General features: G+C 36.5%; 2 protein-coding genes across 4 annotated transcripts; one reads left to right on the top strand and one right to left on the bottom strand.

Annotated features, from left to right (window-relative positions):
• The first annotated feature begins 27,860 nt into the window (after window positions 1-27,860).
• Window positions 27,861-92,953, top strand: LOC141430577 (ATP-binding cassette sub-family G member 4). Of its 3 annotated transcripts, none has more exons than XM_074091350.1 (10): window positions 27,861-28,215; window positions 52,839-52,900; window positions 73,280-73,400; window positions 76,493-76,750; window positions 81,722-81,908; window positions 83,842-83,956; window positions 85,241-85,621; window positions 88,131-88,295; window positions 91,542-91,798; window positions 92,149-92,953. In XM_074091350.1, exons 2-10 carry the CDS (start codon window positions 52,846-52,848, stop codon window positions 92,488-92,490), a joined length of 1,881 nt encoding a protein of 626 aa, XP_073947451.1. In that variant the 5' UTR covers window positions 27,861-28,215; window positions 52,839-52,845; the 3' UTR covers window positions 92,491-92,953. The 3 variants fall into 3 exon arrangements, with proteins under 3 accessions (XP_073947451.1, XP_073947450.1, XP_073947452.1); XM_074091349.1 differs by lacking the exon at window positions 27,861-28,215 and adding an exon at window positions 41,419-41,529; XM_074091351.1 differs by lacking the exon at window positions 27,861-28,215 and adding an exon at window positions 70,551-70,720.
• Window positions 92,954-94,268: 1,315 nt separating this feature from the next.
• RIOK1 (RIO kinase 1) lies at window positions 94,269-97,674 on the bottom strand. Its single transcript, XM_074091352.1, has 4 exons — window positions 97,438-97,674; window positions 96,154-97,293; window positions 95,535-95,721; window positions 94,269-94,456 (listed from the first exon to the last, which is right to left on the bottom strand). The coding sequence occupies exons 1-4, from the start codon at window positions 97,507-97,509 to the stop codon at window positions 94,299-94,301; spliced, it is 1,557 nt and encodes a 518-aa protein (XP_073947453.1). The 5' UTR covers window positions 97,510-97,674; the 3' UTR covers window positions 94,269-94,298.
• Between the last annotated feature and the right edge of the window lie 21,067 nt (window positions 97,675-118,741).

Here is a 118,741-nt window from a genome sequence, read left to right as displayed (position 1 = left end):
GCGAATTTCGAAAAACTGAGACTTGCGAGCCTGGATTTAAACCCATACCCCCCTTATTCATAAACGACAATCAAACCTATTTTAGTTAAAATGCCGCTAAAATTCGTTTGTCCTTATCTGTCACTTCGACATTTGTATTTGTTAGAAAGGGACAAAGCATTTGTTAGTTAACATAGGCTTGTTAAGTTTTATGAATAAGGGGTAAATCCTCTGTTTGAAAGATCATAATTAATTTAAACCATTAATGCCACGCCACAGCTTATATAAAAGCTAGCTGTTGCCCGCGACTCCGTCCGCGTAGAATTTATTTATTGCTATCCCGTGGGAACTATGCAATTTTCCGGGATAAAAAGTATTCTATGTCCTTCCCCGGGGCTCAAACTATCTGTGTACTCAATTTCATCTAAATCGGTTCAGCGGTTTAGATGTGATGAGGTAACAAACAGACTTATGTGTGCTTGGTTTGGATAGGTATTAACTAAATGTAAACAAAACAACGTCAATTGGTGTCTTAAATATTGAAATTCCCCGGTTAAACTATGTAAACATTTACATTTCTGTATTGAAATACACTAGTTTGTATTACAATGATAATAGATAAATAAAATATTTAAAATCCTTGAATGTGCCAAATCTGGCAGCTGAAGTTTGTTTACATCAGTGACCTATACACCTATGGACTCGTAATAGGTACCTACAAAATACGCGTGCATACCTAAACATGGCGCATAAAATGGCGCTCAAGGGTTGTGATATCGATTTCGAAACCAAAGTATTTGATATCGATATTTAAATTATTAGCGGCTAATAGTTTGAGCAGCAATGGTATCAATATTTTGTGTTTATTTTTGGAAAAATCAGTTCGAAATTCACTTTGTTCATAATTGGCATTGATCACTTTTTTTACTTATTTTTTTTTCAATTAATTACTCATTAGGCAGAAAACTGCTAGACAACATTCTGTTTTTTATGTCAATATCTACTCTTTGACTATTGTGACAACTGACTGACATCAATGTCTGCCTGCGGGTACTAGGAAATTCGAAAATCGAAGTTCGTGTCGTTCCGTCCCTCTCACTCTCGTATTTAATAATATAAGCGTCAGCGGGACGGCAAGATACGAAGTTCGAATTTTGCACTCCGTAATACGGGCCCTGTGTGACAGATACGATAGATAAACCTAGATACTTATGGATTTACTTTTCAGGTAAAGGGATTCATCCCTTAATGAAAATACGAAGGCCAAACTAAGGTCAAACATATTTTTGCCTATATACTTATTCGTAACCCTTAACTATTTTTGGATCAGAATAGGACAAAATTGTTCAAGAACCCTAGCTATGCCTCAAAATGGTTTTCGAATCAGGGTACATTGGTAAAATATGAATAATGCCAATTACTTTGACTGCATATGGGTACAAGGAGATTACTTAACATTCGTTTGGAAATCATAAGGGGTAGAGGTATCTCGAAATCAGGAGTTACTGAAATACTGATGATAAGATAAAAGTTAAATATGTGCAACTATTTATTGGAAAAAAAGAGGTTTATTAATTACTTTGCAGAAGGTTAGAATAAATAACACCAAATAAAACATTTTTAGTATGGCCACAATAATCACAAGAAAAAAATATTGCGAGTGAAAAGCACCTTAAAAATAACAAATAGGATTTTTTTAATTTTTTTTTATTGTATAGGGGGCAAACGAGCAGGGGGATCGCCTGATGGTAAGCGATTACCGTCGCCCATGGACACCTGCAACACCAGAAGAGTCACAAGTGCGTTGCCGGCTTTTAAGGTAGGAGTACGCTCTTTTCTTGAAAACTTGAAGGTCATAGCGGTCCGGGAATACCGCAGGCGATAGCTCATTCCAGAGTTTTGCTGTTTGATACAAGTGGAAAAACATGTAACCGAACGTACAAAAGAAAGTTTGTTTCAGAGACTTGCTCGAATGAGGGCTATCGTTTCTTGTCTCACTAGATGGCGCACTGTTGCGTGAGGTTTTTAAGTATGGCTTTCAAAGTCTATTTTTACGGGCGTGAAAACAAAGTTTAGATTAAAATCATATTTAATACACCTTAAAACCGTACCATAAAAATATCGAGCATGCCACAGTGTTGCATAGTCCCCGTTTTGTTCGGAAAAAAGGGAGGACAAAGGTTTCCGAAAGACAAAACTGTCTCAAAACACAGACATTCATTGCCCCGGAACGCATATTTGCCATAATTAATTTCAGATATTGCAAAACATTCACAAAATTATTCTAATTATAAATAAACCCGCGTAGCTCACCCAAAAACTATGAGATTTGACATTTCGGAGACCTCACGCTACACCAGCGCCTCTAGTGGCGAATTCATACGCGATAGCCCTCATTAAGTAGCGCGTGATTACCTTGTACTGACTAAGTTAAGCAACAACAACATTTTAGATGCCCTTTATTTGTAAAACAATGAAAATATTACAAGATTTTTTAAATTTACATAAATCATCAACTATCTCATGTTACAAATATCGAATAAAACGAATCTGATAACGTCTAAAGTTCTGTTGAACTGCGACTCTTCATAATGCAACAAACAGATGTCCAGTTTCTTATGCCGTGGATTTATTATCTGCGCCTATGGGGTCGAACTACTTCCGCCGTAATACATCTTTTTTAGGGAATCTGTAAAATTAGAACAGCCATTAGTCAAAAACCATGGATGAAAATGTACAGTTATTTCAGTTCTACTTATATTCAGTAAAACACTAAAAATGATTGTCAATTTTACCAAATTCAATTGAACCAAAAATACAATGTTAAATGGTGAAAATTCTGCATATCTTTGATGGAAATGATAAAAGCTTAAGAAAATTAATTATCATTATGTAAATATTACCCGTGTGGTGTCGGGTTAGAATTACACCTCTCCATTTCTTCCGTGGATGTCGTAAGAGGCGACTGAGGATATAGGTTAAGGTATACCGTAGGCGACAGGCTAGCAACCTGTCACTATTGTACTGTATTTGTCAAACTTAAAACCTAAAATTGCTAAAAGTGGCTCCGAAGCGGTAACGTTTGGTGTGCTCTGCCTACCCCATTTGGGCATACAGGCGTGATGTTTGTGTTTGTGTGTGTGTATGAAAATATTACCATGAAATGGCACTATTTGATGGAATAACGGCAACTAACCTATGAAGAGTCAAAAACGGTGATTTCTCGTTTTCCGAGAAGAACAATGTCCTATGGAACACAAAGGCATACCTATTGCGTTTGCATCACTTGATGTCCACAACACGAAACCAAATTTAAAAGTATTTTTATAACACTGAAAATCACCAAAAACTCCGTAGTATTAGTTTACTTGACAGCTCACGTACCACAAAGCCTCTGGCGCATAAGATGGCGGATGGCACGATGAAACGTCAATTGCTCGTAATGACAAACCATTGGCGAGTAAAGAAAAAATAAATGTCATGCCGTCTTTGTTTTTATGAAGAAAGAGATAATACGTGTTTTTTTATTTCTATATCATTATATACATTTAGTTAAATACCTATCCAAACCAAGTATAGAATTTCGCATTTATACTATAACTAGCCGTTGCCCGCGACTCCGTCCGCGTAGCACCTAGCTATCCCGCGGGTACTATGCAATTTTCCGGGATAAAAACTATCTGTATACCGAATTTCATCTAAATCGGTAGGTAACAAACATCCAAACATCTAACCATCGAAACATCTTCACAAACTTTCACATTTATAATATTAGTAGGATAGTATGATATGAGTGAGATAGTTACTTTCTATTTAAAATAGTTTTGATGCTCAATCGAGACATCGAGACCAACTATTTTAGATCGCATACAATGTAGCGCCCTTTTCTATTTTTAAAATACACGTAGATGACGTGCGGGACGCGCGGCACACGTGAAGAGTCTGGGATACTTTAGAACTACATCGGAGAAGGAATTGGCTACCGAACTGTGTTACGAATACCTTTCTATATAAATATAGGTTGATTCAAAAGTTGTTTTAATATATATTTACGAGTATAATAATTAATAATGTACCTCCCTATTGTAATTACCTACTGGTCACGAAAGCGTGCATTTTTAACCCCCGACGCAAAAAGAGGGGTGTTATAAGTTTAACCGCTATGTGTGTCTGTCTGTGGCATCGTAGCTCTTAAACGGGTGGCCCGATTTGAATGCGGTTTTTTATTTGAGTTCAGGTTTTCTAGCGATGGTTCTTACACATGTTTTATCAAAATCGGTTTAGCCGTCTTGGAGATATTGAACTTTGAAATGACAAAGTCTGGGGTTTTCCAACTTGGGTCTTACAACTTCACAAATATCGGCTGTAGGACGTCCGCTGTTGGACATAGCTTTGCATAGCACTGCTTTGGCTCACATAACATTTCTATTTCTCCTACTAAGTTTTTCTTCTGTGGTAGTGATTAGATAACCTAACCTATCCAACAAAACGTTGGAAAACCCCCGACTTTGTCACTTCAAAGTTCAATATCTCAAAAATTGCTAAACCGATTTAGATAAAACATGTCTAAGAACCATCGCTAGAAAATCTGATTTCAATAAAAAACTGGCCAAGAGCATGTCGGACACGCCCAAAATAGGGTTCCGTAGCCATTACGAAAAAAATAAGTAATATTTTTCTAAGAATTTCGTATTTTATATGGAATCTTCCATAGTTTAGCTATATTTTATACCTTAGGCTGCTATTTACTTTAAGCTACTAATAATTCAAAACCACCGGTTTTAGATTTTAGAGGGAGGGGGCGACGCTCGATTTTAATGAAAATTTGCACTATAAAGTTGAATATTTTGCAAATAATTCGCTCAATCGAAAAATCGTTTAGCAAACCTCTAATGGTTTTAAAAGACCTATCAAACGATACCCCACACTATATAGGGTTGGATGAGAATAAAAAAATCACCTCCACTTTACGTCTATGGGAGGTACCCTAAAAAAGACAGACAGACAGACAGACATGGCGAAACTATAAGGGCTCCGTTTTTGCCATTTTGGCTCCGGAACCCTAAAAACCGCATTCAAATCGGTCCACCCGTTTACTTAAGAGCTACGGTGCCACAGACAGGCACACACACACACACACACACACAGACACATAATAGCGATTAAACTTATAACACCCCTCTTTTTGCGTCGGGGGTTAAAAATGGAAACAATAGTACATTGTGTCTTAAGGGCGGTAAATAAGGAATTTCGAACAAGAGTCTATTAGAAGCCCGAAGTCGAAGACTGGGGGCTTTAATGAGTCGATGTTCGTAATTCTAGTACCGCCCGTGCGACATACAATGTTTTTCATCACATTTGCGAGTAAAATTTTATATTTCTAAAATAAAAAATACTTATAATTGTTCCAAATATTGGCGATACCTTGGGCTGCGCTCTTGGCAGCTCCGCCTCCCCTCCCTCAGCATGTGCCTGAGCCGCGTGTGCATGTGTCCTGCTGCTGCGACATGCGCAGCAGCGCGCGCAGCACCATCAGTACGGGCATTTACTCATTTACCGACCTTGGGCTTCATGACAACAAAATTTGTACGCGCAATGACTCATTTACCGACCACGGGTTTCATGACAAGCACATTAAGGTCGAGGGTTTTATTTGGGGGGTTGCAATCAAGGTAGCCTTCATGTTTTGACACTGTTTACGAGCAAGTGTGATGAAAAATAAAGGACAATACGACGACGACGAAGTAATTGCGCACCGTATTTAACTATTTATCTGCCTAAAATCAGTAATAATGAGTCAAACAGACGCACAAATATATAACTCAGAGCTGTAGAATGTTAATTATGATATTATTTTAGGGCATAGCTTTAATGTCATCTCCAGGACCTCATGATAACCCTCCGCGTTACCTCGAAAGTTGATCAAGTGAGGTGCTTTGCATAATATCTGTTATAATTAATAAGCGGGTCAAAGTTGTATAATTAATTGCCAATTACCTACTAATTGACATGGTAACAGTGACATGTTAATGTAGTTTAAAGTTTTTTATATATGTTATGGACCAAGTTATAAATGAGTCATTATACATAATGCCCGGGCAATATGAAAAAATTAGCAATAAGTATGAGACGGCAATTTGATAATAACTATTTTAATCATTTAATTGCCCGGGCATTATACATAATCGTTCTATCCCTCGGGAACTGTGCATTTTTCCGGGATAAAAGGTAACCTATGTCACTCTCATGGCCCATCGATCGTCGCTCCGCTTCGACGCGAAAGACGGACAAACATACACATACACACACACTTTCGCATTAATAATATTAGTATAGGTTCGTTGTGATTTTGTGAGTTTTTGTATGGTAAGATTTCAACTATCCCAATGTGAAAATAAAATAAAAGAAAAGAATACATTTATTTGTCAAATTTCGGCACATCAAAAAGAAAAAAAAAACACAATTAAAAATAAGACAACCTTATTACATACTCTTACATACTAAAAAAGAAAGAAAAAAAGACATTGTGCCGAAAGAAGCAAAAAGGGCCATACTCAGCGTGTTGCCACGGCAAGCCGCAGCGCTGGTTTTCAGTATGAATGACCCTTTAACTTAGACTAATGCTTAATTTGAACTTGCTGCTTAGAATACGAACGGAGAAGGGTTCAGTTAGTTAACCGTAAGTTTTAATTATAGATTTCGTTTTCGTGGTGCATTAGTGCAAACTAGGTACGCAAACTGGTGTACTGCCTTTTCGGCGAAATATTTTTCGCCAAATTTCACTTAGCAAACCAATCCTTGGCATAACTTTGCTTCGCATTTTTCTTATTTCGCAACATTTTTATATTGCAAAATTTTACTTCATCACGCTTTTATGTGGCAAACAATTATGTAGCAAATGATTGGCTAAGGAAAATAACAAATAGTCAAATAACATTTGGCCAATTTTTACACATAAGGTAGGTATATCAGTCATGATATATAATAAAAAGAATAAATGGGTAAGGCCGCGAATTTTGACCAATTTGGACGTTTCAATTTGGAACGCTGATAAAAAAAAACTGATAACACCTAGAGGTTTAATTTTTTTTTTATTATATGACACGATATAACTCTCAGGTCGCAAATGAGATAATTGATTTAAACCCTTTAAAAAAATAATAAAAATATATTATGTCCAAAACGTAACGAAAATTGACTATTTTTTTTGACCACGAGTACTAATACCTTATTATTTTCATGCTATTTAACTCTCATGATCATGATTTTGTTTAAACAAAATTTTATGATATAACGATAGTCCTACCGATTGCGAATCATGATAATCAAATAATTTCATGTTTTATATTTATTTCTTTTCACGTGCAAAAAAACCACGTTTTCGTTACGAATACTTAGGTGACGCTTTATTAAGCTACCTTAACGCCAATTTCAGTAGAAATTTGTTTGTACACTGGGATAATACTCTAATAGGGCAACATCGATGAGATAAATAAATCTCATCAGTTTGTTGACAAACAGCCATCAAAAGTGACGCGGAGGTTTTTTTTCGAAAAACGTCGAAAGTGCTTGTTCGATTTTAAGGTAAGTAGTGATTATTTTTAACTGGTTGTTTTTTCATACGATAGGGTAATCTTTTCCATGTAAGTGGCATGTGTTATTATGTTCAAAATGTCGTTATTCACCATGATAAACGATTTTTTGTATAAAATACGTTACACTTTCGTTACGATTACGTTAACTTTTTACAAAATGCTACGTATTTTGTACATAACGTAACGAAAAAATGTGGTAAAGGAAGTTCACACAGAAAAATTCTAACTTACACAGTTTATTATTAGGTTTCCAATGACTGCACGCACAGTAAGTTAGTTAGATGGATATTTGAAGTTAAATAAATTTAATCTGTAGGTGCAGGATCGGCACAACAAGAATTGTGGCGAGTTCTGTGTTCACGTCCTGCTACATGCATAGCGTATTAAAGTGAGAGACAAACGGAGAGATTCACTTACCTACTTAGTTCATTTGTTAACTAAACTTAATAATCATAATAATTTATTTCCAAAAAAACTTTTTACATTGTCCACTTAACTAAGATACTACTTCCTAAATTGGTAAAACCTTGATTTAGGGTTTTGGCCATTTCTTTGAGGTATTTAATAGCTTGTAAGTCGAAGTCACAAGCATGCTCACAACTAGGTGGTAGGACCTTGTGCAAGGTCCGCCGGATTGCTACCACCATCTTCCTCGCTAATCCTGCCGTGAAGCAGCAGTGCTTGCACTGTTGTGTTTCGGCGTGGTGAGTAAGACAGCCGGTGAAATTACTGGCACGTGAGGTATCCCATCATAGGCCTCTAGGTTGGCAACGCGTCTGCAATACCCCTGGCGTTGCAGATTTTTATGGGCGGTGGTGATCTCTTACTCATTTGATCGTTTGCCATCCAGTCGAATAAAAAAAAAACCACATCCAAATTCGTTATGCTTATAAATGTGCACCTTATTGTCAGTGTTTAGAGAGGCATGTAAAGATACACTTTGGAAAGATGTTCGTCAACTAGAGGGTACTTCTACTTCCACATTCTCATGTTCTCTAAGATCTCATATAGGACAGATTTAAGATCAGTATCGTCAGAAAAGTTCTAGTAAAAATAAAAACTTCACTTTATATATGACATGTATTTTTTTTTTCATACATAGTTATCTAATGGGAATTTTTACCAGTTTGATCTAGGCTTTATAAAAATTTGCGTTACGTTTTATGGTAACGTCACGTATTTTTTTATGTTATTTCTATGTCACATTGGTAAAAATTCGCGGCCTTACCCAATGTTAAATTTATGTGGCGGTGAGCGAGCGAAGCGAGCGAGCAAAGACGAGACTAGGCAGAAGCGACTTGGATAGGTTAGGTTCAGAAGGCTAAGGCGGAGCGAAGCGTAGCGTAGCTTCCGCTTTAGCCTTCGATGTAGGTTTTTTTTGTAACAGAATGGAAAAAAATCATTGGCTTGCTTGCTTGTTTGCTTGCTAAATTAAGGAATGCCAATCAACGCATTTGACGAAAACACAAATGACATCTTAAAAAAATCCCAGGTAATAATTTGCATAATAATCATTTATCAAATCATTAGTTGGTAAATGAAATTTCGCCTAAATAAAAATATGGATAAAATAGTTGGGGAGTTAATAATTTGCTAATAATTTCGCCAAAATATTAGTAAACCACGCAAACTGTAATACCACGTGAACCACGTTTTTACCGATAAATAAAATCCCATCAAAACATAAATGTGAAATGAGAGCCAAGTTCAATATTATGATATATGCCAAACGAAGTGAAATCTAAATGGGTGCCAAGTTCAATGGTCAGTCCTGAAATTTATTTATAACAATATAAAATATTTTATAACAACTTAAAATATAATTTCTTCTTATAACTTAGTATAATAAGACCGGACTTGGCTAGTTCTCATATACGAATTATTAAGTACTTAAAACAGTCATGGAAGAGCCCTATGTTCGATGGCTAGTTTCTACCAGCAAGCCAAATTTTCGGAAGAATGAAATAAGACTATAATATTATTCGTATATGAAAACTAGCCAAGTCCGACCTTAGGCTTCAATATTATTATTTTAAGTTATAATAATAAATTAAATTTTAAGTTTCTATAAAATATTTTATATTCTTATAAATAAATTTCAGGACTGACCTTTGAACTTGGCACCCATTTAGATCCCACTTCTTTTGTGAAACTCAACCATATATCATAATATTGAACTTGGCTCTCATTTCACATTTATGTTTTGATGGGATATCATTACTTTTTGTATAGAAAAATTGAATTTAAAAATTATACTTAAATCATCGGGTGACAAGCAAAAGTCACTAAGTACCAAATACCTACTTACAACAAAGCTCGTATCTCAGTATGAAATTACTAACTAGATACGACTTTTTGAAGAGCAGTGACAGAAATTTTAGAGAGTTTTGCTTGTCATCTGGCGAAATTATAAAAAAATACTAGTTTCTGATTTATTCCTTTGTATTCACCCAACTACCTATCTGGATGCCAAATTTGAACTTTAGAAAGTTCATCTGGAACTGGGTTAGAATTTTGATCTATATGTGAGTCTGTGATAAAAACGACGATTTTTGGATGTTAATATCTAAATAACCGTTTGAGGTATGTTTATGAAATTTGAAGCACACATGTATCTTGCAAGTCTGTGAAATATTATAATTATAATATTTTTTGAGTTATGAGGTGGTCAAAAGTGGCTCCAAATGGATCGGGTAAAATTACACACGGTGCTGCTCGCCAGTTCTGTTACTGCTGCTGCTGCTACCGCGTGTCTAGATAAAGTTTAGATACTAATCACGTAATCACTATGGAGAGAGCTATGCTTGGAGTTTCTTTGCGCGATAGAATCCGGAATACGGAAATTCGCCGAAGAAAAGTTACCGACATAGCTGTAAAAGTATGCAAGTTGAAGTGGCAATGGGCTGTGCGGGCCGCATCGCTTGAAGGACAGATACTAACCGTTGCGGAAAAAAAGTTCTTGAGTGCGACTGCGAACCGGAAGACGAAGCTTTGGCTGGGCTCCCACTAAGCGGACTGACGACATCGTGAGAGTTGCGGGCAACCGATGAATGCAAGTGGCGAGTTGTCGTTCATTGTGGCGTTCTAAGTGGGAGGCCTTTGTTCAGCAGTAGACTGTTTCCGGCTGAAGATGATGATGATGATGACTAACCACTTGGCCCAGTATGGCTTGCCATTATTCATAATGCCCTTATTCCCTCTTGATCCGCGACATACATGTATTTGATATTATCCAAATAGCGTAGCAAAGGTGAGTAACACGGATTGAACTTGGACTTTAGTGCTAATTACTCGTAAATATTAGCTTCGAACATGGCATTATCTTCATAGTCACAGCATAAATAAGCGAATTTATTTCTTTACTAGCCTTTACTGGCAGCTTCTCTTGCAGCAACCATTACCTACGTCTGGTAGTTGAGTTTAATAAATTCCCAAGGCACTTTCCAAAAATGCATTTTAAATCCTTTTCCCATGTAAATATCAAAAAAGAAGGATAAAAAGTAGCCTAGATATGCGTTATTTCTGAGATCCAGTTGTCTGTCTAGTTTAACAGTTTGTAAAGTAAATGTATTTTCTTCAAGAATCGATATATTTTTCAGTGTTTTCTTATGGGTTTTAGTAAGTTACGGCACCTATCATTTAAAATAATAGTTTCTGCACTAACTAATTTGTTGAACTTCGTTACAGATAGGATCGGATTAACCATGTCGGGGCCCCAGGCAGTGCAATCCTCAGCGCCCCTCAATAATGAAAATTTCGGGACCCCTTTTCAGCCGCTTTAAGATCATCAGCTCTTAAGTTCAAGTTCAATCAAATCAACTAACAAGCGTCGAAATATATATATATGTATCACTAATATCCTCATTATCATCAGACGTGTAGGGATTGGTCGATCCCTACACGTCTCCTCTCCGCAGTGTTGCCAAATGAAATCTGAAAGAAGCAGTAGAAATTTGAAAAAAAAACAGTAGGTGCAGGAAAAAATCAGTACACAGTAAAAGTTTTTAATTTTTTAGTCATAAACATCGTTGTCAGTAATTTCATGTAATAGTCTTAGCAAAAGAAAATGCTTTGAACTTAACACTGCCGTTTTTAGAATATTAAGATAAGTTCGCCTTTGTACATAGGTAAATCCTGCAGGGCTACTACGAAACTCGAAACTTGAAGTTCGTATCGTACCGTCCCTCTCGCTCTCGTATTAAATAGTATGTGTCAGAGGGAGATTCGTGGTAGCCCTGCTGACCAGAAATATATGACTATTCGCCATGTTGCGGAATTTCATTGGAACTAATTTCTTTACACTGGCAATAATTTTAATGATTGTCAGTGTCACGGTGGCGGTTTCTTTGAACGATATCAAAAAATGCCCGAAAGCGATTAGTAGTCAAAAACGGATCATTGTAAATAATGTTTATAATAAACTACTGAAACAACCGCTTGGGAATGAAACTACTTATTTCAATTAAGGTCGCTTGTCACGGTCAGCTAGGCACTACAGCGCCAGTAGATGACGTTAGTGTGCAAATTCCACGTATTTTATTTTTTTTAGGAATGAAATCGTGGATATTTTTATAAAATAATGTACCTACATACCGCCAATAGCGTGAAATTTGTGATATATCGTACCAAGTTTCAGATGTATTTTAATTTAGAAAATACTTTCACTTGATCGCTGCAGTTTCGACTGGGATATTTTCGCACACATGCTTGTAATTTGTTGTAAACAGAAGTCTTTGTTAATTTCGCTCTCATGATCAAAGAGCAGATTGGCCTAGTTGCATAAGGCTAGAGTTTACCCTATCCTCAGCTTAGGAAGTTCGGGTTCAAACCCGTTGTAAGAATTAACTTTTTTTTGTTTTTTTATTTTTCTCAGTTAATGATGTTAATATTTTTTGAAATGTGTAGCTAAAAATTTATAAGACCTAATTTAGGCACAAACATTTTTTTAATTTTTTTTAGGTAAATCTGAATATGCACAGCACAACTACAGTAAGTACTATGAGACTTATAATTCCTCACATCCACTCAAGGGTTGCTTGGTAGAGATCCCTTCGAGGGATAAGTTCGCCTTTACAAAGTCAAGGAAACCGAATCACGTACCAGAGTGGAACCCAAGTGGAACCTTTTCATATTCAATTGCGCTGTGATTTCTTTGGCAAGTGTATGGGATGTCAACATGACATTAGTAGCACATAGGTTCCACCCTGGTACGTGACTCAGTTTCCTTAACCGTAACTCAACGATTGTTTATTTATTTTTTACAATATACTTTACATACTATGAGAAAACTAATCATAATCATTATCCCTATGCATACCTACATACAGAGGCCTCTCACAATGAGGGCTTGGGCGTTATTTTCAACGCAGGCCCAGTGTGAATTGAAATATAGCACACACCATTAATTATATAGCAGGTGTGTGTACGTTTCTTCATGATATTTAATTGGTTGGGTAGTAATCGAAGGCTCTATTGAACAACAAATAAAAAAGTCCATCACTTTTATTTATTTATTTACATCAGTCAATTAAATTAGCCCACATACAACCACTGCTGAGTGCCTTTTGCATTTTCACGCCACTTTTCCAGTCTTGTGCCAGTCTCGTACACAGCTTACCAGCCGACAATGTATGTTATGACAGTGTTTTTCACTCTGTAATTAAATATTTTATTATGAAAATAAAACATATTTTGAAGAAGCATATTTTGTCAAATAAACTTTTCTCTGAACTCCAAAATTACCGAGATATGAGGCTCAAAAGTTAGTCCTCTACCAAGGGGCTGGGGACTTGAAAAAAAAAACAGTAAAAAAATATGTCCTAAACACCTACGGTCATGGAAACTGAAACTTTAGGCCTCCCCCATATTTTCCCGTGTTGCCAATACTCGCCACGTTTGATAAGATAAGGGTTGGCGAGCGTAGTAAGTATATGATGTGGGGTTGCTTGGAAAACGCTGCTGCCCATCTTCTGATATTATCCCTCAGCCGATTCCTACGGTACCCACGGGGGTGGTGGAAGTTGTATGTTGTACTCAGCCTCTACTGTACTTACTTTTTAATTTCCTTATAATGCGTCTTTTTCGAGACCAGAGTATTGATGCTTTATGTATTTTTTTCGCAAAGTTCGTGGCTTCATAGTTTCCAATGTGAATTATAATTCAGTTCAATACTTGAAAATATAACTGCATTCACATTATAGATTATAGATAATGATAATCCCGCCAGTTTCGAGGACAAATTACGATAATTTAATTTAGGAAAAAATTACTCCATTAGTTTACAATGTCATGACAACCTATGACAACAAACGAACAAAAAATTATGACTTGACGAATTTGACATTTGACTTGATGTTTTTTTATTTTTATTTTATGGAAAAAGCCACAAGCCATGCAGCCTTTATCTGATTTTATCACTACTAATTTATAATCCGTTAATGCAATTTTCCGTACTTATTTGTTAATACGTTAATGTTATGTGATTTTCTTCCTAATTTCTGTCGGAAACCCAAAGAATTGGCAATACATTTGTTCGTTGCACTTCAGTCTTTTGACTGACGGACTTTGTACCTATGGCCAGCAAAAATATTAAAAAAAAAGTTAAACGAGCTTCAAAATGGTAATTATGTGATTTTGATCAGACAAATCAAACGAAATCTGGCAACGTCGCTTAGCATCGAATTGTCAGCGAGTTGACAACGTAGCTGAAACACACACTACTAACCGAGCCGTTGGCGTACGATACTGTCGCCGTCCACTCACATATTGACAAAAAATAACTAAAATAATCATCTAGATTAAGCTATTAATCAAAAGCTTTCTTTAGGTAAATAAAAAATGCCTCAAAAGAACAAAATAAAGTCAACAGATGTGATTTTAATTTCAAATTATTATTTCAAGCGCACATGATTGTGTTAATACATTAGTATGGAAATCGTTCCACCTTAAGATTGGTTTTTTGGAAACTTTTGTATTTTTATTTCAATTACAATTTTTTTGTTTCTTTTACGGTCATCCCGTAAAACCCATATCGAAAATACAAACTGAAATAGGAATTAGGATGCATAGAAAAACCAGAAAAAATAAGACCAGCGCTGGAATCGAACCCAGGTCCTCGGCATTCCGTGCCACGTGCTATACCACTACACCACCACTGGACAGTGATACAGACACGAATTTCTCCTATGCACCACATATCTCAGCTTGTTTGTTTTCTTATTTAGTCACTTAAGCAGCGACACTATTTCACTAAAAATAACATCAGAGATAACAGGTAAACGTTGTAGACAAGTCAAGATGTCATTGTTCTGACTATACTGCAGGGCTACTACGAAACTCGAAACTCGAAGTTCGTGTCGTGCGGTCCCTCTGACACTTATACTATTTATTCGAGAGCGAGAGGGACGGTACGATACGAACTTCGATTTTCGAATTTCGGAGTAGGGTAAACCTCCAGTGAATGAACACTTAAGAAACTTTTCTACTTTGAAAAATCACTACTCTGTACTTATTAATAATGTAATGGTTTTATGTAATTTAATCAATCGTTATTTAATAACAAGAATTTAATTTCTGCGATTTTTTATTACGTGTACAGTTTTGAGTTATGGAAGAATTTATAAAAAAGTACCCAAAAACCTAGTAAATGAACGAAAAAGTTAATGAATGAACAGAGTAAAACCCAGTGAATGAACATTATTTAGATAGTTTTAATCAACATTTAGGAAAGCATTTTTAACATAAAACGAAGTCTTCTTCTTCAGTTATTATTATATAAAATCTTGAGGTAGGTACAGCACCTTCAGTATTCCAATTATGTTTCTGTATTACAAAAATACATATATAATTCTATTAAAGTAGGTACAAATTAAGCACCTTAATATCTTGATTAATTTACTTTTTTTAAAAACTCGTAGCTTAAATAGATAATTTTTCCGAGTGAACTTTATAGACGTTATATCAAGGTTCAATTTTGTTGACATATTGATTTTAGATAAGTACGAGATTTTTTCAGTGACGATAATCCGAGCTTTATAATAAAACTTAAAAAATAACAAACATTAAACTCTATTGATACTCGTATTCTAATCAGTCTGTAATCAGTCTCTAATTAGATAAAAGTATTATCATTTGGGACAAAAAAATCTTAACAACCCAATTTTTAATTATAGATTGTGGCTAATAACAATAAGCAACTTACTACGAGCAAAATCTACATCATTTTTTAATCATTTTTAATTTATCTAAAAATAAAAATCGATCAAAATAAATCAATAAAACAAAAAAAATATATAATCATATAGTAATTCATGACAAATAAAAGGTACACATTAACTGAACAATTGTTTTAACTGTTCCTATTTCCTTTCCTCGCAATCCCCATTTTCTCCTCGTTGTACCGGCTCGGGTGACTATATGAACGTCTTGGGTAAAATGGCTTGTTTTATGCTCTTGTTGTACAATCTAATATCATTAACAAGTCCAATTTAGGAAGTAAAACTATCGTGCATTTCGATCACGTCCATCGTTACCTACGTTGTTCATACATAGGATTAGTAGGTATCTAGTAAATGAACAAAGCCAAATTTCTATAGTCCATTTACTAGATTTTTCATTCCTCAATCAATGAATCAAAATCAATGATTCAAATGAATCATTTACTGTGTCGGCTCAATATAGTTTTTTTCCTAAATAATTGTTAACAGTAATCGTATTAAGGTTGTGTTTCAGATTCTGCATAGAAAACGATTCTGTTTCTTTGAACTAGTATTGGGAACTACGTGTTCATTCATAGGAATGAAAAATCTAGTAAATGGACTATAGAAATTTGGCTTTGTTCATTTACTAGATACCTACTTAGAACATTTGATAAGCCAGTAATGGAACACCTAAAATATCAACTTAACCGCAAAATAAGCCACTAAAGAGTACAATTATAGAAGATTTAACTCTTAATCTAACCAATAGCTAAACTTTATAGTGGTATACATGAAATAAGCAGTTCAAATGTTACTCCAAACATGCACTGTTCTTACTTGGGATCTAATTTTTCCATACAAAACTTCAAAAGCAGAAAAATACGTGAACTTCAAACGCCTGCCATGTTGAAATTGGTCGAAAATAATTTACCGATTGTTGCCATTGCATAGGAAATCGAGTTGCCGGTAAGAAAAAAAAATACGACAGTTGGTGGAAATGGCTATATGCTTATTTTAGGCAAAAAACGTGATTTTGTTCATTCACGGGGGGTTCGATTCACTGGATTTACCCAGGCCCTTTGAACTATTGCCATATAAATAAGACAATAGCGCCCTCTTGACAGTAGTCATAGTATATATTTTTGGTTTACCTTTATATTTCATTGTTTGTCAATTGTGTTTGTTTACTTATTTTGTACAATAAAGAGTTTATATGGAAATGAACGTTAACTTTTTCAACTTTAAACTTTCGACATTTGTTTTTGTTTGACTTGAAATTTTTTTCGGAGATGTTGGCAGCATTAACTCTTGACCTCCAAATTTAGCAGTTAGGTGACAGTGACGTGACAGACAAATGACAGTAGCATCAAGTAAATGGAGACGACGTTGCCACAGAGTAGGCAAAAACCACTAACAGACACGTTTTTGAGACGAAATTTGTTTTTGTATATTTAGTAGCTTGTATTTGTCCATGAAATTAAAAAAGCCGTCTATTACCAACCGACAAACCAGACATTCCAGCGTCAGCGTCTATCTGGTTTGCTGGTTAATGATAGACATTCCTAACCCACACCCTGGCTGTCTGGTTGATACTTTTTTTTTCCAACTAACCATACAAACTGCCAACTAGGTGGTCGGTTGGTAAACATTTCACACCAGCCGGTTGTTCTGTTAGTAAATATTTCCTGACAGGCCAACCAGACACACCAGCCGGTTGTTCTGGGTATCAGTGGCGTGGTGGGAACATTTTGTTTATGCAACCCAGAGAGAGAAAGAAGCCTGAGTTATGTACAGTCAAGGAAGCTGAATCGCGTACCAGGGTGGAATTTTTTCATAATGAATTTCGCTGTGATTTCTTTGGCAGATGTATGGAATGTCACAATGACAGCTGGCAGTAGTACAAAGGTTCCACCCCGGTATGCGATTCGGTTTTTTGATTGTAATGAATTGAGATGTAACATTTCACAGTTGAGTTACAGGTTAGTGTACACAATTTTTCTCATATTTCTCACCAGTCATCACTGACGTCACGTAAAAAATTTAGGCAACTTGGGAATCGACTCGTCACTGCGCTACTAAAATAGTAGATCGTACAACAAACGCATAAAACGAGCCATTTTACCCAAGACTTTCATATAGCCACCCAAGCCGGTACGGCGAGGGTGGATAGACTCGTCGAGGGGAAAATAGGTTTAATGCTCGATTTTTACACTCTACTTTTCACTTCGATGGCGAGGAAATGAAATAGCAACAGTGGAAACAATTGTTCACTTACTATATATCATTTATTGTTCACGCATTACTCGTACTATTATAATTATAACTTTTTAGTTTTATTGATCTATTTTGATAGTTTAATATAAATTAAAAATTATTTTAAAAAAAATATGTAATTCTTCTTTGTTTGTGGCTGTTTACACCTGATTACCTTGGTCTTAGACGAAGATTTTACTTTATGCACTAGATCATAAAAATACATTTTATTTCGCCTAGACCATCCTGGACCCAGCATAAACACGAACTTTACGAGCATGAGAAGTCAAAAGGTTATTTACTCGTAGGTAGCTCTCATAGAGCGTGATGAAACTCCTTATTGAATCGTGATTAGTATTGAAAAAAATCGTTGTATACTAAAGTTAGTTATTACATTCTGTAAGGCGTTTGTCTCCTACAGTACAGGCGGAGTATACTTTATTATTAATACGTACGTGGTACTAATGAGCAAAATATGTAAGACCAAATTTTCCCGGCAAACATCTTCTGTTCCTCTAATTCTTTTAACCCTCGACGCAAAAAGAGGGGTGTTATAATTAATGAGATTTCAATGAAATTTTAGTTCAGTGTTTTTTAAGCATTTTCCTTCTTAACTTGTCCTGGCAGTTACGAATAGGTACAACAACAACAAAAAAAAGTTTGCCAAATAGATGCAGCCCGGTACCTTGTGAAGTGATGCACTTAAATACTTTTTTTTAATCGAATACTTAGTGAAAAAGACCATAGCGGGTCTATATTGACTCCCATAACGTTAAACTTTCGATTTGGTTTATCCATACCGTTGTTTGTCATAATCGTTGCTCGTCATACTATCTTTGGTCATAATTTCGATAGTCATAATTTTCTTTCGCCCTCTTTCATTAGTCATAACTATTGAACTTCATACCGTTATTGGTCATAACATTTAATTTGATAATTGTATTAACGCATTTCTGTCAGCTGGTACTCTTTGTAAGGGGTCACAGTTCTAACCTAACCTACTTTTCTGGCAGCTGTTTTTTTGTAAGGGTCGCAGTTCTAACCTAACCTAACCTAACCTACTTTTCTGTAAGCTGGTGTACTTTTTGTATACCCCTTATAAGGGGTCACAGTTCTAACCTAACCTATTTTTCTGGCAACTGGTTTTTTGTAAGGGTCGCGGTCCTAACCTAACCTATGGTCTATTCCTGAAATGAAGTTGCCAGCATAAAAGGAACAGTGCTGCTCCATGATTTCGGTTTCGTAAATAACCGATAAAATGTACATTTTACGATAGCAAAAATAACATTATAGCATACAATATTCTACTTTCCATTTTGTAATAAAATGCACTTTTACGATAAAGTGATAAAATCTAAGCACAGGTAAAAATACAGTGTTCATCACTTAGTGCTAACGTAAAAAATAATACAGAGGGGCTACTACAAAACTAGAAAAACGAAGTTCATATGGCACCGTCCCTTTCACTCGCGTATTGAATGAGATAAGCGTCAGCGGGACGGCAACATACGAAGTTCGGGTTTTGCATTTCGTAGTTAGGGCCAGCAGGGCTACTACGAAGTTCGAAAGTCGAGGTTCGTGTCGTTCCATCCTTCTGACGCTACTATTTAATGCGGGAGTGAGAGGGGCGTTGCGGTGCGAACTTTGATTTTCGGCCTACTACGGGCCCTCAGATATCACACAACGTCATTGTTCCATGTTTTTCGTATTCAAGTGGTATTCAACCGATTGTCGTTACTTCACTCGTATTGTCATCGGATGTGATCAGTGCGTTTTCTCGTGTTATTGTTGCTGTTGACGTTATTTGTTAATAAACGGTATGCCTTTTGATATTATGCTGATCAATTTTATGACTTTTGTCTTGTATGGCATGTAACATTATTCTAATTAATCATTATATTTATTTCGCGTTATACCTAAAATGATTATGACTATTGATTATTATAACCAAAAATAATATGGGTACCAAGTTTTGACTATCGAAACAATAAAATTGATACTGAATTGAACTTACCAAGTGAAGTTCGATCACAATTATATTTCGCAACTTCATTTTTTGCGATTTAATGTTTAATATTGTAGGATGTTCAGGGCACAAAATGTGAAATTATTCTCATTCACAGAGGTGATGAAATAAATAGTAAAGAAAAAATTTGAAGATATAAAAATATCTCTTTAAAGGTAAGTATAAAAACAAGATAAATTTATAATTTGTTATTTATTTATTTTTCATCATGTTTTCACATTAATAATATATTTTTTTATTTACAGGTTCTTTGAGAGAATTACCCGAGTAAACTGATTGCAATCAACTACAATTTCTTTATTGTAAAACTTGGTAAAAAAGCAAGAAAAATCACTCCAACCTGCGCAGTCTTGCCTATAACGTCTATAAAAAAAAATAGGGTAACACCCCATCTGTTGGCTGTAAAGTGGCCGAATGCCTAGTACTATGGGCAGTGAATATTTTTGTGTCTATGGATGCCCATAGACACAAAAATATTCACTGCCCATAGTATAGTATAGAAATGCTTCTATCTACCGTTGTACCCTGAGTTCTCTCCGATTTCAACAAAATTTGGAAGGTAGACTCGGTCCATGATTCCGAGCTGGAAAAACAGGGTCGCCAGATGTGTTCCCAAAATATTGTATGGATGTGTCAGTTTTGTTACTAAAATTATTAAAGAAAAATTTGTAACAAAACGGACACATCCATACAATATTTTGGGGATACATCTGGAGACCCTGTTTTTCCAGCTCTAAATCATGGACTGATAATGTTGTTTTCTGAATTGCGAAGTGAGGCAGTTTTATCTATGTACGTCTGTAAACATCTAGCTGGTCAATTTTCTGGTTTTTCATTTTAATGAAATACTTCCGTGAATAATGAATTACTTCCGTGTTTTAACACGGAAGTATTTGGTCGAGACGTGTTCAATATTATCAGGTATAATAATAATATTATTTTATAATAATATTAGAAGCATAACTCACCATCAATATTTTGCATTTGAATCGATGAAAATGTTTGTACACGGCGTGCGGTAGCTAAAGTCAACAGAGTGAGTGTCTTTTTATAATTGTTCCAATCGTTTATTAAACTTTTGACAGCTCGAGTACTAATTAAAATAGTGATGCCCTGTTGCGTTACTGATTTTATTCATGAAGAAGTTTTAAACGATTTAACACATTCATCAACTTTACTTTGATTTGTCATTTCACTTCAACACTAAAAAAGCGAGAGATAAGATCAAATGTGATGATTACAATCTTAAATTAAATTTTTGGTATTAAAAATACATCGATACCTAATAAATTACATGACAACGAAATATTTCCAAAATGTAAATTTTACCGCTCTTTTAATACGCTCGTGATTCAATTATAGAATCCTTCACTTACTCGGAATTCAAAATCAACACTCGCAACAAAAACAACTTTGCTCTCATGTTGCACAAATAACTATTTAAGGTATACTCAGAAAACTCGGAAACTCGCTAATCTGATTTTGTAGATGCCACGAAAGAACAAAAATACGGAAGAAAAACAGCCACATTCAGTAATGTCACGACCCAGGCACCATCTGTCACAACCGTGTTTATGTACCTACTTTGTTTTGCTTCCTGAGGACATTAAGGTTGTCCATATACATAAAAAATATGCTATTGGTATATACTTTTAATGTACATCGTAATAAATTGTAAAAAAAAACTATTTTTTTGGGCTATCTGAAAATGATTTAAGAAATGCCCAAATAATAATAAGCAGATCTATTTGGCACCTGAATCGAATATCTCAGTCAAAAAATTAATTACAACATCGACTCTACCTACGTATTTTCATATCCATTCCATATCGTCGAATAAAAAAAAAACATTTTTTATGAAAAGGTAAGCCATGACTGTATACAATACAACCAACCATTATATTGTTTTCAAGTGCTATCGTTAATGATGACTACAATATTTCTATAGACCTAGGGGTCAGTGACCTTTTGCATTACATATGCTGGCAAACAAATCTACTATAACCGGTTTGATCATAAGCGTAATTTCCAATTCCCATTCCGTATCGTTAAATTTTTTGCTTGATAATTCATCAGCTTGAATGTTTTCCTTCGTGTTTATGTATGAAGCAAAAAACCATACTTTTATGATGTTCGTACCACTGCCATAATTCTCTTGCAATTAAGTTTAAATGTTCGAATTGCACACTACCCATTCTATTAATACATGTATGACCGTGGTGTTGTCGATACTTAAGAATATTTCGCAATCATACATATCATGAGCAAAAACTTTTAATCCAGAAAATGCTGTTTTCAATTCTACTTCATTTATGTGACATAATCTTTCAGATTGCTGCCAATACCCGTGAGCTTCAATACCATTGTGGTAAAGCACTGTTGAAAAAATTGCATTGTAACTAGGGTTATTAAGTATTTAAACATATGTAAATATGTACTTGTGTTGTTCAAGTAACTTGGTGTATAACAAGTAGGGCTACTACGAAACTCGCAAATCGAAGTTCGTATCGCATCGTCCCTTTCACTCGCCTATTAAATGACATAAGCGTCACCGGGACGGCAACATACGAAGTTCGAGTTTTGCACTTCGAGGTATAGGGCCAGGAAAATTCCAATGCAGGGCAAGCTGGCGTAAAAAGACAAATTAGTTTTGCAAAGTCACGTAATTTAAACTTATTAACGTTTAGAAATGAATTGACTTTGTCTCTAATTTTATTTACTTTTGATGAAGGTAATTTCAATTGCATATTTTTTGAATCGAATATAAATCCTAGAAATTTGCAACTTTTCTAGGGATCAAGCTACATATATAGTTACATTTATACCATTCCATTCCAGCCTATATACGTCCCACTGCTGGGCACAGGCCTCCTCTCAGAACAAGAGGGCTTGGGCCATAGTTCCACATTTATACATCTATAGGTTATTAGAAAACCAGCTTTGTTAATAGGTATTGTTAAATTTACATTCTGTTTGTATTCATCGTATGTTTTTCCCATATAGCGGATATCATCTAAATAATAACAACGGAAGTACTTCTCGCGTCTGAGTTATTCGTATCCTGGTTTTAGAATTTAGTAAACACATATGCGATGACGATGGCGACGACGATAATCCAAAACATAAACAACGCTTCGCACGCAAAGCTTCGCAAGACTCGGACTCTCGTACGATATAACTCATTAAACATATTTATAAATAATAATTAGAATGTATACCTATGTAAAATATCTTTATTTCTTTCGCTTTAATCCCATGTAATCTTCTCCTGTTGAATTCCGTATTCCATAATCCCGTATTTTCTATTGATTTCGTTTCATTACCTTTACGCGTCTGTGGCGGATGCGCAAACCGCGCGAGCAAGAAAAAAGCTATGGCACTTTGGCATAATTTAGCATTCTAATAGTGAAAGAATTTTTAAAATCGGCCCAGTAGTTTTTGAGTTAATTCGTAACAAACATCCAAAAATCCAAAGTTTCCACTTTATAATATTAGTAAAGATAGTAGTATAGATATAGATTAAATTCGTATAAATCATAATCATCATCTTACATGCATCGAAGATACTTTCTATGTCGTTTATAAAATAGGGATTAGATAATATACAAATTAAAAATTCAAATTCGTTTATTGGCCAAGTAACATCAGTCACATTTAGCATGTCATTAACACTAAATATGTACATACTTATATACTCTTAATTTAGATAATTAAACAATTATAACATAAGATGTTGGACTGCCTTAAACAAGTCCACAAATTTATTATTGAATACAGCGGTTGTTAAATTTTTTTTTCTTATTTATCTCTAAATCATCTTTTAAATCAATCGTAAAGATGTAACAATTATTTGTAATCTGTGCCCTTAGTGTAAGTTTTCGGTTACAAAATACGTCTCGATCGCGTTCGAGTTAAAATCTCAATTTGTATGGAAACACGAACATCGCAGACGTTCCGCTAGAGGCGCTGTTCGTGTTTCCATATAAATTGAGATTTTAACGCGAACGCGATCGAGACGTAATTTCTAACCGAAACTCTATTTCTATTAGATTAAAATTATTTTATCTAAGCTCTACCGCTAAGGTTGAAAAAATACAACATATGTACTTTAGTTTCCTGTTAACCTTAGCGGTCCCCCGACACCGATGGCGCTTAGATAAAAAAAAATATTACTAGGTACTTATACTAAATTAACTTAGGCTAAGGAAATCAGCATAGTCCCCGCGGGAGAGGGATAAACGAATTCTTCGCAGATGAAGTCGCGGGCAACAACTAGGTAGTGGATAATTATTTTTTACTTTTTAGTTGTCTTTTTTGATTTGGCGGCGTTTTTTTCGCTGACGTTTTTTGGCGTCGGGGGTTTTTTAAATTTTTGATATCTTACTGAATTTTTTTTTCTTGTTTATGTTACATGTAGGTATGGAGTGAAAAATACTTATGTTTATTTTTCTAATTTAACATCCAAACTAATTGCGGCCATCATAAGTCATTTAAATTTCATCAATATACGACTTGTAGTTTTTGAGTAAAATGCCTGCGACATACCTGCGGACGGACTGACAGAACGAAACTATAAGGGTTCCGTTATTACGTTTCGTCTACGGAACCCTAAAAATGTTCCCTTTCTTTAATTAGCTATTCTACATATTACACATAAGTTACCAGGAGTAGGATAATTGAATTGAAAGAAAGAAACCTTAGAAGATGAATGGGTGGGACATGTGTAGGTAGGCAGATGCATAGTATATCGTTGACTTGTATCGTCGAATGGCTCCAAAGCGCGTTTCGTGTGGTCTGCCTACCCCATTTAGAATACAGCAGGGCTACTACGAAACTCGAAACTCGGAGTTCGTGTCGTGCGGTCCCTCTGACACTTATACTATTTAACACGAGAGCGAAAGGGACGGTACGATACGAACTTCGAGTTTCGAGTTTCGTAGTAGCCCAGCAGGCGTGATGTTTGTGTGTGTGCGTGCGTGCGTGCGTGCGTGCGTGCGTGCGTGTGTGTGTTTGATGGGAGAGTTAAATAATTTATTTCATACCTTAAACGTATTAACAGTAGAGTACTAATCGTCGTCATTGTCAAACATATCAAACATATATTTTCATTATTGTCATTGACAGTGATTGATATTTTTATCTAATACCAAGGAGTGCAAGAAACTCGTCACAGGTATTTTAATTTCTGCGCAACATTTGGTAAAAAAAAACCTTGTCAATCTTCTTTGTTAATTTTGCCAGGACGCAAAATTTCATTTTTGATAACATGCAGGATGGACAGTTTTCCTTCTTGATGTATTTAAAAGTGTATTTTTCTTCTTGCTCTGCGTATAATTACGAGTCTTTTTGATGTTCGATTTGTACGAACGACACCACTGGGTTTGCTTGGAATAACCTTAATTATTACCTCTCCTTGCACCGACATAGCCAAGTGAATTAGCTCATTGAGTGGCAATGGGCAGGCCACATAGCACGGAGAACAGATGGTCGTTGGGGCCGAAAGGTTCTCGAGTGGAGACCGCGGATCGGCAAGCGCAGCGTAGGACGTCCACCAACGAGATGGACAGATGACCTGGTTAAAGTCGCGGGTTCACGGTGGGTGCAAGCCGCTTCCAACCGAGGCAACTGGAGGTCTATGGGCCTTTGTTCAACAGTGGATATGATGATAATGATGATGATTGTCTAACGCTCAGACGATCACGACCGAATTCACTATCTCTTTCTATCCTTATCCTATACCATGTGACAGAAAGAAGTGGTGAAAAGATTGTGATTCCAAGTGCGTTAGGTTAGACGATAAAACCTCTGGCATAATAAGATTGGTTTTTTGGAATCTTTTTGTATTTTTTATTTCACTTCCAAATTTTTACTTTTACGGCCATCCCGTAAAACCTAAATTGAAAATACAAACTGAAATATAGATGCACAGAAAAACCAGAAAAATAAGACCAACACTGGGAATTGAACCCAGGTCCTCGGTATTCCATACCGCGTGCTATACCGCTACACCACTGTTGGTCAACGGTACGACATTTTACTTTAAGCGCGATTATCTCGGAAACTAGAACCGACAACAAGGTACCTTTTCCCAGATAACGCCACATATTGCTTTTGAGGCTGACTTAATAATTGAGTAGCTCCCGTTACACATGTGGGAATTTATAGGCTTCATTTCCCTCAAAATCGGGTAATGGGAGCGATTCTCTTTTTTTGAAAAAAGTTTATATGTGGACAAGTGCCTAAAAATCTAACGTTGACGCTGTAATTAAATGATAGTCAAATAAGTAAGGGGTTGGTTTTAAATAAAAACATCCTAAGAAATACATAAAGTTGACTTTTATTGAACTTTTTCTTTAGTAGGCTCCAATTTCCCCCTGCTCCCCTATGTCAGAAACATATCAGTGACCTTGCATACCCTAATGATAGCTAATCAGCGTGGAACATTTCTTATTGCTACATAGCTGCAACAAGCACATTATGTAGATTATTAGGCCCCATTTTTGCTACACAAATTGTGAAAGAAGGGTATTATTTCAGTAGGTAACTACTAAAAACTAAATATGTAAGTTAATGTATATGTTATATAATAATGTTATAGTATCAAAAACATTAATGCGAAAGAAGTTCTTTCAATATGCATTAGTTGGCGCCATTATAGCGGTATTTATTATTTATAAGTAGGTATTGTACACTTGACTTAGTCGGTTAAAAACTATTTTTTGTATTTATCTTAATATTATTACTTTTGTTTCTCCTGTGTTTTTGTGTCCGCCCCTTACTTGGTCGTGTTTGTATTAATTTCTGTGTCTAATTTTTTATCTAAGGTTTTAAGCAATCAGACTGCCTACTGAACCCTGCATTTTGTCTCTGTGTAAAATAATTGCACTGATTTCTGGTATGCAATTAAGAATATTTGTATTTGTAATACCTCCACGTATTCTTAAGAAAAATGTTCTTGATTGACAGACAACAAAGTGATCCTATAAGAATCCCTTTTTAACACACTCCAGATGAAATTTTAACAAAAACTTATTTATTATGAGGATAGAGATTTAAATTGCAAAGGCTTAGCTTAAATATTGGACTCCATAAACCCTGTAATAATAATATTAAAGAAATATATTTACTAGAAAATAGCGTCGGTAGGTCCGGTCAATGCCGTTAAAATTATAAAGTTAAATAGAAAAAGATGAATAAAGCAATGGTAACTATTTGAGTAAAATTTCTAGAACTACCTGATTTAGAAAGTATTTAGTTCGATAATACCCCCCCTCTTTCACCATCCATTGATTAAATTTATCTGACGGATAAATGTGATGCTGTCTCTGTTTGTTTTGTTCGAATAGTCGGAGACGGCATCACATTTATCCGTCAAATAAAATTAATCAATGGGTGGTGAAACAGCCCCTAAATGAAACTACAGTCCAAAGACCGTCATTGTTTATGCCAATGATTGTTTATTGTTTATTTGTTTGTGTGTATACTCTTTATTGTACAAAAAGGATACAAAAAAGTGTTAAGTACAAAGGCGGACTTATTCTACTTGTAATTTATTCTCTGTGTATCTGTTTTCTGTATCGCTTACTATGTCTGGTGTACAATAAAGAGGCTTTATATTGTATTGTATTGTATTGTATCCCTGATTGTGTACTGCATACCTACGTAGAGCGCATAATAAAATTAAAACACATTGTTCCCGATGCGGTCTGGCGTCCCGTTGCATGCACGTGCATATAGGAATTGCATCGACGCAAGTTGATAAGCAGTAAAGTTGTTTGTGTTATTGCGGCGCGCTTGCGCTGTGGGCGCCCGGTTCGAGCGTGGCCGAGACAGTCTGACAGCTGGCGGTGGCACTGGCAACCGACGAAAGTTCGCCATCCTGCCCATCTGCTCTGTCATTGCCTTGCCTAGCGCCAGTTAACTGCGGTGCTGTACAGAGTCGGTTGTGCGTAGGTACGGCGAAACGTTACCAAGCGCGACCGATTTGGTCAACACTGGCAGTTTTATTTGTTTTGGTGAATTAGAAATAAAACAACTCTTTATTTGAATTCAAACAAGACAACATTTTATCGTGCAGTTCGTTTCACGCAGTGTCGAATTCGATCGATGCAGCTGTTTTGTTCCCGATAATTTTGTTCCCGTAAGCACTTTGCCGGCATTAAAGGTAAGGGACCTTTTATTAATAAATGTACCTACGTCTTTTCAGTATAGGAATGGACAGAAAAAATAGGCTCTTTATAGAGCACGCTTTAGGAAGTAATTTAATAAATTGCATTTTTTTAGTGTACAGTCCAAACTTAATTCTAATTAAAATATCGAAGAAATCAATATTACTTTCATTTATTCATTGACTAGCTGTTGCCCGCGACTCCGTTCACGTAGAATTCGTTTATTGGTATCCCGCGGGAACTATACAATGTTCTTGGATAAAAACTATTCTATGTCCTTCCCTGGGACGTGTACTATCTGTATTCCGAATTTTATTTAAATCGGTTCAGCGGTTAAGACGTGAAGAGGTAGGTAACAAACAAACATACAGACTTACAACCGTTCGCATTTATAATAAATATTAGTGAGATTTTGCTATTTTTCATATCATTATTTAAAAACAATAAAAAAGTACTCTATTTTGTTAAAAACAGCAACGTCTTCCTTTAAAATACCTAAAGAGGCAGAGGTAAACAACATTCTGTAAGGAACGAAACGTTTATGATATTAGTACCTAACTCAAGAAATATTCTGTACATTATTTATAATTTTTAATCGCCAGTTTGGATCTAAATGTGACCTTTAATCATATACAAAATTAGTTAATTTTTCACAACTAAACCAAATTTGACGCAATTTGGAATGAAAAAAGCTAGAACTTCATAGCAGGAACTATGAGTAGAATATTTTTAAACAGGGAATAAAAGTGGATGAGTCCACAGTTATTAAATGTATAACCATAAATCGAATTAATATTATGTAGAAATTTACGTATTAATATTGTGTTATTTTGTAAGTACATTACGTACTGTTTATATACTTACAAAATAAACAAAATTATGACTTCACAAAATATGTTTCGAAACCCTTCTTCTGTGACCTAGAGTCCAATGTTATCCTGAATGGACTATAGGTACTTGCATGTTGGATTCGATTCAATTTAAAAGTACTTACCTTTTTTAGGGTTCCGTACCTCAAAAGGAAAAACGGAACCCTTATAGGATCACTTTGTCGTCAGTCTGTCTGGGTTTATCATCAAATTACCGACACTTAAATAATCGAATTTTATTTCAAAGTCAACCTTTCGAGTATTTTATTTTCATTTCATCGACAATTCAGTTGGAATTGTCATTACAAGTAATTTCAATGTATATATTTTTAATTGTCCGATGACTCAATGTATAGTTGTATTATTTCACGGAAAACGTTTTCGTTTTTAATTCAAATAACGTAAAACGTACTTCTCGTAAAATCACTTGAATATTAGTTATTTTGCAATTACCCTAACCTATTTTTCTGGTATCAGTTTAATTGTGCGAGAGTCACAGTTCTAACCTAAAGTAACCTACTTTACACGCATCAGTTCGATTGTGCGAGGGTCCAGTTCTAACCTAACCTACTTTTCTGGTAACAGTTTAATTCTGCAAGGGTCGCAGTTCTAACCTAACCTACTTTTCTGGTATAAGTTTGATTCTGCAAGGGTCGCAGTTTTAACCTAACCTAATCTACTTTTCTGGTATCAGTTCAAATATGCGAGGGTCACAATTCTAACATAACCTAACCTACTTTTCTGGTAAAAGTTTGATTCTGCAAGGGTCGCAGTTCTGACCTAACCTTACCTACTTTTCTGCTAGCAGTTCTAACATCTATCTTAAAATATGATAAGCTTCCACCCTAGTACACGGTTCAGTTGCCTCGACTGTACGTGTTGTCACGTGTTTTCAATTATTTTACAATGTGTTGTAATAAAACTTCGAATAAATTAACATTGTTGTTTAGTAATTCTGTCATTTAAAATTGTTACAAAATGAATCATCCGCCAGATAATATTTCCTTGAACAGTTTTTCTTTGAAATAATAAAAATTGGAATGAAGGTAACCAAACAAAATTACATCAAACGATAATACTAGAACTAAATGTTCCATGAAACGTTTTCGATGAAATGATATTCGATGTAAAGTTTATCGGTAAAACAAGGAACACCCGTCTGTCTGTCTGCCAAGACCCTTTTTCTCAGGAACGCGTAGAGGTATCAAGCTGAAATTCATATCGAATACTCCCTTAGAGTCCGTTAGAGCTGTGAAAAAATCAAACTTCTAAGCCAACACAATTAAAAGATACAGCCGTTTATGCTGCAAATTTTCGACACTAGTAAGGGAATTAAAACCTACAGGGTACTTCCCGTGAACTCAGAATCTTAAAATTTGGTACGAAGCAACGTCTTCTAAGTACAGATAAATGAAAAATTGCGAAAAGCATACATTTTTAGTTACATCATATAATACAGTAGATTGTACAACAAGAGCATAAAACGAGCCATTTTACCCGAGGCGTTCATATAGCCACCCGAGCCGGTACGGCGAGGGTAAATAGACACGACGAGGGGAAAATGGGTTTAATGCTCGAGTTTTACACTCGGCTTTTCACTTCGATGGCGAGGAAATGAAATAGCAATAGTGGAAACAATGAATCACTTTCTATGTACCTTTTATTTTTTATGCATTACTATAATAATTCATTTTTTTTATTTTACTGATTTATTATGATTGATTTGAATGACATTAAATATATACAGAAACTTTTTTGTTTGTGGCTGTTGACACCTGATTACCTTGGTCTTAAGTTGGTCTTAGACGAAGATTTTATTTTACACTAGAGCATAAAAAGTCATTTTATGTCGCTTATATACAGCATAAACACGAACTTTACGAGCATGAGAAGTGAAAAAAATATTTGTGACTTCGATTCTCACTTGGCCGGTTTTCTAATTTTAACGCGATACTTAGTTTGATTGAAGTTAACGTTTTACGAATACTTTTTAAAACTAGGGCTATTATCGATTTGCATTAATTACTTGAATTATAATTTGTTTGTTCGGAAATCGACATGTATATCTAAACGATGTTTACACTTTCACGTTTTATGGCAAACGACGATGATTGTCCTCTAAAATAAAATATTCCACCGTGTGTTATTCTCCCGATGTGTCAGTCCAGTAGGGCTACTACGAAACTCGAATCTCGAAGTTCGTGTCGTGCGCTCCCTCTCCCTCTCGTATTAAATAGTAAAGTGTCAGAGGGACCGCACGACACGAACTTCGAGTTTCGAGTTTCGTAGTAGCCCTGCTGTCATACATCCAAGTAGGTAATAGTTTTTTTTTCTTAGCCCGGTAAAGTGTCCCATTGCTCGGCAAAAGTCTCCCCTTTTTTCCGCCATTCACCCCTGCAAGCAGGGCTACTACGAAACTCGAAACTCGAAGTTCGTGTCGTGCGGTCCCTCTGTCACTTATACTATTTAATACGACAGCGAGAGGGACGACACGACACGAACTTCGAGTTTCGTAGTAGCCCTACTGTATAAATAATGTACTTACTAAATTTCTAGTTGCGTGATTTATATGAGTCATCGGTATTACAGTTGTTTGTTACAAATAACAAATGAAGCCGCGTCGTACACACCGAATCGAGTGAATTTAAAACGCAAATTAATTATCAAGTAGCGGCTATACAGTTCAAAGGACCAAAAAGGAAAAAAGATACAATAACCTTTAACCTACTTAATTTTACATCTCATACTTTCTAAAGCTAAAACAAGGGCAATAACAACCAAACAACTTTTTGTTGTTTTGTGGAAATATACCCGCACACAATGACCTACTTATTAAGTAAGTAATTGATATTACCTACATACAAAAACAGAACATATTTTTTGCGTAAACTTCTCACTGCGCCTTTCTTATTACTAATATTATCCTACTAATACTACTAATATTATAAATGTGAAAAGTTTGTGAGTGAATGAGTGAGTGAGTGAGTGAGTTTGTGATGTTTGTTACTTCTTCGCGCTGAAACGGCTGGACGGATTTGGATGAAATTTGGCAAAAAGTTAGTTTATAACCTGGATACCTAATAATGGATTAATAATGGAATAATACCTGGATAACCTGGTTAGTTTAAAACAAAGAATACTTTTTATCCCGATAGTGATACAATCTCTAAATAACAACCGCGGGGCTTAGTCATGAAATTTGGTATGTAGGTAGCTGGACGTCTGGAATAACACATACGCTAATTTTTATCCCGATATTCCCACGGGATAGGGATAAAATCTCGAAATAACAACCGTTGGGTTTAGAGTCATGAAATTTGGCATAATTTAAGGGAACTCCCACGAGAATTTAATAAAATCCCGGAATTTAAATTCAACTGCTGTATTTAATGATTTACGGGTGCGAAGCCGCGGGTAAACGCTAGTAAACGCGAAAGTTTGTATGGATGTATGTTCGTTACTCTTTCACGCTAAAACTACTGAATGGATTTGAATGAAAATTGGCATACAGGTAAAAATACCCTGGATTAACATATAGGCTACTTTTTATCCCGATATTCCCACGAGATAGGGATAAAATCTTGAAATAATAACCGCTTGGTTTAGAATCATGAAATTTGATATGCAGGTAGCTGGTCGTCTGGAATAACACATAAGCTACTTTTTATCCCGATATTCCCACAGGATAGGGATAAAATCTTGAAATAATAACCGCTGGGTTTAGAATAATGAAATTTGGTATGTGGGTAGCTGGACGTGTGGAATAACACATAAGCTACTTTTTATCCCGATATTCCCACAGGATAGGGATAAAATCTTGAAATTTCAACCGCTGGGTTTAGTTAGAGTATTGAAATTTTGGGTAGTTGTTCTAGACACAATATCAATGAAGACCACGATCTAAATTTTGGGAATTGGGAATTCACAGAGGAATTTTGTAAAATCCCGGAATTTCAATTGTAATTACTAGAGCGAATAGTTTAGCCCTAGCAAAGCTCGGTCACCCAGATACTATTTATTTAAAGAATCAATCAACTTTTTAGTGTAGTTGGTTGCCATTGGTAACGTCTCCTGGTTCACTTCTTTAAAAGTATGATTTTATGGGGTACAAATCCTCTAAAAGTTCGGCTAAAACTCGATAACAAGCATTTTCACAGAGATAAGACCAAGCTAGCTCGATTTTATATATATATATACATATAAATTAAACCCGTGGTGGCCTAGTGGTTTAACCTATCGCCTCTCAAGCAGAGGTTCGTGGGTTCAATTCCCGGCCCGCACCTCTGAGTTTTTCGAAATTTATGTGCGAAATTACATTTGAGCTTTACGGTGAAGGAAAACATCGTAAGGAAACCTGCACACACCTGTGAAGTAATTCAATGGTATGTGTGAAGTTCCCAATCCGCACTGGGCCCGCGTGGGAACTACGGCCCAAGCCCTCTCATTATGCGATTCGCTTTCTGGTGGGGTCACAGTTCTAACCTAACCTACTTTTCTGGTAGCGATTCGCTTTCTGGTGGGGTCACACGCAGCTCTAATCTAACCAAATCTAACCTACATAAAATTACTATATTAAAATGTGTTAATTTTTATTAAAATATGGATAACATAACGTCTATTTTTACATTTTCGTTGAAGCAAAATATCGTGAATAAATACACCGGACAAAAAATATTCTTTAAAAAATAATTCTATGGTTTGACACAATTGTTAAATAAAATAATTTCACTTTAAAATTCATTGAATTATTTTTCTATTAAATATGTTTCATTCAAGTAATTAGCAATTGAAACAATAATATTCTAAACATGAAACTACCGTGAGACTCACTCATATTAAATGATATTGTAACGGATATCTCACGTCTTAAACCGAGTTTAGCTCGACAAGTTTCGGGCTATTTTGTAGCCCTTCTTCTCAGGAGCACGCGACTCGGCGGCTGCCGCAACACGCACACTCACGTGTGTGACGTCAGTTATCCGTTACAATATCATTTAATAATATTCTACGTAAAAATACAAGGACTAAATAATTATATGAAATATTTCAGCGAAACGAAATTCTGTGAAATTTCTGTCTGTGAAAGAAGGGAACACCAATGTATTTCAATACAGAAATTTGTAAATGTTTAGATAGTTTAATGGGTCAAAAAATATTTATAAACTTTAAACAAAAGACAAAGTTATATTCAGTTTTAAAATATTTATTAGTTTTACCAACTGAAACTAACAAAAAAAATTACAAAATACATCCATTTTTATGTTTTTTACTAACAGGAAGTTTATGCATCTGAAACGGGCAATTCTTTCCAAAACTGCATTCTATTGCTAGGAATTATATTTTGCAGTGATTTTATTACATTGTTATTTTTTATTTGTGACGAAGACGAATCTAACGACACCTAATATTTTGAAATCCATCAAGCCGTTTAGGCTGCAGAGCATGCCAAAGAAATAGACATACATACATACTTATATACATAAATACAAACACTCGATAAAGATAAACCTCCTTCTGACGCAGTCGGGTAATATTTTTTACAATTATTACGACACACTTACCTACGTAAAACGTTGTATGACGTGTGAGAACTAAGCAATTCCCTAATTAGTGCTGGCTATTAAAACACTCGCTTAACCGTGTTTTATGATCACCGCCAATCATTGACAATTGCCTACTTTCTACACTTGTATCATAGATAACTATTTGATTGTGTCTGAAAAACTAATGGATTATTATACTTAATGATACGTAAAATAATGAATGAATCCTTATTTTAAATAATATCACTTGACACCTTAATTTCACTTATTTTTAATTGGTAAAACTGAACAATAATAATTAAATGGTTTACATATCCTGTGGAGTGGCAGCGCCATATTTAAAATTTACTGTCAAGCGGCGCGGCCATTTTGAAAAAAAAATCCTTGGCTGCAGTGACACCTACGAATTAATTTCGCGAATTCGCGAATTTTATTAAAAATATCACCAAAAAAAAACTACTTTTATTTTATAGATAAGCCTTACAGTGATAGTTTAGCATAAAATGGCATATCTAATTAAATAACAATGAATGACCTTCAATTTCTGTGAACTTTATTATTCATTATCAAATATCTGATAACCAAATTTTTCTCAGTCATGTATTAAATAACTATAATTACAAAATAAAACAATTACCTGTAGGAAACACTGATTTACTTCGTAAAATATTAATTTATTTACGAAACAAAGCCCTTTTATAGTCTTTCAATATCAAATAACAGTATAATACGAGGTTTCCAAAAATACCAGCGCACGGCAGCGGCCACACAGTGAAACTTGAGTAAACGATAAGAACGAAATTTCTTCCGTAGTGTTGTCGCGGCCGTTAATAAATGCCATCCTTGTCTATTTATGAACGCGTTCTGCAAGAATAAGCAAGCGAGATATAGGTCTACCAGTACTACAGGGAGCCGGTCGCTTGCCACTCAAGGGTTTTTGACAGCGTGCCGGGAGCCGGTCGCCTGCCAAACAAGGGTGTGCCGGGACCCGGACGCTTGCCACTCCAAGGCAAAACTTTCTCCTTACTTTGTCAACAAGAAAAACTTGCAATGACAAGATTCACTACGAATTGCACGGAGGGCGGTAACTCACTCAATAGCCAGAAAATTTTAGACTTATTTTGCGTAGCAATTACTAAGCGATTTGGTCGTAACTAGAGAGATGTCTCTAGATGGCTTCAAAACAGTATTTCAAATAAAATATTTTACAATTACTTATAATCTTTTTGTAACGATTGGGAAGTAAATGATTATACTGCTATTTGTCTTAGCAATATCGAATTACTGCCAAATGACTAAGTAAATTGTTGGAAAATTGAGATACCAAAAATATTCTTAGGGGTTTTTGATCATGTAGATAAGATACGGCCAATTTGCTTAGTTCATCTGATAGAGAATGTTTCAAGCTACGTCATGGTATAAATAACTCAAAAGTGTTTTTTTTTTTTAGATACTGCCAATTGCCTTATGAGGGCAGAATTGACGTTGTTTTGTTTACATTTAGTTAATTACCTAAACCTTTCAAGAATAAATAATTGTAATTTTGAACATGAATTCCGAAAAAACTCAGGTGCGAGCCGGGCTAGAACTTACGACCCGCTACACCTGAGAGGCCATGGGTATAAATACGTATAGACGAGGACATAAATATCTAACTATACAGCCAAAGCGTCAAATATAAATATAAAATGTACTTAATGCTAAAAATATATTTTTGACTGCGACAGTTACATACCATTACCAATATAATACGTTAGATTTAGATACAGGCTGATGTAGAGAAGTGATCAAGACCAAACTTAATCTATACCAGTCTATAGGTACTTCTACAGCGTGTATTTTTGATACTACCTCAAACTGTAGCCAGACGAAGATTTAAGTGCTGTGTAACGATATCAAAACAAATTGTTAATTTAGAATTAACTACCAGAGCGTAATTAATTTTTGAAATATTTTCGAGCAGCAATGTAATGCGTACAAAGCGTTCTGTGACATCTGTCACGTCAACAAGTGCGACGTTTTGAATAAAAACAAAGTAGTATCGCGTAGTGATACATTGCGTGCTAATTAATTTTGTACGGATAAAAATAAGTCTACATTTTTTATTAAAACATAATAAAATGTGATTATTAGGGCCTCCACTAACTGCCCTTAAAGTTTGAGGTAGTATCAAAAATACACGCTCTAATCTATACTAGCGTATAACTAGTATTATAAAGAGGTAAAGTTTGTGAGTTTGTGCGGTTGTAGGGAGGGTGGGGGTAATCTCTGGATCCACTAAACCGATTTTTGATGAAATTCGGTATATACAGATAGTTTGAGCCCCGCAAAAGAAAATAGATTAGTTTTTATCCCGGAAAATTGCATAGTTCCCGCGGGAATACGATAGATGAAGTCTACGCGAACGAAGTCGCGGGCAACAGGTAGTACCTATAAAATATATTTAGGGTGTTACCAAATCAATCGATCGATTATCGATCGACTGGCCCGGTAGGAACAATCTATCGACGGATACCGGTTGACGTCGATCGATTTATAAATCGATCGATTATCGATCGACGGCATCGATCGACGATCGATCGATCGGTCTGGTTGAAACAATCGATCGACGTCGACCAATCGGTTCTACCATCGATCGATGCCGTCGATCGATGATCGATCGATTGGTCTGGTAACACCCGTTAGGTTTCGAAGTAATTGGAATTAGTGAGATTAATTCTTTCGTTTTTATTTTTTGCAAGGTGCGATGTGGGTCAGTATCAAACAGTAATGTGAATTTAAAAACCGGCCAAGAGCGCGTCGGACACGCCTAAAATAGGGTTCCGTAGCCATTACGAAAAAATCAAGTAATATTTTTCTAAGGATTTTGTATTTTATACGGAATTTTTCAAGTTTAGGTATATTTTATACCTTAGGCTGCTATTTACTCTTATAATTGTTCCAATCGTTTATTTTACTTTTGACAGCTCGAGTACTAATTAAAATAGTGATGCCCTGATGCGTTACTGATTCGATTTCTTTTAACAATCGATTTTATTCATGAAGAAGTTTTAATCGAATTAACACATTCATTATTTTATTTTTGCTCAACATTTTGCATTGTTTTATAAACATTCACAGGTGTTTAAGTTACTTTATCTTACATATTAAAATAAACCATTTATGTTAAGTTAATATGTTTATCACTTCCGACGGTAATTTAGTAATTTTGTCAATATTATGAAGCGGCAAAACTGGACGCGGCATTGGTTGTCACTCACAACGAGACGCCCGTGGTAGGTATAATTAAAAATAGTATTAAAGTGCTTATTTTAGTTGTTTTAACTTTTTTATCCCTAAAGGCATAGGTATCAATGCATTTATAATTTTTTAATTTTTGATATAAAATATAATCACAATAATTTTCAATGTATGTTTTATTTATAAAATAGATAGATAGATAGATAGATAGATAGAAACTTTAATCGTCATAACAAAATAACATGGCTCTATACACGTTTTTGATAAAAACAAAGGAATAAAAATTAAGAAGACAAAACCAGGTTAACAATCATACAGAGAACGCAAAACAATATCGATATCGATTTAATTCAAAACGGTTTTATAGTCTATGGTCATTTATTACGAATGGGAAATCACTAGTGGGCGGTACCCGTCCATGAAGTACGGTATTCTCTGTAGTACATTGTACCGAAAATTATTGTAAAACTTCACGTGCGTGATCTGTCAAAAGTTAAATAAACGATTGGAACGACTGTAAACTACTAATAGTTCTCAAGCAAACTACGCCGTTATAGTTTTCCATGTAAGTTTGATATACTTGCTACCATCCTGAATTTGTTCAAAATTTTCCAACCACTGGTTTAGATTTTAGAGGGGGAGGGATACTCGATTTTAATGAAAATTTACACTTTAAAGTTGAATATTTCGCAAACAAATCAGTGAATCGAAAAATCATCTTAGCAAGCCCCTAACGGTTTTAAAATACCTATCCAACAATACCCCCCACTTTAGGGTTGGATCAGAAAAAAAAATCACCCCCACTTTACGTCTATGGGAGATAGCCTAAAAAAATTTTTTTAGAATTTTTTATTGAACCTTTTTGTCAGCATAGTTTACATATATATCCATGCAAAATTACAGCTTTATAGCATTAATAGTCCCTGAGCAAAGCCGCGGACGGACAGACATGGCGAAACTATAAGGGTTCCGTTTTTGCTCCGGAACCCTAAAAAAAAGTTAATGTTTCACGTAAATACGAATGGTAAACGACTTGCATACAAATTAACTTACGATTTGTATAGGTTTATCTCAATCACATCCACATCCAAAATCATCACAATGTCTTTGTCCCTTTTTCTTCCAAACCTCGTCCTTTTAATTGAAGTCGGGTTTCCTTATCCTTAGGCAGCAGAATATCCAGGCCTTATTATATACTACAAAGTTCAAAGTTAAAATTTCGTATCGCACCGTTTCACTCACACTATATAATTATCATTTTATTAGCATTTAAAGTCTATTCATTCTTACGTGTCTTACCATGTAAACAAACGTGTCCTTGTCCGTCCTCGTTTAAAATAAATATTGAAATCAACCACAACAATTCCGATTACCAACTATTATGATTGATTTCAATGCATTTTACGAAATCTCTACATTAAATATTAATTTCCAAATTTATGCATATCGATTTTTTTTTTTTTTATTTGATTGGATGGCAAACGAGCAAATGGGTCTCCTGATGGTAAGAGATCACCACCGCCCATAAACATCTGCAACACCAGGGGTATTGAAGACGCGTTGCCAACCTAGAGGCCTAAGATGGGATACCTCACGTGCCAGTAATTTCACCGGCTGTCTTACTCTCCACGCCGAAACACAACAGTGCAAGCACTGCTGCTTCACGGCAGGATTAGCGAGCAAAATGGTGGTAGCAATCCGGGCGGACCTTGCACAAGGTCCTACCACCTGCATCGATAAGCTGTCTTCTCCCAACAATACGATCATATAGACAAGCTAGACATTGCAATGGCAGATATTTTTGAGGTTATTCATTCGTTCCTTCGATTATTGAGGGCAATCTTATTCGAAATGATATTTTTCAGTGGTTACTTAGTTGATTTCAATACTTTGTGAGTTTCTTTAAGTATGCAACAACATTATGGCTTAGAGCAACGCGGGCTTCCTACGGAAGGGAGTAGCCATTCGCCGCGTTCCCCTCTGTCAAAGTACAGGCCCAACTAGGCATACAAATTTTATAAAACAAGGCGCGCTCGGATATCAAACTGACCGAATCGAGTCGCGCAAATGAACGCAGCAGTGCTAAAAATGCCGAATCGTTCAGTTTTCTGCTGTAAAAAGAGTTCTGGGACATCAAGCTTGCAAAAAGATGGTGTTACATTTCACATGTAAGTAAATTGTTATCGTATTATTACTATTTAATTACATTTAGACAACAAAGTCGTACAGTATTGTCCGATTCGTTTACCAACATCAAGTCTGCTAATCCGTACCAACTTCGGATCGGTCAAACGATAAATCCGACTTTTCGCCGATGAACACAGTGAATGTGTTAGTTTTGAGTCATCTGTACACGAATTATTAGTGTATTGTTGGATTATTTATGTGTTAACGTCATCATTACAGTCAGGTGGCAGTTTTGTTTTTGCATGTGAGTGTGCGGAACTGCACTTGTGTGCACATTTGCCCCCGCAACAAACGCCAGAACTATTTTAGAGGTAATCTACCGCTAAGGAAGGTAGGACGCCCGCGTCGCTCTAATCCGAGAAAAAAGTGTGACAGTGTCTTCGAGAAGTGTTTGTTTACATGATAAGACACGGAAGGATGAATAGACCTTAGTAGGAGAGGAAGAGGGGCAGTATGAAAAGAATTTCGAATTTCGAAGCAATCAAAGTACCTAGTAGGAACTACTTATATGTTTTTTCTCCTTTAATATGAGATTGTGTACAGTTCCCATATCATAACGGTTTATCAGTACTAGTAAATGTCTTCAATCCATAAGAGACTCGTGATTTGGCATTTTACATTCCCTTCTAAAAATAATGTTTTTATAATAAGTAGCACTGCAGTGCTAGTGGGCAGTACAACCGTTACATCCACTATTTTAGAAGCAAAGGTTCCGTTAGAGATCATTGAGGTTATTTTAATAACAATAACATTACGATGTTTAACGGTCTTTTGTACCTATTAGAAAGCACAATAAACGATGGAAGAGTCAATACTTATAATTATAAAGATTGAGATATTTTTTAAAGTTAGTTCTCTATTGCATCAGGTTTGACGTATAAGAATTAGGGTACCTACTACATTTGGTCGGTTATTACCTACAGTCATTTATTTGTGTAATTAAATGTAGGAGGCATAGACATACGGACGGATTGATCGACAGCGCAGGTTTAGTGTGGTATAAAATGTCGTATTTTCATATTTTTTGCTTGCTTTCAGGTCATCGTATTTTGCGTAGCCATAATTTTTAGTGACTAGACTACCACTTATTACTAGTAAAAACTTATACTAGAACAGACCATTTAATGGCATCATATGAAGTTATTTTTATGAGTAATTGTCAAAACGCTATTCGCCGACAGATTATGTAGGTACTTATAGCAATGATTGTGAGTTACGACGTCACTCTTTTCTCAATTCAACTAACTATTTATTTCTTTCCAGGCAATTAAAATATTAATTATTATTAAAATCTATTGAGCAGTTGGATTGGTAATGGCTAGAAATATCTAGCATGATGATTTGCTTGCCGTCGCGCGTCCCGTTATGATTTAATGACAACACAACGCATCAACGTGACACAAATGAGTCACAACAACAACGCATAGGATCAAATGATCCTAATAAAACAAAGAGCTTTGTTGCATCTACTGTAAGTATACACATTATGTACGAGTATACTGAAACTGTATTTACAACAAGTACATGATGTATGCATTGAAAATCAAAAATTTTACAGTTTTTAGGGTTCCGTAGCCCTCTACTGTAAAATTTTGCAGGGGCAAGGAACCCTTACAGTTTAGTTACGTAGGTATGTACCTTCGTGTGTCTGTATGTCCGTTCGTCTGTCCGTTCACAGCCTATCTAAACTGTTTGCCATTATACCAAGCCACAAAATAAATATTGAAAAAAAAAATGAAACTACGATTTGATAATACTTGTTAGATTCAAGTGTTCTTCGCTCTCTTGTCTGAGTCAAAATTGTGCTTCTATTTTTTTTTAAACTTACATGAAGAGCAGTTAGTTTCTGGAATTCTCATGAGAATTCAGTATAAACCCGGAAGCTCAATTCGACTGCTGCACCTAATTGTATACATATGCGATGCCACGGGGCTAGTGAATAATACTTTTTTTATTTAAGCATTGGCCAATTGAATTCCCAGAGCAGAGTTGCATTCATAGAAACCGCATATAGCTTTAATTTAAATAGGCGCAATTCACCAGTTGACTTCAAGCCCCATGTGGAAAGTAGGTGCAGCACAGCTTTACGTCCTATAAGTAATTCCATTGTTTTTAACAATCCACTGTAAAAGTAGCTAGTACCGGTTTTTGCGAACAGCCCTTTACGAGAGCCGGTAAAGCCATAATTGGTTTAACATTTATCTTCTTTGTAGGAAGTAAAAGGTTTAATTACCTACTGTCAATATCTTTTGTTTTTTGTATGCTTTCTTTGTTGATTGACTTATTTTTGCCAACAACTCGTATATTCGAGTATTAAATTTAACATTTTATACAAAGTCTTGATTGAAAACTAGCGAGGATCCGAAGTTAAAGCACAGTATATATATATTAAATGATATTATAACGGATAACTCACGTCGTAAACCGAGTTTAGCTCGACATGTTTCGGGCTATTTCTATTTTGGAGTGAGTCTCACGGTGGTTTCATGTTCAGTATATATATATAAGCTTATATACTGTGGTTATATTTAATCACTCTCCAAAAATTATTTTGATACGCTCCTTTATAAACTTAAGTAAAAAACTTGTTGAAACGACGCGGAAGCCGCCAAACCCAGAAAAAACACTGGTTATGTCATTTCTCTAAAATCGTTATATCCTTAGCAAAACTTCCATTTGCTTTTTTTTCAATACTTAAATATGATGTATATTTTTTACTAAAGCTTATTTTCACAACCGTGTTTTTCCCCAATGTTAATTGACACAGAAACGTAGGTTTAGGTTATGTTAAGTTTGCATCGACCCGAAGGGCCAAAACTACTTTGCGGAGCTCCGTCGACATCGACACTGTTTCTGTGTCGATTAAAACTGGGAAAGAACGCGACTGCGTGGAAATAAGCTTCAGTAAAAAGCATAGGCATTGGGAAAAAAACAAATGGAAATCTTGCTACTAGGATATACTTCACGATTTTAGGGAAATGATCTAACCAACCCAATATATAATATCACCTTCATTTGATGTTTGATAATGATCGTTATTTCTCAACTCCGGCAGACCTATGTTAAGCTAGTTTTTCTCGAGTCCAATGTAGCGCTGATTGCAATTGCTCGAAACGTTCTTGAAACTTATTGTGAACGGACCGTTGAGCAATGTTTGAGGTTCCCTATTTCAAATTTGTTTGCCGAATGCAATCTCTGTCAATAAACTTTTTGTGTACAATTAGAATTGCTCAAGCACACCAAGTTTATCAGCTTGTTGGGTTTGACATGTGCTTGTGAATCTCAAAGGTACAAGTATCAAACTGATTTCTTAATAAGTATCACGCAATCTAATAGCGGCAGCTAACACAGTCGGTATAAACGAAGGAATAACGATAGACATTGGCTCATCAATTTAACGTAAGTCTTCGATTCTCCGGCGCTATCGGTGTCTAGACACCTATGTTTTTTTTGATTGACTTAGAAAATAATTAGTAAATTGACTTACTGCGATCAACAAAAATAATCAATCGAATGTCGTTCATAACAAAAGCAAAAATCGTGTCAACGGCTGCAGCTCGTTAATAAGGCCCCATTTATTGGAGCATACTACCGCAGAATCAAAAGCAGCTATCGAATACATACCTGACAAAGAATATTTTTAAAGCTAGTCGTATTTTCAATAATTACAATGGAAATTGTGACGTATTAACATATTAATAAGGTTCAGTTTCCAACTTAACGCAAGTGGTCGCTAAATCGCCTCTACCTTATTATGGAAGTAGTAATGGTCTAAAAACTACTTATTACAGCAATACAGCTAAGCAATAAAAATGAAGTTTAAAGAATCGGTTCGTTAGGCATATCAGTCAGGATTAGGTACACATGTTGCAATATGATCTGGCCTTATGATAACACGAAACCGTTAGAATACCTGGCCTTGTAATATATTTTATTATACTCCAATCTTCGTAATTACGAAAATCATATTATGTTTGATGAACAAGATGATTGGTAAATATTTACACAAATGTATTATTTTAATATATCTACTTGCGTAGGTACTGTCAAAGAAATTGAATCACGTACCAGGGTGGAACCTTTGTGCTACCTAATGTCATCTTGACATCCCATATAATGTGCCAAAGAAATCATAGCGAAATTGGTTGTGAAAAGATACCACCCACCCTGGTACGTGATTCAGTTTCTTTGTCTGTACGAGGCAGTGGATAAGCGGTTAGAGTGGTTTCGCACTACGTCCAAATCGAATCCCATCCAAGTCCGTGAAAATATGGTCCAGCAGTCGTAGAACTATTTGTATAGTACTTTACGAACTAGACCCGATTTCCGTCACCCGATTTCACCATACAAATACTCGTAGCTCTACGACTATTACTTCGATCCGTATTTTCTTGGATTCGGATCGTTGTAATGCGTATAACCGCTCTGAGTTCAAACCATCTACCAATCTTCTTAGCTTGGTTGCAAATCGTGCGTAGCTAGTTACGAACCGCTCGTCCACTTCTATTGCTGACGGTTACATAATGCAATGCTCACAAAAAGAAGGGACCATGGGGAAAATGAGCTCAATGTTGTAATTAACGAAATTTGTGTAAGTACACTACGTCCTAAGCCACTTTACCTTTGAGTTTGTTTGGATAATGGACCTTTCCAAACTACGAATAATAATTCTTGAATTATTATTCGTAGTTTCCAACTGTGGTGTTAGACGGCGGAGTAATGTAATAATTATGAATATACAGTCGTAGTGTTTGTGTTTCTCAAATAATCTCTGATTTTTTGAGAGGTTAGGTAAGTTAGGTGAGGTAATACACAATCAGATTTTTAATAAATAAATATCACGGGTCAATTCACACCAATTGAATACATGTAATGACAGTTAACGTCTCTGAGTACTCGACCCTAAATACCTTTGTTTCTTTCTTATTTCATTTTTCATAGTTTTGTAAAGTGAATTTTAATTTTATATTTATTTTTATTGTTTTTGACATTTTAATTATTTTATTGTTCGTTTGATTGATTATTCCTATTGCATAAATTTTACTTAGATTTAAGTATATTCTTGTTTTGCTTTTAATTATTATAATTGATTTGAATTCTAATTTCACATTCTAAAATCAATTTTTTATTTTTTTCTGGCTGACAATTGATTGTAATAAGATTTATTTTTTGTATACATTTGACGATCCTTTTGTGAATTTCTTGTAATTAACTGACATGTGTTTATAATGTATTTTTTCAAAAGGTATTAAATAAATCTAATCTAATCTAATCTAAAAATACCAACAGTTAAGAGTCAAGTAAATTAAAATTCAAACCAGCAGATCGCTAAGTATATTAGGTAGAGCCTCGTGAGTTTTCGCGTGATTTATAAGCAACAAAATCTACACTAGGAACTATAAGTTTGACCGCTATGAGTGTCTGTGTGTCTGTCTGTGGCACCGTAGCTCTTAAACGGGTGGACCGAATTAAATTTTATTTTTTATTTGATAGATGGTTTTCTAGCGAAGGATCTTAGACATGTTTTATCAAAATCGGTTCAGCCGTTTCAAGATCACAGCTCTTTTGTTCGCTGCGGTAGGAATCTTAGACGCATAATAGCAGATATGTTATGTCGCGTTTGATTCCTTTTGATCAGTATTTGATTCTACATACAATGCAATGGTGGCAACACGATGAGCTGATGATGCAGCCAGGATATCCAACACACTTTAAAAAAATAAACCAGTTTTAAAAACATGAAATAAAAAAACTTAAATTAAAAATTAAAAAAACCCCGACTAAAAAACGCCAGCAAAAATAAAAAACGCAAAAAATAATTATGCACTACCTAGCTGTTGCCCGTGACTTCATCTGCGATGGTTAATACTTTAAAAATACAACATACGAGTATGTATGTACCTACTTTAGTTTCCTGTTAACCTTAGCGGTCCCTCGACACCGACGACGCCTAGATAAAAAAAATATTAGGTACTTATACTAAATTAACTTAGGCTAATTTTGAGGGAAATCAGCTTAGTCCCCGCGGGATAGGGATAAATGAATTCTTCGCAGATGAAGTCGCGGGCAACAGCTAGGTAGTGCATAAGCGTTTTTTTCTTCGGGCGTTTTATTTTTTTGCTGGCATTTTTTGGTGTCGGGGTTTTTAATTTTTTTATTTTATGTTTTTTAAACTGGTATACTATTTTTTAGTTTGTGTATGTGTTGTTAACGAAGAAAGAAGTTTAAGTATGTTGAAATTATTTCCAAAATTGGAGACTCATCTACAACTTATTAAATCTCCTCTCTTATAAAAAGAGAAAGATGCGTGTCAGAATCGTCGTCTCTACCTGCACTTTTGTTGGGAAAGAGGTGTGATTGTATGTATGTAGGTATGTTATGATGATGCTCGCGATCTTTTGTTTTGTGTATTTCCCTCTTGACAAGCTTAATGCTTGAACATTCGTAGATTCGATAATTGAATTGCGAATGTTTTCACAGCAGGTACTTAAATTGTGCAGCCTTGTTAGGCTTGTTGCTACAGAGCTTGTTTGCTCGCGAAAGTACGCAACGTTCTAGAGAGATCCGTTCGGCAGTGGAAGTAGAAGTCTCAACGAGTTTACTGCGTAAGCTTACTGCGGTTTGCGTGTACATGTCTGCATGTGGTATATATATGAGGGGCGGCTGAAAAGTTCTAAGCCTAAGGTAGAAAAAAATATTCAGATTTTTTTACTATTTTTATTTTTCAATATTCCCTTTAATTCAATGCATTTATTTCATTTTTTAAATAATGCTTTTAGACCGTTAAAAAATAAATTTTATTTTGGTTGTCCAAATGTTCCTGTACAGCCGCCTTCATTTCTTCATCACTGCAAAATCGCTTTCCCCTTAAATCTTTCTTCAAATTGCTGAATAGAAAAAAATTTTTAACAAAAAAGAAAACCGACTCCAAAAAAATAAAAAAATAACAAAAAATGGAACCGACTACAAAACCCTTGAAAATATTTTTCTAGGTAAGTAGGTACGTACTAGCTCGAAGTCGGTGCCTCAGCACGAGCCAGCAGGAGTGGGACAATTCACAATAGTCGTCTACCTCACCTACATACTATGGGCTTCAATCCCTCCTGCTGGGTCGTGCTGAGTCACCGACTTCGAGCTAGTACGTACCTACTTACCTAGAAAAATATTTTCAAGGGTTTTGTAGTCGGTTCCATTTTTTGTTATTTTTTTATTTTTTTGGAGTCGGTTTTACTTTTTTGTTAAAATTTTTTTTTATTTATCACTTTTTAGTGATTTGTAGCCAAAGAACATCTCACAACGATTCCATTAAGCTCAAACACGACTTAGTTACGTTGTTTTATAACAGAGTTCCGTTGCCTACCTTCTGGCTTCAGCATCAGATCAGTTCGAAAGAATCATTAACTTAAAGCTTCTTCTTAGTTGCTTATCTAGGTAAGTATATTAATCATGATAATTTAAATTTAACCCGTGCAATACTTGTTATTGATAGTAGTAGTTCCGTTGGTCAAATCTGGTCTTCATCATCAGTTCCACTTCACCAAATTATGATTTGCAAGAGCAAATGCACGAGTTACTGCTAAATATATTCAAATTACTATAGGTGTCCCTACAATATTTGAAGAGTTCCCTCGATTTCCTTAAGATCAGATCATCAGATCCTAATTTGCTGCTTATGGGACCTAATTGAAAGCATTCCTAGACGAACTCAAAAAAAAATTTTCAAATCGGTTCATAAATGACGGAGTTTTGAGGTAACAAACATTAAAAAAAAAAAAAAAAAATACAACCGAATTGATAACCTCCTCCTTTTTTGAAGTCTGTTAAAAACAATCGCTAGGGGCCAGATCTGGACTGTAGGGTGGATGATCAATTTCCTCGAAGCTAGTTTCCTTCAGAGCAAGTTTGGAAACATGAGCGGTGTGAACGGGGACGTTGTCTTGCAAAAAGAAAATGCCTTTGCTCAGTTTGCCCCTTCGTTTCTCAACTATGGCTTGTCGCACCTTTCTTAATAGCTCGGCATAATAAACTGCATTTATTGTAGAGCCTTTTTCCAAGTAGAAGAATACCTTCGCAATCCCAAAACACGGTGGCCATTAGCTTACACGCCGATCTTTGAACCTTGATTTTCTTCGGTGGCCTTTCACCCTTTTCGATCCACTGCATAGATTCAGACTTCGACTCTGGATCATACTTTCTGATCCATGTTTCATCAACAGTTACTATACGGGAACAAACTTCATCTAAACCATCTTCACACAGTTCTAAAAATGTCTGACAAATTTGAGCACGTCGTACTTTATCGAAAGCTGTGAGCATTTTCGGCACCAACGCGCACTAACTTTTGTCATATGCAAATGTTGATGCAAATCTCTCCAACTCTTTCCTTACTAATACCTTAGGCTTCAGCTATTTGCCAAACCCTAATGCTCCGATCCTCTAATACTAACTTCTTGACTTTTTATTTTCTTCAGTCACAACGGTCACAACCGATATTGGCCTCCCTGAGCGAGGATCGTCTTCGATCGACTCCCGTCCAAGTTTAAAAAGCCGATTCCATTTTTAGGGTTCCGGAGCCAAAATGGCAAAAACGGAACCCTTATAGTTTCGCCATGTCTGTCTGTCTGTCTATCCGTCCGCGTGTTTGCTCAGAAACTATCAATGCTAGAAAACTGTAATTTTGCACGGATATATAAGTAAACTATGCCGACAAAATGGTACAATTAAAAATTGAAAAAAATAATATTTTTTTTTAGGGTACCTCCCGTAGACGTAAAGTGGGGGTGTTTTTTTTTCTCATCCAACCCTATAGTGTGGGGTATCGTTGGATAGGTCTTTTAAAACCACTAGGGGTTTGCTAAGACGATTTTTTTTCGAGTCAGTGATTTTTTTGCGAAATATTCAACTTTAAAGTGCAAATTTTCATTAAAATCGAGCGTCCCCCCCCTCTAAAATCTAAAGTGGTGGGTGGAAAAATTTGAAAATATTCAGGATGGTAGTAAGTGTATGAAACTCAAGGAAAACTATAACACCTAAGTTTGCTTGAGAATTTTTAGTAGTTTATGAGTAAATAGCAGCCTAAGGTATAAAATATACCTAAACTTGGAAGATTCCGTATAAAATAAGAAATCCTTAGAAAAATATTACTTAATTTTTTCTTAATGGCTACGGTACCCTATTTTGGACGTGTCCAACACGCTCTTGGCTGGTTTTTAACACTGGTATGAGAAGGGCCTGATGCGCCGTAAATACTAGCCAGTTCTTCAAAAATACTTTTCGGTGATTTGTCACTTTTCGTGAGGAACTTAAGAGAAGTTTCCCTGTCGGCCGCGCGGCCGCGTTAGGTATTCGTTTGGGATATTGCTGTCTTTATCGCTCGTAGCATAAGCGCTCGCAGCCGTCCCCCCCATGCCTTCCGCAAAGACGTCCGTGATTAATTTATATTGAGATAACTGTAGGCTTTTCAAGATTTGGGCGGCTTAATTTTGGGTTTCGTTGTCTTCATATTATACGAAAAGGCACAGAAATCAATGATATTTTACAATCAAGATATTCATTATATTTTCTATGCCTGTGGTTTTTCGATTTTTGTAAAAATGCTTTATTAGTCTGTAATTTTCGTGCAAAGTTGACATCTTTTTTTTGTCGACTTTTGAGCTCCTATAATTCTGATATTACACGTTTATATGAAAACCTGAAAAACCATAGGCATAGATATTTACGTCTGGTCCATACTTACAAAATTTCATCTATTTCTGTTGCCTTGTTTTCAAATGAGACCGGGACTACGTTTGTATGGAGAATCGAACGAAGAGACTTCTCTTAATGACTCCAATTTTCGTGATATGCGTTGATAATTCACACATAATGACTTTTATCGTCGGATATCTCGAGATGTAATAAAAGAAAGATGACATTTTTTTCTTTTAATTATTTACTTTTAAAATGGCCAGTACCGCTAATACATATGCAACCTCAAAGTACCTTAGGCTTAGAACTTTTTACTCGTATGAACGTTTGATGCTCGATGATTGATCAAGAACGAATTGTACCGACTTTAAAAAAGTTTCTGTTCAAAATGACATTAAAAAAACGGTAAGTAGGTACGGTAGTATTGTGAAATAAAACATACCTCCTTAAAGATTTGCGTTCAAATATTAGACAAGTAAATATTGTACAAGCAGTTCACTTAGTTTCCATATTTGATAAAAACTTTGCTTCATAGTAGAAATCAGGTTTAGAAATATAGCCAATGCATTTCTTTGTTAAACAACAATGGCCACGGAAACCGCATGGCTCGGAGAAAGCGGAACCGGTTTCTAGAAACTTCCGAGATAGTGAACTCGTTCGTAATACCTATGTATTATTCACAAACACGACATGCTTAATATCAAGGTCACAACTTTGGTAGCGAGAGTTAAAGTAATAATGAATGACTTGTCTTTAATTTATGCAGGTTATTCACACGCTACCTAGTCTACGGACGAGACCAAGACGTGACCTCAGTATATTTTTTGTTTGATAAGAAAGGTGCGTTTTCATCGGCGAGGCGAGACGAGGCGGGGCGAGATGATAATCCTGATAACCCCTGTATTTTTATTATTTTTTGTAAAATTTATGACGGTGGAAGCATTCTACACTTCCACTGAACGTAGATATAGTTAGTGTTTAGTTTTGTAACTAAGGGTCCCCATACATCCCTCCCTGTGTTATTATTATTATTTTTTGTAATTTTTTCTTTAATTGTATACTTACTGTAGTTTTTAAGTATTTTATTTGTAATTATATTATTATGAAAAAAATACTTTCTGCCAAGTTTCTTGCGGCGCATTCTTCTTGGCAATTATGGTCTTTCCGAAAGCGCTGGTAGTTTAAAAATGACGTGTAAAAGTGCCCATTGCGGCCTATTTACTGAATAAATGATTTGAGTTTGAATTTGAATCGAAATTTGTATGGCAAAATTTCAATTCTCTCCTGGTGCATCTTCGGTGGAAACAGTAGGTAGGTAGATTGGAGAGGATGTGCGATGTGCGATACGAGTTAAGTTTTTTGTTATTGTAATAATTAATAAATAAATAATAAATAAATATCACGGGACGATTCACACCAATTGATCTAGTCCCAAAGTAAGCTTAGCAAAGCTTGTGTTATGGGTACTAAGCAACGGGTAAATATAATTATATAGATATATACTTAAATACATAATAATATTAAACACTTAAAACCCGAAAGCAAACATTCACATTTTTCATACAAATATCTGCGGCGACACGGGAATCGAACCCGGGACCTCAAGCTTCGTAGTCAGGTTCTCTAACCACTATAGGCCATCTGGTCGTCAAAAATAATTAACCGTATTGCTGCGCTCATAGTGCCTCATAGACATATTGCGCCAACCTGCGGAATATACAGAGTGGGCCCTTCAACAGCAGCAAATAATCAAAACATATCGTTCTCGTCAAATTTAACGACTTTAGCTCAGCGACTTTAAAATTAATTATTTTTTATTCCTATTATACTGTAAAGTATATTCGAAAGAAGATATTCTGTGGCAATGTGAAGCAACATCACAGAATATATAATAGTACTATACTAACGTACAGAATAGCCACGCTCCGCCCCGCACCGATTCGAGTTACCCCACCCCTCAAGCAGATTGCAGGAAAACCGCAGGAAAGCAGTCGGGTGCGCAACGCGATGTATGTCGGCCGCACAGCACTAATTTTGGGACCAATAATTTTGCGAATTGGTAACGGTACCCTACCTACTTCCTTTTATAAACAATAAAACCAGCCAAGAGCGTGTCGGACACGCCCAAGATAGGGTTCCGTAGCCATTACGAAAAAAATCAAGTAATATTATGTGAGTTATAACACAATTAAAACACTTACTACAGTCTTAAAAAGAGCGTATCTTCACGGCACTTACGTCCTTTTGTTGTTACATCTTGTAGTTTTCGAGTAAAATGCCTGTGACATACGGACGGACGGACAGACAGACAGACAGACAGACGGACTTGACGAAACTATAAGGGTTCCGTTTTTTTCCATTTTAGCTCCGGAATCCTAAAAATGATTTCAAAAACTATCGCGATTAATACATGAATAACCTACTGAATAATTCGTTTAAGTTTGTAGTAGTATATCTATTGTCATTAAAATAATAATACTTAAATACACATACAGACACATTTTAAGTAGGTTTGAATAATAAATAAGATTAACGATTATATTTATTTAAGCGATCGTCACGCCTCGTTGGTGGAACAGCACCTTAACCTACCTACCGTATTTAACTTCCTTAAACCCTTAAACTAATAATTACTTATTATAAATTCGAACGTAGCTTTGTCTGTCTCACCGATGTTTATTGCTTTTTAGCCAACCCAAAAACGACGTGTAACGTTAATAAATGAATTTGGATCGTTGGGGCCAGGGCCACTTTTGGGGAAGTAAACTAGAAAATTTTAAAAAACTTTTGCAAAATACACTGTCAAGCTGTCGTGTTACATTTCAAACGAAATTTATCCATATTGTTAAGGTTGCCTGGAAGATATCGCTCTGAAGCGATAAGGCCGGGCATATCGCTTCCCTAGAAAATGTTTCATGTTCTTCTGTTTCCTGTACTGGTTACTACGTATATGTACTATTGTGATAATACGAGTATACTAACAATAAAAAATAAATTAAAATAATTTCGATATAATACGTATTGTATAATAGCGATTGTTACTTTAAATAACAGTATCAATTAGGTATTTCATACACGGTTTGTTTGTTTCAGTTCAACAATGGATTTGGAATTCCGTAACCTGAGGTACACGGTCTACAATCGGTTGAAAAAAGGTACTACTTTTAAAATAAATTAATGTTTTTAATTCCATTTTGTAACTTTTTGTAATGAAAAGCCATGTACAGTCGCCATCAGATATTTCGGAGCGGTCAAGGTGATCAAAAATATCGATACTTGAATACCTATACTCTACGGTAAAGGAGGATGATAAATGATGTTTGATATTTTTTAATAATTATAATTTATTTAGAACGAGTAAGTAAGGTAAGAGCAAGAACTTATTCACTATGTGTTAGTATAATAAATAATTAATTCAAGTACCAACCAAGTACCAATATTGGGTCCATATTGACTCTCATAAAATTCTTATTCCTATTTTTAAATTTACTACCGATTTGTGTCCATAATAATCACTCTTTTTAAATTTTTTCCTCATATTTTTTTTTGTTTAGTATTTTTTATGACTAACATCGGAACTCAAACCAGACAGTGTTCATATTTTTTTTACTCATAATGTCATTACTTACTAAGAACATAATTATCTCAACTCATAATGCTGTTTTTCAGAAAATGTTCCTTCATAACCGACACATTTCATAATTTTCTTATTAATAATGGCATTCATAAGAAAATATCTTAACTTATAATATTGTTTTTCATAACGGTAGTCGGTAACTACCTATTCAAAATAAGATTAACTTATATTCTTATATCGTTAATTAATTATATTAAGTATAAAAGTATATTAGTTAAAAACACTAATACTTTAAAAATACAACATATTATGTACTTTAGTTTACTGTTAACCTTAGCGGTCCCCCGACACCGACGACGCTTAGATAAAAAAAATATATTACTAGGTACTTATACTAAATTAACTTAGGTAAATTTTTCGGGATATCAGCATAGTCCCCGCGGGATAGGGTTAAACAAATTCTTCGCAGATGAAGTCGCGGGCAACAGCTAGGTAGTGCATAATCATTTTTTTTTGTCAGCGTTTTTTTTTTCGGGCGGTTTTTTATTTTTGCTGTTTTATGGGTTTTTAATTTTTTTTAATTGTATACCTACTCATGCAGAATTACAGCTTTTTTTGCAGAAGCAAACGGACAGACGGACAGACAAGCGAAACTATATGGGTACCCTGTGTAGGACTACGGAATCCTAAAGAGTATCATATAATTAGCAATGACGCTTAGTTATAAGTAAAAAAATAGTGATTAATTTGCTAATGATTTATTTGTGATGCTCATTGCTACTGTTAATTATTAAATAAACGAAGATGATAAACATTATCTAATTGCTTTACCGCAAAACACTTAGCACGAGTAAGATTTGCCTAACTTTTTATAATATGATTTGTTAACGGTCCAAGTTGACTTTTTTAAACGACTACCGGGTTTTTGTGGACATAAGCTTTATTAAATAGTCATGGTACCTGTTAAGTTGAATAATAGGTACTATCCCATCACAGTTACAATGGATTTAATTCTTGGCAAATTTACTGGAACTTGCTTTCAAATGGTTGCTTTTAGGGTCTTTACATACCGCGTCTTTAAAACGCGTTGTCGACGCGCGTTTGTATCGATAGAAACGCGACGCGATAAGCACGGTGCGAGTTGTATGGCTGTATGCATCGACATCTTATACCTTACGGAGAGAAATACGCGCTGTAAACGCGCGTTTAAAAAGCGCAGTTTTGCAAAAGTTTTAGGCGATGTTTAAAAATTGTTCAATGACGACAGTTTTGCGGAAGACTTTTTGTCACGACGCCTATTGTCACAATTATAAACTTTGACTTTGTATGCAATCTTATTTAATGTGTTTTGTGGCAATAAATGTTTATTTCTTTCTTTCTTTCACAAATTACGATTATCGAATTGTTTTTTAACTTTAAATTCATTATTTCCTTTTTGTATATTTAATTAAGGTAGGTGAAAAAATTTGAAAAAAATCAGGATGGTAGTAAGTAAGTATATCAAACTTTCAAGGAAAACTATAACGGCTAAGTTTGCTTGAGAATTATGAGTAGTTTAAGAGTAAATAGCATCCTAAGGTATAAAATATACCTAAACTTGGAAGATTCCGTATAAAATACGAAATCCTTAGAAAAATATTACTTAATTTTTTCGTAATGGCTACGGAACCCTGTTTCGGGCATGCCCAACACGCTCTTGGCCGGTTTTTTTGAACTACTAGCGCTTTCGGAAAGACCATCATTGCCAAGAAGAATGCGCTGCGAAACTTGGCAGACCAGAGGGCCTACTCCAAAATTCGAAAATTCAAGTTCGTATCGTACCGCCCGTTCACTCTCGTATTAAACCGTATAAGTGTCAGAGGGACGGAACGACACGAACTTTGATTTTCGAATTTCGTAGTAGCCCTGCAGTTTACACAATTGGTCGTTTTGCAAGGACAAACTTTTTTTTTTATGTAATCGAGCTGAAAAAAAAAATATTATTATTTATTGTGAAGTTTAACCGCCAAGAAGTGCCCCCTCCCCCCGTCAGTGAAAATAAAATTTCATAAGTACCTACTACGTAAATACATATATATTATAGTCGTATATAACATGTGATCACAAACACAACACACACACACAAACAAACATCACGCCTGTATACGTTACCGCTTCGGAGCCACTTTTAGCAATATTAGGTTTTAAGATTGCCAAAACGGTACAATAGTGACAGGTTGCTAGCCTGTCGCCTACGGTATACCTAAACCTATATCCTCAGTTGCCTCTTACGACATCCACGGAAGAAATGGAGAGGTGTAATTCTAACCCGACACCACACGGGTGATCAACATATATGGAAATATAAATATTTATTGTATGAACTACTGCAGTGATCTTATTTTAGCGTTTATTTTGTTTGCAGCATCCTGTTGATATTGCCGGATATCGCATGTCCTGAATAAAATTATGCACGTTGTAATTCTCAACTAGGGAACTAACGCGAAATAGAACTAAACCCTTATACAGCGTGTGACCCAGAACCCGGGATAATATTAAAAACAGAGGCTCTATACTCGTAGGTCACCGGTAATTGGATTATCATGGTCCCGCTTAATTTAAATCAAAACTTTTTTTTTTAACTATATACCGGGTATGGCCTGTAATATGAGCAAATAATTAAAACAAAGACCATACTCCTCAAACTGAACAACATTACTTCAGCGACTTTTAAGTATAATTAGTTTTTTTTTTTCATTTTTATTACACTTTTAATACAAATATCAAACATTTTGCTTTACATTGCTTCTTCGAAAAAACTTTAAAGTGTAATAAAAATAAATAAAAAACTAAATTATTTTTAAAAGTCGCTGAACTAATGTTGTTCAGTTTGACCAGTACGATCTATGTTTTAATTAGTTGCTCATGTTACAGGCCACACCCGGTTGTAGACTGTTGTATAAATAAAGTTTTTTTTTTACAAAAAAGTAAAACCGACTACATAATTTTTTTCTTTATTTCTCACTTTATAGTGATTCGTAGCCAAAGTACACCTCACAACGATTCCATTAAGCCCAAACACGACTTAGTTATGTTATTTTATAACAGAGTTCCGTTGCCTACCTTCTGGCTTCAGCATCAGATCAGTTCGAAAGAATCATTATCTTAAAGCTTTTTCTTAGTTGCTTTATACCTAGATAAGAATAAATCATGATCGTTTATAGACGAGCGAGCATTACTTAGCTTTGATGACTTCCATTGGTCATCTTCGGTCTTCTTCATCAGGTCCAGGTTACCAAATGATACTTTCTGAGTGTAATTGCTCACCTTAATGCTAAAAATGCCAAAATCGCCATAGGTGTGCCTATAAAAATTTGAGGTTTGCCCTCGATTTCCCTAGGAGCCCATCATCAGATCTTGACTTGGTGCAATCGGACCACCTCAGAAAAATACTCTTTCGAATAAAAAAAGAATTTTGAAAATCGGTCCTCAATTGACTGAGTAATTGGTGAACATACATAAAAAAAAATACAAACATTGGAACATAGAACCTCCTCCTTTTTTGATGTCGGTAAAAAAAGAAAATTGTAAAATTATTGACTGACTCAAATTTGCGTCAGCGGTAGAGTGCAGGTATAGTATTTAATAAAATATTTTAAAGAGGTGTCATACCGACAACATATTTTTTTCTTTATATTTTTTTTGTGTACCTAATTTGTCACTAGAGTTGTTTTTCAGCTTATATATTAACTAGCTTTTGCCCGCGACTTCGTCCGCGTGGAATAGTAACTTTGGAAAGTATTTAATTTATTTAGGATACCTATTCTGCCAATAATAGCACATAGAAACTTCTACGGCTTACTGAAAATAACCATTTCAATACATTGCTATAAATATAAAGTATTTTTTTTGTTTATCCATCCATCCATGTTCTTTAGTAAAACATAAATATTTTGCGGGTAGCCACTTTTAGCAAAACGACGTGTACTCTACCCTGTCAACACAAAAGGACTAATTCTTCATAGTGAACTCTTGACACCTTACGTCCTTTGTATTGTAAGTTAGGAGGGTAGGATTACAATTAAGACGGCATTTTAGCTACACATAGTTCCGATAAATATACTTATAGTCAATTTGTTTGGAATTCCGTTAGAACTTTCATCCCCATATTTTCAAGTAAATAGGTCGTAATTTGAAAAGCGCCGGAATAAATGATTTTTAGGGTTCCGTTCCTCAAGAGGCAAAAAATGAACCCTTATAGGATCACTTTTCTGTCCGTCCGTCCGTCTGTCTGTCAAGACCCTTTATCTAGCGGAGTATCGGTATCGAGTTGAAATAATAAACCCCTTAACTCAGGTCAATAGTCCCGAAAGCTGTGAAAAAATCAAACTTCTAAGTCAAGGCAAACAAAAGCTACAGTCATTAAAGAGGTGTTTTCATACAAAGCGCCTTAACAGAAAAAGTTATAGCGCACTGCCGGCTGTCTTAGAAACTTGAAATTTTGCATAAAGGTGGCTCTTAGCACAATAAATAAGAAAAAATCTGAAAATCATAAATTTTTCATGATGACCTCACATTGCGTACATTATTCTTATGAGCTTAGAAGGTTCTGCTAACACTGCATCATCCCCTCTGCTAAGATCCCCTCGCAGGTAAAGTTTTCAAATGAAGACCTTTTTCATAAACATTTTTTTTTGTTATTCATCATCATCGATCATTATCACCACAATCATCATCATCATCACCAATCATCATAATCAGCACCAATATCATCACCATCACCATCAATCAGCTCCACAGCCTCCGCTCCGCTCAGCAGCGTCCGCTCCGTTCCACTGCCTCCGCTCCACTGCCTCCTCTCCACAGCCTCCGCTCCGCCAGCCTCCGCTCCGCTAGCCTCAGCTCCGCCAGCCTCCGATCCGCTCAGCAGTGTCAGCTCCGCTCTATCCGTTGCCTCCGCTCCACCAGCCTCCGCTCCGCCAGCCTCCGCTCCGCTAGCCTCAGCTCCGCCAGCCTCCGATCCGCTCAGCAGTGTCAGCTCCGCTCTATCCGTTGCCTCCGCTCCCCTCCGTTGCCTCCGCTCCACTCCGTTGCCTCCCTGCCTCCGCTCCGATGCCTCCGCTCCATTGTCTCCGCTCCGCTCCACTGCCTCCGCTCTGTTCCGCCAGCCTCCGCTCCGCCAGCCTCCGCTCAGCTCAGCAGCGTCCGCTCCGTTCCACTGCCTCCGCTCCGCTGCCTCCTCTCCACAGCCTCCGCTCCGCCAGCCTCCGCTCCGTCAGCCTCCGCTCCGCCAGCCTCCGCTCCACCAGCCTCCGCTCCGCCAGCCTCCGCTCCGCTAGCCTCAGCTCCGCCAGCCTCCGATCCGCTCAGCAGCGTCAGCTCCGCTCCGCTGCCTCCGCTCTACTTGACTGCCTCCGCTGCAGCCTAGATTGTCTCCGCTCTATCCGTTGCCTCCGCTCCACTCCGTTGCCTCCGCTCCACTCCGTCGCCTCCCTGCCTCCGCTCCCATGCCTCCGCTCCATTGTCTCCGCTCCGCTCCACTACCTCCGCTCTGTTCCGCCAGCCTCCGCTCCGCCAGCCTCCGCTCCGCTCAGCAGCGTCAGCTCCACTCCGCTGCCTCCGCTCTACTTCACTGCCTCCGATGTAGCCTGCATTGTCTCCGCTCCATCCGTTGCCTCCACTCCACTCCGTTGCCTTCTCGATTTATCTTCGAAATGACTACCTTCCATATACACTTTCATCCCCTATTTCATCCTCTCATAGGTCGAGTTTTCAAAAAAGGTCAACCAAATATCGATTTATTTCTTAATAAGTGCCTAAATTCCAAGTTTCATGGTTTTATCATCAACAGCGACGAACTTCCACCATATAAACTTTCATCCCCTATTTCAACCCCTTAAAGTCTTTTTTTTGCGATAAAAGATAGCCTATGTTCTTTCCCAAGGTCTATTCTATCTCTGTACCAAATTTTATCAAAATCCGTTCAGCGGTTTAGGCGTGAAAGCGTAACAGACAGACAGACAGACAGACAGAGTTACTTTCGAATTTATAATATTAGTATGGATTATATGTTTTCGTACTCACGTTGGAAAGCTTTAAATTTTGATCATCCACTCAAAAATATTGTTTTTTTTTCAGTTAGCGCATTAAAGCAGTTTATTTTAGAAACCAGCAAACAACAAAACAAACAGCAATTTAATCAATTTTCCTTCTAATTAAAAAAAAGGTAGGACGAAGTAAAATAACACACGGATGCAGTCGGGAAATACCGCGGTGCTGGGTGCTTCAACTCTAATTAGCACCACACCATTAGGCCACAAAAAATAAAATATATAAAACCTATAAAAAAAAATAAGAGCCAGATGCATTATGTGAACGAACACATGAAAATGAAATGTAAAATGTACGTAGTACGACAGTACTTAATCTACCAAGAGAAATACACATATTTTTCTTGTGCCTATCTGTGCAGATACGTAGGGCAAGTTTTACAAAAAAACGTGATTTAGGTACAGTATAGAAATAAATGACAGTGACCTAGATAAGGTACCAATGTTCGCACGATTCCGATGCTAATGCGATTCAGAATCAGTAGCTAGTTGAACTTGCTCTTTGAATCTAAGGTTGAGAGTGATGTCAACAATGTGGGTATTCTAGTCCTCTGCAAAATATAGGCTTCAAGTAGCTATAGGTGAAAAACGTAACTACCTAAATGACCTGTTTTATGTAGAGGTGCACAGAATTGACATGGAACTTGAGGATTTTTTTTAAAATATAGAACGTCAACTTTTTTTTTATTCGACTGGATGGCAAACGAGCAAGTGGGTCTCCTGATGGTAAGAGATCACCACCGCCCATAAAAATCTGCAACACCAGGGGTATTGCAGATGCGTTGCCAACCTAGAGGCCTAAGATGGAATACCTCAAGTGCCAGTAATTTCACCGGCTGTCTTACTCTCCACGCCGAAACAACAGTTCAAGCACTGCTGCTTCACGGCAGGATTAGCAAGCAAGATGGTGGTAGCAATCCGGGCGGACCTTGCACACACTTACAAACGCGTTTTTACTAAATGTACATGGAACAAGTTACTCACTTAAGTTATTTACCTACAGTCTACATTTTTTTAATTTGCCTTGTTAGTATGTAATTATCTGTGTTATAATTAAGTACTTGGACTGAAACTAAAATCTAATCAAAAGTAAATAATAATCAGTGAAGGTAATAAAATAATCTGCAATAATTTTACGATATTGTTTATAAATGAAACTGGCTTTGCATATAGGTTTATGTCAATATCGATGTCAGATAAAATCGGCTCTAGAAATCCTTGAGCCTTATTATATGAATTGATGTATTACCTACTTTAGAATGTGATAAGTTATGTCTTGATTTCAGATCAACATAAATCATTTCACATTTAACGAGGAAAACGGTTAGTATTTCCATGTATTTCTTAAAGCCAGTTAAATGTTTTTCATTTGCATAAGACGATAAACTTAATGTTAGTGTCGGTATATCTGAATGAATCCATTAAGGTATCATTTTTCCTTTAGAGTTACGGAATCCTAAAACCTTATGTTTATTTTTTTTTATTCAATGTTTTTTTTTACCACAATTTTTTTGTAATGTAATACTCTTAGTACAGAAAAACACATGAAATTAACAGAAAACAGTCAACAAAACAAACAATCTAGTCTTAGATTAAGCTGCATCAAGTTACTAAACGATAACCAATGTCAAACCAGCTGTCAAATATCCGATTAAGTAAAGCATGATCCACTTCTGCTGGAGGCCGTATCTGGGCGACCGAGTTACGCTCGGGCTAAAACTACAAACACACATTTTCCCAGAGACAAGATCAAACTAAATCGTTCGTGCGTCCGCGAAAATCACCACAGCAAATTTCATCGAAATCGTTAAAGTCGTTTCCGAGATCTCCAAAATCAATAAATAAATATACACGAACTGCTCGTTGAATTCAAGGGTTACCTATTATTCATTATGTACGTTATTACGAGTAGACTTCTGCAACCAGAAATTAACTTAACCGCAGATTTAACGGCAGATTTGTGACATTGGTCACCGTTATACTTACTAAATTAGTGTAGGTAATTCACTTTTCAATAGACTGTACAGTCAACTATAAGAAATCGATTCGATCAAAGTTGCAAAAAAATGTCTAAGCGATTTTATATTTAAAAAAGTACTTATTTATATTTTTTGTAACTTTTGACGTATCGGTATCTTTGTAGTCAATTGTACACACATTATCAAGTTACGTGTTTGTTGATCTCTAATAGAACGGAACCGTGACCACATGATTCACCGCTGACCGACACACGCACGCGTTACAGTGATTTCGCGTTAAAGCTAAAACGCATTCTGTGGCTAACGCATTTGGCTCGCTATAAAAAGTGCAATGCGGTTTGCGGTCGGTACTCACATTGTGTAGTAAATATGATTAAGTAAGAACAACTTTATGCATTTTAAGCAAAACGTTTGGAGATTCGTTTGAACTAATAAATAATAATAAATAAACCGGTACAGGAATAGTTATGTCATCGTTTTGGTTTTCTATCAAGATCGGATGGCCATTTCTTCGCCTCTCGCTAGTTTATCACGCGCACATATTTTTTGCGTTTTCATAGCTTTTAGTACATTGCTATGGAGAATGTATGTAATGTATTTATTTTCTAATACATTAAGTTTTTCATAAAATGTTCCTATGTTCTGCTAAATCAGTTTACACTTGATTTCTAAGTCAGTTGCGTGCGCTTCGCCGATTTTAAAAGAAAATTGATAGGACAGAAAAACGGCCAGAAATAAATTATCTGGATAGTATGCAACTTCGCTATATTGTTTAGTTGGCGTATGTTGCATTTGTAACTTTAGACTGGGCACAATAAAAAAATAATTTGATGACACATACACAGCCTGATTTAAAATACGTACTTATAATGTAATCGATTCTACTACCTATCGATTCTTAGCAAACAACTTTTAAGTTTAGAGTTATTTAATATTTTTAGTTATTTAACACCTTAAGGGGCCGTTTCACCATCCATTGATTAGTGTTAACTGGCGGTTAGGTGTGATGTCGTCTCTATTTATTTTGTTCGAATAGACCAGTAGTTCCCAAACTTATTTTTCTCGTGGACCACTCAAAATTTTACTGGTTTAGGTGGACCCCCTGCTGCTACATTTCTACCACATTCTTAAAGTCGCCAAAAAATAAAAATTGTGTTGCTTCTGAGTTCTGTCCAGTCGCTTGCCCTATTAAAATTATTATCTGCTTAGTTAGGTACTTAAAACAATGTAGGTAGGCCCTTATAAAAACTATGCTTACATTTTGGCTCTTTACTATCAAAAGCAGATAAATTTTCGTGGACCCCCATTAACATCTTATGGACCCCCATTTTTTGTTCACGCCTACGTAGACCCCCAGCAAGTCTCCCGTGGACCCCTGGGGGTCCACCTGGACCACTTTGGGAATCACTGGAATAGACGGAGACGGCATCACATTTACCGTCGGTTAACGCTAGTCAATGGATGGTGAAAAAGCCCCTAAATATTTTAACGATCGTGAAATTTTTTAAATATTTAAATACCTCTAACATTAAAACAGTAAGTAGATTAAATGACTAGCAATTAAAATTGTAAATCTGTAGTCAGTAAGTACGTAATAGTGCGGTGTATTTCACCACGGGGTAGCATAAATTAGAAAACAATGGCTCTATAAATAAAGATTATGTGATTGATTACTCAGACTATGACTAGGCTTGTAGTAATGTTATGCGAAATGTACTAAAGCCCAGTTTTGACCTGCGGCAAGTCGTGCAAGTTGTATACATTACGGCGCTCGAATGACGACTTCAAACTCGTTCCCTTTACACCCTCGCAAATGTAATGTAACTTGTAACTTCTTTCAAGTCAAAACTGGACAACACTATAATTATTGTCCAGCAGTGGGGTAGCGGTATGCACGTGGCACGGAATGCCGAGGACCCGGGTTCGATTCCCAGTGCTGGTCTTATTTTTCTGGTTTTTCTGTGCATCTATATTTCAGTTTGTATTTTCAATTTAGGTTTTACGGGATGACCGTAAAAGTAAAAATTTGGAATTGAAATAAAAAATACAAAAATATTCCAAAAAACCAATTTCAACACTATAGGCATATATATAAACATTTCGTAATCGTAGTAACAACTTTCACTGCGGAACTATCAAAAATGTACCTAATGACAGAAATGAATTATAAGTACAATTCATCATTGCTAAAGTCGGCCTCAGTAATTTTAATAACTTGCAGACATTTACACCTTGTTTTCGCTGTATAAAGCCCGGTTTAGACCTGCAATAAAAATATCGTGCAAGTTGCATTATGTACTCGTACATTGCGAGGCCGTAATGCCAACGAGTTTTGTATTGTTGATCGAAGTTTGTAGTGGTTGATCAAGCACCGCAACGTTAGGCAACTTGCATGATTTTTTTGCAGCTCTAAACTGGGGTTAACATTGATTTTTCCTGAATGCTTAACTACTTATGTTAAACAAATAAATCATTCATTCATTAATTGTATACAGACTGAATGGTTTTTAAAAATAATCTGGAATATTTCTGTAGGTAGTTGGGCTAGGTTGATTTTACGTACCAAATAAATAAATAAATATCACGGGACAATTCACACCAATTGACCTGGTCTCAAAGTAAGCTTAGCAAAGCTTGTGTTATGGGTACTAAGCAACGGATAAATATAATTATATAGATAGATACATACTTAAATACATAGTAAACACCCAAGACCCGAGAACAAACATTCGTATTTTCATACAAATATCTGCCCCGACACGGGAATCGAACCCGGGACCTCAAGCTTCGTAGTCAGGTTCTCTAACCACTAGGCCACCTGGTGTCTGGTTAATGTTTTCAGGACTTTTAACTATGGATGGAAAAAATGCTTCTATACATTGGTTGATGTTCCAAAATTACGATTAAGTCTCTAGTTTTTTTAAAGAATACATAAATTTAAATAAGCATTATTAATAATAATATATATAAACCAGATAAATATATAAATAAACAGAAAAATCGCTAAAATCAAATCATTCTGATTTCGATTTGAACAATAGACCTCCTCTTGGCAAGTCTAAAGCTATACCTACCGCTGAACCACCACGTCATATTGCGCGTAAAATTTACAACTACTTGTATGCCAAATATGAAGTACCTTACCCACCTCTACTCTACCTCTACCTAAGAAATATAAACTTTATTCAATTTTCTGCAGGATTTTCAGAAAAATCCCTTCTCAGTGCATCTCGTCTGTGACCTTCAAAAAATATGTCTGCAAAATTTGAAAGTCTCTAGCTTAAGTGAAGAAAGAATTATGCAATTAGTTAATTGTACTAAGATTCGAGCATATGCGTAAGGCCGCGAATTTTAACCAATGTGACATAGAAATAACATAAAAAAAATACGTGACGTTACCATAAAACGTAACGCAAATTTTTATAAAGCCTAGATCAAACTGGTAAAAATTCCCATTAGATAACGTATGTATGAAAAAAAAATACATGTCATATAATAAAGTGAAGTTTTTATTTTTACTAGAACTTTCTGACGATACTGATCTTAAATCTGTCCTATATGAGATCTATAGAGCTAAACATGAGAATGTGGAAGTAGAAGTACCCTCTAGTTGACGAACATCTTTCCAAAAGTGTATCTTTAATGCCTCTCTAACACTGACAATAAGGTGCACATTTATAAGCATAACGAATTTGGATGTGGTTTTTTTTATTCGACTGGATGGCAAACGATCGAATGAGTAAGAGATCACCACCGCCCATAAAAATCTGCAACGCCAGGGGTATTGCAGACGCGTTGCCAACCTAGAGGCCTATGATGGGATACCTCACGTGCCAGTAATTTCACCGGCTGTCTTACTCACCACGCCGAAACACAACAGTGCAAGCACTGCTGCTTCACGGCAGGATTAGCGAGGAAGATGGTGGTAGCAATCCGGGCGGACCTTGCACAAGGTCCTACCACCTAGTTGTGAGCATGCTTGTGACTTCGACTATACAAGCTATTAAATACCTCAAAGAAATGGCCAAAACCCTAAATCACAGGTTTTACCAATTTAGGAAGTAGTATCTTAGTTAAGTGGACAATGTAAAAAGATGTTTTTGGAAATAAATTATTATGATTATTAAGTTTAGGTAACAAATGAACTAAGTAGGTAAGTGAATCTCTCCGTTTGTCTCTCACTTTAAATACGCTATGCATGTAGCAGGACGTGAACACAGAACTCGCCACAATTCTCTTGTGCCGATCCCTGCACCTACAGATTAAAATTTATTTAACTTCAAAATATCCATCTAACTAACTTACTGTGCGTGCAGTCATTGGAAACCTAATAATAAACTGGTGTAAGTTAGAATTTTTCTGTGTGAACTTCCCTTTACCACATTTTTTCGTTACGTTATGTACAAAATACGTAGCATTTTGTAAAAATGTAACGTAATCGTAACGAAAGTGTAACGTATTTTATACAAAAAATCGTTTATCATGGTGAATAACGACATTTTGAACATAATAACACATGCCACTTACATGGAAAAGATTACCCTATCGTATGAAAAAACAACCAGTTAAAAATAATCACTACTTACCCTTAAAATCGAACAAGCACTTTCGACGTTTTTTCGAAAAAAAAACCTCCGCGTCACTTTTGATGGCTGTTTGTCAACAAACTGATGAGATTTATTTATCTCATCGATGTTGCCCTATTAGAGTATTAGTTCCCAGTGTACAAAAACAAATTTCTACCGAAATTGGCGTTAAAGGTAGCTTAATAAAGCGTCACCTAAGTATTCGTAACGAAAACGTGGTTTTTTGGCACGTGAAAAGAAATAAATATAAAACATGAAAATTATTTGATTCTCATGATTCCGCAATCGGTAGGACTATCGTTATATCATAAAATTTTGTTTAAACAAAATCATGATCATGAGAAGTTAAATAGCATGAAAATAATAAGGTATTAAGTACTCGTGGTCAAAAAAAATAGTCAATTTTCGTTACGTTTTGGACAGTAATATATTTTTATTATTTTTTTAAAAGGGTTTAAATCAATTATCTCATTTGCGACCTTGAGAGTTTATATCGTGTCATATAATAAAAAAAAAATTAAACCTCTAGGTGTTATCAGTTTTTTTTTATCAGCGTTCCAAATTTGAAACGTCCAAATTGGTCAAAATTCGCGGCCTTACCCATATGCGTAAGGCCGCGGACACACGTACGAGGCGTTAATGAATGCTTGTCTTACTACCGGTGTGTAATTGCGCAATTATGTCCCAGGTGCCTGCAACATCCGACGAGGGGCCATTGACCTCTTTGATGGAGAATGAATAGTATATTGTACTTGAGTAATTTTGATGTGTACGTAATTATAATGTATTTGCTAAATGTTGTCAGTTAATTCATCTGCGGATAATCCGTTTATTGATATCTTGCGGGAACTATGCAATTTTCCGTCAATAAGTAGGTATCTTAATTAACCACATATAGGATACTTTTATCCAGGTTATGAACTACTTGTATGGTATTGTATTGTAATGTACATTACCTACTTGTCAAATCCGTTGAGCCATTTTTGCGTAATAGAATAGTAAACAACCAAATAAAGAACCTTAATTCTATTTTTTTCTTTTCACTTTCCAATACCTAAATAATAAACATAAAAACATAAACGGTTATATAATAAAGAAATTATATTTTAGTCTGAAATGCTAAGAAATATTGTGACATCGTGAAAAATCGCAAAATAAACGTTAATATTTACAACATGTTTAAGAATTTTCGCGGTCAGTATCAACAACTCGAGACAACATGGAAGCAAGTCAATATTTTGGGCAACAAATACATACAACAAAAAATACTGTACACTAGGCATTAATAGATGGGTTTTGTAACTACACACCTCTGTGTAGGTCCTCACCAGTGCCCTAAGTGTAAGTTATCGGTTACAAAATACGTCTCGATCGCGTTCGCGTTATAATCTCAATTTGTATGGAAACATGAACAGCGCCTCTAGCGGAACGTTTGCGATGTCCGTGTTTCCATACAAATTAAGATTTTACGCGAACGCGATCGAGACGTATTTTGTAACCGAAAACTTACACTAGGGGTACAGTTCGTATTAAATTATATAATATATCAATTTGCGCGCGGGATCGGACTAGAATAAAATATTATAAAAATTTACGACCATGCAATGTAATATAACTTGTTTTTTTTCTTCTTGGAAGTTGGAACTGGGCTTAAGAATAGACATTATAACGGAGTTTGCATGTGTGAAACGCGCCTTTGCATTGATGGTTCTAAAAAAACCTTCTCAATGGATAGATAATATAATATTATGTACTTGTACTCAGCGCTATTGTCATATTAATCTTATCGCATACTACCGGGTGTCACGTAGGTATATATAACTAGCAGACCATTTCGGGTGCTCATCATTCCCCAATCATTTTACAGAATGAAAATAAGCCGGTAAAGTCAGTAATTGTAAGCTGTTCTGACTAGTATTTGTTCAAAGCTGTCTGGTTAGTAGGCCATGTTCAATAGTCGGCTAACTCAGTCAAGTGCAAGTAGCACGCTAGCAAGTAATCGTTAGGTCATAACGGGTCGCAAGCTGTGATCATATAGCGCAGCTTCTGATCTCACAAACGAAAATAAATCATATTTTCACACGAATACGCGAATATTCATACTTAATATTGTAAATGCGAAAGTGTGTGTGTTTGTATGTTTGTCCGTCTTGAGACGGATCGACGTGATTTTTGGCATAGAGATAGTTTATGGGCCAGAGAGTGACATAGGCTACTTTTTATTCCGAAAAAGTGCACATTCCCCGAGGGAACCGCGCGCGATAAATGAATTCCACGCGGACGAAGCCGCGGGCATAAGCTAGTTTTGGTACTTATAAAGAAGTGTAAATACTATTTTTAACGGTTGTTGTTACAACGGGAGTGCTAAAGTTTGCATACTCTTCGCAAGTCATACTGTAAATTTTGTCCGAATCATCGTTTGTCATAATTGTTTTCCCAATGAACCTTAAATTTTTCTGAAATTTTTAAATGGTCCTCTTATTATGGTTGTTATGTTATGTTTTATATTTTTAAGCCCAGTTAAGATCGTACGAAATGCAAGTTGCTTTACATTACAGTGCTGTATTGAATTTGTAACACTTGTAATAATCAAGCACGCGTGCTCGAAGAGGTTAATGTTTACAAGTTTGTTTTCATCTATATCTATATATCGTCGTATCCTACGATAAGAGCCACAATTACAAAATGCTCACTTTTCAGGAGAAGCATTTTTGTGTTTCTTTCAAAATATAAGTAGCGAATTGATAATTTTGCAATTAAATAATGTGTATTAGGGTTCTAGGGTTCTGTTAAAACAAAATTTATATTCTTAATGATACATTATAGATATATTTTGTCCTTTAAATCCTTTTTCGTCGGACTAAATAAGTTTTAAAGGGCCATAAGCCACATTGTGCCTTTTATCGTCGAAAAATTCGAGGCCACAACTACCATTAGGACCAAATTGTAGTTGTTAAAATATTTGCGTTTCAACATTTTTTTAATTTCAGTATTTTTCTTGTAATACAGAAAGAAGTGGCAAGTAAAAAAAAAAAAATATTTTTTAAGAATTTTTATTTCATAAAGCGTACGTAGCCACAGTAATTCTCTAAAATAAAACAAGTCCCATTTAAGGAAGCAAGTGAAACTAAAAAAAAATAAAAAAATAACTTCTGAAACTCAAAATATTCTTTACGCTCTTAATATAAAAATAAAATTGCACATTATTATTTACTCAGTCTTCAGTACTCATTGGGGATCTTTCCTTATTCTTTCTCATCGTCTGTATCACCCGCAGTAGCAACACCTCCTTTCTCATGAGGTAACCCTATAAAAGAGTCATGAAATTCTTCAGGTTTTTTTTTATTTTATTTTTTGATTGATACAAAGATACTTGTCTTTATTCACTTTTATAGGGTCCGTGCTTACTCTTGCAATATTTGTAACTACACTCCTTGTCCCTCTATTCACCTTTTATTATATAAGTCGTTATTGTTTTCTAGTCTTCGCGAAAATCGTAACTAAGTATATTAATTGGTAATAAGGACCAAATATTGGACAGTGTAAGTTAAGAAAATAAAGATTAACTACATTTCTTTAAAGACAACGTTTCATTATTTCTTAATGTGGTGGAAGATTTTTTTTGACATTCATAAGTGCTTGTTATAGCCTAAATTGAATAAAGATATTTTGACTTTGACTTTGAATATTTACAGACTGTTACTGACAACAATAGCGGGCTTGATGTTTAAGCAAACCAAGTTAATCGCAGCGCAGATTTTTGTCAGAGCTACAACACATAAATAGAAGACAAATTGATGAAGACTGAATTTTAAATAAAACTCAGATGCATTAAAAAGCAGTAGCCGTCATTGTACAAATTAAATGAAAAAAATAAAATGATACGAAACGAAAAAATGTTGGTGATATAATTTTGGAAACTTTCCCGGAGTCACACCGAAGTTTTTGTCAACTTGAAAACCTTCAACTTCTCGCTACTACCTATACCTACTGAATTATTTTTGCATAATGTCATCGTCGAAGAAAAAATTACGAATAATTTCTTCTCTCTGCATAACTATATCATCTAGAACTTCATCGGTTTCTTTTTGTTTTTCTACAAGGATAAAATTTTCAATCTGACACGGAATTGAGCTAAACTTTAAAATTGTCTTTTAATCATTGCACATTCTACATTTTCGCCAGTTTTTTCTTCGGTGATGTCATCAGGCGAAAACAATTCAGCAGTAGCAGGAAGTCAAACGTTTTCAAGTTGAAAAAACTTCGGTGTTGCTCCTGGAAAATTTTCAAAATTATATCACCAATATTTTTTTTCGTTTTATTTAAAATTCGGTCTTCATCAATTTGTCTTCTATTTATGTGTTGTAGCTCTGAAAAAAATCTGCGATTAATTTGGTTTGTTTCAACATCAAACCCGCTGTTGTTGTCGGTGACAGTCTGTAAATAATAAGAAATACTGAAACGATGTCTTTAAAAAAATATGCTTAAGTAATCTTTATTTTCTTAACTTAGGTACACTGTCTAAAATATGGTCCCGATTGTTAAACAAATAATCTCGATCTTGTTCTTTTCAGGTTCTACGTGAGACTTCTCGTTTTATTTTTTCTGTAAATAGTTAGAAATTAAAAAGCACAGGCAAAACATTATTAATAATAAAACAGTCACAGAAACCATACCGAATTTTATAAGAAACCATAAGAGAATAATATTCTAGCCTATTGGCCGACTGACAAGAAATTAGAAGGTAAATAGATATAAGAATGCCAAAATATACAGCGAAAAAGGCCTCAAGTGCCATAAGAACCCAAAAATCAGACATGCAAAATCACACCTTCAAAATAATTATTGTTATCAAAAAGCAATTATGTTCATTCTATGAAGCCGCAATGTTAGTAAACTACCCAAATATATCTTTAAAAAGCGAATATTTAAGCAATAAGTCAACAAAACATAATTCGTATATAGAAAAAGGACACTACCGAAATTGTGGCCATACATTTGCTATACAAATAAAATTGAGCTATTACGCGATAGAAGACCGCAGTAGCCGTTCGGGCTTTATTCTAGGTAATAGTAACCACTTCATTAAATTGTGTGAATTTCTTCATTAAACTATGTAAATATATAAATAAGTAACCTAAAAAAATAAATAATACAAAAGTAAACCTAAAATAAGTAATAAATAGAATCAGAATAATGAAAAAACTTTATAAATCAACTTCGCTAAATTTACTTGGTGTTTACTTCTTTTGTTCAGCGCCATCCTTTGTAACTATTTTCACTAGTGTAAGTCCTCGACGATTCGTTTTATGGTTTTCATTGTCAATTAGCGAAAAAATAGATGATCTTACAAATAATATAACCATTACGAATGCACGCCACTTTCCCGGCGCTGTCCGCCGAGTACCGCAGAAACGGCGCTTGCGCCCCCTCGTTGCGCCTAGAAACTTGAAATTTGGTACAGGGGTTCTTTTTATGATGTAAGAAATTCATCCCCTAAGGGGGTGAAACTGGGGGTGAATTTTATATGGAATTTTCCCATTTCTGGACTTAGAAGTATGAAAATAGGTGTTTAAGTTCTCGATTACAATTAAAAATTATCTATCTAAGTGAAATGGATAAATTTTCCCCCTAAAGGAGTAAAATGGGGGAGGGGGGTAAAGTTTGTACGGAATTTTCTCATTTCTGGACTTAGAAGTATGAAAAAAGGTGTATAAGTTCTCGATTACAATTAAAAATTATCTGTGTGCGCACACAGATACAAATGTCACAATTATAACGGAAGTTAATTAAAACATAAAATACGCCCTGATAAAAAGTACACGCGGACGAAGTTGCGGGCAAAAGCTAGTTTTAAATATGCAAAAACAATGTAACTAGTACATCCATAGTTTCCTAATGCTTCAGGTTAGTGTAGCATTTGCACGAAACAAATGCTAGGCCATTAATCAGTCACACCTGTACATTCATTTGTTGTAATGAATTCCAAAACATTAAGATCGTTTATTGCAGCGGAACACAACCAGAATTTAATTGCTTTATTGCGGCAAAAAATAGCGAAATAATGTAACGAATACAGCGTATAATTGTAAAGGTGTTCTTTTGAATGACAAGGCGATTTTGACGTCGATGTTTAATAAATTAGTGATTTGTGTGTAAATATTGCACACTACAAAGCATGGACCAGCGCAGTTTAGACTTGCAAGAAAAATCGTGCAAGTTACATTACATTGCAGCGCTCGATTTACCCCTTCAAACTAGTTCGCTTTACGGCCTCGCGATGTAATGTAACTTGTATACTTTTCTTGTAGGTCTGAACAGAGCTTTACGTTGATTCAGGGTGATTCAGGCAATAAATTGAAAGAAGCAATACACTATCCAAATTACAGTAATTAACCGTTTTTAAAGTTTTATCCCGGAGTGTAAGAATTCAAATCATATCTGGCCTCAATTATGTAATTATTAGGTTGGCAGTACTAGTTTTGTTCGATGTCGATGAACAATTTTAATGTTTGTTTGGAATGTACTGCACCAAACAAATAACAAGTCGGTCAATTGAACTTAATCAATCAAATAGACCGAGAGCTATATTAGATATTTTAGAAGAGTTATTTGAGGCAATGTAAAAATCGTGTAATACTTTCTTTATAATTTAAACACATAGGCCTCGCTGAAGAGCAGTGGGCCTTACCCGATCCTTTAATTTTTTAGTATACAGGGTGATCAATCTAAATGGGCGAGTATGGAGAAGTCAGAAACTATGAGAGATAGCGAAATCTCGTCAAAATCAAAATCAAAATGTCGTCATTATTGGAATGTGCAAAGCAAAACCGAGTCACTGTCGATTCATTCCCGATTACAGCACAATACCAGTCCATTCTCTGAGTTTATTACTCCTAGCCTTAGATAGCCATAAATGCCTTTCACTAAAAGCTTATATACGTATGTCTGTTAGGCGATTGTACCGTTTTTTATGCCGGCAAGACCAGCAACGCACTAGGTAGTAGTCCTAATGGTAACCACCAAAAGCAGTACAGAGATATACAGGATGGTACCTATACTTCAAAGTTTCAAACAGACTTACAGACAGACAGAGATTGGAAGGATATCGAAACTTATACCTAATCAAGAAAATTTTCACGGTAGGTACTGAACGGATGTATACATAAGTAGCTATTTGCAATACCGGAACACATAACTTATTAATTAGGTAACTGATTCACGCGTTACTTTGTTTTGTCCTTCTTTTTACTTATAATTCTTTGATTTTACGAATCACTGATGATGATGATCTTTGTTACAGGCAAAGGAAGAGATGTGGTCAAAGGAGTGCACGGCAGGTTTCGATCGGGTCAGCTCGTCGCCATCATGGGGCCTTCCGGGGCAGGCAAGAGTTCACTGCTCAACGCCATTTCTGGATACAGGTAATTAAATAAAATAAATAAATAAATATCATGGGACACTTGACACCAATTGACCTAGCCCCAAACTAAGCAAAGCTTGTACTATGGATACTAGGCAACGGATAAACATACTTATATAGATAAATACATACTTAAATACATATTAAACATCCAAGACCCGAGAACAAACATTTGTATCATTCATATAAATATCTGCCCCGGCCGGAAATCGAACCCAGGACCTCAAGCTTAATTAAAAAACAAACGAAAGGAAACTAAGCTCTTGATAATATTAAGCACTGGGATTTGAGTTTTAAATTTAATTAGCACTTTACAGCCTAATATTTTGTAAACGGATCGCTTAATTGATAAATGTGTCTAAATAAACTTTTTTTAAAATTACCTATCTAACGATACCCCTCACTATGAATTTACATGAAATTAAAAATGAATCATCCCTACTTACGTGCATAGGTCCCAAAAAATATTTTTCGGAATTTTATTTTACTTATTTTTCCGCAAGGGTTATTTTTATATCTATCATATATCTATTCAAAATTACAGCTTTCTAGGACTAACTCTAAGATAAGCCGCGGACGGACATGAGAAAACTATAATGGTTCCTTGTAGGACTACGGAACCCTATGCCCGTATGCCTTAAGGTACACTCATACTACAAAAAAAATTAGCACATCACTACATCACGGCGCTTGATTGACCAGTTTGCTGCGAGAGGCCATTAACAGGAGCAAACAATTAAAACATAGATCGTATTTATCAAACTGACTGACTTTACTAAGTTTAGCGGCTTTTAATAACAATGAAGTTTTTCCGTCCCTTTTTAGGGTTTTTCCGTCCCTTTTTATATAAATTCAACAGCATTATCAATCCGCCATCGTAGAGCGATTTTGACGTCGCCTGTAACCCCATAACGCTAAAGATACCTATATAAAAAATCCTTTAAATTGTTTTTCGAATAAACTTTTGAAGTGTAAAAGAGTAATAGAAATAAAATAAAAACTTCTTATTTTTTAAGTCAATGAACTACTGTTGTTTACTTTGACGAATATGATATAATTTTTTAATAATTTGATCCTGTTAAAGGCCCTACCCGCTGCAGTAGTCGTTCATTAGTTCAACGGCCCCAGTGGTAGGCTACTACTTGCTCTGCACGCATTTAAGCATATATTTACTAAAATAAAATTTACACATATATGTGTAAACTAACTAAACTTAAATGTCTAGTTTGTACATAAGTGCATAAATCTTTATTTTCGGATCTTACATCAAATAGTTTTTCATCACAAAAGATTGTTAAATAGGTAAATTGTAGAGTTATTTTGATTCATTGTCGGTTAATTTAGTAGAGACCACGTTCGAATAAGTATTTGTGGTGGAAAAATAACAAACTTGCAATATCATTGTTGTGTTCACATTCAACATGGTCTCCGTAACCGTCAGTAATTTACAAACGTAATTAGGTAATTAGTTCTTATATTTATAATGAGTTGTATGTTTGGATGTTTATAGTTTTGAGGTACATGGTTTATTACCCGTAAAACAACAGATTTGTGAAACTACTTTGTTGTATTGTAAAACCACATGCTTACATGAAGAATTTAGTAATTAATAGTTTGCGTTATTATGAGGTTTAGGGCTGGTAATTACTTACTTATTTTTTATTTGTCAATATTTAAAAATACCAGTAGGCATATAGTCATCGATCGATACTGCAAATCCGCTTACCTACTTACTGTACCTGCGTAGTTAAATACTGCGTATCTGCTCTATGTGTAGTTTTGCAGTGGATGGTTTTAACTTTATATTAGCTCCATTTCCACGAATTTGTAATAAAAAATGGAAATTGGCTTTTGTCAGACACGTGAAATCCAGTCCTAGTTAAGGGGATTTGCGCTGTCCCTGACGAATACCGCTTTATTACCGGTATTTTTTTTAGTACCGGTATTTCAAGCACTAGTGATTAATGATGGTGTATCTATGTAGGTACGGGGTACCTACATAGATACACCGGAATGAATGTACGTATTGATACCGATTTTTGGTATGTATCGGCGTTATCTATAGTTGCGGATGTATATCTCTAGTTGCGGAGTACTAAGGTTCGATTTCTCATAAAAACAATAGAGCAACGTATTGCAGCTAAAACCTATGCACAATGTATGCAACACGTAGGTAATTAACCGCATCGTAAAAGTTTAAAATACCCTTCGTTCTGAATATTGCGGATACGTTCGAAGGCCGGAAGAGAATGGGTCAAATAGCAAATGCGGTGTAAATTGCAAGGCTTTTTGATCGAGCTGCAACAATGGCACAATTTTTTTTTTAAATAGCCTCCACACTCGCGTAAATTCACGTCTTGAAATCACGGTGCGGACCGCGGCGTGAATGTCGTCGCTCAATCGTTAAATTCTCCACATTACGAATTCCTGATTGATTTGGCCAACTAACTCAGCCATACCGTTCAAAACTCATCATTGCCGGGTACCCAAATACTCTTAACATGAAGATTAACATTTGATCGAACAATAACGTAACTGTTTAATAGCTTAATGGCACTTCAACGGCCGTTGCCGAAAGTCACACAATGTCATGTCATGGCGAACAAAATAAAATTATGCCTTGGAGCTTGCCTCGCGAGGGGCCACTCACTGAGGATTGGGAACTGGTTAATCGCGTGCGAATGTGGAGAGGCCATAAATACCAACGATTCTGATTGAATTCGCAGACAATGGAACAGTAATGAAATAATGGTGGATAAAAATTCAACAATGCTTTATAATGGTTTTTGCGGTATTGTTGAAAATGAGTAACTAGTAATGTTCACTGATGTCGGTACAGAAAACGTTCCTTTAGAATTTACTTACAGCTAGGTAGGTACTTACTTAGTTTTAACCCGGAAAATACACATAAATGTATGTGTCCATTTGTGATTTTTTTTTTAAATATACCGAACAACATTAGTAATGTAGACAAAAAACACATTTGACTAAGATATTCAGGATTCAAACGCCTCCTATTTAATACTCTAGTGTATCACCTGCTAAAGCACCCACATCGTTATTTCTGGACACTGTATAAAGTCTCTTTTCCAGATCTGTGGGTGTAACTGGCGAGCTCCTTGTGGACGGCCAGCCACGAAACGAGCAGCTCTTCCAAAGTTCCTCATGCTACATCACGCAAGAGGACTTACTCCAGCCCCTCCTCACAGTCCGGGAAGCCATGGATGTGGCTGTCAGCTTGAAGCTGGCGAAAGGATCTGTTGCACAGGCTGACGAAATACTGCAAGAACTGGGCCTGTTGGAACATCAGAATACTAAGACAGACTTGCTTTCTGGAGGGCAGAAGAAAAGGTAGGGTACTAGTTTAACTCTTTGAGTTTGGTCTTCTTGATTAGACATCATCATCATTAATTTAAGAGCTTAGCTTTTGTCGGTGGAGTAATCGCCACTCTTTTCGGTTCTCTGCCAGCATTTTCAGCTCCTGATACGACATGCCATTGACTTTTTCCTTGGCTTGATCTATAAATGACCGTCTCGGCCTTCCCCTGCCTCGCCTGCCTTCTATTCGCCCTTCCAAAAGTGTTTTTATGTAACTGTCATGTCGTATCAGATGCCCCAGCATATTCCCTCTCCTATTTTCAATCGTCCTCAACAGCCGCCTTTCCTCTTCCACCAACTCTAAAACCTCCTCATTAGTTCTCCTTTCAGTCCAGCTAATCTCCTCCATTCTCCGCCAGCACCACATCTCAAACGCACTCAATCTGTCTCGGTCCCGCTCAGTCAATTTCCAAGTCTCGCTCCCATATAATGCTATACTCCAGATGTAGGTCTTAATAAATCTTTTCCGAATGTTCCTTGAGATTTTGGCTTTAAAAATGTGTTTTTTATCATTGAATGCTTTCTTAGCCATGACTATTCTTGTTTTCACATCCGTGGTTAGACATATTCTGGTGTTTTGTTGCCTAACGCACTCTGAATCACAATGGTTTCACCACTTCATTTTGTCACACTGTCATAATGGTATAGGATGATGGTAGACAGAGATGGTGAATGCGGCCGCGAGCGTCGAGCGTCCGCGCGTCAGAATGTAGGTACGGTCTTTGTACAGCAGGGCTACTACGTAACTCGAAACTCAAAGTTCGTGTCGTGCGGTCCCTCTGACACTTATACTATTTAATACGAGAGCGAGAGGGACGACACGAATTTCGAGTTTCTAGTTTCGTAGTAGCCCTGCTGATTCTGTATTTGTCTAACGCACTCGAAATTATAAACGCTTTCGAACGTGAGTGACAGTAAAACGGCCCCGTTTGGACCCATTGGATACGGAACCTAAAAACGTAAACAAAATTTTATTTAAGATAACTTTAGTGCGCACAGTCAAGCTTAAAAGTAGTTTTATCTTTTAGTACTTTATTGTCATTGTCATTAATTTTAAAATATTTCACGCCATCCCAGTGTTGTTGTGTATCGCGGCAAAGTACTAAAAGGTTCAGCTCTTTTGAGCTTTGACTGTACCTACCTACTTGTAGGAAGCTGACATATAGTAAAGGTTATTTTTCAGTTACTTTTTACATTTTACTTAGGCAGCTATTATACGCAGCTTTACATTTTATTTAGGTCACTGATCTTCACGCGTATTTAATTGAGAATGATGGTTGTTTTCACGGACATTTAATTCTGCAATTACCTACAAGGAATTAGTTAAACTAATTTTTTACAGTAATCTTGTGCATCAAATGCAATAATTGCTTTAAAAATGCAATAAATGCTCGATTTTGATGAAAATTTGAACTTTAAAGTTGAATATTTGGCAAACAGATCACTGAGTCTAAAAATCGTCTTGGCAACCCCCCAATGGAAAAGACCTATAAATAATATCCAACGATTCCCCACACTATAGGGTTATTCGAGAAAAAAAAACACCCCCTTTTACTTAATTTTTTTTCTTACAATTTTGTCTGCGTAGTTGCTACATGCTACAATAAAGTATTTACATACATTCATACATACGATGACGCTCCAAAGACGCTAGTGTGGGGGTCTCAGACATCGTGAGTCTGTCTTTTAGACTTTCAAATCAGAATCGACGTTAAAAAAATAAATACCATAATATATTATCAAACCTGCTCACAAAATTTCAAGAGATTTGGTTGAAAAATACGACCTGTAAAAGAGAACAGACATCGGGCGGTGGACACAAAAATACAAAAGCGTTTTTGCTCAAACTAAAATGGAGACATTTCGCTCACGCATCACGCTCGCTCGATCTAAATTTCACCGATTACGATCGATAATTCGATCGCTAGAGCTGATTCCGAGATCCTTGGAAATAAATAAAACCGGCCAAGAGCATTTCGGACATGCCCAAGATAGGGTTCCGTAGCAATTACGAAAAAAATCAAGTAATATTATGTGCGTTAAAACACTTACTACAGTCTTAAAATCTATTATCAGAAAAAGAGCGTATCTTCACGGCACTTACATCCTTTTGTTGAAAAGCGCAGTTTTTCAGCAATAACTCAAAAACGGTATATCCGATCATGTTGAAACCAATTTTCGTTGAAAGTATTTATTAAGCGTTAGCTTTCCATATTTTTTGAACAAACGGTTTGAAGATAGAGGGGTGGGGGGGACATAATTTTTTCTACTTTGGGAGAAACTATAAGGGTTCCGTTTTTGCCATTTTGGCTCCGGAACCCTAATAATAGTAGGTACTTACAAGAATCGCTTGTTTACTAATAGATTCATTTTCTCAAGGACCTATTAGGAAGCCGTAAATACTATCGGATTATCGGAAGCGATAATTTAAAACATATAATTTTTAGTAATGTTTTGGTAATTCGGTATTTTATATATATCCTTAATCCATGCTTCTATACACTAATCTATCCATGTACTCACATTTGTATTTCAATCAGGAATATCTTAAAACTACGCCTTTCTACGTCCTTGTAGGTAAACGTAGACGGATATCAACTAATGTACCTACCTACCTAATTGCTCGCAAGAATTCTGCGTAAGAATTATTTTTAGAGACAAAGCCGACAATGTATGTCGTCCAATAAAGTTCACATTTTACGGCGAGTACCGTAGGCGAGTAGGTATACGCCGAGATGAAGAACATATTCGTCGCTGGCTGGGACGATTGGTACTTCACTGGTATTTGGTAATTGGTACCATCGCGGTCGGCAAAAGAGCACACAAAATTTTATGTTCATTAAAAAAAAATGTGGGATTGGACTTACTAGATTTCATGTAAATGTAACCAAAGATGACGGTTGATTTTTATTCTGTCACGAATTTTGGTTGATTTGACCAAACTCAAATAGTTTTAGTTGTCCCAAATTTATTTAGTAGATAGGTATATAATTTTATTTGTTGTACCAAAATACCTTAGTATTGTTAAGTAATAAAATATCATTCAATGCCTTTGCTGTGTCATTTACACCATAATTCTGGCAGCGAATATTTATATTTTGACCTCAAACTTTCAAGGTATTTTTTTACATATTTTTCACTTAATTCAATTAACATTTGAAAATACATCTCTAAATACTTAATCCATATTATGTCAACAAAATTAGCGGAGAAAATCTTCAATCGACTGCACAGCTATTACTAACTATAACACACTTACCTGATGTATGAGGAAACAGAAAGCTGCGCAATGTGGGTTGACCTGCACTTGGCGTAGTTGGTGAAGGTTGGTGCCAACTGCCGTCGCAGTACATACTGGACATTGACCCCAAATGTTTGACCAATCCACAAACATTGGCGGATTGTCGTTGCACTTACCTTATTCGATAAAGGAAGGCGACAATAAGAGACTGGTTGCTAAAAACCCGCTTTAGTAAAATGTCATTATAATTATCTTAAATAAACTGAAAATGTTGTTTGCCTTCCTTTCCTGGAGTTTAAATGACTCGGAAGACAGAATTTAAACCAATTTATTTCGAAGTTAATTAAAATGTAATAAGTACCTACAATACATGATGATGTAAATGAGCAAAACAATGTGATTTTACATATTCAGCGCGGTGCACGGCTTTACGTTGTAGATAATCATCGTAATTATTATGTTCCTTGATATAACTGATGGCATGGCTATGGTTATTTCACGTAGGTATTATAATTATAGGAACGCGTGATCTTCACGATATCAATAAACAAATCATCACAAATCATTACTAGCTTTTATTTAGTTTCATCTGTCCCGTTGTCTGTCTCTCTGTCTGCAGTCAAATCATTGCAAGTTATATTCGACCAACTTTCAGTAGTCGGATTGACTTGAAATTTGGCATACTTATGTAAATCACGTGACAATACAATAATCTAGTAGTGACATCCTGGTAGTCCAGCCAGGATCGTCGCTGCAGGACGGAACTCTTCTATGGTTAATAGCATCGACTTGAAATTTGGTATGTAAATGAAGTTTGGGTAACAATGCAAGTACAGTCAACAAAAAGTACAGTCAGCAAAAAAAGCTTGTATTAAAAATGTAATTTTTATGGTTAGGTTATTTTGCTATTACTCATATGGTCAGGGTCAATCCCGGACCTTAACTGCTTAGCACCTAAGACCATATTATATGAAGGGTCCACGGAAAGAACATGTCTAGTCACCTAAGCAACTTTTTGAGTTATAGCGGTTTGAATGTTAGTCATTACTAAGAATTACTATGGTTACCTACCATTTCATTAAGGTAAAAAATATATTTTATGTTGTTTTTAGATTATTTAATTGAATGGTAAGTCATAGTACTTTAGACATAACACTGTAGACATTTTGAGATTAAAATCTCAATTTTAAAAAAGGTGACTAGGCAATGTTCTTTCTGCGGACCCTTCATTTATAAGTAGGGTCGAGATTTAGGTATGTACTTGCTTGGAGTGTGTTCTCGTATCGGCAGTTTTGGTCACATGTCAGCTATTGCCCAAGAGACTTGACAAGTAAAGTACCTACGCGACTGTAGTAGATCTATCTAGGACATCTAGGTAAGTAATTAGCAAATATAAAATGACTATAAATCGTAATATCGTAAAATTTTGTCAAATGCAAAATCACAGAACGCATTTCGAGGGTTGCGTGGTCAAACCGCTTATCTATGTTTTGTAGGTATTTAGAAACTTTACATGACTTGTTCTTTATTAAACAGTTAATTATTTCAACTTATCGGGTTTGACTTTGACCACAGCCCCTTTGTTACGTAGTTTCATTAACATAGGTGAGCACTGAGCAAGTTTAAGTTTTTTAAGATTTTATCCGAATAAAAACTTTTAAGTAAACGAGCAGTTAGTTTTTTATTTTGTTTCTTATTTACAGGCTGTCAATTGCTTTAGAACTTGTGAACAACCCTCCAGTATTTTTCCTGGACGAGCCGACGAGTGGTCTAGACACGGTCACTACTATGCAGTGCGTGAAGCTACTCCGGCAGCTGGCGCGCCAGGGTCGTACTGTGGTCTGCACGATCCATCAACCCGCCGCGTCACTGCTTGAGCTTTTTGATCAGGTAAGGTAAGACCTACACCAACTGAGACCGTAACGTATGTCGTCGAACGTAGTGTACCGTAAACTGCTTCAACTTTGCCCACTGACCCCAACATTTCCTGATTGGATTTAGAGTGGATAACTTACTAACTCGTCTAGGTTTTTAAACTTTTATCTACACGGGAATTATTATTACGGTGATAAGTTTAAAAACTTATACGGGTGCTAAGTTATCGATTCTAAATCAAATCGGGCAATTTTGGGGCCAGAGGGCAAAGTTGAAGCAGTTTACGGAAAGACGCGTTTTTTTGGCGATGATTATTGTGAGGCAGGCTTGGAGTAAAGAAGTTCGAGCTCAGTTGCGTGCCAAGGGAGAGCCCTATGTCCAGGAGTAGACTATATACCACGAGTTGATGACGGCGCATACGGACTAGCTAGAATATCGACAGTTGCAATGTGTATGGTCAATACAGACTGAATATTGTGTATTGCTTCTGTAATGGTGAGCAAGTCAAAGCTACGGCGAACATTTCACCTAGGTTATCTATTACTGATCCGTCTAGCGCTGCTCGAGTTATTTGACCAGAAATGAAATTAGATGGAAGTTACCGTCATTTTAGGAGCAGGGACGCATAGACAAAAACACTGCCTACCATCAGGTAGATCTATAGTACCTACCATAAGACAGTGTTTTGTTCTTTACAAATTTCTACAGTTTCCAAAAAAAAATGAGATGCACGCTCTGAACATCAGTGAAACTGTGAGGTAATATCTCGAAATCCAGTTCTATGGTACCTTGGGACCTACCCCTCTTAGGTCTACTAGTGGTTGGAACTTTTAGCTGCCGCTAAAGAGTAGTAGTAGTAGGAGTAGTAAGGAGACCTACTCGACTGCGGCAGTGCTAAGCTGGATTGTTATATTATAGCGCGGAGAGTAGGTAGAGTCTAGTGTCATGGCGAGTTAAATAGCGTGCAACATGCACAGACTTATCATTGTCTTGCACTTCATTTACATAATAGGGACGCACAATTATTACTAGGTACTTAAAAACAATAGGTTGTGATTTATGGTGGCCGTACTCTTTTCTATTGTTTTAGCCAAAATAAAATTTTAATTGCCCTTTGACACGATCTTGAATGGTCGGCACGAGAGGCAGTAAGTACTTATCCACTTATGTAGGTACCTATACTGACGCTACATTTCGAATTGGCTTACCAAGTAGAATATAATTACAGCATCGAAGAAAAATTACTTTCCATTTTTAGCTTCTATTAAAAAAAAAAACTAGGTCATAAAGTTAAAAATATTGTTGTAATCTGTTATTTTGTTAATTTTATAGTAAAGTTGTTCCTTTGCAAACAGGCTGCACTCACGCTAATGGTATTTGTTACGAGAGTGAGCGTGACGAATTTCAGAGTAGCGCCCCTGCTCTGAAGCTCTTTCGTTAACACTATTAGCTGTTGCCCACGACTCCGTCTGCAAAGAATATTTTTATCGCTATCGCTATCGCGCGAACTACACAATATTCCGGTATAATAACTATCCTATGTCCTTTCCAAAGTCTCAAACTTCAAAATTCAAATCTCAATCGTTTCAGTTCGTTTCTCAATCGTTTGGTTAAAACGTGCAGGAGGTAACAGGTTATATATATAGTCGCTTAACTGTCTGTTTGTCAAATAGTTTTTATTCCGAGAAATTAATTATTTTCGCATATATGATATTAGTGAAAAAAGGAAGGGTTTTTTAATTATATAAAAGAGTCGTTGTATTTTTTTTATTTTTGAATTTATTTATTTAAGTAGGTACAGTTTTACATAATAGGTCTTACAAAGTTGGCCACTATTAAAAAAACTCCAGGGTTTAAAGCAATAGTTGGCGAGATCACGCAGATCGATGCTCTTACTTTTATTTGCATCGTTGTTTATCGCATCAACTTTGTTTTTGCGTATTTCCAGGTGTATGTGTTAGCCGATGGCAAATGCATCTTCCAAGGTGACACGGCCGCCATGATACCTCATCTGCAGGACGTTGGCCTGCCTTGCCCAAGGCATCACAACCCCGCTGACTTCAGTACGTACCTTTAAATATATAAATATCATGGAAAATTATTGACACCAATAGACCTAGTGCAAACTATGCAAAGCTTTTACTAAGGATACTCTTCCTCCTCCTACTTGTGTTATATTCAAAGTCAAATATCTTTATTCAATTTAGGCTATACAAGCACTTATGAATATCAAAAAAAAAAACTACCACCGATTCGGAAAAACCTCTGTTAAGAAAAATCCGACAAGAAACTCAACGAGGTATATTTTTTTAAAACAGATTTACAATATTATTAAATGATATCTATACATCACAAGTATTTAACACAACTTTATTTTTAACGGATCGGAATTATTTTCAAATATCCCTGTCCATGATATAATCATTAACTTTATAATACGTCTTAGATATTAATTATTTATTCCTCAGTAATGAGGGTCGTGACCTCCTTTCTGCAAGATACTATGCAACGGATAAACATACCTACTTATATATAGATAAGTGTATACTTAAATACATATTAAACATCCAAGATCCGGGAATAAACATTCACACCTATAATTCATATTCCAGCTTCGTAGTCAGGGTCTCTCACCACCAATTGGCTATCCGGTCGTCGTTAATAATAATAATAAGTACTTAGGGGCTGTTTCACCATCCATGAATTAGTCTTAAAAGACGGTTAAATGTGATGCCTTCTCTTTTTGTTTTGTTCGAATAGACGGAGACGGCATCAAATTTAACCGTCAGTTAAGACTAATAAATGGATGGTGGAACAGCCCCTTAATCATTTATTTGTTATTTTATTGTTATCTCCCCTTTCTACCTAAAAATAGGCATAGGTATACAAACGCATTCCCCTGTTTCCTTTTATTTTTTGCAAATAAAAGGGCGTCGCCAAGGGGGGGGGGGGGGGTCAGGGAGAGACAGCTGCACCCCCCCACTAGATATTCTAAAAAAAGTTGCCAAATGTAAAGCAAGCAAACGCAGTAGATGCAAGGCTCGTACTACAAAGCTTCATGTGCTCTCGACCTGACAATACACATAAAAATACATTAGATGGAAAAAAAATAACATCGAATAGTATAAAGGTAGTATCGAGTAGTGTAAACTCATACTTTCTCATTCTCCATAATATCCACTTAACCCCCCCCCCCTCGGCCATCGGGCGGCGACGCCTTTGTACAAATACCTATTTCTTTTGAAGAGCTGCTCTATTTTATGTATGTTATGAATTTCTAAGACTTGTTTCATCCACAGCAACTAACACAATGTGATACTTTAATAAGTTCTCAATTATGCTTCCAGTAATCGAAGTAACAGAACATCCAGAGAACATAACTAAACTATCAGAGGAAATGCTCAACGGCCGTTTATACAAAACATCGAAGCTAGAACAGCAAACCGAACCCACGAACAACATGGAGCTCAAAATATGTTATCACACGGATGATGCAGGAGAGACTGAAGTTATGTTAACAAACGAGAATTGCTTATACAAAGTGCCTAAGTACGAAGCCAGTACATCTACCAGTTCTTTGTCAAGCCGAATGACGCAAATGAATTCGTCAATGGCGTGGATGAAGGTGCAGAAACAGACGGACTCATGCGGGTACCCGACGACATTTTTCGAACAGTTTTCGATATTACTGTGTCGGATGCTGAAGCAGATATCAAGAAACCGAACAGGTGAGTTCATATAAATAGTACATTTTCTTAAGTTTATTTACGTATCATACATATCTACATACATAGTAACATGGGTGGGTTTGTCTGATCGCTTTCTCAAAAGTAGGTATTTTATCCTTGCAGCTAATTTTTTTGTCTATTTTTAACAACCTCGATTTTTTTATATGTTATTATTTTTAATATTAGCGTTGCTTGAAACAATAATATTTAATATTTGCGACTGTTAAAAAAGCAGCTGGTAAAATATGCGAAAAAAACAAACGTGACCGTTATAAAACGCTTCATGAAATAACAAAAAATTGAACCGACTACAAAAAACCATGAAAATAAATTTCTACCAGTCTGAAGTCGGTGCCTCAGCACGAGCCAGCAGGAGTGATTGAAGCCCAATATATAGTGCGTAAGTGAGGTAGACGACTATAGGTCCACTCCTGCTGGCTCGTGCTGAGGCACCGACTTCAGACTGGTAGAAATTTATATTCATGGTTTTTCGTAGTCGGTTCAATTTTTTGTTATAAAATTATTATTTTCACAATTTTTAGTGTAAATAATCTAAGATACAATAGTTTAATGTCAACTGCTCGTCACCTTCACGAAAGATTGTTTTTTCCGATACAGAGACGTTCTTTATTGAATTAAGGAGTTCTGGTGCTTCACCACCTGTTCCATTTTACCATATGCATTACGAGGAGCATAAATTGCTTAGTAACTGTGTTTAAGTAATTGAAATTCAACCCGTGAAATACTTTGTTATTGAGTAGTAACTCCGATGGTCAACTCGTGGTCTTCATCATCAGTTCCACTTCACCAAATGATGATTTTCAAGAGCAAATTCACGAGTTACTACTAAATATATCCAATTTACCATAGATTTTCCTACAATATTTGAAGAGTTTCCTCGATTTCCTTAAGATCCAATCATCAATTCCTGATTTGGTGTTTATGGGACCTAATTGGAGGCATACCTAGATGAACGCAAAAAAAATATTTCAAATCTCTTCATAAATGACGGAGTTCTGAGGTAACAAACATAAAAACAAAAAAATAAAATAAAAAAAAAACAACCGAATCGATAACCATCTCCTTTTTTGAAGTCGGTTAAAAAGACAAATATTCAAAATTGCGTTCGGGGAAAAATGCAAGGAAAAATGTTTTTGGGAAGGCGATCTAAGAACCCGTCTTAACCCAGCATTTACAGCAATTTCACATAAGCCGAATAAAGCACTGAATAACCAAAAGGAGAGATTGATTAATATGAGTACATCAGATGAATACCTACTAACACTGATAACTAGGTACGTTATACTTGTTAAGTAGGTACTTGCACGAAGATAATGCTCTTATGTACCTACCTAGCATCGACAAATCATTACGGTAATTAGTATCAGCAAGTAGCCTTGCTGATAATAATTATAAAGTTTATTTAATTGTTTAATGTATGTAGTTATTAAACAATTAAATATACCTATCAATCATTTAATATGTTACGTTAGCAATTAATTACTTACTTTACTAGCCGTTACCCGCGACTCCGTCCGCGTGGGATTCGGTTATCGCTGTCTCGCTGGAACTATGCAATTTTCCAGGATGAAGACTATTCTATGTCCTTTCCCGGGATTTAAACTATCTGCATACCTACCGAATTTCATCTAAATCGGTTCAGCAAGGTAAACAGACTTACAAACTTTCGCATTTATAATGTTAGTGGGATTTCGTCAAAATAGCATACCATCTTAAATTTTAATTCTCAAAACTTGCATCTTCGTCTTCATACCTTCACGTTGTGCCTATGACGAATACCAGTGCAAATTTAAATATTTCTTAGCGGTAAAGATTTTAGGATTTTAGATGGATGTTCAGCAATTAGACATATCTATGTACCAAACTTCATAAAAGTAGATAGCATTTGTTATTCGAGATGTTCTGCTAAAGACATACCACATTGCATTCAGATCCGTAAAACCCTTGCTTGTAACGTACCTAATACGAGTAGAATTACAAACATACCTACACTCACACATTATCACAAACTTTCGCATCCTATCTGTCTGTTACTTCTTCACGCTTTAACCGTTGAACCGATTAAGTATACAGATACTATGACACCCTGGGGACTTGGGACTAATGTTCAGATAACTGATGATCATAAATAGCAGGTAAAGTTCATTAATAGTTAGCTATAAGGCATTGAATAATTGTTGTCCATTACTGGGTGGGTACTACTTACCATGCCTAACATGTCCATGATTGGTGTCGTCACACTAAGTAACTTAACTTCTTCACCGCCACAAAACAAACGAAGTAACGTGCTCTGTATGCCACAGAAAAGCCAACGACAAATCAACTTGATTTTTAATTCCATTGCAGATGGATTCATTTCGAGTTGAATGTTGGTCATGTATATATGACCGTGGCGTGTGAGGCATTCCATTGGCTGTCACGACTACATGACTGGCGGTGAAGAGGTTAATTTTATACATTAATAGTAGAAAAATTATATACATTTCAGGCCTCTGGATACAACTTTTCCATCATATATTGTGCAGCGTGCTTATCGGCCTCTGCTTCTTGAACATGGCAAACGACGGCACCCAGATGTTCAACCACTTGAAGATGTGCGTCGGTCTGGTCATATTTTTCGCATACACGCAGATCATGGTTCCAGTACTTGTGTGTAAGTATCAGCAATAAATAGTAACAACTGAGGCCTTAGTCTAATGGTAGCCATACACCATCCTTCCTATCGTCCAATGGGCATGGCACTGCCGATTGGATCAGTTAGATCTGACCGTGTGTGGGCGTGGATTGGCATGACTGTTATAACTGTCAGTGTCAGTTCTAAGTGATCCAATCGGCAGCGTCATACCCATTGGTCTATAGCAGGGTTTCTTAAACTTTTTGCAGTCACGGACCACTTTCACAATTTAAACAATTCCACGGACCCCTGTCAATAAAAATTGTTGGAAATGAAAAAAAGCCTTATTTATATACTTACTTTTCTTATTTTGTTTTATTATTTTGTTGCGAGACGCAATATTTTGCTTCCGACCCGTTCCTTCACCATCCGTACTTTTCACTTCGCTTTTTTTGCAGCAAATTTCCATACAGTCCACTTCCCCTTTCTTGCACATTTTTTGGTAAAATCTACGCACAGCGCCTAAGCGCAGTGATTACGTATTGAATACTATTGAATTCCATTTGAAATTTACCACGAGCTTTACGGTGAAGGAAAACATCGTGAGGAAACCTGCACAAACCTGCGAAGCAATTCAATGGTGTGTGTGAAGTTCTCAATCCGCACTGGACCCGCGTGGGAACTACTGCCCAAGCCCTCTCATTCTGAGGGGAGGCCTGTGCCCTGCAGTGGGACGTATATAGGCTGGGATGATGATGATTCGCCACCCGACAACGACAACGCGCCGCGTCAGTCAAGTTTACTACACAATTTCCTAATAAATTATGTTAACAGACTGACCTACTGCGGACCCCTGATACACATGCTACGGACCCCTAAGGGGTTATAAACGCGAAAGTTTGTATGGATGGATGTTTGATGTTTGTTACTCTTTCACGCAAAAACTACTGAACGGATTTGCATGGCATTTGGCAAACAGGTAATATATATCCTGGATTAATATATAACCTACTTTTCATCCCGAAATGTCACTGTTTTTGGGTGAGCTATGCGGGTTTATTTATGGTACGTCAGTACTATTATATATTCTGTGTTTATGGTTAGAATAATTTTAATTAATTACGGGGCAATGAATGTCTGTGTTTTGTGTCAGTTTTGTCTTTCGGAAACCTTTGTCCTTCCTTTTTTCCGAACAAAACGGGACTTTACGTAAACACTGTGGCACGATATTTTTATGGCACGGTTTTAAGTTATTAAATATGATTTAGGTAAATGTAAACTTTGTTTTCACGCCCGTAATAACAAACTAACCACTATACTTCAGGCAACATTTTATGGTGTCTTAAATAATTGAACTTGAGGTACTGTCGTTTAATTTTGTTGTAATATTATTAAATCATTTATTCCATTAAATTTGTTGATATCCGTACCTCCCTCTTCTAAACTTAGATTTAATTTGGCAAAATCCTTCCTCAGTGCATTCATTCATGTCACACACAACTTCTTAACTTCAGCGCCATCTGTTAGCTTAGCAGGGTACTCGATAGCCGTAGCACACTTGAAAAAAAGTCTGCACCTCCTTCCTAAGAAGCAAAGAAGATTCAGGTGCAAACTAAGCTCAATCGAGTATAGTGGCTACCCCCCCTTTTAGGGGTTGAATTTTTATAGCCGTTGCATCAAAATCCGTTGAGCCGTTCTCACGTGATGCGCGGTCAAATAAAACGACAAACAGACAAATAGATAAACAGACAAAAATTCTAAAAACTGTTGGAACGTGTTCTGTTATCGATTCTAAGTATCCACAGCCAACTTTTTTCGGATATCTTCCATGTACAGACTTTCAACCCCTCTTCAGCTTTATTATATGTATAGATAGATAGATACCTACCAAGTTAAATAACTTCGAAAAGTAGCTTAATGTTAATGATAAAAACAATGGCTATTTATTTCTAATTAACCTACATCGGTAAACCTTGTATTATCTCATAATAAACTACGATAAGCGATAAATAAATTTAATTTATTGTTCATTTTATGTTTGTTTCTTAGCAAATACAAATTATGCAAGACAAGGATTGAGTATCAGTTACATAGGTATCTATATCTAAGAATCATTGCAAATTATACTGCTTAAGCAGGGTACAATATGATCATTAATTATTTAATTTATGCATTTGTTTACTTCCATTTGTCCAATTGGTTTGTCGAGACTACCTACTGAGAATTGTATACCTATGTAAAAACAGAAAGAAAAGCCCTGACTGCGTAACTTACCAAAACTCAAAATCCATCTCAATCTGAATGCTGGAATTTTGAATAGATTTAGCGATATTCCCATGGGATCCGTAGTTCAAAAACGAAGGGGAAACTTGCGCCCGCGGCTAGCTTAATATTGTACGTTTCAAAATATTACAAAGTGATCTATCTATCTTTACACTTAAATTAGTTTGCTAATGTCGTTCGGAACTCGAAAAAAAGATTGGTTTTGAGAACGGGGAAAGCCGACGAGTCCTGAGCGACAACCTACTATACTAGGGTCGATCAATTTTAACCTCCCGCCTTTTAACAGGCCCAACGTCCTATACTTGGTTTGGATAGGTATTTAACTAAATGTAAACAAAACAACGTCAATCGGTGTCTTAAATATTGAAATTACCCCATTAAACTATCTAAACATTTACGTTTCAGTATTGAAATACACTAGTCTAGTTTGTATTACAATAAAAATAAATAACAAGACATTGAAAAATGAAATTAAGTTTCACTTTCTAATAATCGGAATTTGACGTTGGCCTCAGGAGGGTACAATCAAGGGCATAAAAATATCTATACACCTTTATGTCACTTACCATAAGGTCGACGTATAGGTACATCATATATTTCATGCTATGGCGGTAGATATTTATGCCCTTGACTGTACCTCGATGCTATGGTTACGTCCCCTGGACAACTCTATAAAACCAAGAATTTCTATGTTATGTTTAATTCATCGAGCGTACGTTTTCGTCGTAGTTACAGTCACGAGCGTTAATTTGGGACCCACTCAAGGTCGAATATCTGTCATTTTGTATGACAATTCAAAGGATTTTTTGACGAAATGGGTCCCAAATTAACACTCTTAAGAAACTTTTAAGAAACTCTGTCACAGTTGTCTCTTGGACAACGGGGCAGAATAACAAACAAGAAGTTGATTGACCCACTCACTTATAATGTTCCTGTGACAACTTTGTCCGCTGCCTTAGACATTAAACTTGTCAATAACCAGCAATGTTTTTTAAATTTCAGATCCCCAAGAAGTTAAACTCGTCAAGAAAGAGCACTTCAACCGCTGGTATAGCCTGACCCCTTACTACGCGGCGTTAACGGTCTCCAAACTGCCAGTGCAGATGTTTCTCAACTGCTTGTTCTGCACCATAGTGTACTTTATGGTCGGAGTGCCTTTTAAAGCGGAGAGATTTATTGCCTTCTGCCTTATTGGGAACGTCGTGTCACTTGTAGGCGAAGGAATGGGCATGGCCATCGGATCAGTTTTTAATGTTAGAGTAAGTAATATTACATCATTTAATTAAATTGTATTAAATATTTTGTAAGCGAAAGTATTTATTTTGAGTCAAAGGTGCGACCAAACCACTGTTTAAAAAACGGTGACGGCACGGAATCGCATAGTAACGCACCGTTTTTTTTCGCATGCTCTCCACACCGCTGCTTAAAATACGGAATCGCAGTGACGACGTGCCGTAAACGTCAGAGGCCCTATTGCCTAACGTTTCTGAAGCTCGCGATCGCAATCAAATGACAGTTTTTGTATGCGAAATAGCGTTAGGCAATACGGCCTCTGGTCTTTACCGAACAAAAGTCGTGACGTAAACCTAATTCATTTATTTTATTTCAGAACGGTTGCGCCATCGGCCCAACGGCTATGGCACCATTCCTAGGCCTAGCGATATATGGGTTTGACTTCGCTCACCGCATACCACTCATGATGAACATCCTAATGAAAACCTCCTTCATTCGCTGTGGTGTCGTTGCTATGGTCCTGACCATATTCGGCTTCGGGAGAGCTCCATTAGAATGCAAGGACGTGTACTGCCATTTTTCGAAACCAGATGTCTTGTTAAAATTTTTAGACATCGAAAATAATTCTCTCTGTTTCGAAATCGGCCTAATGGTCGGCATGATGGTTTTATTCCGATCTCTATGTTACATTGGACTTAGATGGCGGTTTGCTACTTGATTTATATAGGTACTAATTTGAGTACTGGATATGTTAAGTGCGTTAAGTACTTATCGATTCAATAAGATGCACAACAGTACAAAGATTTAGCTATACAATGTGATAATTTATACGTGAAGTATAGATACTAAGTTTTTTATTTATCTTTTTATAAGGTACCTATGATGTTATTACAACATGGCTTTAAGACAAGTATGTCGCTGTTTTTAAATAAGGCTCATAATCGTAACAGTATAAGCTAGCTGTATGTTTCCTTTAGTAAAATGATTCTGTTGAAAATATATCTGTTAAAAAGATATTAGTTAAACTAACAGCCGGTCCTAGTGATGAACCCAGCGTTAGATTTCCTTGCAAACAAAAGATAAGCACAGGAAGAACACAGGACTAAATATACGAATAGATTTATTATTGTGTTTATTTCGGATCAGTATATTGATGGGTGAATTAAATATTCATCGTTTTTGCTGCGTTTTTTTTTCTGTGAAACCTCATGTCTTTCCTTTATCATAAGGCTGGAGTTCCACCAGAGATGCATCGAGCCTCGCTGCTCAGCTGTTTCCACCAGAGCGGTGCTGTGCGAGGATAGGTAAATGAAGCGTTTCTATTGGTTCATGAAAAACACATCCTCGCACATATCTGGTTGAAACGAAGCCTAGAGCTCATGGTAGGTACTTAAACAAATGTAATTTTACACATGAATTTCGAAAAACTCAGAGGTGCAAGTCCGGATACCCACCGTACTCTGCTTAAGAGCCTATAGGTCAAACCACTAGACCACCAGAGAAAACCAGATTTTTGGCCTAAAATTGTTAAACTTTGATGCCAAATATCTCGAAGACAATTTGAAGAAACTTTGAAGTAAATATGGGATACTATATTGCTTAAAGCCGTTGTTGTTAATATAATAAGCTACAAAAAACATTAGAAAACTAAGGAATTCAGATCGAAGGTCATTGGGGCATGGGATCCTCTTAATAGATAGAGGCGTCCATCCCAGCCTATATACGTCCCACTGCTGGGCACAGGCCTCCTCTCAGAACAAGAGGGCAAGAGGGGATAGGGGCGTGCAGTCGGGAAAAATTCGTTATGGACGACTGGGCAGGGAGAACACAGACAGTACCGGACTCTCACCAGCTAAAAATTCGTTATGGACGACTGGGCAGGGAGAACACAGACAGTACCGGACTCTCACCAGCTAAAAATACCCGACTCCACATTCCCAAGTAAAAGACTACTATTAGGTATATTGCTGTATTCTTACAGAATAAATGTAGGACCAACATTTGAGGCAATATAGAGTTTGAGTTACTTAGAAAATGCTTCAAAATGTACTGTTGTTAAGAGATATTGATTGTATTATTCATTACGATAGTTTATAAAAAATACACAAATATGAATGATTCTCAAAAACCGCAGTGTACCAAGTAAAATACTGTTTTTGTTTATTTAAAGATTTAATTTTATTTAGAATTTGATTGTCAACATAGATATTATGATAAGAAGAAATAAACAATAATTCTGCTATGGTAGTCAGGAAGGTAGTCAGCCAGAAAAAAAATATGGCGAATTAAATTACACGGTATAGATCTAAATTTTATCATCCAATCGCGACTTAGAAATCCGCTGTTAAGTTTAAGTAAGATTGAAAAATCAAGTTTAATACTTTAATAAAATCAGTAAAATTGAAAAATATGACATTTCGAAGTAAATATTTTGTTTTATTTAACATCTTTAAACTTTAAAATCCTAACGATTTTTCTTATGATATAATAATAAACTTCTTTTACTTTATCTGAGCTGCATGTATCTCATTTTTTTCCTGTTCCTTTATCTCTTCTCTTTTTAACATGTTTCTTGACTTTAGTTTTCCGTTTTTCTGCCTTGTCTTCCTTGACTGCTTTCTTTCTTGCTTTCTTGGTATCAGGAGACTCATCCCTCGGCCGGGCTGAAGACTTAAACTTCGATTCTAGAAGACAATAATAGTAGATTATTGTTGTGGCCTGGAAGTAGCCAATTGCTGGCTGAGTATAAGTATTAAACGGACGAGCTTGCGAGTCCGTTTAACTAATACGAAGCCAGCAATTGCTATTCCAGCCGAGATTAATATAAAGTTTTTCTCAAAAATGATGAATAATTCTGAAATAGACTAAACTTTTTCTCAAAATACATCATAACATTTAATTTTATTCCAATTATTTTTCTTATGCTTTCCCGCCTTTTTTCATTAAAAATAAACTGCATGTGTATTTTTCCACCGAAAACACCACAAGCTGTTTCAGACCCAATAAAAAAGTCCGAAGTTCCAACAAAATATCTGATACCGCCCATTAGATTTGGCTGTATACAAATTGTGCCAACATTTCCATGGCCTTTTTAACTTTAAAAAAAAATTGTGACTGATTGCAGGCGTGCTAATTTATTATTGGCCAGCTAGCGCGCCTGCAATCTTTTTAACTTTTTAATTTTTCGCTGACGATAAACTATGCACTTCACCTTCTGATATGTATAGAATAATGTCAACTTTTACGGACATTTTTGAGAAAAAACACACAATTAGAGAAACACATTTGTTTTCACTGTATCTATTAATTCTATGAATCTTCACCAAACACAGTCTGTAAGGATTCCTTGTTTTTGATTATTAGTTTGTAAATAAAAGCATGATCTGATTTTGATACGACTTGCAATACATCAATAAAAATATTTTGGAGAAATTAACTTAATTTCCCCTGTCAAATGTTCCCATAAGCTAAATAGAAATCAAAAATAACACTTTGTAAGTACATGGCACAAATTGAAACCAACTGACCAAAGTAAGTAAAGCTTGTATTATGTGTTTTTTCGGTATATTTGGTAGGTCTGAGAATATGACAAAACTATTTTTTATACTTCTGTGGATGAAGTTATTAGCTAGTATTTTTTATACAAATATCTGACCAACTGGGGATTGACCGGCAAACTTAAGTTTCATAGTCAGAATGTGAAACTACTAGACCATCTGGTTGTCAGTAAATATTTTATTAAAATACTTAGTAAAAACTTACTGTCTTCATCTTCATCTGAAGATTCAGAACCAGTACTAGATCCACTTCCAGATATCTTGTGTTCTTCTAATATATCAGGTTTACTGACAGTAGACAAATCTTCATTAAAACCAGCAATTTTCTTATATGGTAGGTCATCTGCATCACCTTTCTTAGCTTTGCTAATGTCACGCTCGTAATTTATCACCTGAAAATGATTTAGAAGTGATTTTTATCATGAATTATAAATTGGAATACTTTTCTTGTTTTTACTGATGTTTTCATATCTAATCTGTTATAATCATATCAAATTTAAAATCAATTTAACCACCCCTATGCAGATGAAATTTTCCTGCAAGGTTTATCTCAAAAATTCTGTTAATATTGGCTGGACTGATTTGGATGTTTTTTTTGTGTATATTTTAACAGGTTCCTGGATGGTTTGAAGACACAATGGACCTGGTAGGTGGTGTTGCTGTTTGTATGTTATCTTATGACTATGTCTGCCGGGACTGCTAGTATATTCATAAAAGCTCATAATGAAGAGTGACAAAGAACTATTGGAAAAATGAAAAAAATATTTCAAAGAACGGAGACAAGTTCTACAGTAGATAGATAGTAGCACGATTTTTATTCTCACCTCTGTTAGCCTTTTTGGAATGTAGATATTTTTGAAAGCTTCCTCTTCAATTTGCTCTTGTGCTGTCATTTCCTCAAAGTTCCTTTCTGATGCCTTTTCTGAAAGCTTTTCCAAGCATTCTTCCAAATTATTTTCATTGATGGCAGAATCTGTTATAAAATCAAACAACTCCTTTACAGTCAATGTGGCTACTCCGTTCTTTCGGAAGAAATCTGATATATTTGTGCAGTCTTTTCTCAGGAATTCAAATGCATAGGGATGGTCATGCTCAACAGACTGCGATACATCAATAACAACCACATTACCTTTGTGGTACAATAGGTTATATTCTGACAAATCTGCATGTACCAGTTTGCAAATGTTAAACATTTTCCACATCATTATTATACAATCCCTGTATAAAGAACGAGCTGTAGATTGGGATATTTCTACATCCTTTAGCTTTGGGGCTGGCCACCCTTCGTCTCCTAAGAAAGTCATAACCAAAACATGGCTACGTAAGATAATGGGCTCGGGAACATTGAGCTTTGCATTAAACATTCGGACAAGATTTCTCATTTCCTTCTCAGCCCATGTCCTCACCATTTTACGGGGGTTAGATCTGCAATAGCCATTTCTGAACCTATATTCCCCGGATACATATTTGTCCCTGTCTTTAAAGACTAAGATTGATGTTTTGTAAATTTTAATAGCATAATCCTTTCCATCTTTTGATGTGGCGTGGTACACATTGGCTTCTTTGCCAGTAGATATGCATCCATTTATTTCATTAATGACTCCTCTGTTTAGGAGTTTGAATAAAATCATTCTTGTGCGAGGGTCCATGACTTGTTCTGCAGTGGCTCTGTCATGTTTGTCCTTGGTCCTGATTCTGCCACTGTCAACTTTTCTGTCATTACTGTCCATAAATTTGTTGGTACGATCCATTGGATCATAGCTGTCTACATTTATTTTATGCACATACTTTTTGAATAGCTTTTCAGTAGGTTGATATGTGCTGAGTTTATTTGATGGTGTTTGAGAGTTACTCTTAACTTTAGATGTGTTAGTAGGATCATCTGAGTCTTGAAAGTATTCCTCTGAATCGTAGTCCTCCTCTTCATCGTTGCTCAGTGTTTTAATTTGTGGGGTATCTGAAAACTGAAACAAAAACCAGAATTTATATTAGTTAGACGCGGCCGTATATATAATTGAGTTAAATACGGCATTTATTGATTATAAAGCCTTATAAAGATTAAAAAAATACTTAAAATTAGTTATAGAATAATGAGAAACTCATCTTACCCGCACTGACTTAACCTTTGCAGAAATATCATTTTCATAATCACTGAACCGTCCATCGCTGTCGTCAGACATCTTTATTATTCTATAGCTGTGTAATGCAGTAAAATAAGTAAATTATGCTTATTCCCACTCACAATCACCCACACGTGTTTTAGTAAATTTTACACACCACTACTGTGCACCACTATGTAATAGGTACACCAACCGAACCGCAGTTTCGTTCGCCTTGGCATGGCATTGGCAATCATTGATTAGGTTATTTGACATTGACGTTTCAAACGTCAAGGCGTTTATTTTTAAATTATCCTGTTTTCATGTAAAGCACAGGTATACCATCCACACAGCCACACAGTCATTATGAATGAGGGCTTTCGTTTTTTGTCTCACTAGACGGCGCACTGTTGCGTGAGGTTTTTAAGTATGGCTTTCAAAGTCTGTTATTACGGGCGTGAAAACAAAGTTTAGGTTAAAATCATATTTAATACACGCAGCGATCTTACAACGCCCTACGTATACAGTACAATAATGCTTTTAGAATGTTGTTGGGGTTTCTGCGATTTTGTAGTGCCTCTGGTATGTTTGCGGAGTCTCATACCGATGATTTTTTTGCGATCATCCGGAAGAGAGTTGCGTCGCTTATACAGAGGCTTAATCATGCGAGCAACGGCATTCTGAAGGTATTAAACGCAAAAATAGATGGACCAATACCGAGCCACTGGAACAAACTACATTCTGTGGTTGTTCCAGTGACACGGGCATGGTAGGCGTAGAAATTAAGTATTAAGTAAAGAAATTAATTCATTAATTATTGTGTTATAATATAACTCAATTCATTTCGATTTAATTCAATTCTTTTATTGCTTGTAATCAATGTAAGTACAGATTTAACTAACACTTAGCTAATAAGTTCTTACTAAAACAATTATGTATGAGTCACTAAGTTACTCGAATTAAATGAATTATTATATTATATTATTATTATTAATACACTTTAAAACCGTACCACAAAAATATCGAGCATGCCACGGTGTTGCATAGTCCCCGTTTTATTCGGAAAAAAAAGGGAGGACGAAGGTTTCCGAAAGACAAAACTGTCTCAAAACACAGACATTCATTGCCCCGGAACACATATTTGCCATAATGAGGGCTATCGCGAATGAATTCGCCGCTAGAGGCGCTAGTGTAGCGTGAGGTCTCCGAAATGTCAAATCTCATAGTTTTTGGGTGAGCTACGCGGGTTTATTTATAATTAGTTTTTTTTTGTGAATATTTTGCATTACCTGAAATTAATTATGGCAATTATGCATTACGGGGCAATGAATGTCTGTGTTTTGAGACAGTTTTGTCTTTTGGAAACTTTTGTCCACCCTTTTTTCCGAACAAAACGGGACTAAGCAACACTGTGGTTGCTGGATATTTTTATGGTACGGTTTTAAGGTGTTTTAAATATGATTTTAATCTAAACTTTGTTTTAATGCCCGTAATAACAGACTCTGAAAGCCACACTTAAAAACCTCACGCAACAGTGCGCCATCTAGTGAGACAAAAAACGATAGCCCTCATTAATTTCAGATATTGCAAAATATTCACAAAATTATTCTAATTATAAAAAAACCCGCGTAGCTCACCCAAAAACCATGAGATTTGACATTTCGGAGACCTCACGCTACACTAGCGCCTCTAGTGGCGAATTCATACGCGATAGCCCTCATTGTATCATCAATCACCCAACAGGCCAGATTTCAGCAAGATTTAGACTTTTTTTACTACATTTGTGCCTAGGCTTGGCTGTTTATCAGATTTTCACTATTTTTATAAGCAAATAATTTCAATCGAGACTTGGAACGTTTTTGCAACTGGTTTTATTGGAATTTGGCAATTTGGAATATTTGTTTCGGGATGTAGGTACCTAGCTCAAGTTTACCCTATAAGTTAACCTTAAATGAACTCCCGATAATAAATTTCAGCAGTTCAATCTACCCATAACCAACCATGATGAACGTAACTGCTTCAAAATATCTGGAGCGGTAGAAAAAATGACGATCAAAACAAAATAATCTTTCCCAGGATCAAAAGTATTTATCTATTTAACCTATGTTTAAAATAATTTAGACATTCGTGACAGCTCTTGTCAAAATGAGTTCCACTGCTCCTGATAATTATAACTACTTACACCCTATAATACTTACAATGAATTTTTAATCATCATCTTGAGGTGTATTTTACAAAAACACTTTTGAAAAATAAGTCACAGCAAATATTTAACAATGAGGGTTTTCACAGAGGCGAAATATCACTAGATGGCGTTAGTATCGTGAGCGTGAGGCCCGTTTGCTGGTTTGAGGCTCATTTAGTTATTTAACCAATCACGAGCAAACGTCAAACGGACCTCACGATACTAACGCCATCTAGCGATGTTTCGCCTCTGTGAAAACCCTCATTTCAGCAAGGACTATGATGATGAAGTTACTGTTTTTTTAAACGGTTTTAATAAAGATTCGTCAAGATTGTTTATTTTTTTTCTAATGCAAAACAAGTGCGAGTCGGACTCGTGCACCGAGGGTTCCGTACACATTTTTTTTTGAGTTGATTGATGAAAGGTAAATTGCGGTTTACGATTTACGAGTATGACGCATTAAAAAAAAACTACTTACTAGATCTCGTTCAAACCAATTTTCGGTGGAAGTTTGCATGGTAAAGTAGGTAAATCATATACTTTTATATATTTTTTTTATTATTCTCTTATTTTAGAGGTTACTTACACATTTTACCACTTTGGAGGTGTCTCTCGCGCAAACTATTCAGTTTAGAAAAAAATTATATTAGAAACCTCAATATTATTTTTGAAGACCTATATTATCCCTAGCATAGATACCCCACAAGTATGGGTTTGATGAAAAAAAAATTTTGAGTTTCAGTTCTAAGTATGGGGAACCCCCAAAATTCATTGTCTTTTTTTTCTATTTTTGTGTGAAAATCTTAATGCAGTTCACAGAATACATCTACTTACCAAGTTTCAACAGTATAGTTCTTATAGTTTCGGAAAAAAGTGGCTGTGACATACGGACGGACAGACAGACCGACAGAAATGACGAATCCGGGTTCCGTTTTTTGCCATTTGGCTACGGAACCCTAAAAACGAGTCTTATGATGATGATTAAAAATGTAGTTTTTTTTAGCTTTTATGACGCCTCTAAACAAGTGAAGATCTCCAAAAAATACATTTTATTTCAAACTATGATAAGCGCTTTAATTTACTGGCGGAGTGAGCTAGCAAAAGGAGCAAAACAATTTTTATCTACTGCTGTCACTATTTAAACTGGAAATTACGGTAGCAGATTGTTGAATTACAAACTAAATAGTTTGAACTTTTTACATTTGAACACAGTTGTTTCCTGTTTCGCTATAAAGTTGGGAAAACTTCTCGGCTACGAAAACTTCTTTGACTAACTCGCTAGTTAATATCTTTTTTTAAACTAGTTTAATTAATTGAAACAAATAAATATCAACATAATAATAGCTCCAATACGGACCAATAATACGAAAGGACCAATGGCTCTCCTTGAGTACGTTGTTGTAGTACCTACCTACTTACTTATGGGCGATGGTGATCATTTCCCATCAGATGACCCGCTTGCTCGTTTGCCTCCCTTTCACAATAAAAAAATGCTATTCACAATGGGCTAGTAACAAAATCTAATTACCTAGTCCTTCTGTTAGATAATCAGAAAGTCATCATCATCATCATCCCAGCCTATATACGTCCCACTGCAGGGCACAGGCCTCCTCTCGGAATGAGAGGGCTTGGGCAGTAGTTCCCACGAGGGCCCAGTGCGGATTGGGAACTTCACACACACCGTTGAATTGCTTCGCAGGTTTATTGTGCAGGTTTCCTCACGATGTTTTCCTAATCAGAAAGTATGAACACGTATTTTTTCTTTGATCAATAAACAAAAATATGAAGATAGGTACCTATCCAGTTAGTTCTGCGTGACGTCACGGACCCCCACTCCTGAAGTTTGATACGCTTCAAATTTGTAATTAGGGCTCCGTACCTCAATAGGAAAAAACTAAACCCTTATAGGATCAGTTTGTTGTCCGTCTGTCTGTCTGTCAAGACCCTTTTTCTCAGGAACGCGTGGAGGTATCAAGCTGAAATTGATATCGAATACTCAAAACTGCGGTCCCTTGAAGCCCTGAAAAAATCAAACTTCTAAGTCAACGCAATCAAAAGTTACAGTCATTAAACAACGTGTTTCCATATAGACTGAGAGGTGGCAGGAATTTTTAAAACGATCATGGAAACGGTTAGACTCATTTTTATGTGTTGTAGAGTGGTCTGCTGATGTGAATAATTTTGGTCTGCCTGCTCTCAGTGGGTGCAACTTTGAGATATAGCGCATAAAAGAGGCTTTATTGTTGCGAAAAAAAAACGATAACAGAAATGGTTAGTTTTAGTACATATTCAAAGTATGGCGTCTCCTCATGTGAAACGAATTGGTCTGCCTGCTCTCAGTGGGTGCAACTTTGAGATATAGCGCATAAAAGAGGCTTTATTGTTGCGAAAAAAAAAACGATAACAGAAATGGTTAGTTTTAGTACATATTCAAAGTATGTCGTCTCCTTATGTGAACCGAATTGGTCTGCCTGCTCTAAGTGGTTGTATTTCAGAGTTATGATGCTCGCAAGATGCTTAATTGTAAAGAAAATTCAAGGTAATGGTAATCAATAAAATAAATCTCAGAGACCGTTAGTACTAGAAAGCTGTAATTTGGTATAAATATATTTATCTATCACGCCAACAAAGTGATAAAATAAAAAAAATAAAAAAACATTTTTTTAGGGTACCTCCCATAGACATAAAATGAGGGTGATTTTTTTTTCTTAACTAACCCTGTATTGTGGGGTATCGTTGGATAGGTCTTTTAAAACCAATGGGGAGTTGCTAAGACGATTTTTCGATTCAGTGATCTGTTTGTGAAATATTCAACTTTAAAGTGAAAACTTTCATCAAAATCGAGCGTCTCCCCCCTCTAAAATCTAAACCGTTGGGTGGAAAAATTTGTCAAAATTAAGGATGGTAGTAAGTATATCAAATTTACAAGAAATATTATAACGACTAAGATTGTTTGAGAATTTGTAGTAGTTCAAGAGTTACTAGCAGCCTAAGGTATAAAACATACCTAAACTTGAAAGATTCCGTACACAATACGATATCCTTAGAAAAATATTAAGTACTTGATTTTTTCCTAATGGCTACGGAATCTTTTCTGGGGCGTGTCCGATACGCTCTTGGCCGGTTTTTGTTAATTCAACTTACTTGTATAAGAAGTCTTCTCTAAGAAGTTTGGCTAAGTGCCACTTGCAAGCGCATGAACGACACCGTCGGAGTTGAAGCGTCGTGAAATCAGGAATCGATTACGAAATCCCCATCTTTGTTACCAAAGCTGATTACACTATAATTATAACTGATTGCCGCAGATAGTCGGGCTCTCAGATTATCGCGCTTGGTTATAAGTCACAGCGCCGTCTCAGTTCAAAGTCGTGGAGGTTTAGCCTTCACCTTAGCTCTCCACTCCTGTCGGTTAGCGGCCTCGTTCTCCCACTGAGACGGCACTATGGTGCAACTTTTCATGGTTCTCTTTAGCACGTCCTTATACCTCAAAACTTGTCCGCCATGCTTACGCTTGCCATCCTCAAGTTCTGACCAGAAGACGCGCTTCGTCACCCGCTGCTCTGACATTCGCGTAACGTGGCCGCTCCACCGAAGTGGTCGCCGCATGAGGTTGGACTCAATGCAACCTACCTACATTGGCTCTGCGCAGCACTTCGGTATTCCGCACATAATCAGACCATTTGATCCTTCAAACCTTTCGGAGGCATCTTAGGTGGAAACGGTCTAGCATGCGGATGTGCCTGTGATACGCGGTTCAGCAGAGTGCAATAAGTTAGGAAGGACGATGGACATGTACACAGAGATCTTTGTGACTAGTTTAAGGTCATGCGAACAGAAAACCTTGAAATCCAACTTACCGAATGCTGCAGCTGCAGCTCCGATTCGGCTGTTAATCTCGGCGTCAAGGTCACACACACACGCGCTAGCACACAACCTTGCTTCACCCCACAGGTAACGGGTAAGAAGTTTGATTGTTCACTGTCGAGAGCGACGCAGCACTGCATGTCGTCATGCAGGAGTCGGAGAAGTCTCACAAAGTTTTCTGTGCATCCTATCTTACTGTGTACCACCCATAGAGCTTCTCGAGGGACACTATCAAAGGTTTTCTCGAGATCGACGAAGCAGATGCACATGCGGCGGCTTTGCTCTCTGTTCTTTTCCTGTAATTGCCGCAGTGAGAAAATAGCGCCCAGATTAACAGCCAAATCGGAGCTGCAGCTGCAGCATTTTATATGTTGGATTTCAAGCTCTTCTGTACGCTTGACCTTAAACTAGTCATAAAGATCTCTGTGTACATGTCCATGGTCGTTCTAACTTATTGTACTCTGCTGAAGCGTGGATGGTGTATCGCAGGCACATTCGCATGCTAGACCGTCTCCACCTAAGATGCCTCCGAAAAGTTTGAAGGATTAAATGGTCTGATTCGTGTGCGGAATACGGAAATGCTGCGCAGGGTCAATGTAGGTGGCATTGAGTCCTACCTCATGCGGCGACAACTTCGGTGGTGCGGACACGTAACGCGAATTAGGTCGAATGCCAAACTGAGTCTCAGGCAATATTTTTTCAGAAAGTTCCTTAAGGCGGTTCATTAGGACTCGGGCAAATATTTTCCCAGGGACTTACATCAGAGAAGTACTCCTTTGTTCTTATATAAGACTTTCAAGGCTGATGGGACTCTCTCTTCTCTCCACATCAGCTGAAAGAGCTCCCATACGGCCGTATGCAATTCCTCAACGCCGTTTTTGAGCAGTTCACCCGGTATAAAATCAATTCCGACCGCGCGCTTATTTTGTTGTTGCTTAATACTTAGCAAGAACAACCTTGCTTTGTCTCAGCGGCTAGTCCAGCTTTATGTCAATAGGAAGTTGGGAAATTGAGCGAACGTGTTCCAGGTCAACCGACCTATCTACGTTCAGCAGAGAGTTGAAATGTTCTGCCCATCGCATCAGCACTTCTTCCTTACCTTTAAGAAGGCCTTCGCCACTAACAGGCTTAAGTGGGACTTTTGCAAGTGAAGTCGTGCCGATTAGCTTTTTAATTTCACCATAGAACTTCCCTAGCTGATTAATATTTGCAAGCCACTGCAAATAGCGAGCTTTGTCTTGCCATCACTTGTCTTTTGTACCCCTGTGCTGCCGTAGAGGACGTCGGTTATCAATCGCCTTTCTAAGGACTCCATCATTCTCATCAATCCAATCCTCGTGTTTTGGTTTTGGACTTTCAGACCTCAATCAGCATCAAGATCGCCATGATCTTATTAGAAAGAGGCAACGCAGCAATCAAGTCATAGTATATTTTCCTTGATCCGAGATCCGTAAGCCTATCAACGGTTAGAGACGTCGGCTTAGTTCTACCAGATGTACAAGGCAAGGAGGATGGAGGCGGAGACGAAGTTTCGTGACAACAAGCCTATGATCGGTCCAGAAGTGTGCACCACGCATGACACGGGTGATTAGGACTTGGGAAACATCTCTTTGGCGTACGATGGCATAATCTATCAGATGCGTGTTTGGACCTTGGATGCATCCACGTGTTTTAATGCTTGGCGGGAAGTCTGAACATTGCGTTTGTAACTGCAAGATGAAATTGTGCACAGAAATTTAGTAGCAGCTGTCAGTTATCGTTCATTCTGCCTACTCCGTGTCTACCTAGAACATTAGGCCATGCAATAAAGTCCTGTCTGACTCTGGCATTGAAATCACCCAACAGAAGGATCTGCTCCCTGGGTCGTACACTCTCCATACAGTGACTCCACGGAGCTTATCCAACATACAACATGATAACATTAAGGTATTTGTTGTTATCCAGGTGGAGGCGCAAAGTGATCACGCGGTCCGAGATGTGCACCGGATTCTCTTGTAACTTCTTAATGAGTTGATCCTTGAACCGCAAATCCTACGCCTGACCTTCGCGGCTCGGACGAGGCGAGTCCTTTCCAGAAGAATGTGTACCCGCCACCTTGCTCCACCAGCTCACCCTCATCAGCAAGGTGTGTTTCGCTGAGAGCAGCTACATCGATATTATAGCGAGAGAGTTCCCGAGCTACAATGGCGGTCTTATGCTCTGGGCAGGCGTTGTCATTACGATCAAGAAGAGTTCGCACGTTCCATGCACCAAATCTCATTTGCGATTGATTTATAGTATTACTAGCTTTTACCCGCGGCTTCGCACGCGTAAACTATTCGGTGTGGTAGCTACAATTGAAATTTTTTGGATTTTACAAAATTCCCTGGAAATTTCCAATTTTTATATCGTGGTCTTCATTGAGGTTGTGTTGTGAATAACTGTACAAAATTCAAGACTCTAAACCCAGTGCTGAAGTTTCAAAATTTTTCCCTATCCAAATTCAGATGCAAAATTCAAATTCAAATCATTTATTCAGTAAATAGGCCGCAATGGGCACTTTTACACGTCATTTTTTATACTACCAGCGCTTTTGGAAAGACCATCATTGCCAACAAGAATGCGCCGCAAGAAACTTGTCAGAAATACAAATAAAATACTTAAAAACTACAACATACAATTAAAGAAAAAAATACGAAATAATAATAATAATAATACAGGGATTTATGGGGTCCCTTAGTTACCGTGGGAATATCGGGATAAAAAGTAGCGTACTTATGTGTTATTCCAGACATACGGCTACATACATCCAAATTTCATGCCTCTAAGCCCAGCGGTTGTTATTTCGACATTTTATTCCTAGGTATCCGTGGTAATATCGACCCGATGGTCAAAAAGACGTCTATGTGTTTTTCTAGACATTCAGCTTCCTACATACCAAATTTCATGACTCTAAGCTCAAACATATTTCAAGATTTTATCCCTATCCCGTGGGAATATCGGGGTAAAAAATAGATTATGTGTTATTCCAGAGGTCCGGCTACCTACATACCAAATTTCATGGCTTTAAGCCCAGTGGTTGTTATTTCGAGATTTTATCCCTACGTATCCCGGGGGAATATCGGGATAAAAGTAGCCTATGTGTTATTCCAGAGTCCAGCTACCTACATACTAAATTTCATGGCTCTAAGCCCTGCGGTTGTTATTTCAAGATTTTATCCCTAGGTATCCCGTGGGAATATCGGGTCAAAAAGTCACCTATCTGTTATTCCAAACGTCCAACTACCTACATACCAAATTTCATGACTCTAAGCCTAGAGGTTGTTATTTCAAGATTTTATCCCTATCCCGTGGGAATATCGGGATAAAAATTAGCCTGTGTGTTATTCCAGAGGTCCAGCTACCTACATACCAAAATTCATGGCTCTAAACCCAGTGGTTGTTATTTCGAGATTTTATCCCTAGGTATCCCGTGGGAATATCGAGTCAAAAAGTCCCTTACGTGTTATTCCAGACGTCCAGTTACCTACATACCAAATTTCATGACTCTAAGCCCAGTGGTTATTATTTCAAGATTTTATCCCTATCCCGGGGAATATCGGGATAAATAGTAGCCTATGTGTTATTCCAGAGGTCAAGCTACCTACATACTAAATTTCATGGCTCTAAGCCCTGCGGTTGTTATTTCAAGATTTTATCCCTAGTTATCCCGTGGGAATATCGGGACAAAAAGTCACCTATCTGTTATTCCAAACGTCCAACTACCTACATACCAAATTTCATGACTCTAAGCCCAGAGGTTGTTATTTCGAGATTTTATCCCTATCCCGTGGAATACCGGGATAAAAAGTATCCTATGTTTTAATCCAGGTTATAAACTAACTTTTCGCCAAATTTCATCCAAATCCGTCCAGCCGTTTCAGCGTGAAAGAGTAACAAACATACTCACTCACTCACTCACTCACTCACTCACAAACTTTCGCATTTATAATATTAGTAGGATTATTATTTATTTTGATCACGTGTTTTAAGATGCGAAGGCAGCCGCGGTTACACTACACCTTCCGTGTGTTTGGCGTGAGCTTTTTTCAGGACACCTTTTCTAGCCCCTTCCAAGGCTAAGCAAAGAAAGCAGTACCACCCTTCATAGGGCTGCTCTGATGCTCCGGGTGCTGCCGAATCCTCTCAGTCCCCCCAGTGCAGAACGAAGCGACCACGGTGTCATACAACACCCCAGAGCCGCCCACGTGTTGGCCTCAGACAAAGCCCGTTGCATCAAACCAAACCTTTCTACTTTAGCCATTCTCCGTGGGACTTTGTTGCTTCTAATATTTGTATAAATGAATACGGACTCCTTAATATGTAATGGTAATTCACCGTTTCACTTGATACCCAGTAGAGGATTACAAAGAAAAATCAAGTAATCGTGAAACCAGGAATCGATTACGAAATCCCCATCTTTGTTACCAAAGCTGATTACATTATATTATATAAGTTTTGAGGTATAAGGACGTGCTAAAGAGAACCATGAAAAGTTGCACCATAGTGCCATCTCAGTGGGAGAACGAGGCCGCTAACCGACAGGAGTGGAGAGCTAAGGTGAAGGCTAAACCTCCACGACTTTGAACTGAGACGGCGCTGTGACTTATAACCAAGCGCGATAATCTGAGAGCCCGACTATCTGCGGCAATCAGTTATAATTATAGTGTAATCAGCTTTGGTAACAAAGATGGGGATTTCGTAAACGATTCCTGATTTCACGACGCTTCAACTCCGACGGTGTCGTTCATGCGCTTGCAAGTGGCACTTAGCCAAACTTCTTAGAGAAGACTTCTTATACAGTAAGTTGAATTAACAAAAACCGGCCAAGAGCGTATCGGACACGCCCCAGAAAGGATTCCGTAGCCATTAGGAAAAATCAAGTACTTAATATTTTTCTAAGGATATCGTATTGTGTACGGAATCTTTCAAGTTTAGGTATGTTTTATACCTTAGGCTGCTAGTAACTCTTGAACTACTACAAATTCTCAAACAATCTTAGTCGTTATAATATTTCTTGTAAATTTGATATACTTACTACCATCCTTAATTTTTCCAAATTTTCCACCCAACGGTTTAGATTTTAGAGGGGGGAGACGCTCGATTTTGATGAAAGTTTTCACTTTAAAGTTGAATATTTCACAAACAAATCACTGAATCGAAAAATCGTCTTAGAAACCCCCATTGGTTTTAAAAGACCTATCCAACGATACCCCACAATACAGGGTTAGTTAAGAAAAAAAAATCACCCTCATTTTATGTCTATGGGAGGTACCCTAAAAAAATGTTTTTTTATTTTTTTATTTTATCACTTTGTTGGCGTGATAGATAAGTATATTTATACCAAATTACAGCTTTCTAGTACTAACGGTCTCTGAGATTTATTTTATTGATTACCATTACCTTGAATTTTCTTTACAATTAAGCATCTTGCGAGCATCATAACTCTGAAATACAACCACTTAGAGCAGGCAGACCAATTCGGTTCACATAAGGAGACGACATACTTTGAATATGTACTAAAACTAACATTTCTGTTATCGTTTTTTTTTCGCAACAATAAAGCCTCTTTTATGCGCTATATCTCAAAGTTGCACCCACTGAGAGCAGGCAGACCAATTCGTTTCACATGAGGAGACGCCATACTTTGAATATGTACTAAAACTAACCATTTCTGTTATCGTTTTTTTTTCGCAACAATAAAGCCTCTTTTATGCGCTATATCTCAAAGTTGCACCCACTGAGAGCAGGCAGACCAAAATTATTCACATCAGCAGACCACTCTACAACACATAAAAATGAGTCTAACCGTTTCCATGATCGTTTTAAAAATTCCTGCCACCTCTTAGACTAATAGACATTACCCGTGTTGTGTTATGTTAGAAACCTTGTATTTTTTTCTCTGTGTATCTGTTTTCTGTATCGCTTACTATGTCTGGTGTACAATAAAGTCTGTATTGTATTGTATTGTATTGTATTGTTAGAATTGCTCGTACACACCTCTCCATTTCTTCCGTGGATGTCGTAAAAGGCGACTGAGGATATAGGTTTAGGCAAGGGGGTGTCACTAGGCCATTCCGCCGCCGAGCTACAAGTACATACCGGGCCTCCCCAACGTTGAGGCGATTCAGTGCGACTCAACGCGTGCGAGTGAACACGAGTTATGCGATAGACAGAGAAGCATAAAGTAGGCACGATTCTTATGCCTAAACGTCACTTTTGTACGGCAGTGAAGCTTCTGCACTTGTACTATTACTTATTCTGTGGTTTAGGTATGCCGTAGGCGGCAGGCTAGCAACCTGTCACTAAAATATAGTACCTACCTACCGTTTTTATCAAAAAACCTAAAATTGCTAAGTAAAAGTGGCTCCGAAGCGGTAACGTTTCGTGTGCTCTGCTACCCCATTTGGGAATACAGCCTGTATTATACAGGCGTGATGTTTATTTGTATTATGTGTTTCCATAGAAATTATAGTGCACTGTATACACTGTATACACTCACTGTATACACTGTATACTTCCAGCTGTCCTAGAAACTTGAAATTTGCTATGCAGGTAGCTATTATTATATCAATGACCAATATAATCTGACCCCACACTGCGTACATTTTGCTTAAGAAGTAGGGCTCTGCATACACTGGATGTGGAATCACTCGGAAAAAGCGAGAAATATCTTCAAGACACGATTCCCGTTTACATACCTATGAATGTGTACGGAACCCTCGGTGCGCGAGTTCGACTCGCACTAGCCCGGTTCTATTGGTTTGATTGACAAAAGAAAAAGTCATCATCATCATGTCAGCCGAAAGACGTCCACTGCTGGACATGGGCCTCCCCCAAGACTCTCCACGCGGACGCCATTCAAGAACCTGACCCCATCCGCCATCAGTCCCGCGAGCAATGTGTCCCGCCCACTGCCATTTCTCAGTACGTGTCTAATACTTTCTAATAATCTAACAGACGGATTAAATCGAGATTTTTTAGCTGTTAGTTTAATCGAGATGGCGTTCTTGGCTACGTTACATTAAAATCGGTTCAGCCGTTTTTGAGATGTTAGTAGAGAGCGGACTGCAAAATTTCGTACTTACTTGATACCGTGATGAAATGCACAATGGTTTCCCATAAAACTGATACTTGCCGAAAGTACCAAAAAAAATAGTCACTTCCGGTGCGAAAAAAGGAGCGTTAAGTATTTAACCCGTCTGATACTGAAATAATAGTCATGGCATCAGTTAGGAATTTACTGGTAGATACAGAAAAGCAAAATATGTCAGATTTTTTTTTGCCGGAAGCGCTCGGCAGACGCTCTCAAAGGTGACCAGGACCCCTAAATATCTGAAGTATTAGACCATTTTTGTAGATAATTTTAAGATCTATAATTGGACAGCGTTATGCAATAAGCGATCAAGCGACAATGAGTTGAAACCGAGAAAATGAGTTTGTAAAATTTTAAATTTAAATCAGTTGCTGTAAGTGCATTTTTTGAGTTAAAAGTACAATTTTTACTGTACAGTTGTAGAAGTGTACATAATAATTACAAGTAAAAATAAAATTGCGATATGTATTTAAGTTTTTAAATTATTTACGTTTTTCCGCTTAATTCTTTATAGCACTAAATCTATGATCAGGCTAATTTATTTAGTAATAACGTACTATACGACAGAATTGTCGCTTGATTCTTTAATGCTTTTTGTTTTAGGTGGAATATAAAACAGAATAAGATTATATCCAAATATTTCAATACACTTTTTTAATGTAAGTCAAATAAATACTGTTAAATGTATGATTTGTAAACTTAAAAATCTCCTTCCGACAAATTTTGTGAAAAGCGTCAATATGGCTTGGTTTTAAGCCAAAAATAAATATACACAGTGATTTTTAATTGGTGGCCAGAAATATGAAAAAGCGATAAAGACGATCATACTGAATAACTTTTGCCAAGGGCCCAATACGAAAATCAGCTATTCCTCTGCAGCGGGGAGTTAGACAAGGAGATGTGATCTCTCCGAAACTGTAGATCGCTGCATCGGAGGATGCTTTTAAGGTTCTGGACTTGAAAGGACGAGGCATCAACATTAATGGCGAGTACTTCACTCACCTTCGGTTCGCCGACGATATTGTAGTCATGGCTGAGACCATGGAGGACCTCAGTATGCTCGCTGACCTCATTTATTTATTTATTTAATGAAATTGCACAGTACATACATGTTACATTAGTACAACCCAGTAAGGGTGTTGCAGTAATATTTAACTGAGTTGGCCTGAAAATGAACATGGACAAGACGAAAGTAATGTCTAATGACCATGTTAATTCGATATTGCGTTTTTAAAATAACGAGAACGGTAAAACCAAAAGAATTATCGACAACTTTTGGGCGCTTCATTCGTTATTGAGATTATAAATGTCTGTTTATTTATTCTGTAAAAGTAACTTTGTCGCATGATTCTTTTCAACATAACGAATGTTTGCTTAGGTTCATACAAATTTTGATGTGTCGCTTGATTCTACCCCTTGTAATTAGGCAGTAGAAATCATTTTTGTAACGGAAAATAGTCGAGTACATAGTTTCTCATGCTTAGAATCGACCTGCATTCATAACTTTTTTTCTTCGATTTTGTCGCTTAGGTCGTTATTGCATAACGCAGTCCAATTTTTCCCTCGGCTACTTTTTGATAAAACATACCGTTTTCGAATTTAAAACTAATAACCTCAAATTTTGAGCTTTGACCCCGAATAACTTTTTGTGCACACATGGGATCAGAGGGGACTTTTGACACTTTTTTTGGGTTCCGGAGCCAAAATGGCAAAAACGGAACCCTTATAGTTTCGCCATGTCTGTCTGTCTGTCTGTCTGTCCGTCCGCGGCTTTGCTTAGGGACTATCAATGCTAGAAAGCTGTAATTTTGCACGGATATATATGTATATATATATAACTAAGCCGACCAAATAGTACAAAAAAAAATTAAAAAAAAATTTTTTTTAGGGTACCTCCCATAGACGCAAAATGGAGGTGATTTTTTTTTTCTTTTCCAACCCTATAGTGCGGGGTATTGTTGGATAGGTCTTTTAAAAAATAAGGGTTTTCTGAGACGATTTTTCGATTCAGTGATTTTTTTGCGAAATATTTAACTTTAAAGTGCAAATTTTCATTAAAATAGGAATAGAATAGAATAGAATAGAATAGAAATATTTATTCGCTAAATAGCTATTATTTATTCGTTAAATAGGGCGTCCCCCCTCTAAAATCTAAACCGGTGGGTGGAAAAATTTGAAAAAATTCGCAGTGGTAGGTTAAGTATATCAAACTTACAAGGAAAACTATAACGGCTAAGTTTGCTTGAGAATTAAGAGTAAATAGCAGCCTAAGGTATAAAATATACCTAAACTTGGAAGATTCCGTATAAAATACGAAAGCCTTAGAAAAATATTACTTAATTTTTTCGTAATGGCTACGGAACCCTATTTTGGGCGTGTCCCACGCGCTCTTGGCCGGTTTTTCTTAATGGTGTACCTAAAAGGTCTCTACCAAAATTCGGCTTTGTGGGAATTTATGGAAATTGAAATGTCTATATTGAGCGAAGTAGAGGTTGCTCAAATAATCTCGTATGTCAAGGTGTTTCGGCAGAAACAGCCTTGGCAGACTTATATATTCCGGAAATGAGGGTTCATACCTACTGACTGGAATTGGTTTCATGCTGGTATCAGATGTGTATATTAGGGGTCCTGGGTCACCTTTGAGAGCGTCTGTCAAGCACTTCCGGAAAAATTTTTTTTGGTACTTACTTTCGGCAAGTTCCGCCGCGGCAGACTATCAAATTCGAACTCAGTATCAGTTTTATGGGAAACCATTGTGCATTTCATCGCGGTATCAAGTAGGTACGAAATTTTGCAGTCCGCTCTCCATCTAATAGTGACTATTTTCAACTTTAATCAGGTTTTTGTCTTTAAAAAATATATTAATAACAAGGTTAATAATCTCTCTATTCGCAAAAAAATTGTAATAACTTCGTAAAGTTGAGAACGGGAAATCGGACCAAATAAAAAGCCGTGGTGGCCTAGTGGTTTGACCTATCGCCACTCAAGCAACGGATCGTGATTTCAAACCTTTGAGTTTTTAGAAATTCATGTGCGAAATTACATTAGAAATTTACCACGAACTTTACGGTGAAGGAAAACATCGTGAGGAAACCTGCACACACCTCCGAAGCAATTCAATGGTGTGGTGAAGTTCCCAATCCGCACTGGGCTCGCTTAAGAACTACGGTCCAAGCCCTCTCATTCTGAGAGGAGGCCTGTGCCCAGCAGTGATTACCTACCACCTATGGCTTTGCACGGTGTGCTCAACAAATTTGCCGGGCGAGAAGTTTCGTTGCACTTGTGCGCTTGGATGGAACTATACAGACAGCAGCAGAAGTATATGAGCAGCTATGGTGCCCAAAATTATTTACACACTCTTATAACCTAGGCATTAGAGTCGAGTAGGGATTGCAATCCCGCAAAACGGGATCACGCATTCCCGCGGGATCCCGCTGCTTTTATTAATCTGCTGGATCCCGCACCTTCAAAGCCGCACATCCGCGGATCCCGCAAATTAAAACTTTGGCAATAATGACTTGATTATTAGTCATTATAATGAATAAGACTGAATTAAAAATATGAAACTGTTAATACGCGTAAGGGTAAAATTAAACAAAACTATTAAACTATACCAAAAATTTAAAGATGAATCTAAGAAAACAGATTACTAATATGATTGATTTTTTTGAAGAGTATTTTTTTTTTTTTTATTTCAACTCCAAATTTTATTACTTTTACGGGTATCCCGTGAAACCAAATCGTAAAAATCAATCATAATTTGATTGCTTAGTAGAGACATCTCTTGTCTGGGTGAGCGGTTAGTTCCGAGGGGGTTAGGGGTTATAGCTCGCAGCACGGAATGCTGAGGACCTGGGTTCGATTCCCAGTGCTGGTCTCTTTTTCTGGTTTTTCTGTGCATCCATGTCTCAGTTTGTATTTACGAGATTACTAATACTTATAGGTACTTAATTAATAGAAAATAAATAATGTCTGTAAGAAATGTTTAATAGACTTTGATTTTCTAGTTGATTTGCAGCGAATTTTAGGCGCACGGCGAATCGTAGTTTTAGACCTTAATTTGTCGTACGACATGCATTACCTACGGACAAAAAATAACCGGATCGTACTTTATGATCTTGCCCATTGGCTAATGAAATAAATAGTGGATTAAAATGGGGAGAGTTGATTGAGGAATTAGCCAATTCAATGTCAATTGAAACAACTGCGCCAATCTTGATTGTGTATTTATATTGGGATAATTGTTTCCCGTTATATTTATTACTTATTAGTTTATGCATGGACACCTACTTAATTAAATACAGCCAAAGACATGCTTAAGTGTCTAATTGACTAAAAGACGGAAAGAAAATACCCATGAAATATTAGGAAACTGATTGTATCTGTCCCTATCGATCGTAGACAATTTCTCTCAATCTAGCTTCGGATAGCTTAGCTTAGCTTAAGCTTAAGCTTAAGTTTAAATTATGATTGGTTATTTGGAGTCTTTGGAGTTTTGTCCAGCGGTGGTGTAGGGGTTATAGCACGCAGCACGGATTGCTGAGGACCTGGGTTCGATTCCCAGCGCTGGTCTCTTTTTCTGGTTTTTCTGTGCATCCATGTCTCAGTTTGTATTTTCTTAAGTTTAAAGTTTAAAGTTTAAGTTTAAGTTTAAGTTTTAAGTTTTCTGGCATGGTCCATATTATATTTTTATCGATAGTAGACTTACGCCCCTGTTTCACCATCCATTGATTAATTTTATTTGACGGATAAATGTGATGCCGTCTCTGTTTTCGAATAGACGGAGATGGCATCACATTTACCCGTTAGTTAAAATTAGTCAATGGGTGGTGAAACAACACTTATAATGTAGCTCACTCCTGTACAGATTTTTTTTGTAAATGTAAATTGAAACCAAGTATTTCGGTAAACTAGACTTTTGGTGAGATGGGCTATATCTCACCGGGACACCATGGCGGCGCAACCAGTCGCCGCCACCAACAAAATGTATGCAGCTCTATGGAGGGTATCTTTAGGAGGTTACTTGGTTGCGCAACGGATTTGGCGGCGCAACCGGCGTAGATGCGTGCATGCAACAACATTACTGGCCGCGCCGCCACATTGGTTGCGCCACCACTAATTAGTACGGCGCTGTATGCTATCTAACTCACTCGGCTGCCAGTCGCGCCACCAGCGAATCTAATTCTTCGTACGTACAGCATCAGCATAACTATCTCATCGGCGTTCATTTTGAGACTGCGGCGAATCTGGTGTCTCTATTGATGGCTCGGTTTGTAAGCTAGTTTGGTAGCTAGACACCACGGCTGCGCGATTGGTTGCTCCGCCGTGGTGTCCCAGTGAGATATAGCCCTTACAGATTTTGTGCCTTGATCTGTCTGATTTAAAAAAGAGGTCGTATTGACAACTGTCAGTTGTCAAATGTCACCATACAACGACACACACGTACGTACGTACTACGAGTATTTTTCCAGAATAATGTAATTTCTAAAACCCGAACTGTTGATGTGGGGACGAAAACCGCCAAACTCAAGTGGGACTGGGCAGGACATGTCTACCGGATGCATCCGGATCGTTGGGCTAAAATCACCACTGATTGGGTTCCAAGCGACGGGCACCGGAGCAGAGGTAGGCCTAAAAGAAGGTGGCGGGACGATTTGGAGCGATTCCAGCCGGACTGGCAACATTTTGCCGAGGCCAGAGACGAGTGGAAGGAGAAAGGGGAGGCCTTTGCCCAGCAGTGGGACACTATATAGGCTATTAAAAAAAAAAAAAAATGTAATTTCGCCTGCGAATTACGATGGATGAATGTACAATATTTAGGGGCTGTTTCACCAGCCATTGATTAAATTCATTTGACGAATAAATGTGATGCCGTCTCTATCTATTCGAACAAAACAAACAGAGACGGCATCACCTTTATCCGTCAATTAAATTTAATTACTTAATGGATGGTGAAGCAGGGGGTAAATTGTTATGTTATCATCATCATCTCTGTCTATATACGTCTCGTTACCTTCTCTCAAAATGACGCGGCTTTGGCCGGCATTTCCCACCCGGGCCAGTGCGGATTGGCAACTTACACACAGCACTGCTTCTTCGCAGGTGTGTGCGGTTTCTCACAGTTTTTTCTTAAGTTCATGGTAAATTGCGAATGTCATTTCGAGTGTTCGAATTTACTTAATATTTACTACCGGCCTACTTCCTTGTGTTCGTTTTATTTATAAAAAATTACCCCCATTTGACTAAGACATTGGGGACAAACTCTTTCTAATACTCCTCCTGACCTGACTGAACTCCTGAAGTTCCTACATCGTTATTTTGGATAGCCTGTATAATTGGCTAATCAAATTATATTCTTTATGTAACATAATTATGCAAGGTACAATTTTTACTTTGTATACCTACCTATAATAAAATTGGTTTATTGGTAAAAACTAGACTAATAAAATTTTGAGCTTAAATTTATCTTTAGTTATGTATTTGCTTTATCTTTTCAGCATTACCTATCTAAAGAAGTTGGCCATCTAAACCTTTTAGTCAGTAAAGTTTCTACACTTATTTTTACTACTTAGTTCTTTTTAGTGCTCGCCACTTCGTTTTAACTGCCTAGAAGTTTACAAAGGATACCTACCATCAAAATTTAATTAACATTTATAGCCTTTAGACTCGTAGTTTAGGAATAAAATACCTGTGACCAACGGACAGACAGACAAACAAATAGAGAGGATCAATTGTTATATTTATACAGGCTATAGTAACCACGACATTACACGAGTACAATTAACCAAAGTTTCAACCAAACTAACAGCGATTCTTCCAAAACTGTTCCACATAATTCTTTAAATTGACCTATCTTTTTTATTTATGAACCGATTCAAATGAAATAAACACTAAATGTTAATCTAAAGATACGACAGCCCATTAATGAAAATTGCTTTCTTCAAGGTTATGCCGTTTCTGAGATTAACGTGAGCAAACGCACAGACAAACACAGTAATTCTAAACACCATGTTTTGGGTTCTGCTATGCTAATAAATATCCCTAGTAACAGTTTTTCTCAAACATTTTCCATGTACTGACACCAACTTACAGGTTTTTTATATGTAGAGATTGGACAAGGTTCCCATTTTCACAATTCAACATTGCAAGTTACGAAAATAAATGCTTGTAAAAATGAGACTTTATATTTTTAATCGTGGTACAGTCAACTACAAAGAGATGTATCCATGTTAATCTTACAAAATGATGTATCCCTGCGGATGCCATAACTAAGTAGCCATAGAATGTGACAAACATGGTATACCGAACCTGACAGAAACATGTATGCCTCTAATGTGCAGTATTTATGTATCCCCCTACATTTCCTCTGAAATGTATACTGACAACCTTAATCTAATATCTATCCATAAATTGTGACAAAAAAAAACATTCAGTATTCCAAATTAATGTAACCATCTTTGACAAGTCGTTGGCCCACTATTGCAGGGTTCTATGTTACATTTTTACTTTAATCAAAGTTTGAACTTGAGTATTTAGTCAAGAAGTTTAATTTTGAATACCTTAACAGTGAAACATAGAACGCTATAATATTGAGCCAGCGAAACCACAGCAAAACAAAACACTGACGCTTCACGAGAAAAGTACCCTAATGTCAATGCATAAATCTATCTCACGTGTTACTATGATTGCATGATGGGTGAAAAAATAACAAAGATGCTTTCATTTAATATAATTATGTTTATTTTTTTAAGTTTTGAATTCACACATAAGATGAAAAAATTAACAAAAAAGAAAATAAAATGTATCACTTTTACATATTAAATGTACTAATAAATTCAATAAACTTGCGCGGACCGCACGCTTCACAAACAAAACTGGCCAAATTTAGTATGGGAACCGTAGAACCAAAATCTTAATTAACACTTCTAACTAAAACTCTTCTATAAAGAATATTGTCTAAGTAGAAATGTCTGTAGGGGAGACTCCTTTTTTACGCAAAGCCACAATGCGATGCTTCGTGTGATCATCTACAGGTAGGGTAGAGTCATTCACTATGACCCGTGCCGTGGTTCTTACAATGTCATTAATGTCTAATTTTGACAAAATCACGCGTCTTCGTGGATGGTACTAGGTATATTCGGTATGCCATT

This window comes from Choristoneura fumiferana, chromosome 8 (assembly GCF_025370935.1).
Source record: "Choristoneura fumiferana chromosome 8, NRCan_CFum_1, whole genome shotgun sequence".
NCBI lineage: Eukaryota > Metazoa > Arthropoda > Insecta > Lepidoptera > Tortricidae > Choristoneura > Choristoneura fumiferana.
The sequence above is the reverse complement of the archived record's forward strand: the minus strand, read 5'-3'. Positions and strand labels throughout refer to the sequence as shown.

Bases quoted from the DNA above. Each gene is read 5' to 3' on its own strand.
- LOC141430577 (XM_074091349.1), top strand. From the start codon at position 41,492: ATGATCCTAATAAAACAAAGAGCTTTGTTGCATCTACT. The intron at 81,909-83,841 runs GTAAGGTAAGAC...GCGTATTTCCAG, and splicing joins TGCTTGAGCTTTTTGATCAG to GTGTATGTGTTAGCCGATGG. The intron at 85,622-88,130 runs GTGAGTTCATAT...TATACATTTCAG, and splicing joins GATATCAAGAAACCGAACAG to GCCTCTGGATACAACTTTTC.
- RIOK1 (XM_074091352.1), bottom strand. From the start codon at position 97,509: ATGTCTGACGACAGCGATGGACGGTTCAGTGATTATGAAAATGATATT. The intron at 97,294-97,437 runs GTAAGATGAGTT...TTTTTGTTTCAG, and splicing joins CAAAGGTTAAGTCAGTGCGG to TTTTCAGATACCCCACAAAT. The intron at 95,722-96,153 runs GTGAGAATAAAA...AATCATTTTCAG, and splicing joins TTCCAAAAAGGCTAACAGAG to GTGATAAATTACGAGCGTGA.